The 144,179-nt window shown below is 38.2% G+C and overlaps 3 protein-coding genes and 1 long non-coding RNA gene across 4 annotated transcripts; 2 read left to right on the forward strand and 2 right to left on the reverse strand.

Annotated features, from left to right (window-relative positions):
* Nucleotides 1–11,163: 11,163 nt before the first annotated feature.
* LOC139741660 (four-jointed box protein 1-like) lies at nt 11,164–16,901 on the reverse strand. Its single transcript, XM_071652240.1, has 6 exons — nt 16,298–16,901; nt 14,974–15,150; nt 13,713–13,899; nt 13,358–13,510; nt 12,533–12,711; nt 11,164–11,420 (listed from the first exon to the last, which is right to left on the reverse strand). The coding sequence occupies exons 1-6, from the start codon at nt 16,899–16,901 to the stop codon at nt 11,164–11,166; spliced, it is 1,557 nt and encodes a 518-aa protein (XP_071508341.1).
* Nucleotides 16,902–40,894: 23,993 nt separating this feature from the next.
* On the forward strand, nt 40,895–100,549 carry LOC139741661 (serine/threonine-protein phosphatase 4 regulatory subunit 4-like). The gene is made up of 23 exons (XM_071652241.1): nt 40,895–41,019; nt 43,169–43,242; nt 54,913–55,015; nt 59,567–59,714; nt 60,544–60,617; nt 61,120–61,226; nt 66,373–66,480; nt 68,509–68,630; nt 69,337–69,354; nt 77,602–77,724; nt 78,825–78,922; nt 81,417–81,449; nt 84,356–84,433; nt 85,303–85,422; nt 86,087–86,164; nt 86,423–86,506; nt 90,660–90,842; nt 91,353–91,458; nt 91,879–92,026; nt 92,803–92,947; nt 93,945–93,986; nt 94,585–94,840; nt 100,401–100,549. The coding sequence occupies exons 1-23, from the start codon at nt 40,927–40,929 to the stop codon at nt 100,547–100,549; spliced, it is 2,490 nt and encodes an 829-aa protein (XP_071508342.1). The 5' UTR covers nt 40,895–40,926.
* Nucleotides 100,550–105,564: 5,015 nt separating this feature from the next.
* Nucleotides 105,565–108,037, forward strand: LOC139741655 (uncharacterized). The gene is made up of 3 exons (XR_011711633.1): nt 105,565–105,732; nt 106,691–106,778; nt 107,469–108,037. It is a non-coding gene; the product is annotated as an uncharacterized lncRNA (long non-coding RNA).
* A 9,983-nt stretch (nt 108,038–118,020) lies between these two features.
* LOC139741664 (uncharacterized) lies at nt 118,021–127,957 on the reverse strand. The gene is made up of 8 exons (XM_071652244.1): nt 127,856–127,957; nt 126,096–126,271; nt 125,328–125,687; nt 124,238–124,406; nt 123,363–123,422; nt 121,517–122,577; nt 120,240–120,369; nt 118,021–119,404 (listed from the first exon to the last, which is right to left on the reverse strand). The coding sequence occupies exons 1-8, from the start codon at nt 127,917–127,919 to the stop codon at nt 119,091–119,093; spliced, it is 2,334 nt and encodes a 777-aa protein (XP_071508345.1). The 5' UTR covers nt 127,920–127,957; the 3' UTR covers nt 118,021–119,090.
* Nucleotides 127,958–144,179: the final 16,222 nt, after the last annotated feature.

Genomic DNA, 144,179 nt, shown 5'->3' on the forward strand with positions numbered 1-144,179 from the left:
ATTTCAAAAAGATAAATCATCCTTTGGATTCAGTTCAGTTAGAAAGAGTGTTCATCAGTTAGAATCTACTATCATTACAGCAATCATCATCGCTTGCTTTGTAAGTTGCAAGAAACCAAAATGCATGGTACTGTATAAATCATGAAACCCAGTGGTGGATCCAGGGAGGACCGCACCGGGGGCACGCCCCCCCCCCCCCCTTACTTTTTTTTTTGTTGAAACAAAATAAATAAAAATAAAAAAATATGAAGGAGGGGTGAGTGCGCCCCCTTTAATTTTGTAAACGCACCCCCTCTTTACGGAATTCCTGGATCCATCTCTGAAATCTATGTGTACATTGTCACAACATTTCTTTAGTTTTGAAAAATCTTTAAAGCTAGTAAATTATTATCTATTTGATAACTAAATCTCCCTTATTTGGAGGACTACAATTCAGCATTTCACCAGATCATCAAACCATGACTTTGTGAATTGAACCGTGAACCTGAATTGTGCCACTACTTTAATTTTTCTGATATTCTGTGTCACCAATTTAATCTATGAGACACAGGTTTGTTATTTGCTTGTCATTAATATCATTACTATTAGCATTATGATTTTTATCTTTATCATTGCTATTATTTTCATCACAATTTTGAATATATTTGTCTTGTATTTTTGTCCAAAGTATCAACTAAGCCCTCATCAGTGCCTATTTAATAATGCCTAGATATGAATCTTTACATCTGGTTTGAATGTGACATCTCTATCAACCATCAGAAAATGTGTATAGGCCTACCTCACATTCTTCAAATTCTAAATCTCAAAGAGTCTGCTCATAATGGCTTTGTCTAGTGTGTTCTACCAGGGAGGTGGGAAGTCCCATCTCCCTGGTTCTACTCTACACATTGGTCGAGCACTCCCATTCTATTTCCTGAGCACTGTGAGTGTTGGACCCCACTCTTGGTGGATGGTGATATTGAGGGTTACCACGCACTTGATAAAAGGTCAAGTGTGAAATGACTGTGGAATGCCCTTTAATGAATTCTTGATAGTCTCAGTCTGTGAAGCAGGAATATTTGGGCATATGTCACTATTCAAAGCAGTTTGTCCTAAAAACAGTTTTAAAAGTAAAGTATAATTATAGCAACAAGAACAAAAATATCACCCAGGCCAAATATGTCATTTTCAATATCTTTTCAAGCAAATAAAGAACTTACACCTGAGAAGAGTGTTCAACATAATAAGAATAGATGATAACTGGCAGGGGAGAGATATCAATAATGTTTCATCTGGCAAAAGTTACATGTTCCCTAATACTAGCATTTCAATCCCTGTGGTTATAAATCATAGTAATTGTTGGCCTGTTGATAATACAGAAAACTAACTGTACAAGAAAATGTGGCATGTACATGACAAAGAGAAAACAAACTGTACAGGAAGGTTAGGACATTTTATATAATCCCAAACAAGGCATCAGATGGGTGAATCATGGTACTAGGAGAAAACATTTCTACATGTTGTCATGAAAATTCTGCTATGCTTGAAGTAGCGATTGTCTTAAAATGCATAGACTTGCAATCTTATCACAAGGTTTCTTTACTTGTGTCACTAATCATTATTCAACTAGCTCATTCTCTTGAATAGTTGATTGCAAGACAAATATCATTATTCCACCATTTGGCAGCATTTGTCACTGTTTACACAAGAATGTTTTGCCAATGGGTTAAACATACAAAATATTCCCCTCAGTCAGCATTTGTCCAACCCATATAACACATCATACTAAATTAGTTTTAGTTTCAGTTTGCTTTATACTCTTACTTGTACAAAAGAAAACAAAAATGTCATGGATCAAGCACATACCACTTGTATTCTCGTTTGCGACTACTTGGGGGAAAAAAGAATGAATGAAAGGTTTAAAACAATGTAAAGAGATGGATATAAGGTTCCTGCATGGAAAAAAAACTTAAACTTTTTTAATTTTAACTTAATGTAGGAATTTAGACTTGAAATACAGATACCTGCTCAAAACGCTTAATCATTAACATAATGCATATGCATTCACAATTAAACAATCACATATTCACATATTCTATTGTATCTGAAAATCACAATGATCACTGTGAAATGGACAGCTTGAGTATACCTTCATAATCATCTCATCTATATCTAAATCTCTGTTGATTGTAGTACAAATAGAATACTATCAAATGTTATGAAAGAGCTGATGATAATACCAGTGACAGAAAGAAATTATTTTCATTACTATTCTTATCATCAGTGTCTGTAGCAGTAATAATAGTAGTAGTAGCAGCAGCAGCAGCAGCATCACCAGCAGCAGCAGTATTAGTAGTACTAGTATTAGTATTAGTAGTAGTAGTATAGCAGTAGTATCAGCAGTAGTAACAGAAGCAAGTATTCAATACAGTGCCTTACTAAAATCTATCAAACACCAGTATGAACCACTCTGCATTAGAGTTTAGAATTTCTGCACACTTGGCAATTACCACATCAGGGACAAAGGGACACTGCTCTGCATGTGTATCTACCAAACTATGTCAAACATTATTAGTCCTAGCATAGTTAAATTAGTCTAAAGCATATATACCACTAAGACAATAAACCACAGCAGCTTGAGTTTTGAAGGAAGACTCCAGACTCACAAACATACTTCTAGAACAAGTACAAATATATTCAGATACACACAAACAGTACAAAGACTCAATACAGTATGTGAACTACAGTCTGGTACCATAGAAATTAGAACATTACTAAATTTTGCTTCTGAGATATGAAAATTGAGGCAAAAACTATCACGATTCTTACTTTTATATTTTGAATCATATTAACATATTATTATACACTAGAGTGCATTTAATGCCATAAATGAACTGAGACATTAAAACTCTGGTTGGGAGAGGGGGGATGGATGTCACATCAGTATGTATGTTCATCATAATATATGAATAATTTTGCAACAGATATTAATAGCTGAGAATATGTTCTCGTTTGATTGGTTCCATCCTATGAGAAGAGGGTTGGGGGAGGCAATGGGATACAGTGATGACAAGAGATGGGAGTAGAAGCCATCTGGAAAAGCCATCGGGAGAAGACAGCAGCTCAATAACAGTTGAGATGCTGCATGGTCATCAGCTCAGGATGACTGCTTTGCAATTAGGAAGATGATTCTTGCCAGATAGAAAATTGCTCTGAAGGGGAGCTACAGCGCCCATAAGAAAGGGGGGGGGGAGGGGGGAGGGGGCGACACATGCACACACAGAGACAAACAGAAGTACAGGGGATGAGTGTATGAGGGTAAGAGAGAAAGAATAAGAAACTGATATTGATATTGTAGTAACAGAGGACAAAAATGAGGTAATTGATCAGAGATAGGAACAGATAAAGAAAGGAATAAAAAAAAGGAAAGGGAGAAAGGACCGGTGAAGTTGGCATTGAACCCAGAGAGAAATCCAGGATAATGAAAGCAATCAAGACTGGCAAAGAGAACAAAAGAGAAGGAAAGTGAAAAAGGAGAGAGACAGAGCAACCATGCTGCTCACAATGCAATTCACTACACAACACTGTGTATAGAAGTGAACCATGAGGGCAGAACAGACCAGACCAGGGAGGTGGAAGAGAGACCTAATTCCACCTCCCTGGGCAGACTTAATACACATACAGACCTCCTAACCTTCCTGACTGAAAAATGAGGATGATTTGGCTCAAAAGTAGGAAAGAAAAAGCAGTTACCATAGGAGTATGCAGTAAAATTATCAAAAAACAGAAAACTGCTATTGGAATAAGAGTTGGAAGTGGTGAAAATTCAGATTCTCTCCTCCAAATTCAATATAGAGGTCTGCACATGCATAGTTCCTGTGGTGTAACCAATCACTAGACACCCAGACATGATTCCAGTTATTCATTCATAAATACATTTTTTGTTTTTATTTTTGTGGTGGCAGTCATCTTGTTGATTTGGAAACATCAATTCAGAAAGAACGTCATTGTCAGTTTAAGGATATGTAGTTGTAATGTCTCAATTATTTTTCCTAAAAAACCCAGTTGATTTACTTTTGAGTAAAATACAATGAAGACACCAAACTTTAATCTATTGGCTTGCTAAAGCAAGACTAGCCTAGGTCATAATCACATCATCATGCCATCATTTAAAAAGTCATTACAAAATACTCCAAGAACTTAGTGTTACACTCACCTTTATATCCCAAAGGCAGGCAGTCAGTGAACTGAACGCAGATAAACGCTGAGATAGGAGATCTACACATGGTGATGATGCAGGCATCAGGTTTCCACTCTTCTGGCAAACATGCTTCTTGTTTTGTTTTGTTTTCCCCACTTCAGAAGATAGGGACAGTGTTTGGTCTGGCCTGAAGAAATATTGCTTTGAGTGTCTATTTCACAGAACATAATATAATATACTGTCTGCACTTTCAACATATCATGAGTTTCTTGTTCTTTACGCACGCTTACCTGTAAGAACCTATTTTTCTACACACACTACGAAATTCATCATAATCTGTCTTTGAACAAGATGGATAAAGCTGCTTAGTTCAATGCGATAACATGAAGATTAGCATTTGACCTTTTTCTAACGGGCTGTGCACACTTTCAATAGAAGCTGGGTTGAAAATAAAGAAAAGATGTAACAGGTCGGTGAAAGGATTTCTTCCACTCTTATAAGGACACAGTATGGTAATGCAGGGGCTGATCCAGGAATTCTTGAAAGGGGTGCATGCATTCATTTCATTTGTTTTAATTTCTTTTATTTAAACAAAAAATAAAGGGGGCGTGCACCCATAGTGCCTGCCACTGTTGTTATGCCTAAAAAAGACCAGAAGTATCTACTTATTTTATGTGTAAAAGGCTTTTAGAAATTTGAGTTACTGGCAACTAGAATGTACAAATAGGTCAAACTAATATCAATTTGAAGACACAAGGACAGGACTTAAACCCTCCTCTCCCCCCCCCCCCCCCCCCCACCCATTTGGAATTAGATGCATGAAAATAACCAGATTGCACAATCCCATCAACATAGATTTCATAAAATTTGGTGGGTTGCCATGGTAGTAGGTCTCAAACATGGAAGTGTAATTGCCAGCATGCAGGAAAACTCCTTAGGTGAAGGGGCACAGTTATGGGATATACCTGTTAACATCTCTGGGCAATCTGCATCACAGGCAGCAATACTGGTGCTATGCCTAGGGGGATGTCTTCCTGTTTTGTCTGTGCTTGTTCTGCTCAGTCAAGGGAACTCACATGCAGTATGCAGTATCAAAGAGTTAATTTAGTACCAGTGCACAAGTATTCCACGATCAGCTCAGAAGACTTCTAATTCTAACATTTCATTGTAGCTAGGCAATCCTTATGTGCCATTTTGAAATCCATCGAATTTGCTGCTCCAGTCTTGGGATTAACTGACCAATCTTTTTGCCCGACATCATTACAATCTACAGCAATCACTTTATCACTGTAAATGGGTACAATGAGCTACAGGACCTTATACAATTTTCTACTATAAAAAATGTATACTGGCTGCAGACAGCTGCACACAAGCCAGAGAATATTCCAGCACGTTCGTAGGAAAGTCTCCATAAAACTTGCCTCATAATTCTGTGTGGTATAGTGTATGATACAAGGATGATAAATTGCTCTGCACTAATTTTTCAAACCTCTCTTTTGACTGACAATAGAGGTAGGCCCTACATGTTTTCACTACTTACACACAGCTCAGACATACCCCATGGAGCTATAGTGTGCTGTAGCTCTGTTTCTGTGAAATGTTAAACTCTTGGCATTATCACATTTAGTATACTTCTTAAAAGAGTCCATATTCATGTGCTCTGCAGGATCGAAAGTCAATATTTGCAATGAATGTGTACACTGAGATTTGATAGCTCAACATTGCCTTTTAATGGCTAGAATGACAATTATGGTGGGTACAGAGTTCAATTTATATTAGCCTTCACTTTCACAAACACTTATGAAAACACTTAGCAGATTGATTAAGAACACCACAAACAGCTATCACCTTGTTTCATATCACGGAGTTGACAGGAAGTTTCGTCACATGCCATGGAAGCCCATGTACTGTATATTCCACATTTTATCGCATCTCTGCTCACTCCTTTCTCACCACCACGACGGTTTGCTGTAGAACAACTTGACACACACATGCATACACACAATGTATAACACACAAAGGCGGCCGTCTCGCCGACATGCCCTCGCTCGCGACACCGGGAATCCAGGGAGGCGCGAACCGAGGAGAAAGAAGAGACTCGTTCATCGCGGGAGTCTACTCACTATTTCTCAAAGTACACATTTATTGCAGTCAGTTTATCTTTAATATCAAATCACGGCGATTACTCATTGCCGTGCCATATCATTATCTAGGTGTATTTTAGTTTATCATCAATAGATATACATCACCACGACAGATTGTTTACATGTACACTGTACTTACCTTCACTTTCACCCGTGCTCAGCAGATTTTCCGGGGCCTGAATATGCAACGGCGAAACGGAAATCGGAAGTGGAAAGTAGAACGAGAAACAGATTGAAGTGCACCGGTCGTCTGCCCGTGTCTGATTTTTATATTAAATAATACGCATCGATTCAGTCGAGTTGCGTGATTGCAGGTGGGGCGGAGTGGTACTGCGTGGTGGTATACTTTCCGCTTGTGCAGTGGATATTTTAGGCCTATATATTCCATAAAATACCTGAATTGTGCACTGTTTCAGATTTGTACTTGTATAACTCGTTATTATCCATTGCTACTCATTGTCATACATATTTCGCATATTGTTATCTATTTGTATTCTGTGATATCCAGCGTTTCCAATGTGTTTGTATGTTATCATGTGGGATCCATGCAATTATCACTATTGCTTGATGGGTTTCCTAAACGAACAACGTAATTTCTTTAGAACTCACACAAAACTGCCCCCCCCCCTGGAAAAAAAAAATACACACACACACACACACACACACACGCACACACAACGAAACCATAGACCAGAAATTCGGAAGAACTTTCTTAGTTTTCTTTTCATTTTTTTGGAAACTGACTTGAATTCAAGGTTTCAATATGTTGATTGCACCCTCAACCATGAAAACACAAATGAAAATTTGGTTGTTCAATATTTTAAGACATGCCATTTATTGACAATGAGAAAATGTTGCAAATTTTATTTATTTAACATCATAATTATTATGGTATAATATTTCTCAAATCAAAAGACGTGGTTTTTCTGAATTGCTAAATTCAGCGCTAAACTTTCCGGCCTTGTTATGCACCAAGCACTACGAGTATGTGTCTCCGAGTATGTGATGAGGGCTGAGGCAAATTTCTGTATTGCAATTGGCTGTCCAGAAATCAGACAAAACTACCGCGGCCTCCTTTATCACCTAAATATACCTTTGCAACGTCCTCGTTCCACCTTTTACAAGATCAAAGGCTTCTCAGCCTCTTCCTGTAACTTTTAAAAAAAGTAAAAACTACATGAACAATAAATCATAAACCAAAAGAAAACCCTGCGAAAGAAAAAAAAACAAAAGCAAAAACGTAGGCATACTTAGTGATGTCCATAATAGATAAGGACTAAAGAATGTACCGTTTTGGTTTCAATTTTTGTAGTTGCGTTGCTTTTTTAAACCGGTTGTTACGTTAGGATAGTAAAACCATTATACAGAGGCAGTCCATGCAATCAATCCCTGCAGGGTGGGGGCTCTCCTCCGCCCCGCCCCCTGCCCCTTTTCTGTTTGTGGTCAAATACATCAGCCGTCACAGTAATCCGACCCAGTGTGATACCATGCTTGTTAGTTTCCTAAAGTATTGTTTATCTAAAGTGTGTCTGTCGCCCTCTGTGGTTTTGATGACAAAAATGGAAAGAATGAAATATGACAAGACAAAGTAGAGTTGATGGCAGAAATGAAGTATAAATCCACACAGACATCTGTAATTCTCCCTATCTGCACTAACATATCGCACATACCTAAATACTAATAATGTTTCTTACATTCGACATAAATACACGTACACAATGGCGCAATTAGCGGCGACACTTTAAATTCAATGCGTCATATTTTATTTAGTGGGATGCATGTCGGCTTTCTTCTCATTTCCAGGTGAAAACAATTCGTTGCCAGATAACAATTCGTTGACAGAGTATATTTCTGTGAGTATAAAAAAGGCACACATTTCAATCAGTTGCATGGATCACGCATGACCAATCATTTAAACGTGAGAGCAGCGAGTGTAGTGCTTAAGACATGGTATTGCAAAAATACTATAGCCACGTCGTGACAACTCTGATAACTCGTTAAAAAATTAGCGCTGTCACAATCATGAGCAAGGGCGTGACTGGTGTATCTTCAAGTACTAGGTAGAAACATGCAGGAACAACTGGGGAAATCAAAAACTCTAAATTTCTGAGCTTCATGAACAAGCAAACCTTTCTTCTTATCTTTTTTTTTCCAGGGGCCCTCATACTGTCGGAGTCAGTCCGGAGTAGAGCACATTAAAAGCCTCTCGCTGATGGCTCACCGCAACAGGGCCTTTGATAATGGCATACTGGTAAAATGGGCTCGATTATAGACAATTTATCTTTACAGAAATTAAAGTAAAATACCAAATCTATGAGAATGTGGACTGCGACAGTGCTGATACAGAAGTAGTCTTTTTTAACACTTGTACCTTATCTTGTTTCAGGCGCAAATGGAGACTTTTCTTTAGGTGCGATGAGTTAAACAAGAACGCAATACAATATTATATCATTATAGGATATGTACCAGTATCATTCTTATCACTTGTATTCATTATACCAAATTCTTGAAATAAACATACCAGTTTACTCTCATCTAATTCCGTTGTAAATGAATTAAGTGACATTTTGATTGTTTATCATCGACTGGAACATGTCACAAAGCATGACAGAGTTTGGACAAGCCCTGCTGTACGCCAGGGCTGTATGACCTTCATTATGGTATGCGTCTTTGGTTGTTCTGAGTGTCAGATTATTTACAACGCAGTCACTATGGACTCTTAGTAATGCAGCCCATAGACTCAGTGATAAAATTCATTGTAGAACCAATGCAGAATAATGATAGACGACGGATTAAATTCACTATCACACATTATTAAACTTAAAAAGTTTCATCTGACAAGCTTCTATTGGCAGGACTCCCTATGATTGTCGTAATAGCAACGACAGCTTGAGCGATAACTTGCAGTTTACCTCGCTTGCACCAACGGGCATAAACCGGCGACAAAGCTTTCTCTAAAGAAGATGAACATTTGATCTGGCAGTACTGTACATGTATTACTGCCAATTTCATTATGATAAAGGTACAAATTACGAACAAACAGAAATTAATATACAAAAATACACATCTAAGTCTTGCATCAAGAGATATGTGTTTCACCTATCTAAACCCTATTGCTATAATCACAACTTTGCTGTCTGACAGTGACGACTTCAGACAAGTCACAGCTGTGGAACTAGTAGTATTATTATATCATACTAATTATTCCGTTTGAATCACCAACAATGATTGTAAAGTGGTCACAACACTAGCTGTGTCTCCGTCCGTCATAGAGGGAGTGCTTTCCATTCCCCCGTCTGGGCTCGGAGGAAGATGCTTGGTAAGTGCAAAGCAGATGACTGTCATGACTGTTGTAGATGTACTGTATTCGTGTTGTCCCAAGTTAGAAAACAACCTGCCTTAATAATGCGTGTTGGACAACCAAACATTCAAACAACAGACTACATGTTCTTTAGGCAGCCCAATAATGCAAGAAATGCACTTTTCAAATTCTCACGAAACAAAGGCAGATATGTGAATACTGATTTATGCTAGTGTATGAAAATGAAATACATGTAATGCAAATATTTGCCAAAATAGATATTGGCATGGACATACAAACTTTTGATATTCAAATCTAACTTAATCACCTCACCCCACCCTTCTCGCAGATAAGGGTACCGTTCGATAAGGTGTATACGGTTTTGCCGAATGATAAAAAAAAATGGTATGTATGAGTAATATTGTAATGACGAAATATTCACAAAATAAGGAAAACAGTTTGGAACTCAGAAGTTCCCAGGAATTCAAAATGTAGAAAGACAAAATGTAATATGTTTTCCAGACCCAAATAGTCTTTGAAAGTAGATTACCTCAATGTATCACTGTGCACATTGTATGACTGCTCATTACGTTTGTACCATGTTCTCGGCGGCAACGGTATAATCCCCTCTCAAGTCGCCATGGACAAATTGGGATGGACGCGAGACAACGCGGGGAACGCGATGAGCAAACGTGACAGGCCGTGATTGCCATGGATGCAGTGTCAGAGTTTTTAACTGTCAAAAAACTTACCACGGCAGTATATAACGATGGTGATATGAAATCTAGTAGGCCGTAATGAGTGAACTCGGGAAAACTTGACAGCTCGTGATAGGCCATAAGAAAACTTTGAGGCGGTCCGTAATTGGACGCGACGAGAAACATTTTGTAGTCTAGTCTGACCGGACGCCGTGAGATCGGTGTCTGATGGCTAAAAATATAGTTCACTAGAGCGAGGACTGGAACGAATAAGACTATAGATTACGGAGGGGGAGGGGGTAGAATGTCTCATCCACCCACAGTGCAATACGTTTCGGGCAAACGGGGCTGCCGTGGTCGTCGGAACATGGTGTAAACGTAGCATCAGTAACTTGGCGATCTCTTTTTTTTTTAAAGCAAATATTTCTCGTAACGTCAAAGAGGATTTTAAAGCAAGTGGCACCATAGGCACCATGATAGTTGAGATGTCTGTGAGAATTATCACAGTTTAGGGCAGACAAACCTGCATACGTTGTCCAAATTCTGTTCTATCAATTTATTAATTTGCTCATGTAATATCAAAAATGAAATCACCCAATACTTTCCGTTAGTCATACTCATTCTGTGATACTTTAAAGCTTGGATGAAGTCGTCCCTAAGCATTCGCTGCTAATTTAAAGAAAATAAGCATTATATCGTGAAAGATTGCATATCACAAACTCCGCAAAGCATTATAAAATGACTTTTTTTTTCAATTAGTGATAATGTCGACTGACTTATTGTAAAGATTCACGAGTATGATTTGTTCGTTATTCAACTGATTCCTATGATACTTCGTTCTCATTTCTCCGCACCTTTCACGTACGACTTGCAACTCTCTATCCAGAGCGCAGCGTCCGCTACGCGTTTCTTGAAAGTCTCGCTGATATGAAAGGGCTTCACCATGGATAGATTGAATCCGTTTGCATCCGACTCTTCTGCCACCACCGTCTGGTTGAGGAACAGGTATGGGTCATCCATCTTGGCCAGCTTGTTCACCATGGAGACCGTGGATCGCCGAAATATACACATGGAGTGCAGCACCTCCTCAATGTAACCTGCACGGATGGGATGAATTGGCATTAGAGTACATCTGATTTCCTAAGACCGTCTAAAGACATCCTGACGCCTTATATGGGATTGGAATGAGGAAAAGATGCTGTGTATCAGGTCTACTGAATACAGAAATTGCGAGTGCAGAGTCCGTACAGGTCATTCAGTTGAGGAAGATTTATCTCTCAGCGTCATGCCTTTATTCCTACATGTTTACTTTGTTTTTATATTTGGCAGTGGTTTCTGATACATGTAGGTTCACTTGCAGGTCTTACGTTGCCTGTTGGAGCAATCGTTGTCCTGAACAACGAGACGTTTTAAAGCTGCACTGTCGAGCTGTCATAACTCGCGAAGGATGATTGTGTTGATGTCCTGTCAATGCGAAAGATATATTTTGGATTAGGTTTCGTATTTGTACGCTTAAATAGTAACTTTCTTATTTGGCCTGTATACCGCAGGACTGTAGCTTAACTCGCATGTATTTTGCGCCAATATTTGCGTCAAGCCAAGGACATTCAACGGCCGAACCCTGGATGGCGGTTACAGGACAATCGGAATGTTTCTGCAGATTGATCCAAAAAGTATTTGCTCTTTGAGCAAATCTTGATACAGGGTTTGGGAATAACTAAACGGTATGTGACTTTAAAGGGATCGTATAGTTTTGGTTGAGACCTAATTTCAGGTTTTCAACATTTTTTGGTGAGATAATGAGAAAGCTCTTATGAAATATGAAAGAGCATGTAATCCTACGAGGAATTCAACGTTTATTTGATGAAAATTGGTTTTGAAATGGCCGAGATATCCAAAATAGAGCGATTCTAATAAAGTGTGGGACCCACACTTTATTACGATCGCTTTGTTTTACTTTGTTTTTGGATGTTTCAGTCATTCCAAACCAGATTTTCGTCAAATAAACTTTGAATTCCTCTTAAAATGGTATGCTCTGTACTGTATCATAAGTGTTTTCTTGGTATCTTGCAAAAAGGTAAAAGCCCAATTCTCATCTCTACCAATACTGTGCCATCCCTTTAAGCGTGAGTCTGTTAGCTAGCGTACACTCACACAGACACACATACAGACACACAAAGACATAATAATACACATGAAAAATACATGCCTTGCATCTGGTCTTTGTTTTTGTAGCCGTAGGCCACGGCATATGCGTTGAAGATGCCGTTTTCGTTGTCTATGAACCACAAACCTCCGTTCGATTCGTGCTTGGCCAAGTTGTGTACCTCTCCTTTGTATAGGGATTCCATGTTGTAGTAGTCCACTGCATTTTTTCGGATGGTCATTCTGGTGAAATGAAATTTGAATGATTGTGATCAAGTGCATAGTATGTAATCTTAAATGCTACAACCATACTTTAAACTAGGAATGTTTTATGAGCTAAATGTGATGCGTCGCCATCATGATACGCGATCCTCGTGTTACGCACAAAGTTTACTAATCTCACTCTCCTCGAAGATGAAGTTCAAAACGGCCATGTGAAGAAAATATTCGCCAACTATAATATTTGTACAATTTAAGATATGAATCATTCAGCTCACGAGTGGATATAACGAATGTTTTCTTAACCTTCTGAACTTTTTTTTTTTTTGGAAATAACACATTCGTAACAAAACAATTACAACTGCTACTAATTCAAAACGCTATTGCGTGGATGAAGATGGAAAAGGCAGAAAAGTACAGGGGCGATTCATCAATAATATGATTTTCAACAGTTAAGAAAACGGTAAAGGACACATTCGCGGTAAAGACGTGACTGATAATCAGTTACATGACGGTCGATGTAAAACGATCTATTCCGGGACTTGGCTCTTGTACACAAATGATAACAAAGCAATCAATTACCAATGAATTGTCGACTTTGGAATTTTAGCAGAGCTACGAACAATACAAATTTAAAGTATAAGTTAGTTGATTATCTAAATTGGCTAACCTATCGAGATGAGCCGTGATGTAGTCGAACACGATGAGATCGCTGAATTGGGCCAGTTCGGCCAGCTGGGTCAAATTCTGGTTGGCGAAACCGGGCGACGACGGAGTAAGGGTTTTGCGCTGGTTGACGAACAGAATCTCTGGTAAGTCGGAGCTGTATAGAGAAAAGAAATTTGATTGAGTCTCTGAATTTTTCTACGTGTCAATGTTCAACGTCGTGATCACTTTTAGCTGTTACGATGAGCATGTGTATTATAATTTTACTACTACTATATACTATCATTTTACAATCGTTAGCTTATGATCGTCAGTCACAGGCAAACTCCAACTACAAAATGGTTGACATCATGACATACCGGCCAAGTCCATCCACCCACTGGCTGAAGCTCGCCATCGTGTTGTCCGTCCAACCAGCATTCCGGACATCGTCGATCACCGATGCCCACTGGGAGGTACTGTCCGTGAAGGAGACCTTAGACAAAACCACTGTGGGCACATTCCTGAGTCCGAGAATCCTAGCCAGATGGTAGCAATACAGCTCCCCTGTATGTTACATGTGTACCAACAGTTGTGAGGGGGAAAACATGGAAGACTACAATTAGTTTGTTAGGTAGATCGATCTTATGTCGATCTTATGTCCTGTCGACTCTAGACTTCTTTCCGCTACGCCTGAAAGAAATAAGATAAGATAATCACAAGAAGTTTGCTATTCATTTGGTTCGTTCTCAAGATTCCGCTGCAAAGTGACATGAGCCATAACAAATCTTGTGCAGTAAAGTGTGACAGGACAGAAGTGATATTCAGATGCATTCTTGCGTACACAAGTAAGTGGTAACTATCAAAAAAAAAAAGAGAGAATGTGCAGATACGGGACATGCACATACACCCATACACACAAGCACACACCCACACACACCCACACACACCCACCCACACACACACACACACACATACACACACATACACACACATACATATACAGATGGTAACCGTTCAGCAGACATAAAATCCAAGCCATCAATCTATCGGTAAGCAAAATACCCAATAGTTTGCAGATTCTTTAACTAGCACAGTTTGCGGACAGAGGTAAAATTGTTCGAAACACTTCGATTTGGGGCGCATTTTTCTCTTCGCTATCGACAAAGGACACAAAATCCCTGTTCGTTTCTTCTGTTTGTTTCTAGTTACGATTTCTCGCATTGCAATGAGCGATGCTAGAGGGTTCTTTCGAGAAAGCAACACTGTGCTACTGTATCACATATAGATCGATGAGAGGGACTTTATAATGCGGTGGGTTTTAAAAAATCGTAAAACATGAGTACAATACACACGAACTTTTGTCAATGTCATGAAACAGTCACTTCTCGTCCACTGCAACCCAAGACTTGACATCGCGGATGTCTGGCACACAATCACTCCCTTTGATCGACTGTTTCAGAAAGAACATTGCAATAGCTAAACAAGACACACAGTGGGGAGAGTAAGATAGCACCTTACTAATATCACGTGCGTCTACATGAGGATCTAGCTTGACTGCTGCCTACAGGTCCGATAAAGTACAAGTGCTATCACGATCTATCCCTCCGAAACAGTAAAGTATGCTTCCCACCATCTTACCCAACACAAAGTGTGACATAGGATCGCGGTATCGGGCGCAAGACGTCGAGCCATCCTCAAACTCTACATGGCGGTTCTTGCCGCTTCCGCACTTTTCTCTGGAACCGCCCTCCACTTTCACCACCTTATGCTTCCGAATTTGTTGGATCCATCTTTCCGCTTCCTCCTCGCTCAGACCTGCTCAATTCAATCGTACAAGCGACAGCCACGGGTTTCACTTTGAACCCCCTCCCTTTCCAGAGACCTCGGTGATAGAACCTTTCGGGCTTTCGTACATACCCCTCTGATTGTCAGGTTGGGCATGCTACCACCACTACTACACATCAACTACTATAATAGTACCATTTACAAACTCGTCCCCTCCAAAGAGAGTCTGATTTGCTTTAGCCTTGTATGAAATTTCATGTACTATAATTCATGTGATGTTAATTGGGCTTGCCATGTGTTTCCTTATTATAGATTCAAATTCTAAGATGTTTACTTCTGACAATATAAACAAAGCTTGTTTAATTTTCCGCTATTCTATGCCAGTAAAACTGGTATGATGCCAAGTAGCCTTATGTACCTATACTGACCACAGTTACTGACAAGTCTGGCACAAGAAAGGTAATGGGAGGAATGAGAAGTTTACATCTTGAGGAAAGTCTTCAAAATGAACCATGTCCGTTAACTTTTGAAAATTCCGTCGAGCCGTAATCTGGTAGCACCGTCTGCTATCAGGGAGTACCAAGCATAATTTCCAAATAGGGCTTTCTGTCTGTACTAGACTCTGTCTGGAAAGGACGAGTTTGCAAACAAGAGTACATGGATGACTTATTTCACACAATTCCATGTTGACATTCAAAATACAAAATTAAATACACATTTGCCACTTGGTTTCAAATGAGTGTGTATATGCGACTATTTTTTTTTCTCGACTGTGAAATTTCCTTCGTATTGAATAACTGAATGTTTTGATATCTAGAATCTGCATAAAATCTTTTGACACAGATCTCAAACAAAGTGGCAATTGCAAAACTAAAAATATATGTACAATGTTTACAATGGTGTACAACAAACAAAAGAGGACAACTGGATAAGTGTAAGCATCAGCACACAATTCAGCTTCACTGCCCTGATAAGCTTAGAATAGATGTAATGATTATGAAATGTTAATACATTATCATAATGTAATAGACATGCCTTTCAAGTTATGGCTGTGCAACATAAAGTAAAAAAAATACACGAAAACATCTCTTCAAGTTCAACTTTTACGACAAAACATTACGCAACGTTACATGGAATCTCCTTGATATCTGTGCACAGCCACCGGAACTCAACTTACCTGGTGGTATTGCATCCTCCACCGTCGCTGACCAAAAGATGCCATCTTCAACAGCTTCAAAGGATGCAGATGGGTTGTCTTCTTCGACGACGGGGGATCCTAATCTATGGCGATGCGTCTGTGGTTGCTTCTGTTGCTCTTGTTGTTGTTGCTTCAGCCCTCGTTGATTGTCTCCGTGGCTTTCTTCCGGTTCCTGATGCAGGTAATCCTCCGAAGTCCTCTGACGCTGGTGACCGTGCTGACGCTGGATCCGACTTCCTTCCAACGCACTGGTTCCTACAACGGAACCCTTATCCATCCGTTGGAAAGTAGTTCCGCCAATTCCGCCATTTTCCTGTCGACTCCTTCGGGTCACAGGAGAGGCAGCTCCGTGTCCTCTATTGTCGCCTGTGTCGATATCGGCATGGATAGGGGCTGGTTTGGCCTCATCGAAATTGGCTGCATTATTCGAGTAGCGATACACCGGTGCATCTTCAACTTCGAGCAATTCCACTTCTTCGTTTGGACAATCTAGGGATGTGCACTTTTTAATCGGATTCAGAGGAGCTATCCCATGCGACAGTACAATGGCACTGAGGTAAAGACAAAGTCGAACGAGGGCCATATCGAAGATTCGCTTCCTGTGACCTTGGACAAGAAAAGAAAATTGTTCGATGATGTGGTGCTTAGTATTCCAGTTGTGATGCGGTCATCAGTAGTACTGGTAGAATTCTGTTGAAGAATCATGATAACGATAGAGATAAATGAACAAATAGGGAACAAAAAGTTCTAACATTAGATTGTCAGCCCACCCAACCCTGGCACCCGACGCATACACCCTTTCACTTAATGCAGTTTGATATGTACAACTGATCTCTATTTTGGTACATGTATTTTGTACAGACACGCATGCAAACATGTTATGTGATAGCTGCATCACGTCAAATTCAGAGATTTGTTTGCCTTCATTATCGTGTGTTTCCATCATGTCATTTTCATTCCTATTCTTCTCGAGGTAAAATAACTGCAAGACAGCCATGTATACACAGCTGAATGAAACTGAGGAATGCCGAGGAGGGGGTCCGCCGGATGAGTGTTGCTGCAGCCCCGTATGTCAGTCAGTGGATTAAGTCAAGCGAGTCAGTCAAATCATGATCCGCTCCATGCGGAACACCAAAGAAAAAGGAGGTACCGGATCCAAAGAAACCTTGCATTGAATAAAAAAGTAGAACTGAAGACGGAGGTACCAACCCCGAGATCGCCTCACATGAATAGTACTGGACAGGGTATAGTTGAGATCTCTTTCATCGCCTTACAAACACTGTTATTTTATCATTAAAAATATACCAAATGGTTGAAAGGAACCTCCATTTAACATGCGTTTTGTCCCATTAGACAAGAATTGGGTTAACCCTTGCTAAGTGATTATTGATTTCTCTTTACTTGGGCTCAATTCTCTATCTTTATATCTCATGACATAAACCCACAAAATGGCAAATGGCAGCCATGCCGAAAAGGTAGCCACCTCGTCTAGTGATACATACCTTTGTGAGAAATTACACAGAATTAAAAGAAGAAGATAATTGGCTTCGTTTCCTTCAAGAGTGCACGTCTGACCTCAACATGTTCCGCATAAACGAATATATCCTTGAGTTGTATGTACCTTTTCCTTCCATCTTACCCTCCGTTCTCCTATAGTCTCGTCAAATCGGGTAAAGTGAAAAGTACAGCTCGACTGTGCTGAATTGATTGTTTGCATGCACACAACACATTTTCTACTTCACCGAAACGTCAGTTTTTGGACAAAGACACCTTCACAAAGAAAAAGGAAATTCGACAGTGGAAGCAACCATATTATAACCGTCCTCTTCAGCCCATTGGACACTCCCAGAAAATTGCCTGCCTTTGATAAACCCAGTATCGTACAATAGGTTTCTTTTTTTCACAAATTTTCCTTCAAGTTGCCGACGAATGCCCGAAACACACACACACACCCCATCATGACTTCTAAGTGGAGTAGAATGATAAGTAACCCTGTTGCAGGGAGAAAATACAACTTCCCGAGCACTTACTTGATGTTTGAGATCGTTTGTTGTTGGCGCGGGGAATTGGTTATCCAAAAAAAGCACTCTTTACGGCTAAGTGAGGTTTTCTGACGTACATGTACGTATCACAACAAGAGTCCCTATTCATGGCACGAAAAACATTTTCTTAAAACTCATCATTCGCATTTATGATGTTCAAACCAAAGTTATATTCATGACGTGTTGATTTTTCACGATGTTCTTTTACTTCAACAGGCTCTTTACTCTTTCTGAACATAAAAACACAAATACTGAATGAAAAACACAGGTACTGAATGAAAAACAAAAGTTGAATAAAAAAACAACAGGTTTGTGGAAACGTTGTGCCATTTCATTCGATGGAAAGATAATTTCAAACGCTTAGAGCATCACAAATTGGTATGAATTCCATTTACCTGCCTGTCCTCAGGAGTAAAGGTGAGTATGTTTGATTTTGGTACTACCGCCTTGAAAATGGAGCTGATCGTCTGTCTCTGATAAACTTCTGCAGTGAACGTAATCTTTTACAAAGTCATTTATACTCCTGTAATCGATTGCAGCTGTTTGAATCCATCTCATCGTTGCACACGAGAAAAACATGCAAATTAACAAAAGAACGCTTTGATATCTCGTCGTTTTCAATCATTGGGTAGTCTGGAAAAGGTATTGCATTGGATGACTGCAGATATACACCGATTGAGTGAATAAAAAAAATCAGGAAAAGACAGAAGCATGAATTGGGTTCACGTTGGCATGCATGTACAATCATTTCAGATGGAATGCTAAATACAGAAGGTGAATTTATAGACTGGGACTAAATGATATTTCCAAAATGGTTCATGATAATGAGGATCATGCAAACGACAGCCTTACGGAATATGAAAATGCACGTTATTGAAAACGTTGCCGCGTGTCAAGTATTCGAAGCTTGCGGTCTTGATAAGATATGAACATCTACTATTCTGTGATTCGAAACTATACTGACCTTCGAAATATTGCAGGGGGGGGGGGGGGGGGGGGAAGGAATAAACCAAGACCGGTATCACTCGAAGGTAACATTTCAAGTACACAACGTGAATCGGACCATCCTGCTTTTGGTGATGCCAGATAAGGAAATTAAATCCAATTCATCTGCGCTGCGCGGTGTACCACTACGTGCTAAATCAGTTCTGCATTCCGAAGTGTCCGTAGGAAAGAAAAAGACAAGCAAAAAGGAACTTCCTGGTATTAATCGTCCAATCAACATAACGAAAACCTCTCACCACATCAAACAAAGCGATGTATTCATTGACTGATTACAATGTGGCTTCAATATAACCGTAGAGATGGTAACGAGATGTCACCCAAGAACGATATTGTATGCAATGCAAACGCCAAAGAACAAAGATGGATTTCGTGGTGCGTTTAAAGGGAGGGGTCGCGAAGGGGCAAATGACGACTTTTTGTGACTCATTCGCATTTTGCAGCTTCGTGTGATGAAATGGGATAAGGTTTACCAACATAGTTGGGGTGCATGTTGGAACTACGCAATCAAACTCTAGCGTGTCTGAAAACTTGGCTCTGACAATATTGTTTATGAGATTACACCTGTACCAGTAAAGACCCTCCGCAGTGTGGTTCTGAATAGATTGCTTTTGGCAGGTAAGTGAGGATATCACGTGACCTATAGTAATGTCTGTATTGAGGTGACTCGTTTTGTTGTGTTGGATATCCTCTGCCTTGGAAGTGGTCACACAACTTGATCTATATATGTAAACACTGTGCAATGAAAGTGCCGAACGTTGCCTCCTAGCTACAGATTGGATTGTTTACACCAAACACGTTTCCTGGGAGTGAACTGATTTTTTTTTAATAAGTACAAACTTGTCTCAGGTCGGCGTGATTACTCTCACTTGACATAGGAATCATATTCCATATCTCCAAAAATGAACCGAGAAATTTGGTTTGATTACCATTTCTCCAAGAAGAGAAATTCACGCATAGTCATGGTATTATCGATAAGCTATACTGGAAAGTAACGATCCGATATCCTATACATTCAAACATGTGTTATGCCAAGAAATAAACGAAATCCATTCTGAAAGTCAAAAGAAAAAGAAAAAAAAAGAATATGCGCACAGTTCAACCAAAAAGCATCAACTGACCCGTTCTGTGGCGCTATACTGATAGTAGTCTTTTCTTGACGAACGTTTAAGACCGTGCATGATATTCAACACTAAAGTATTCCCTGAAAGTACACCCATAATCCTTGCATCCCCCGGTCTAAATCCAAGAAAACCATTCACGAGTAAAATAGACTACATGAAAAGTAACATGAGAGTGGTAATAGGCTTCCCTTTCCCTCCTACTATATTCCTATGTGATTTGGTCAGTAAATTAGAATTAAGCATGAAGTGGTAGGCAAACAGAAAAGAAGAAATATGTATATATATATATATATATATATATATATATATACATATACAGTATATATATATATATATATATATATGATATTTTCTTCTTTTCTTTTTACTCCTTTTCTTCTTTAAGGAACAATGACCCAAGTTTCTCTAGGTTTTGGTGAACAGAAACTGATGATCAATCGAACTTGCCCCAATTTCTTTTTAAGTTTAGGACGCCTTATGGTAGTTTTGATTTAAACAAAAAAAAAAAGCAAAACAAAACAAAATCTCTTGATGTCACAATTCGTGATTTCGAAAAAAAACATTCTCACATCGGCATATAATAACAATTTCAGAAGTTTATGTTACCATCTGGAATTCACTTTATGATTTCTAGCAATGTATTGTTATGGTATCCAGGCCTGTGTATCATAAGAAATGACTGTTTGAAGAGGGTGAGTAGATTTTATTTCGCTCTCAAAATGTCCCTGAAAGACAAAGGAAAATGATATAATTATAAATAGAATGAAAACAAGCATGCTGGTCCAGCGAGTAACAGAAAAAAGAACAGTTGACAACAATTTTCGAAAATGAGACACATCCAAGGTCCGACAGTTCATCATCTACTTCTCAATAATGAGATTCTCGAGGCTTCCTGACCCCGGTAACAACAGACGCGATGTAAGACGCGGGTTTCACTATCGTCGATTGGTCGACATTTAATAGAAAAGATCTCTTCGTAGTCCTTCATGATGGACAATCTTCTGTGATGCGTGAAGCTACTAAAATGAGATGTCAATATGGAGATCCGTTGCCCTTCAAAACCAATACAAGGAAGTAGAAGCAGTTTAGGTAGGCGACACGTACAAATTGAAGCCCCTCCAATTTGCAGCTGAGTTTTCTCGTCATGGCAGTACAGCTATTTACGGAGCATCAGAAGTTTGTCAATGTACGTTAGCCAACCAAAAAAAAAAAGAAGTGATTCCAGGCCTGGAAACACGAATAAAAGGGGCGTGTTTATCTACATCTTTTCTTTTAATCTGCGTCTTCGGTATCGACGCTGTCTAATCACGGACAATGATAATCATTTAGAGTATGAAGTGAATACATTACAACCCAATCAGATTGGATGACATAACATATCCCTAACTGATAATAAACTACGACGTATACTTAAGATCCAGTTTGTATGTGAAAGTCGTTGCTATATAATACGCTGTATAAGCCTCAAGCAAGATGTATGCATGGTCATTAATAAAAATTTGTAAAACTGGATGCAAAGGTTTGGAATAGTTATGTCAGCGAAACTTTTTTTTTATCACGAGTCGTCGCCTGGAAATGAATTAATATCTACAGACGATACTACATAAGCTTCCTTGAGACGCCTTTGCAATTTTGGGGGAGACTGTGGCATTGCAAATTAGACGAATTAAAAAAACAAAAAACATTCATTCAGGCTATCCGTGACGAGTGCAAGTAATATTTCAGGACGTTAAGGTTCAGTTTTGGCAGACTCTCCTATACACAAATTATATATGCATCCAAAGTTTTATTTCCATTTACCTCGATATACACGTACCAGGAAACTATAGGCCTGCTGTTTTTTATGCTTTTTGGTCCTCCTTTCTCTTTTGACTTGGCACCTGCGTGATTTTTATAAGCTATTCCATGCTACTTACAGCACTACGTCAATTACACACAGATGGTTTCCCATATTCATATCTACTGTAAAAACGGAACTATAAGATGTACTTTTATACCCATTGAATAGATAAGAATTAACAGACTGGAAGCAAAGTAATTCGTGTCGTAAGTCCTTCATCGTATCAGAGAGATTAGTTTGGAGATTCATTGCAATTCCGGATTTGGCGGACCGGTCGCCTGAACCACCTCGTAGATGATTATGTGAGATCAACTTCTGAACTTTTGAGCGCTTATTAAGCTTCTAAGTTGCCATAAGGACTGATTGATAATAGCCGTGTAAACCTAATTTGCTCTCAGGCAACAAAAGAAAACTCAGTGCGCTTTGTTCGCATCTTTTTTATTACCATGCAGTCACAGGGGCGAATCCAGGAATTCCGTAAAGAGGGGGCTCCTTTACAAAAATTAAAGGGGGCGCAAGCACCCCCCATTTTTCGTTTAATTTCTTATGTTCTAACAAAAAATAAAAATAAAGGGGGCGCCCAGTGTGCTCCCCTGGATCCGCCACTAAGTCACACAGGTGGAGATTGAGCAAGCCTTGTAAGATCGCATATCTTAGTTTCTTCGTGCAATCGCCGCTCCTGCTGAACAGAAAAGACCTCGAAATGTCTGGGCAAAAATCGATAGGGCTAACATTCTACGCCCATCCGGGACAAGAACTGACTCATGTTTACCAGTGGATTTCGATCTTCTTGGACAAACAAGTCCACAACTTTTCCTTGAATGAATAGGACAAAGCCCTCTCTTTGTTCAGAAGTACCCACTAAGATTATCTTATCAAAAGGCGACTATTCAAACGAATCAGACCTCTAGCGGAAAGGTGTTCATTAAGAAGTGTAAAGCAATTTTAGCGAGCAAACGAGAGACTCTAGCTCTGGTCCACTGACGAGTTGTGTATACGCTTTGTCCATTTGTCCCAGTTTGCTGCTAGATGGTCAGTGGATTGCACAAGATTATAGTCTTCAATCACGTGTGATTTTGCTGGTTTTCTTTTGTTTTGTCTGTCTGGTCACAGAAAGAGCATATAAGTGGCGATGAATTGAGTATATACGATGTTGTCCAGATAAGATCACACCTGTGTCGTCTTCGTTATTGTCATTAATAAGTTATCTTGCTCCATCTTCTCTTCAAATGGCCATTTTCCCTCAAAGGCCATCCCAATACAAACACCCAGTACTGTCGACTTCTGAATTTTCACCAGAAACATTTAAGTAAACTTTAATTCTTGTTAAACCTCATGACTTTTCTGAGTATGGAAGAAAAAATCAGTTTAAAAGATATTAGAAGTGAATGGGAAATTGTTTCAAATTTGCTTTCCCGAATGGATATCACTTTTCCCAGTTCTGAGTCCACAGTATTTGTCTCAAGCAGAGAACATGAAATGTCCCATTATACTGTGCAATATAATAGATCAGCTTCCATGAACTAGGTCCTATGTAATACTATAATATCAGTGATACAGTTTACAAGCTGTCTTTGTAATACGCTGTAGGGGTCTCAATGATTATTTGGATACAATGCCGAAAGCAGTCAACATTAACTCTTGAAGGCAGAGTCATGACCTGAATAGACCTGTAGACTAACATACTCAAAATTCCATGTTTAATTCACTTGCATAGGTCGTTACTGGCAACCACAAAATTTGCCCTGGTCTTTCCCGACATAGCAACAATTAATTTATAAAACCTAGATCTAGACTTCAATCACTGAGTTGGGTGAATTACATGCAGGTGGTTGGAACAGCTTCTTCTGAAGTCTCTAAAGGCAAACTATCCATGAATATGACTTCATTGGTAAACCAGCCTATTTTCGATGGATTACTGAACATATGGCTCTACCGCATGCATTCTCTGCATACCACAACAAAAGTAACACACGTGACAGAGATCCATATGAAGACCATAATGATGATGTGGTTATCGTGAAAACTGATATTGTGTGCTGCAATACCGTTGCATAGAAATAAATCTGTGACAATATATAAGAAAAAAGAGTAAAATCAGCATGTCGGGATGTTCGATAAAATGTCGGCAAATGAGATTGCTACATAGAGGATAAACATAATTTGGCCATAATTTCAACCACAAAACAATAATCGCATGAAAAATTAGTGAAATCGACTAAACAGTCAGACTCATGGTAGTTTAGGGATTGATAAACCACAACATCACTCTTATTCTCACTAGTAGGCCCACTTATAATTACTTGTAGCTCAAGTCATAAGGGAACGTCTCGCAAGACAAAAGCAAATGGAATTGGTCCTTCACAAAATGACCTGCATTTTTTCCTCCATTTATTTCTCATGAATCCTGTATATTAATCACGGATCATGGTTGTGAATAAAAACTCCGCGAACCGGTCCTGTCTATATTCTACCTCCTTTCTGTATGCCACCAATGTAAGAATGAAATATGAACAAGATGTTCGAATCTACACTGGATCGATGTCACTTCAGAATAAGTTCAGATCATCATATAATTTCTATAATCATGTCATATAGCTACAACATTGTGGTAGCTCCATGATCTAAGTAAGTGATATTCTCAAGTGCACTTTGCTCAGTGGAATCATACTGGCCAAACAGGGCCGGGATGAATTCAATGCATATACATCGTACTTTACTCTCAGTATCAAGAGTGAACTTTTTACACATAAAGTAGATGCTGCAGAGAATAAAAACTCACCCTCTGGGACTGGAATGGTAAGTATTAGATTGGAAAGCAGCTCTGAAGAGTAATCCCGCTCCCGGGTCCTGCTTGGAGATGTTTGTGCTATGACAGGCGGGACCATGCCAATCGCAGCACTGCTCCTTGGCGCCGCTGACTTCTTCGTGTGGCGTCCAAAGCACCTCGCACGTTGAGCTGAGTGAATGAATGACTAAACAAGTCTGCCTCACTATGGATTTCACCTCCCGCTAGCTGCACATCTTTTGTCTGCCTCGACCCGGGAAAGTGATCCATGCGTTTATTGTGACGTGGACCAGTTTATTAATAGCACCTCACTTCCTAGTAAAATGTTCTGAGCGCCATGAATGAGAGCTTACGTAATCCTTAATAGTTAAGTAGGTTTCGCCCTGGCGGCAGAGTGTGATGAGAGCTGCTGGACGGAGACACTCCAGTGAGGGAAGCCAATGTGTGGGACTGGTCAAGAAAACGCCCTCACACAAACACACGCAGTGCACACCTTGCACACACAACGGGAAACTATATGATGCTTATGTTTGATTGTTTGATCATGTCTCAGAATGGTTGGGAACATTTTTTTTTTTTTACGGTCCTCCCACAGAATTATTTCAATATTGCAATATCCCTTACACCTTATTCATGTCATTAATTTTTCTCTTTCTCCATGAAAACAAGTAAAGACACGCACGAGTGATATAATCAGAAGCGGAAAGCAATAATAATTATTCGCAAATTATGTGCGTGGGACATGACATAATTATTGTGTGCACGTTTTTGTATAGGTCCTATAATGAACGGCGCTTCCTTTCTTGTTAATCAAAGACATCAAAATTCAAAGGCGCATTCACGGTACACGTTTAAAGTCGTCTTACCTTACTCACTGCAATAAGTTTCGCTTTCACAAAAACATTTTGTCCCCCTGCAGTATTTTAGTGTTTGTACTGAAATGATATGGTTATTTCCAGTCGTAAATCAGCCACATAGATGATAATGATGATGATGATGATAATAATAATAATAATAATAACAATCATGATAAAAAGATAATGATAATAAATAATTAATAATTAATACAGCATTTGTAATGTATGCGCTGTCGATCTAGTGGCCTGTTCTTAGGCGCAGAGGGACATAATAAAGAAAATAACATGCATTGTATAGTTGTACATAAACAAAAGTTGAAGAACAAAGATACTTGGTAAGCAAGTCAACAAACAATATTCAACCAAAAGAAGATGCGAACATGACTTCAAATGCGTTTTATTTAATGTTTCAATGGTTTTTGTTGATCGGATCCTCAGTGGAAGAGCATTCCAGAGAGATGGGGCTGCAGAAATAAAGAGCTTTTTCTCCGAGAGTCGAGATTGTTCTTTTAACTGTTAATTGTTTACTAGTACATGAGCGGAGATTTTTGCCAGGGACATACTCTGAAACGAGGTTTTGCAAATATTTTGGATCTGAAGAATATACTGCTTTCAATGTATGGAGCAGAATTTTATCTCCTAGACTTGGATACTGGTAGCCAGTGAAGATTCTTAAGAACTGGGGTAATGTTGGAGACGTTCGGAGCGGAGTTCGGTTCGGAGGCGGAGCGAGACGTTCCACAGAGGACCCGAGTTTTGAGCACGCTGTATAGATACCTGCAGTGGTCCAGGTTGATCCCCAACATTCTGCAATGGGAATAGAGTGTCTTGGTAATCCTTGTTTTAAGTAAATGTCTTTTGTCACTTCGTCAAAGTGTGCTTATACGTATAACGCTTTGATGTTTAATGTATACTGTTCCTATATTTCCCCTTTTTGGTAGTTCTATCAGACATTGAAATGAACTGAGATGGTGTGAAATTTACAAACATTTGAAGAGTATAATCTCTAAGACTTAAGTTAAGACTAGACTCTGCTCTTGATAAATGTTAATTATCCACATAGCTGTGTTTTCTTTGAGTTACAACGAATCGTAAAGATAGTGTCGTCATGATCGCTTGCGCTTTAAACGAGTTATACGTTACTTATAATGGGTCAGTTTTAGTATAACAAAGTTCTATAGTGTATTCATGATAGTTCTTGTTGCTTCCGAGATGCTTTAGTAGAAAATTATTTATTTTCATGAAAATAAGTAACATGATTTTGTTCAGTCAGCTTAGAATTATCCAGTTCAATAACAAACCGTCTAACCATGTTTAGCTGTGGGAGATATGATCTCCTGTCAGTTATATAATGCTCCTCTTATTATTTTTCTTCTACCATTTTTAGTTATCTGTAACTGAGATGTCTACAATAACATTTTATTCACACGTGTCATATTGAACAAGCATTTTGATGTCCAATATACTGTAGAATACACCTAAAGTCAGCAAGAAAGAATTTTGCATATTTCACTTTCTATTTCAAAGTCTGCGCAGTGTGTTAGATATTCTAATATACTATATGAGCCATAAGGTCAACGTATTCCAATGCATTTGTGATTTGACCTGTCAGACATAATCAGAAGGTTCAACAATTAGGATAATGCTGTGAACTATTTGGAAGATCAGTTCACTATGACAATTTCCTCCCCTTGAGAGCTATCTGCTTATATTCGCCAGCGCTTCTTCAACAGGATGCAGGTTGAAAGTGGTTAAACTCTCGGGACAATTTGTCTAACTCAGTCCCTCTGTCACTGTCTGTTGGAAAATCTGTTGGAAAATCTGTTGCTTTCGATTACGCAACATTCTATATTCTTTTATCATTAAATGGGTAAATCTACTGTATTCTGCTCGCGTGAAAACCCATGATCATGCCGATATTAATGTAATTTAACAAATGTATGTGGTATCAGTCAGATTGATGCCATTACTTTTTTATATACAAAGTCAACTTCAACTGGAAGAAAAAAGGATCATTGTCTTAGTAACTATGTAAATCTAAATTGGCTTTGTCTTTTGTCGATTTGCTGATCCTTTATTGTAGCCGTGAGCGAGGGCAATGGTATATAAGTAATACATTGAGATTCAAACAGACGTGACATTATCATCCAATTTCGGCCAGATGTCATAAATTTGTAGCTCCTGTAAAAATTATCCAGTATTCTCAAAATTTGAGGAAGCATCTCATGTACGTCTGCGAGATATGTTTCTGGAGTTTGCTCGCTCGTGAGGCTCGGCCAGCCCTTTCAGCTAACAGTAATTCAAGTTATGTGTATTATTTTCAAAGTTGGACTCAAAAAGCCATGGAACATACCCGACTCCGTTGGGAACTGGTGTGATTATCATTCTTATCATCTTGACCATTCTCTCTCAGCTATCTTCAGTCAACGAGTTAAAACAACATGTTTATTGTTTGTTTGTTTTTTCTCGTTTTTTAGTGTAACTGCTTCTTTTATCACACCATTGCATTTATTTCATGTACACCTGGTTTAGAATGGACTTTAAGAGTATTGTGTCTGTTTGTGTTTCAATAATAGCGAGCCTAGAGTGCTCCATTTTGTCTTTCTTATACAGGTGCATGCTTCTGATAGATTGAATCATGGCGTGAAATAGTGTAATTTGTGTTACGGTCATTTACGTTATGTTAGTATTCATATATCGATTAAGTAGCATTAGTGCTTAGTATATCATAAATGGATTTGAAAAATTCTTTAAAAAGAATGAAAAAAAGTCTCCATGTACCGAGTGCATTATGTCGTCGGCGTTTTCACGAACCGACGCTATTTCGATTTTGGTCAAAATTTTCAAAATCGAGATATTGGTACCAAATGAAAGTGCTTTCAAAACTCTACCAAATCCCAAAATTTTAGATCACAAAATTAATTATTCTTAATTTTATCAAAGAAAGAAAAAAACGACGGTACTCGAAATATCGAGAAATTGAGAAAAAGGGGTTTCACGAACCGACGCAGTAAAGATACGCCGGTTCGTGAAACCCGAATTGCTAGGGTGAAGAGCAATGCGGGTTTTACGAACCGTCGCAGTTGCATTATTTTGAGCTTTGTTCAACTTACTGGCCTAGAATTAGGTTTTGGCCCTAATCCAGATCTCAGAGTGAGAACCAAACCATCTGAAAGATGAATGACGACCTAAGCCAGCCCACTGTCCACGAGTGAAGTGAATGGTAAGCTATAATCCTATTAAAATCATGCTCAAAATAACAGTTTCAGTTGGACTACCATAACCATTAATTGCGGTAGAGTGTAGTCCCATGTATTCAATCGCGTGATGCTTATGAAGCCTAGTCTGTAAACGCCATCCAATTTCAAATTAGATCCCAAATCATATTATTTATAGTTTCTTTTCAACTTATGTCGTTACTTCTGAGACTACTGAGTACTGTAGACGTAGTCGTAACGTCTGCGTGCAAGACATGCAAGATGTCAAAGTCTCGAAGACACTCATGGCTATGCCTTGACTTGAGTTGAAAATGAAATCATGAGATTGACAAAGTAGGCCTACTAAACTAAAAAAACAAGTAAAAAGTCTAAAAGTAAAACTCAAAGGAAGAGTAAAGAATAAAGTTAGACATGTTAGACTTTAACTTTCAAGTTTAACTATTAAGTCTAAGTTAAGACTTTACTTGTAATGCCAGTTACTAAAACTAAGATCAGCTGAAGTCTAAGACCAAGTCAAATTAACACAGAGTCTATAGTCTAGCTCTAGATCTACATCTAGACTAGTGGTAATAGTAGGTAGAGTCCACTCATTTTTCCCCCAATTTCTACTGGTCCATTCCTGAAAAAGTTACTGGTCAGTGTCCAACAGTAATTTTTCCTGGTCAGGGACCGTCGGACCAGTGCCAGTGTGCAGCGTTGGTGTAGATGTCATCTATGACAGTATGTGGTCTAGTGATACTACATAAACACTACGAGTAGTACTCTACAGGTTAGGTGGCTTTCCTGTACAGTGCAGTGTTATAGTATACTTGTGAATTCAGCCCTAGTACCGTACTGTGTGTAGATATGTGACATTATGTCTAACGTTAGTTTGAGTGGAGTACCTTTGAAGCACAGCGGTGGGGCTTTTTTTCCCTAAAACTTGTGAATGCGGCCCAACCAAGTGGCGTTTACATATTCACGCGTGATTGATAGTGATACAGTAGCGCTGTCGATTTCCACAGCATCCATACATAATCTTTTGTCCTTTCTTCTTTCCTTTTTTCCCTTTGTTCTTTCACCCTTTTTATTCTTGGAATCGAAGGACTTCTAAGAAATGTCCCTCGACTGATTTAAGCAGGACTCTTGAGTCCTGGTAAACCTAACCTAACCGAGTAACCGTTAACATTTGTTAGGCCTAACATCAGTAACACTGACTTAGCCCTGTATTGACTTTGTCTTTGGCCGACTTACTGAGATGGCGAGTCTAACTCTTTAACGTTAGTCTAAACGTAGTCGTTAGATCTGTCAGTGTCAGTGTCACCGGTTATTGTATATGGTGCCATCTCTAACGTACGTTAACAAGTTGATGTTAGTTATCTATGTCAACTTACTGAGTCAGTAATAGTGGTACTGTCATCCTGTTGGATATCGCCGCAATATCATCCGTGACGTGTTAATTTCGTGTCACAAAGACAAAAGTTGCCAAGATCTAATAGTATTAGACAGGGCCGGCGCAGCCGTGGGGGCCGTGGGGGCTCGGGCCCCCACACTTTTTGTGCACCATACAAAGGAATACATAAGGTGTCATCACTTTGTTAGCTCATGAAACCCGGAAGTGGGCCCCCACACTTTTGAAAACACTGCGCCGTTCCTGTTAGATGTCTAGATCTAGATGTAGTCTAGATCTATAATATAAATTTTGTGAACCACTGGTAACTTAAAAGTGAAAGGTCTAGACTTCACTTAGTCTATAATTAGACCAGACATTCATGAGGCAAAGGCCTATTTAGTAGATCTATTCTTATTCTATTTTAACGTCAATTCCTACTAACTCGCCACGTGTTATTCCTAAGGCCAAGGACTTTCGGGTTAGTGATTTTTTTTTTTCATAAATACCAAACAGCAGATGTGTTTCATTTGCATTCTTGTGCAGACTTCATGAAAATATGTGCAGTACCAAGGTATCAAAGAAATATGCACATGACAATGCCAGTGTTTTGTAGGTGAATGGTTAATACCTTTAAAAGCTGAATGATAATGTAGAGTCTAGGTCTAATTAAGATGTTACAGTCTCTGATAAGAAACAGGTTTGATTGTCATAGACTGTTTCCCAAATGCAGGTACATGTAGTAATATTCAGCTATTTCAATGCAATGCCTTGTTTACAAATACATGTAGATTTATATTCATGTGAATGATAATTCAATTTCTACATGAGACATACCAAGTGCTAAACATAATATCTTGCATCAGTAAAATGTGTAAATGAAGAGACAATTTGAATATGCATCAAATACGAACAGCAGCATTTTTTGACATTCTTTGATCCTGCATAGGCCTACCATTTTGTTTTATGTTTAATATAAATAGAGCAAAATAATTTCAACTTCAGTTTTGTTGGCTGATTTTTTTTTTCTTCTCAAAATTAAAGTTGTATCTTGTGCCATGATGTTTGATTTTAATCAAAAGTTCTTAATTTCTTTCTTTTCTTTCAGATGACTGGTGCCATGTAGTAGCGAAGAACTGGACTGTCTCAGAAAAGAAAAGGAAAAGTACAGGGTCGTGTACATCACCAACGGATGTGAATACAATGGTAATGTAGAGTCTAGGTGTAATTAAGATGTTAAAGTCTCTGATAATAAACAAGTTTGATTGTCGTAGACTCTTTCCCAAATGCAATTAGTAATATTCAGCTTTTTCAAAGCAATGCCTTGTTTACAAGGACATGCAGATTTATTCATGTGAATAATAATTTAAATTCTACATGAGACTTACTAAGTGCTAGACATAAGATCTTGCATCATTAAAATATGTAAAAGGCGAGACAATTTGAATATGCATCAAAAACAGCAGTATTTTCTTGACATTCTTTGATCCTGTATACCGTTTTGTTTTATGTTTAATATAAATAGAGCAAAATAATTTCAACTACAGTTTAGTTGGCTGATTTCTTTTTCTCAAAATGAAAGTTGTATCTTGTATCATGATGTTTGATTTTAATCGAAAGTTCTTAATTTCTGTCTTTTCTTTCAGATGACTGATGCCATGCAGTAGCGAAGAGCTGGACTGTTTCAGAGAAGAAGAAAAAAGTACAGCATCGTGCTGATCATCAAGGAATGTGAATACAATGGCTTAGGAAAGAAGACAATCTACAGATAGGATAGAAGGGAGAAATTGGGATGAAGGGCGACAACATACGGACGGTATATCTACAGTGAAATGTGATTGTAAAGTGGAAACATGAAAGGAGATCCTAAGATTGAAGGTGAAAACAATGCATTCCATTCTGTGATGTCGTAATTACAATTTTGCTACACTTTAATAACACTACAGAGAGACATTTATATCAAGGAAAGCTTCATGTGGATATGGAATGTTAGATTTTTTTAAGTGTTCATTGGTATGTATTTCATGATAATAAATCTTGAAGGTTTTGTGTGGTAATCATAACCTTGTGATAAATCTTGATAGATTTCTAAGTGCACATTGGCAATATTTAGATGATGCTGTAATCAGATTAAGTTCTATTCTCCTTTATTCTTTTATTTATTATTTTGTTGTCTTCAACCCACTTTGAATGTGTCACGTATGATTCTTATAAACATGGGAACATGCACTCCATGTAAATGATAGGACTTATAACAAATTGACATAATTATTCAACCATCACTAGACAGTTCTGTTATAAGATGTTCTTTATCTAACTAAAATTGTAAATTATGATACGTGTATGTTCCCATGCAAACTCACAACAAAATACAGAAATTTGATTTCTTTTAATAATAATTCATTATGTCTCTAAATTTACAATTAAAGAAAGTGATTGCAATAAGGATGTCAAACATCGTATATTAAAATAATAGATTATTCATTTGTCTCCATCCGTAATAACGCACGCAACTGCAGTGTGCAGTTTGTAGGCTGCTGTGAAAAAAAAAAATCACAGGCAGCCCAAGCAGGATTCGAACCCACGACCTCTGGATTACTAGACCAGCGTCATAACCACTAGACCACCGGAGTGCCCTGGCGCTACCTTTACACATGAATAATTAAGTATAGAAGGGCTTGGGGGCGCTTCGAAGTTTACTGCTCTTATTAAACATGTACATGTCATTTGCAACTCAACTAAAGATGATTAAACACACTGAAATTCTTACTTTAAATGATATTCATCTGGTTTTTTTTTTTCTTTAATAGCTTGGGATGTACACTTTATACACTGTATCGGTCTACATTTCGCCTACAATATGGAGTTCTTTACTTCGAGACGTTTGTTTTTAACAAACAAAAAATTAAGAGTCCTTTAAAGGTACTGTAAAACAGTGGTGCTTGTTTGTTTGTTTGTTTTTTGGTGGGGGGGGGGAGGGGAGTCAAATTAGCCTTGGCCCCTCTCCGCCGTCTTTTTTTTTTCTTTTAGCTGCATTTTTTTTAGTCATCACATGAAAATTCGTCTGCATCCACCCCGTAGTTTTGCTGATGACCTTTCTTTTTAATTATTTTAGCCACACACAATTTTGGCTGAATTTTCCCACCCTTCTTGTGAATTTGCTAGTACATGTACTAAAACACATTCTCAGAATGTGTTTATAGTACTGGTGGATTAAGGATTCACAGGGAGGGGGGGGTCGGCCAAAATTTCTCTTTTCTCATATGTAACAAGCCTTCGGGGCGAAAGGCTGATATTATGGGCTTTCTACACACATTTTTAGATGCTAATTAAGGTTAACATGAGCATGATCATTTATGTTGTGATTAATTTATTTCCTTATATATGTATGACTTCTATTAGAGACTTAATTGGCTTGGCACTCCTTACATCGACCTATTTTAGACACCCATTTCCTTCTCTCTCTCTCGTGCTTTTTCTCTACTGTCCTGTGAATAGTGTAACTACATGTACATGTACATGTAGTACCTCTTCTCTTTTGTATGATACACATCAAGTTTTTATCTGAGCATATGGGTGTTGCAGCACTCTCAAGCTTCATGCAGATGCAGCAACATCTTTGTGTGGTCATATACATACATGTAGTTATGCTTGATATATTAATTTGAGAATGTTATTCTTTCTCTTGTATATGTTCCGTCCGCACTCTATAGATGTAAATGTACGATGTAAGATTTGGTGTGCATGTTCGAACTGTGTTCCTCTTTTTGTGAACACACAAGAACTGATATAATAATGAACTTGAATTACACATATTCTTGAATCTTGATTCCATCTCCATTTGCCATTGGATATGTATTGATTTATGGAGCTCTTCCACAATTGTTATCCTTCCCATTGTCATTACTCATCTCTGAATAATTCAAATTTGATATTTTATTGAGGACCTATGTTTTTTCGATTACATAATGTACCTCTTTAATATATTGCTGCAAAAGGTATAATAAAACATGACCATTATTATATATTTAAAATGAAGCTTGAAATTCTGATAGTGTTGATATTCATGTATTTTTAGGAGTTTATCAGTTTCGAAGAGTGCATGCAGGATGAGTTTATGTTTTTATATGATCAGGTGCAGCTATCATAGAATCTGTTGAGCAGGAAAGAGAAAGATGGAAAATGAGGAATTATGAGTGAATTCGCATGCGAGCCAAATGACAATAATGACACTGATAAAATTGTGACAAAGTAAATGTCACAAATATGTGGAATAATAAGAAATAAAGAAATTAATATATTATTTCAGAGAAAGAAATAACAGAGTGCATGCATGAGTATGAAAGATGAGTAAATACAAGTAATTATTACTGACTGGCACGTCTTTTTCCCAAGATTTAGCGGTGTCCTTCATCTTAGAACAAACATTCATAATTATTATGAAAGAAGTGAACTGAATTTGAATTAAAAATAATGTGAAAAAATGAAAAAGTAAGTTAATTAAGTATAAAAAAAAACAGTAAAAAGTAAAAAAATATGAAACACAGTATACCGAATACATGTATTACCAAATGATAGATGTCCAAATGCAAAAGTGTTAAATAATAATATATCCACCAAAAAAAAGGGGGGCAAAGAAATCTTTGGAACGATCAACCACAGCTATAATAACAATACATGCGTGTACTAAATGAAGATGAAAACAATGACAACAGGCTCTTTTTAGAACAATTAAGAGAAACTGGCTTGTATTATCATCTTAATTATCACTAAATGTATTGTAATCATCACAACAATCATTACATGACAATTAATTTCAATTAATAAGGTTATTGTTGATAAGCAGGTATAGCCCTAATAGTATTTGTATGTAAACACATACGAAAATGAAATAGCGACGGTTCGTAAATACACGCGTATTGCACGTTACCTATTGTACAGGCCCTACAGCGCGGGTCTCACGAACCGGCGTAATACAACTTACGTCGGTTCGTGAGACCCGCGCTTAAGTACATAACCTATGGTGCGCGCAAGAAACGATGGATTTACGAACCGACGCAGTGAGTTTGAAGACAGAAATATCGTAAATTTTTTGAATTCACACTAAAATTACACTATGGATAGGAAGAACAACTTCCACTCTCATCACCCTGTCAAAATTTTCACACACAAGACAGGAAAAGTCATTGAAAACGTTGTCTAAAACTTGTGAGATCTTTAAACGCGATTTTCTCAGAACTGCATTTTCGCTCAAAAACGAAATAGCGTCGGTTCGTGAAAACGCCGACGATGTATGTGACCTGAAGACCCAACAGATTTTATACCGCATTTCGAATCACAGTTCATGTCGCTCCTACCAACGAGTAAACAAATGAGGTCGGAAAGGATCAGCCAATAAGTCAATACGATTCACAGAAGTGAACCCCAACAGACGGACATGCACCACAAACATGCATGACAAGGATTACCTGATACTGACCGACAATGGAAGAGACGATATGATGGGGATGGGTCGGGGTACAATATGCCCATTTCACAAAGCTATAATGCCGGATGTATATAGTCTCCATATACGATATCATGACTTCCTGCAACCAAGAATATAAACTTGTATAGGTGTATGATGATGGTAGTGGTGGTGATGACGATGTTGATGGTAATGACGATGACGGTGATTCCTATATTATTATTATTATTATCATCATCATCATCATCATCATCATCATCATCATCATCCCCACCACCAGCACAACAACCACCACCACAATAATTATTATGTAACAGTGACAAGGACAACGTCGATGCCTATGTCGACGTTCATTGTGATGATGTATAGATAATGAAGACGAGTTCGGCGACTTCTTTCTAACATGGAATGATTGTTTTAGATCATTATTATAAAATTATGACGAGTAATGCACAATGTCGTGTCGAGACGTGGACTTTCTGACTGTTATACTGACAGAAGGCTGTGGAGCAGACTCGTGATAATATGTATATTGTAATTTTACCTTAATATACCCTTTGCAAAATACGAGCCATAACTTGCCTAATCATTAGTTGTGAGATGAAATCGTGCTGTCACGTTTCCAACACACGAATAATGATTATAACAGAAATGAAGAGGACACAAGTTATATTGAGGAGGAGGAGGAGGAAGAGGAAGACTCGAGATAAAGAAAAAGAAGAAGAAGAAGAAGAAGAAGAAGATCGTGATCAAAGGAGCAGCAACCTGAGGGCAGTATTTAGTTTTTAGCTCTCGTTATTGTTTAACTGAGGCCATGATTGTCAATATTGCAGACCTTCTTCTAGCTTCACTATGAACAAACAAAGAAAGCGGGAGAATAAGAAGCCACCTACTTCCTCTGCATTGGAATCTTTCAAGCTGCAAACCACATTTCTTCGAACAAGGATAATATGCCTTCTCCATTCCGACGTAAGTCTGCCCGCTGTGGTCCGCCCCGTCCCTTCATAGCACTGTTGCCGTAATAAAGCTACAATATGTGAAAATACTATGCTGTAAGGAAAAGACGTGCCGATTATTTCCTCGGGTGGGAGAAGTTAATGAATATTAAAGAAATACGATTGTACTGGGATATAGTGGTAGCGACAAAGAATGTGCATGCGTCTGTGTATGTGTGTGTGTGTGCGTTTGTGTTTTGTGTCTGTGATGTGTATAATGTAGAAGAATATAATGCAGTTTGTCTTTGTATGATGTTTTGTTTTTGTTTCTGTGAATGTTTCTGTTTCTGTGTTATGAAATTGAAGGAAATTCGAATAAAGAATTATCAAAAAAATGTATGAGATAGGTGAGGGAGGACAATAATTGGATAATAATTTATGTTTCTATAGAGATAGGGATTGTAACACAGACAGAACGAAGAGGAGATGAGACATTGAATTCATAGAGAGATGAGGGAGAGATAGGAAAAGGGAATCTTCAAACTTTTTTTTTTAATTTTTTCCGAAAAACGACCATATAAGAACACCACTTGGTAATGGATGTGGTTATTCTGATTATTGTGATTCTGAACGAGAAATTAGGTATACATGCAACAGTATATAAAGTATATAAGCATAATATTTATTTGTTTGTTGGAAATGAAATAAATCAACTTGAACTTGAATATAGTTATATTGGTTACCATGCAAATCAAACTGAGCCATAAGATTATTTGTTCCAAGTTCAAGTCAGTCTATTCAGGAGAATGGACCCAGATAACTCATGAATGATAAAGACTGGTTTTGTTGCCATTTTGTAGTAAGCAAGTAAAAAAAAAGTTTTGCCTTACCCACGAAATGTTCGAGATTTCTTCTTTAATCTGTAAATTGAAAGTACTGTATCACGACAAAGGACATACACGGTGCAGTGAACAATGTAGTCAAATTTGCCTGTCTGATGATTCGCCTCAAATCATCACACGAACATACATACATACATACACACACATACACCCATCCATACATACATACATACAGTTACTCACATAATACGTGCACACAGATATAATTATACAAACGTAGTGTGTTCATACACACATACACACACATACTAGCATACACACATGGTGATACATAATATTATACTTGTATACTACATGCATGCATGCTTGCTTATTTACTCTCTAAAAAAGATCGAGTGAAAATATTCACTCTTGAAGGAGTGAATACAAAAAAGAGTGAATTTAGAGTGAAATTGGAGTGAATTTTGAGTGAAAATGTTCATTTTCACTCTTTTGGGAGTGACGTCAGGGATCACTCCAAAATCTTCGAGTGATCTCTGAGGTCACTCCAAAACGAGTGAAAATGAACATTTTCACTCAAAATTCACTCCAATTTCACTCTAAATTCACTCTTTTTTGTATTCACTCCTTTAAGAGTGAATATTTTCACTCGATTTTTTTAGAGAGTACGCAATAAATGCATAATTATGTAAATGCACTGTATATTAATGTGTCATTCATTTTATATTTTCCTTACTATTTCCCTTCACATTACTTGGATAGAAACCTTCCAAACCAAGATTCTGCCGATGACATCGTCTGTCTGTCACTATATGATTAACAAAAGACATTGCACTGTATATTCCTTGCAAGTAATGTTGTATCGCATTTCAGGGCAATTACCAGTAACCCCCCCCCCCCCCCCCCCCCCCCCTCCCCCGGACATTACTAGTATTACCCCCGGCTTAATGCTGGTAAGTGAATAGGTTAGAGTAAAGATTAGGGTTAGTTTACGGTTAGAGTTTAGGTTTACGGTGAGGTTCAGGATTAAGATTAGGGTTAGGGTCAAGGGAAGGGCCAGGGGTAGAAGAACCGGTATAGTTGCGCCCACAAAACTCTGCACAGAGTTGTGTGTAGAGTTCTGTGGTTGCGCCACTAGTAGATCTCGTCCCCCAACAGATGGCGCTAATGATAACGCCACACAGAGTCCTAGTTCATGTTGTCATGAAGACTCTGACGTAGCACACTGGCGCCGCACCAAAAAGGGTCCAGTGAAATCGAAAACTCAGCCTGCGCACCACTGTTACAGTCGCAGTCATGTCCAATACAAACTGCAATCAGAACCATGGAACAAGATTCGCTTGCATATTCATTTCCCCTAGAAAAGGGCTTTATATAGTCTTTACATCTGATAGCAGAATGGTCATATCGAAATCATTTTGATAACATTGTTCTCTCCAATCAGTGAAGTGCTCTTCATGGAATGATGATGTGGTACGCATTGCTGTCCTCAAGTTAAGCTAATGTGACTCTGTAAAAGCTCACTGCTTGCATTTTGTTTAAATGATATAAATCTTAATCGGGTAGGTCACTTTCATTTGTGCTCATTGGACACAGTTCAAGCGAAACTATGCAACTAACATTCCATTGAAAGTAGAAAACAATATTATACAGAAAAAAAAAAAACAACAGAGGAAGACTAAAAATAAAAAAGCGTATTATAAGCGCCGATGTCAAAGTACCAAACCTCACTATGTTACTTTGTTTGTACAATTTTACTTAACTTATTAAAGTCAGCTTGATCATACGCCAATACTGCAATCATGTGAGGTTCCAATCTCTCATGTTTCTCGTGAATAATATCTCAGCATACTCTCAGAGCTATGTGACGGACTCAAAACAGAGATTTTAGTCCCAAGATATTGTTACACATGAACATGAACATGACCAAGAGTATAGCTCATCTTTTAGACGCCCGAGACGTTTCTGTCATCGAATTCTAAACTCTTTGTCTGTAATACCTCTCCCAAAGAGATTTTCCCCACTAACTGTACTCATAAAAAAAGAAGCTTTTTGACCGCTCGCTTGATTCTCGACATGCTCAAGCCGCGATCTTGTAACCTCGAAAGATGTATAGCGCCATCTCATAGTCACGCAATGCGTCTCGCTTTTCTGATTGCAATGTCTTTCCCTCTGTATCTCTCTTTTTGACTTTACACACAACCTACATTTTCCAGCAGTTTGAAAGTCTTTTAAAATAACTTGATATCTCTCGCATAATGTCTTCTAATAATGCGCATGTACAGTCGCGCTTAGGGGAATGAGAGGAGAGAAATAAAAACAACGTTGCCGGACACCGCACACTTTCACGATTTGCACTAATCTAGGTTATGTCCGTTTTGTGATTGGACGCGTACAGTAATTGAATACGACGAATTTGCACAACCGTAGTTGTTTGTGTGGTCGTTATGTCGTCGTACTCGGAGCAGTGAGAAAGCTGTGGATCTATGCTGAGGACCTCATCATTTCATCCCAAGAAATGCTGTTTCCCTGTATGTCATGGCATGAGAGTGGTTCCACGTGTGGATATAACCATCGATGTCGTGCGTATGAGGTTTAGGAATTCTTATGGATCGAAAATCACCTAGTGCGAGCTGTGTTAATTCCGTCAGGATTTCGAGGTCGGCCTGAGCTCTTCAGCTGACATTGGCCAACCAAGGGCATCGGAACGAGATAACGTACGCTCGCCTGCGCTTCGCGGCTGCTGTTCTCTGTACTGTAGCCTACCTAGCCCGAAGTGCAAGTGAAGCCTTCTTCGCTTGAGGCTTGCGATACCATACGACGTGATTCCGTATGGCGTAACGCTAGCGTATTGCCTCTCTGTCGTGGAATATGTTTTAATCAGTCTTGATGTATGTATTTTTTCTCCAGAGTATCGTATTTTAACTTCTGAACTTTATATACGGTACCATTGGGGATTTGTAGGGCTAGTTCCACATCCATCTATTTACTGCTCGCGTGCTGTGTGCACATCCAGAATAGACCAGAGCAGAGAGCTGAGAGTGGGAGACGTCAGAGAGCTGTCAAGTCAAGCCAGGAGACAGAAGAAGAGTCACCACTGTATTGACATTGGATTTTTTTCATCATGGATTGGGGCGAGAGTGCTGGCCAAATTGATGAACTAGAAAATAGTTTCAATGACCTTGGACTGGAGAAGTCTATAACAAGTGGCTTGAAGGTAAAATTTATAACACTTAACAATCAGTAAATTTATCTAACGTTAGACTAACAAATTGTTAGAAATACACCGGTAATTTTTGTGATAATGATATGCGTTTCATATTTTGTACACTTGATTATGCAAATATACATTTGTACACCCTGTTGCTGGGCTGGGCTAATGATCTATCTTGGCTTTAGAATAGTATCCTCCTCCATGAGCATGAGCGCCACTAAAATTTTGGGAGAAAAAAGAAATGTGGATTTGTAATGCTTTAAGTTGAATATATCCAACCAAAGTTAAGTGTTTGGGAGAGGGATTACAAGATTAAATGGCTAGGGTTGATATGTAATATTTTTATGATGTAAGTTGTTACACTCCAAACATTTTCTGAGCCCCATTTGAAATATAACTCAATGCTCAACAGAAAGACTGCACTCTTTTAAGAATGCTTGTATCCTTAAATTTCCATTGAGAGTTCATACAGCAGTAGGGAATTATCAGTATATCAATTTGCCAACCTGATTTTTAATTGTATATTTGACAATAAGAAGCCTAGAATACATATTGTGCAAAGTATTTTGGTAGAGCTGCACCTACACTGTAGATTAACTTGTGTGTTGTTATAGTATGTATGATTCTGTGAATACATATCAAAGAATAGGATTGAATATGTTTGGCAAAGATTCACCAAATTATATGTAAAAGAGAAGATCAAATTCAGTATACCAGCAGAAGAAGATAATGTTAACAAAAACAAATTTGTAATCAAAGTTTGTGTGACAATCCTTCGAATTTCTACCAAGTATTTACATGACAGCATATCCATTAAACCTTTAGTTTGAGTAACAAAGTATAAATTCCTGTGGCAAATAATCTTAAATCTAAATTGTACAGGAGTTCTATTCAGTCTTGTAGGAAAGAATTTACAAGCAGTAGGTTGAGATAAGACTTTCTGGATCAACTGCTATTAATACAATCATTTGATACGGTTCATCCTGACTTATGGATCCTGCTGAGTATCTTCGTAGAAGTACAGTGTATAGTGTTTGTCAGAAAGTGCTCATAATTGAAACATACATCATTACATGTACCTCTTTGAAACTACACATACTGTATGATATACAGTTGAACCTCTCGTATCCGGACAAGTCGGGACCGGGGCTCATCCGGATAAGGGATTTGGCCGGATACGGGAGACTCAATGCTCTATACATCACGTACATACATGTACATACACATGTACTGATGTAGCCCATTGTAGTACCACATGTTGTAATGTGTATACTGCAACCTTTTCATTGTTACACTCAGTAACAGACCCCAAAATAGAGGTTCGTGTTTGCAAGAATGAAATCATTTTCTTTTATAAATTCTTGGGATGATTTACCTAAATAATGATTAAGAACTGTGTCAAGTATATGTACATATGTAATTCATGTGTGTTTGTGTAGGAGTTCTCAAGGAGTGGGGAATCCCCCTTTCCTCCCGTAATTACATTGTATAAAAAAAAATGAAATTGCGTCCGTATAATAGAGAGATCCGGATAAAGGGAGGCCGGATAAGAGAGGTTCAACTGTACATGTACATTTAGTAAAGGCTGTACAAAGAGCAGGTCTAATACGTACATTTTATGTGCATGTATGACAATTTCAGATTATTAATTAGTATTGAATCATCAACTGTATCAATAAATAGAATGATTCATTACCGGTATGCAAGAATAAACAGTATAAAGAAGCTTTAGAATGATTAGTCTAAAGACTTCAATGTTTTATAAATGTCATGTGCATACAGTACTTGGCATGTTTACAGTAAGAGTATACAATATCAAAGACCCAATCTTTGCTGTGAACTAAAACATGCTAGTTATTTACATCATGTACTCATTCAGGGTCATGCCCACTGACAATGATACATTTACCACCACTATTATAGCTGCTGGTGTTTTAAGATTTTGTCATACATTGTATTTATCATACTGCCACTGCAGTGCTAGTAGCTGCTGAAGTTGTAGATGAAGCTGTGCACAGCTCTGTGTGCACTGAACTTCAGAAGTTTGAGTGAATTTATCATAGTGGACTCTGGAGGCCTGCCTGATGTACCACTTGTATGGCTGGTATTTTGTTCGTAGATAAACTTTATCCTTATTTCTTCTCTTTTTCAGACTGCTGAAGAAATAGAAAGCTTGACAGTCGATGAACAACTCGGAGATATTGATAGAGCGGTATTTCTGCTCAGGTGAGATTACATTTTGATACAGCATCATCTTCATAGACATGTGGGTTGAGTGAATGAAGCAATATTAGTAGAACACATCAGTGAGAGTTTGAGCAAAATCGGACAATCTGTTAAAAAGTTATGAATTTTTGAAGTTTCTGCTCCTTCACGGCTGGATGAAAAGACTATAGCTTGTGATGTCACATGAGTACAATGATATAAAGAAAGAATAAAGAAAATTCAACATATTTCCATTTTTCTCTTTCAGAAGGCAGGGGGAATAATATTACCCTTAACATACAGTACGTCAGTAGCAAGTCGAAGAAATGTGCACTTTATTCAAAAAGTAAAGTTTTGTGAAATTCTCTTTTTATTTTCCTTATATAGTGTGTACGCATGTGACATCATACACTTTAGTAGTCTTCTCTTCCAGCAGTGACTGCACAGATACTTAAGATATTCATAACTTTTGAACGGATTGTCCAATTTTCCTCAAACTTTCACTGACAATGTGTTCTACTAATATTGCTGCATTCTCTCATATTATGAAGGTGGACTTGTCCTTTAAAGATTTGCAAATCAACGGATCAATAGGGTTTCTTTGTAAGTCAATCAAATGATTGATATTTGTACCTCATTTCAAAGTCGAGCAAGTGTTTGGAGCAATGAGAAAAAATGCTTGCACAAATTGGGCAAACAAAAAGGTATGAAACCACCTTTTTTTCACTCCCCCCCCCCCCCCCCCCACAAACATACAAAGTCAACCAAACAGAAACCCAAAGATAATGACTGTTTAGTGATGCAATACACTTTTATTTCATTTCTGCATTTTCCCAATACTTAGTGAAGAAGCCCCATTGCAATGCAAGACAAACACTTGACCAATTTAAGTTTGTTGCTCCAATGTGTTTGAGCATGCAAAATCAATGTGTAGTGTTCATTCAAATGATTGTGTTCCCAATAAGCTCTTGACTTTGTGATTTTCTTGAACAATTTGTTATTTTTGGTCTTTTAGTAGGGCAGATATGTAACAAAATTTGGTCGAGATGCTCACATCCAGCGGAAAGTATGAAATTTTGCATATTGGGGTATTTTGGGGCGCTGATTTCAAATATTGCCGGATCCAAGAGATCTTACCACGGGGTCGGCCGCCATTTTGAATTCCAATATGGCCGCCATCACAAACAAATTTAAAGATCCCTATCTTCACTTCTGAATGACCTGTGGCACCAAAATTTGGTACACATGAGCATTTTGACATAATGTATTGAATCTAATGACAGATTGATTTGAAGTGTCTGACAAACATCGAATGGCCACCATTTTGAATTCCAATATGGCCGCCTCGACGAAATATTCAAAATCCCTATCTCGATTTCTAAGTGGTGAGTGATGCTGAAATTAGGTGCAAACAAGTATTTTAACATACTGGGTTAAAATATTAACTTATGTGATGTGTCTGGCAAACGCAATGCCTGCTATTTTAAATTCCAATGTGGCTACGAAGACAAACACCACGACTAACATTCACGGGCATGTCAAAAAGTGCAGCAAAAAGGAAGCATAATGCACCTTTCGCTGACGTCACAATGTAAATACATCAGCGCGCACTCAATCAGTTACAAATGCGCGCTCAATCAGGTAGCCTAATATACAAACCCAAGATAGAGATTTTCAACACTCCAACATGGTAACTATGTATAAAATTCAAATTGGCTGCCGTGCAGCTTGTCAGACATATTAAATAAGACTGTTATTGAAGTCATCATATCACAATGCTTTTATGTATCAAATTCCAATGGCTTATGTCATTCAGAACTGAAGATAGGGATCATTGACGGTGGCCATATTGGAATTCAAAATGGCGGCCGACCCCGTGGCCAGATCTCTTGGATCCGGCAATATTTGAAATCAGCGCTCCAAAATACCCCTATATGCAAAATTTCATACTTTCCGCTGGATGTGAGCATCTTTTTCACATATCTGCCCTACTATTTCTTCTTTTGGGCAAGTAATGTTCGAGCAAGTGTTCTGCAGCAATTTGAAAATCTGCTTTCATAGGCCTGTGCATATGAAGAACATTGTAGTTTTAGAATTAAGCAAGTTGAGGAAGAGAGCATCAATTACATTTGGGTCCCTAAAATCGTTAACTCTGAAATTTTGAAAGATATAAGTGGCCCAAAATAAAAACAAAAGTTACAATCCATTTTGAATCGTAGTTGCCCGATTTGCCACCAAAAATAAATTTGGTGACCCAACACCAAGTCTTAGTGGCCCCAGGCCACCACTAAGGTTGAGCCCTAATTATGTTCCTGGATAACTCATCCTTATATATTTCTGTAGGAGCATGGTGAAAGCTTGACCTCACTGTTAAATGTCACTACTTTAATGAGACTCTTGTGTCCCCAGGTTGTTATCAACCAAAATTCCCAAGCTGCTCATCAAAACTTTTCATGAGTTTAAAAAATCGCTTGCCACCAAAGCTGTGGCCGAGATATTTGATTTTTTTTTCTTCTATTTATTGAGGAAAAGTGGATTGAATTGATGTGAGATAGTTACTACATGTATATGACGTATCCTGTTGAGATGAGTCTGTAGGTATTACGGTACGGGCCTATGATGTAATACCTAATAACTCACCGAACGGCGAACAGGACGACAGGGCTGAAGGCACCACCAGCAGGAATGGTAGCCGACCGTATGACAGTAGTGTAGAAAGCACCAGGGCACCAGTAGAGGTGAACAGTGTCCTTGTAATGGGTATTGCACTTCCCGAACTAATATGAAACAAGGAAAAGTAGAAATTACGCGGTGCGTAATATATGTCCCTGCCGGAAGTAGCATTTTGTAACAAAATGTGCAATATAGGTAAAAAATCAAGGTCAAAGGTCAAAGAAGTCAAAGGTCAAAATTCTGTGTAGAAGTTTTGAAGCCCTCAACTAGTGCCATCATATAAAGCAAACGGAATCGAAATCGGGTTAGAAATGGCGAAGGAGTAGCATTTTGTAGCAAAATGTACAATATAGGTCAAAAATCAAGGTCAAAGGTCAAAGAAGTCAAAGGTCAAAATTCTGTGTAGAAGTTTTGAAGCCCTCACCTAGTGCCATCACATAAAGCAAACGGAATCGAAATCGGGTTAGAAATGGCGAAGGAGTAGCATTTTGTAGCAAAATGTACAATATAGGTCAAAGGTCAAGGTCAAAGGTCACAACTGAAATTCTGTGTACAAGTTTTAAAGCTCCCATGTAGTGCTATCATATAAAGCAAACAGAATCAAAATTGGCTCATAAATGACAGAGAAGTAGCAAATTGAACATTTTGATCACACACGGACGCACACACGGACGCACGGACGGACGCACGGACGGACGGATGCACGGACGGACGGACGCACGGACACACACACGTACGGAGCCCGTTTCATAGTCCCCTGCTCGAACTCGTTCGGCGAGGACAATAATATGGACTAACTCCGAAGGCACTTTGGGTGTCCGAAGACGACAGTGTCCCATAAAATATGTACAAAATATCCAGCGGCAGCGTGGAGTATCCTCCGAGTGCCGCGGCTAGCACAAGCGAGGGTAGAGTCGATCCACCGCTGGAGCGCTGGATAGAAGAACTGCGCGGTCCCTGGTTGTGGCAGAGTCTGCACACCACGGACAGCTCGCTAGCAGGACCGAAGCAGCGATGTGATGGGACGCAGATCGCATTGAATGCAGCGATGTTAACGAGGCGCCGATAGCGTTGAATGTAGCGATGTAAAGATCGCCAGGTTGGAGTGCAGCCTGAAGAAAGGGCGAGCCGCGATGTAAAAGGCAGCGAATGTCGCGAAGTGTAAAATCCGAGGAAGTGTGATATTCCGTATGGAGTATGATCCGTATGAAACAACCGTCCACGGTGCGAGGTATCGCAGACGTGGGAAGTAATGTACGGACGTGATATGCGGACGTGAGTGACTCCAACGATTAGTACGTGCTCTCAGGATGAAAGCTAATCGTGAAGTGAGGAAGCGTGGAAAATGAAACAGCGTGGTCGGAGAAAAGATGTCACGGACGGGAGCTTTGAGAGTGGTAATTGGCTGATGAAGATGCGCAGCTCGCCACTAATTGGTAGCTTGTTTCCGTGACAGCAAAACAAGGGGTGTGTTTATGAGAATCCGACTACTGTTGGAATGTGAAATACGCGTACCTCGGCACGATGACAAAGGCGGAGAATGTAGTGCGCACCTGTCTCGTGACGGCGCACAAAGAAAGTTTGCGTGGATGTTGACAGAATGCTGGGTTGTCAGACAGCATAATTGACGGCAGCCAGACAGTAAAAATACAGAGATATTGGACACGTGAAAATCTCAGATGCGCAGCTCGCCATTAATTGGTAGCTTGCTTCTGTGACAGCAAAACAAGGGGTGTGTTTATGAGAATCCGACTACTGTTGGAATGTGAAATACGCGTACCTTGGCACGATGACAAAGGCGGAGAATGTAGTGCGCACCTGTCTCGTGCTGGCGCACAAAGAAAGTTCGCGTGGATGTTGACAGAATGCTGGGTTGTCAGACAGCATAATTAACGGCAGCCAGACAGTAAAAATACAGAGATATTGGAAACCGCTACAAGTCCTACATTGTACATGTATTCTACTCTGCATTGCATTAAAGTTAGCTTTAATAAATGGAGTAGATCTACACAAACAGAACGGTCGAATTTAGTACTAAACTACTATGATATACTGATAGCATAATTTAGCTCTGAGGTGTTTATCAAGAACCTCGGTTTTCACAAATGTATATTAAACAGTCACTCATATTGCAAAAAATTACCCAGGGTAGATAGGTCATGAGAAAATTTTCCATTTTACCCTACACTCTAATAATATCTAAAATTAGTAAATGATGCTCTTTGTAATGAAATAAAACACAAACATTTCATCTTCAAATTGAATTGTATTTGTTAATTATGATTTCAATTGGTGAAAATACTTGTGATTATTACTAAGTTATATATGATTTCGTAAAATCCATACCAAATTGGAAAAGTTGTAAGGGGATGACATCAGCTTCTCTTCTACTTTGCATGTTAGGTGCTACCATTATGATTATTTGGCGGAATATGAAACGTTTTAATTCTGTGTCTGATTACTGTCACTGGCATTTTGTTTGCTTGATTTTACTCATTGATAACAAAATTTATCAGAGTCAGCCTAGATTTGGGATGCTATTGCTCTTTAAGTTTAAGGCAGGAACAAAAAGGTCATGAATGTAAGATTTCTTGGAAGGCTGAGGGGTACTAGACTTCCTCTCAACATCACAAATAATACTCTGGATGTAACTGGATTGAATCCCCACCCAGTGACACACCATTCTGAGAACCTCGACTAGTAGTAACTGTTCACTTTTTGGATTAAAGAATTTGATATTTCTTTGAGTTCCATGATCCCCTCAGTCACCTCACCTCAGCATACATGTAGGCCCTACATTTGAACTTTCATGATTGGAAATATGAACATTATTTGGTCGTGGAGTGAGAACAGTATGCATGGCAGGTCTGTGGAGTGGATGTTATTTAACCTGCATAGTTAATTCTAGTCATCCATGAAATGCCATTGTAAATAAGGGCTGTTAAAGACATAATTTACCATTTGCAGAAGAAACAAAAACCCAACATTAGTGCTTTAAAGTAGTTCTAAAATGTTAGTTTTAATAGGGATAGAAACAACCACTGTAAAAATTTGAATCCGTATTTATAATCGATGCTAAGTATTGTTAAAAACACACAATGTGAACAATAGCCATGATAAAAATGCTTCCAGACTAAACCGTCTACTGTAGCATTACGGTTTAATGAGAAAAATACTGATATCTCCTTATATCATAGGCTTTATTGCAAAAAATTTATATGTTATGTTTTGTGATACAACAGACCTACACATATGCATCAAATGTGATATCTTTAACATTTTTAAAATCACTGCTCCCAAAGATACGTAAACAGGACCTTTAAACTCTTTAATTGGACATGTAGATTCGTTGTCATTTCTTCTATTTGATTTAATGTGTGCTACCCTACAAGATTATGATGAACATTAGATTGAAGACCAGCCACTTTCATTTCGGCATGATATGCCTTTTTGGGGGGGTCATGAGCATTGCACCTTTTTGTATGAATCATGAGTGAGGTCCTTTGCATTGATACATACCTTTAAGTAACGAGTAAGTGCTAACGCCAACCCAAACAGAACCATGTTTGCACAAGCTCCCTGGCACATAGAGGAGGGATTATAGGTTCATAAAATGGATGTTGTGTTGCACCATGCTAAAATCAGGGGAAATTATGCCATACCTAATGCATCTTACAAAAAGACCTTAGCAATGCTTGGTACACAGTGATCTATGCCAAAATATACACTAGTAGCAGAAACTTAATTCTGTGTGTAGTGTGGTCAGAATGTGCTAGGGCTTACATTTAAACAAAGGTTTACTGCCAGAATGAATGTTTGAAAGGAGTTCATGTACTATGGAAAGAAGATTGTGGCCTGTGGAATCTTCCCCCCTCTTTGCTCAGATATGGTTTACATTCATGAGTAGAGCCATAAAACCATAAACTACCTTTTGATAAACATCAAGTGCAATAGTCAAGTATTGAACAAATGTTGTCCTGCTGGACTGTTCAGATGTGATTAAGTGGCATATATTTTACAACCAGGACTGATTCTATTTGCAATGGAAACTGTTTTTTTTTTTTGCTTTAAGTTTGTTTTACTTCATGTTTTATTTGGGGTTGGTGAGACTCCCTCAAAGACACAAACTTATAGCACCCATGGGTTGTATGCACTATGTTGTATTGGACTGTTGTATTTGTGCGTGAGTAGGAGAGCATGTTTAGTATGCATGTTGCATTGTTCTAGCGGGAAAAGGTTGTTATTCCCTTCAAAGCCAACATGGGTCTCGAACAATATGCGGATGACTCAAATCGAGATATATTGATTTGTTTCAGTACCTCATCCAAGGACACAAGGCACTCTACTGAAAAGCGTAGATCTTATTTTCAAAACCTTATGGTGAGATTAGGGTAGTAGCAAAGGACTTTACTTTGGATATTGACTGTCAATAAGTTAATGTGTTTGGCTTACATGTGTATTTGGCTTTTTGACAATGATGCGTTTGGTCTTTGTATGTTATTGTGGTTTTCATAGAACTTTAATACCTAGTGAAGTCAGTCTGTGTGACATACATGTAGGCCTGTGTGTAGGGCATCAGAGAGTACTGTATGTGGTTGGTTCAGTTTTTAATCACTGTTCATGTTTCATGTTTCCCAAAACATTTTCAAAATTATTCCAGTCTGTTTTATCCTTACTTCGGGAAATGATGGTTGTGTGAAGTGACATTTTCTAATCAATGTGGTTATGTAAATCAATGAATTACCTCAAGTGATCACATGTATTTATCACTTGTGTACAGACTCCAGAGGATTGCATGGAAGTGTACATGTATTCTGCTGTCAGTTGAGTGATACAAATTTTGTGATCAGACATAATCTTGGAAGTGGTTTCACTTTATTTTCAGTGACCAGTTCTGGGTAAGAGAGAGAGACGAGACTTTGTGCTATTCACTATTAGTACTTAGAGTTTGATCTCTTCATAATTGATATTTGATGCATTGAAAAATTTGTGTCAGATTTCAAGATTAGCACTGTATCGCTTGAAACTTTTGTGGAGAAATTGCAACGCACAGCTTTCTTCATAATGTACAGCATGTAAAATGTGAAGGAAGATGCGTTTGAGTGATATTCTGCTCTGAGAAAATGTTGTGTTTCAAATTTTCATCATTGGTGGATAGGGCCCAGGTTTAGTGTCCTCATACCATTGAGGCTGGAATGTAGGCTTAAGGTTGGACATTCAGCGTGGCGCGAGGCAGCACTATTACTGGGGAGCATTCTTTGGCATCAGCAGAGCGTCAAAATTTGTTTAGAAAGGGAGCGTCATTGAGTGGAGAGCAATCTTATTGTTCGCGCCCTGGCTTCAATAATCAATACGCAGCCTCTACCTGTGGGCATAATGGCGATGCAACAATGGCACTTGACTGGAACGGAGGTTCGGTCTGCAGCCAGTCGAAGTGTGTTACCCCAATGCCTGGTAGCCCCATTGTCGTGGCTATGTACACAGAAACATTCATGTTGGGTCCTGGGAAGGGCCACTTTGATACTGGCATGCTATGTTCTATTAATGGGAATTTCTCACTATACAGTGCATAACGTACACATACATCGCCGCTCATTCAATTTTCGTCACTCTTAGTCAAAGAGAATGGGCCTGTATCTCCCATAGGTACACTGTAATAGCGATTGTTTTGAGATACAGGTCTTCACAATTTGAATGAAAGTTTGTAAGAAAGACATTTGTTGGTAGACATCAGAAGATCTTTTACTCAATAACATTTCTTGAACTATAGCACCTTACATACAGTATCATCTTGAGACGTTTCATGTTCGCGAACCCCTCTTTTTTGTTAAAATCCTGTGATTTTTCCCCTTCATGATGGCAATCCAGCCACATGACTTTATCAGTGGTGTTTTGATATGCACGATGCATGGTGCAGTCATTCTAGTTCTGAACAATAATCTTTATCAATGACCACTGCATGGTTACTTGAATGAGTATGTTTGAACACAGTCAGCTTTTCAAAAGGCAAATGCTGAAATATGAGAACTGGAAGTTTTACCCAGTCAATGATGACCCATACAAAATGCTTGTGCTTTCTATGGAAGAGTAGTTCTGAAATGTTGCACAATGATTTTTAGCAAGAATTGTTTGGTAAGTGAATGTACCAGTAACCAGTACTCTGTCTGATACAAAATTTCACTACACCGTTGGCCTACATATTATTATGTAACAAGTGTATTCAACATTGGCTACAAATTTAAATTAAGTGAAGACAGTAGCTTCAATATTCACAGCTTTACATTCACTTTGAACCATGATATTGGAGTTCATGTTAACCAGACTCTGAAAGTGTACATCCGTATGTGACAATTTAACCAGAGAACGAAGGGAAACAGTTTTGCTTCAATACAGTTCTTAATTCAATGTTTTTAGTCATCATAAAGGAGGTTAAGGTAATATTTATGCCCCATTACACACTATTGAAAAACAATTTTTCCTTTTTTGTCGGAAGTTGCGAAGCAACAACCATTTTGTGAGCAAAGATTAAAAAATAGAATAAAAAAACACTCATCAGAAGTAGTTACATTCCACAGTTTGATTCCGGATTTTGGTCATGTGACATCTGCCTTTGGTGCTTGAAATCTTCTGCCTACTTATCTACACTCACAGGCAGCTCAGCAAGGTGACACATGCGCCCTACTCACCAAAAAACATGAATAATCTGTTCTTGTCATACATGTACAGATGACTGTACATGTTCATTTCCTGCCAAAACACATGAGCGTTTCGTTTTTCTTTTTTTTTCCACTGTAACTGGTACAGTGTTCTTTGAAAAACTCTTGCTTTTCCAGTTCAGATTTTTTTGCAATGTAAATACACCTATACTTGTATTACTTGCATGGGAGTGGGAAAGCTGTGTTTGTCAAGCATATTAGGTACCAAAAATTAACAAATTTAACTTTGTCGCAATGATATCCCAATTCCAATCTGGAAATTATCATTAGCAGCTCTGTTGATATCCTTTTTGAGAGTGATGTCATATACAGGATTTACCAATTCTAAAAGTTGTAGTCCTAAGTACAAAATGCCTACTACAGTACAACTTTGTGTGTAAAGGCATTGATTTGTGTCAATGACAGAAATTATGTATAATGAAGTCAAGCGTGTCAGGACTAGGTTTATTTCAAGACTTGCTTGCCAACCTGTGCTTTTACACTGTCATTACAGTTGTCATTTCTGTGCTTGTGACACGTTCAAACAGCAAACCCCTCTCGTATTTGGTGCCTGGAAATCCATGATTGATGCATCATGTATTCTATCAGGATCTACATTTCACTGGCTTCGGGTCGTGTTGGAAGCCCTGTATTGAACTCTACAGACTTACATATGTGTGTACAAACATGTACACAGTAATTTGGTTGAGTAATCACAGTTGACAGAGGTGGAGATACGTGGAAGAACTAGACTTCTCATTTCTTTGTTTGTTTGTGTTGTTTTGTTGAATTTTTTTCTAGGTAGAACTACAAAACATGTGTGTAGCTTGCTAATCTGGAATGCAATGAAAACACTAAGTTAACTGTAGGACATCGCAGTAATTTAGGCAGTCTATAGGGCTTTTTACACTTGTAAATTTTTGCTTAGCCCCGGACTATCGGTGGGGCTAAGGGGGGGCCTTAGCCCCACCGTTGGTACGGGACTATCCTTAGCCCACTTTCTGTTTACACTCGTTTTTGCCAAAGTGGGCTAGCCCCACCGATAGTACGGTACTATCTGGCCCTGCAAAATAGCAGGGGTTAGCACCGCAATTGCGGTGCTAGCACCGCAATTGCGGTGCCAAGCAAGTGAGTGTAAACAGAACGAAAAAATAATCCTGGGCTAAGCGACGGAGACGAAGTCCGACCCTCACTGACCAATCAGAAACGAGGCAATCAAGTGCTGCCGGTGCGTGCGTGTACGTGTACAGTACACAGCGTAATTATGAATATTCATGTGGTTTGGAAAGTCCGGGGCTAAGAAATACGAGTGTAAAAAGGTCAGTTTTCTCCTTAGCCCCGGACAAGAGATAGTACGGGACTAATTGGCCAGTGTAAAAAGCTGAAAAAATTGGTACGGGACTAATGATAGTCCTGGGTCAGAGAAAGTCCGGGGTTAAGAAACACAAGTGTAAAAAGCCCTTATTTCTACAGTGCATTCATCTCTTCTCTTTCTCTGTTTACTACTGAAGACTGTTGATTTCCATGGTCTCTAGCTGCTAGCTGGTTCTACTTTGCCTTCAATAGCATTGTGATTATGCCATGTGTATATAATTATGGTATTCTTTCATTATATATGATTGTAGACCTCGCTGTTCTGCAGCTCATCTTGTTTCTGACATGTTTGTTTGTGTGTGTGTGTGTGTGTGTGTGTGTGTGTGTGTTTGTGTTTTTTTTGTGTGTGGAAGGGGGGTTAGTTCATGATCTAAAGATGGTTAAAGAGCTATCACATAGTGTACAAATATGGGTCTGAACAGATTGCAAATGACAGGTTATGAGAGATGAATTTTCATCTATGAGTTTGTTTAGTTCAATTTCCTCAGCTCTACTTCTATTCAAAATTTAATGTTTGGCATCTGATCAGAATGATATATATTTTTTTCCCTCTCTCTCTCTCGTTTTTTTTTTTTTGAGGGGGTGGGGGGGGGGGGAGGGGGGAAGGAGGGGTAGAAAAACATTGTTGAATACCTGACCTGCACACATGGATAACACTGAAGTATTGATCACATGATTGAGTGCTGACACAACCATTTTACTGCCTGTACTTTTCATGTTCACAGAGTTGTTCAGCTGCAGAACAAGCCCAAGAACTGACCACAGATGTGTATCGGTCAATATCATTATCGATTGTCAAATTTAAGACGTACCCTTTATCATTATGAAAATCTGAAGAACTTATCAAATATTTTTTCTATATTTTTGTTAATTGTGCATTCCAAGCAGCTGTCCACATATTGGTTTTTTGTTGATTATTGTTCCTGTTTAAAATCTCGTCCCCCCATAGCTCTGGACAAGAAGTACAGAGGATCAGTGTCATCCAGAACCTACCCAACCTCCTACGTGACAACAATGTGGATGCCATGCGCAGGGTGGTGCCAAAAGTCAGGGTAGGTCATACTCATCGCTCAAGAGGACGGTGTCATCTATCGCTTCATGGAAGCTTATGTGATATCTCATGACATTTTCTCCAGAAATTTACTTCCATGCTATGTATGACCTCTCACCCTTCAACTTAGGACACACACAGAAAAAAACAACAATAGAAAAACAAAATATTAGCCAATCAATGCAAGCATTGCATATAAAAAAGCATGAAGATTATGTTTGCTCTAATGGAGAACTTTTTATTGCTTACATGTATTTACCTTTTGCTGCAAGAGGACACAAACAACAAAAACATAGGTCTGGGCCCCGTTTTTAAATCAAAAGATTAAATCAATTTTAAATTTCCTTGCCACACAGGCTGCCATCGACTTACAGTTGAAATCAACTATATAATCAATTTTAACTCCTCATAAAACAGGGCCCTGGAATTAGGCTTTGATCATATCTTGTGTACAAATGAATTTACATGAAGACCAATATGCTCATAAGTCCTATTGATGGAGTTGTAAATGCAGGTATTAGTGATGTTTGAGTTGATGTCCAAATCATATTTTATCAAGCATGGACCTGGCTCATTTTGCAAGCATGTGAATGATTGCTGGTATGTTTTGAATAGTTGGGGTTTTTTTTGTGTGTGTGTGTATTTATTAAAGGTGAGAGGTTGAAACTACAAATCTAGTGTGGAGTTGCTCCCTGAAAAGATTGGTGCAAAAGAATTTTGCATTCACATGACTGCGTAGCACACTGTATGTGGGCGCACAGCATGTTCACCACATGAAAAGATTAGGATTTAGCAGATCCAATAATACACTCTTATGTGTTGCTTGCACATGATATTTTATGTCATCATGGGGTTTAGCCAGCCCATCAGGGTTGGCTAATTCCGCTGGGAATGTGAAGAATGTTTGACGGCTGGGGTGAGGTTGTCCTTAGCAGGAAGTAATAAGTAACATGCTCTCCAACCCTGTCCTTCTTCCATTGGTGTTAACCCTCAATTCCTGGGTATAGCCAGCCCGTTTCAGTAGAAACAAATGAGTACCACAGGTAATATGCATAACAACAAATACCAAAAGTCTCATACTCAAAGCAAGTTTAAGATGGCCATAGATAACCATTTGTATACTCCAGGGTGTGTACATACACATATCTCAAAAACAGCTTATAAATGTTGTGTCTGACATTGTGAACATATGATTGGCACAGGATAGTAGTGATGATGCTTCACACATACATGAATGGACCTATTGCCATTCAATAGGTATTGGCTGTCAACATAGACTATTTGCATGCATTTGAATTTTGCGAGAGCCAAGATTCACAAAATTCAAATGCATTGAAAAGTTCTTGTCTGCACTATGCATTGAATGCCTTTGGCTATTCGTGAAAATTCCATGTGCGAAAGAGGCCGATGGCTCCAATTCATTCCTGAAAATTTCATGCCGCGAATATATCTTGCTGTACAGTATAGAGTAGTTAATAACTTGTGAAGAACCATGCTTCTTTTCAGATGGTAAGTTGCAAATTGATTTGTCGTGTAAGCGTAGTAAGAGGGTTGCCTTACATATCGTTGAGAGGAGAGTGGCTGGGATATACACAGAGAAGAATGATAGAATATATTATATTCTACATACTAAGAATCTTGCTATAGGATTGGTCGAGCTGATCATGTGATAAAGCATAGTTTTGCCCATCACATCACCTGAGAGGAAAAGTTTGTTACACTTTTTTACAAAGTTGATAGTCCCTTTTGTTTCACTGGTCTCTTCAGTCCACATAGTCCTAACGCGAGATGAGTATGCGCGAAATAAAAGTGCGTTGCACTGTGGACTATCATTTAACTAGGTCACTTTATAGTCCACATTGCAACGCACTTTTATTTCGGTGCCGCGTGGTGTGCGGAGCAAATTAATTGTTTTGTCATCTACGCGCATACGTCTAAAGTAAACTACGTAGCCTAAGCCTTAAGGATACGTAAAGACAGCTTAAACGGTTTGAGATGTGGAATAAAATGGGAATATCTAGGACCCTAGATGTGGAATATAAAGCAAATAATCAACTTTTAGTTTCAGGCAATGAGACAAACTATCACTTCCTCGGCGATCTGAATGTGTACGCTACATGTATCTTTCCTCAGCTGGGCTTCGGAAAGATAGCTACATCCAGATCGCCTCGGAAGCGATAGTTTGTCCCATCATTTTCACCAACGTTGATTATTTGCTTACCATAGTACAGATCATGATCTACTTTGTCATAGTGAACAGTTAATTATGTAATATATATATTTGCACAGGTGCTCCATAGAATTGAGGATTGTTTAATTTTTCATTTTATTCAAATACTGTAAAACGAATGTTTGCTTGCATTTTAATTTGGCGAGCAGCAACATTCACAAAATTGAAATGCATGCAAAAGGTCTTGCCTACACAATATGCATTTGATGCCAGTGGCAAATTGTGAAAATTTCATGCTGCGAGAAAGACCGTCAGCTCCAATTCGCGAAATTTTCATCCGCAAATATGTTGTGTTTTACAGTATGGTAGTGAAAAAAAAAATACAGTAATTGAAACATTATGTAAACGGGCAGTTGATTTAAAAGAAATCATTATTCAGTTAAATAGGCCTACATGTACTTTCATTAGTGTACCGTAACTGCATAATGCTAAGATACTTTTACTCCTGATTGCTTTAGTAGGTCATGACAATTCTTATTGACACAGTCATTGCATTTTCTGTTTGTTTCTCACTCACATAAAGTATGGCCTTTGAACCATCTGTCATACCCACTATTAACCAAACATGCCGATTCAAGTGATTCCACACCCCGTCTAAAGAGTTCATGCCGGCCTGAAGCTTTCATCGATGTGCATTTCGTTGATCTCTTATTGTTTGATTTAATTGCTTCACCTCCCTTCACCACATGATTGTTATGAGATTTATGAGCACATTGGGCTGCTAAGGAGATTATCTCACATAATGGTCAAACAATACACTCCCGACCTTTCTCGCTATCTGGTTTATGACACAAGATCTTAGAACAGAAGATAAAACTATGCAGAGATGTATCCATGCAGGCAGCTACTGTAAAAGTGGAGATTTTCGCGTGATTAATTGTGTGTGTGTGTGTGTTTGCTCAGCCGGGTAGGATGAGTTTTGCTTGTTTTTAATTCCATAGAAACATATGGCATGCAAAAATATTTTCGTGCTTTTATTTTTGCACTAGTTTCTTGTTGCTCGAAATGCAGGACAATTTCAATATCGTGAAAATTATCACTTATACAATATTGTTATTGACCACAGACTTGAAACTACAGCAAATAATTTCGTACTGTAAAAGCAGAAATATTCATGCAGGTTTTTTTCTTTTTTTCATACTCGGCAGGGTAAGATAAATTTTTAATATCTTTAATTTCACGGACATGACAATAGAGCACGCATTTAAAGCAGCTCACCTCTGCCATAGCACTTATTAGCAGTGAAGAGGCTTTGGCGGCACATACTACGGTAAAAGGTAGCAAATTCAGGCTAGATGCAGCCTTAGTCAATGTGAAGAAAACTGCATACAGCTGTATAGTGTATCAGTTTATATCCCTTCAATGAACCTACCTTAAAATCAAAGTTATCAGATAATATAACATATTACAAGCAGATAAATTGTGTGCTTTTGTTTTTTTGCAGTGGTTTCATCTTTGAAATGTGCAAAAATTTACTCTTTTACAGTAATCCACCACCAAAGGTTTGCAGGTGCTTATAAGGACACAGTGTATCAGTGTGATATAGGATTCATATCAGACATTTTTGGTTTCTAACTCTGACCTTTGTGATTATGTTCTCAAATTTCCCACGATAAACGCTTTAGCGTACCAAAGTTTTGACCATTACGCTGCCGCTATCAGGTGATCTATTCGAAACAAATATCACATGCTGATCAGGTGCTTATTATGGATTCCATCACTGCTGTACATGGGCAATATTGAGATCTCTGCAATCCGCTGATGTTAACTCTATTTTCTTTTTAAAGACCGAACAGCATAGGGAAACATAGGTGGTTTGATTGAATTGATCTCTATTCGCTGCCCACTGGGATACATGAGAAAGTCAAGAATAGCACCCGTCAGCTATATGTCAGCAAATATGTGCATTGAGGCACACGCTCATTGGTAACGGTCGACTCCAGTCGATTCTTCGGCTGTGTGTGTACTTTGGTACTTGCATAGAGATCAGTGATAAAGATGTGTACAATTTGTTATGGGTTTTCTTGCATATCTGAGCAGGGCCAGCCTTCCAGCTCCATGATATTCCCACGCATGGGTCTAAAAGCAGTTTGACCATTTTTTTTTTTTTTTTAAAAACCTAGCTTGTTCATACCTTCATAGTTACACAACATCAGAGCTCTGGTAACAAGTAGGACCATGCGGTACAGATTTGTCAAATTAGACATGCCTTTATTAAGACTTCATACATTCATACCTGCTGTACATCTTGTCAAAGAAGCAATGCATGATGATCTTCAATGTTTGATTTTTGTTTGTTTGTTTGTTTGTTTGCTATGCCAGGATGTCCTGCACTTGGGCAATCAAGACTTACAGGACGCAGCCACCGCGTCGTTTATCAAGATTGCAGAGGAGCAGTCAGTGCCGCACCTCACCTATGCCCAGACTTTTCTGCAGACCATCCTACAGAATGCAGATAACAGAGACCCAGGTGAGCCCAGATAAAAATTGCTGCTACTGCATACATAAGTAGCCTTGACTTTGCAGACCCTGTTTTTATGATGACTACCAGTCATGTTTTTCCTAAGTTGAAACATACAAAGTAGAAGTTACAGAGGGAGGATATAAAAAACAAACATAGGAGAATTCAAAGTATAGTTCAACATGTATCAATTATATGGTAATGTCTGCTGAAATATCATATATAAAAAAAAGAAGCATGCTACCTTCGAAATTTGCAGGAATATGAGATGCTGATCACTCTAATGTTGAGACTACATGGTGAAGAGTGGGGGGGGGGGGGAGAGGGAGGGGAGATGAAACATTCCGTAAATAGCTCTGATTTGTGTCGATTTATCATCTTTATCAGTTATGATTTATGGGAGCTTCAGCTTGTGAATGTGGGTATTGTACGTGGTTATTACACCTGAATATTTTATGCAGTGATGATCAGGATTCCACCTTTTGTGTGGAAATAATAGTGCTAACACTCTGTAATGGAGAAAGCTTACACTACTCAACTGTAGAGTTTCTCAGAGGTCTTCAACTGCAATGCAAAAAGAATTTTTATATTTGATAAGATGAGTGATAAATTACCAATCTGAATAAGTACATGCACTGCAGAGGAACAGTGCAGACTGTATTGAGTTGCATCATTGTACTAACAAGTATAAAGTGTTTTTGAAATAGACACGGATAACCACTTTGTTTCAAAGAAATTGAGGGATTAGATTGTTGTAAACATTCATCATGCCAAACTTTTAATGTTGTTGGTATTGCTATCATGATCATGATTTTTCTTTTCCTTCTACATTTCATAGACATCTCAGAATCCTGGCTAGATGTTCTTCTCCAAGTCATTGTTCATCTCCCCAAAGAAGTCCTCAAGAAAGATGTAAGTGACACAGTGCCTTTCTCTTTAGTTTGTATTATGAGCCTCTTGTTGACTTGATATTTGCATTCTGTAACAGTGCATATGATTCAAACATGAAAATATACCTATGGTTTATTGAATAGAGAGAAGACTTTATATAGTTGACATGAGCTTCCATGATTTTGACTAAAATGACACACTGTCAGTGATTACAAGTGACAAATTTGTGTGTGGGTGAACAAACAAGAAAGAGAACTGTCTTCAGAGCAGCTGCTAGTTTCCATACAGGTGACAAAGCCGATTCATCCATGTTGAATATTTTTCTACCTTAATTGGAGTCATTTTGTTGTGGAATAGGATGTTTGCTTGTTTTAATGCAAAGTCATTCCAAGACATGCAGTCGCTACTGTACGCACACATGTTGCCCGTAGCGTTTACCATGACAGTCATGGTGTGACTTCATATCACCCCATCCCTTACTCACTCCGACGCCCTTTCTCTCATCTCTCCTCTCTACCATCAGATCTTGCCTGTCGCACTGTCAAAGGGTCAGCTGGCGCAGTCTGTCCAATCACGGCTTGCGAGCTGTCGGCTGCTGGGCAGGATTGCCACCCGCTTTGACACCTTCATGTAAGTTCCTGCCTTAAAAAAAAAGGAAAGAAAACAATGAGATGAGTAAAAGCAAGTACATGTATGAGAAGGGCAAGGATGTATCTCTTGAATCAAAATGGGTAGAGTATTCTGTGTGTGTGGTGTGTATGTATGTATTTCTGTCTGTGTAAAAAACACAACAACTACAGTAAGTTATCTGTCTTACTTGAATTCATACAGATGCAACAGCATCCTTCACAGAAACCCTGAGTTTTGTATGTGTGCATCCATGTGATTTGTGTGAAAAGTGTACCTACACATATATGAAGAAACTGAAGTCCTTCATTGAAGCTCCCCGCATTTTAAAGACATGTATGCAGGCTTTCTTATAGGAGTTTGATGAGGTTTAGGTGCAGCATTACAAATGGAGCACTTGTGATAATGTATGGGGATGTGATATGGATTGTTTACACCTGCAATACAAGAAGAAAGATTGACCATTTCTGTAATTTATTACTATACATGTATGGATTGTTCTTTTCTTGCAGCTTGATATTCAAAGCATTTCATTCACCTGCTCCCTCCCATTAAGTTCCATGGGCAGGAATTCACTTAGTTGTTGCTAGCTGGGGCAAGCCTCTGGCAAGCTTTGTAAGGTTGTTAAGGGTGACTTTTGTGAATATAGCATGAATTAATCTGAATGTACATTAAAGAACCGCTGTAAAATTGTGTATTGAAAGGTAACAGAGTTTGTGGGCTGAAATCATATTACCTACTCGCATCTGGTATTCATATTATGAGTGATATTGGGTGAGTATGCATAAATGCTACAGCCAGTAGATAGTTGTCGATGATGTTTAAGATTACATATTTCTGGTGCGAAGTGTAAAGGTCAATGTATCAGAAGTGATAACAGTTCTTTGACTCATACCACACATAGTTTTCTTCCATCACAGAGAGAGCTCACTGTTTGCCCAAGCTGAACTTATCACCCAAACACATAGTTTGTGGTATTTGGGACAAGTGTCCGTGTTGTTGTTGTTGTTGTTTTTCTTCTTCATCTTTTTTGTTTTTTTTTTTGGGGGGGGGGGGAGATTGTGAGTGTAGAGGGAGATGTGTTGCAGTGGCATGTCATTTTCAGCTGACAAGAGCTCTCCCAGAGAAGTTTAGATATCTTCTTCTCACATGCATGTTACAGTGTGCAATTTTGTTGCTGATAAGGCTGCTCCCAGATCATATCAGTGTCATCTTAGGAGCATCATGTGAGGTTGTGTTTCAATAGGTTATCACTTGTGAGAGAGAGAGAGAGTGAGATATAGGATGGGAATGTGTTTGCCATTTCCCGGTCATTGCCTCTCATTGAGTTGTGTGTGTAGAAACACCAGTGGTGTAAGAGCATCCCTTCCGTTGGAGAGTGAGATAGATGAAGAATGTCTGTACTTTAATTCAAATATCTATGGCATCCTTCTTTTTTTTTTTATATCCAAGTAACACTAACATGGTTAGATACATGTAGGTACAGACAGCCTCACACCCGATTGATGCGAAACATTTTTTTTTTTCTGCTACAGCCCTACACAAATAAACGTATTGAGAGGAAGGTGGTGCTTGAGCCAAAACTTTTGTGTCAGAGTTCAGGCAGAAACATAAATCAAGTTCTACAATGATGCAAATACTAGTATGAGATGTCCTACATTTTCAGCAGCCCACATTTCCAGTGTGAATATGAGTTTTGTGGGGTAAATGTAAGGAATCTGCATTATCCTTTTCAAGATGTGAAGGAATTCATTACGTCAGTCTACGTGGAATGCCTATAATACAACACACGAGTTGACTAGCTGGAATTATTTTGCAGGGAATTAAAACTGTCTGTCAGCCTGTGATTTTAGGTTTATTTATAGAGTCTTCATCCTGCTGTCTATATGTTACAAACATCAAAATTTAAAGGGACTCTGTTCACATTCAATATAGGCCCTGCAGCAAAATCCCTTGTCGATCAGCTCTCTAGCAACAGTTTGTGAATGGTTGTTACCTTCAGTGACCTCATTGAAGATGTGAAGAAAATGTGTCTTTATTATAGCTGTTCGTGACAATTAGGAAATATCAGTTTCATCCTACAATTTGCTGTACGTAAACATTAACTTCTCACATTTCGTGTGCTTATAGTAGATAGCAACTAAAGGTGTGCCGGTGAGCTTTGATGCTGCATATGAGTGTGTGTGTGTGTATGTGTGTGTTTGCATGTAGTTGTACTTTTGCCACCCATTAAAGCCTCACCACCTCGCAGAAAGATGGATCTCTTACGCACCTAACCCATCAATTTATCGTTTGTCACGTTCTGTATTACCTCATTAGGGCGCTGCTGTCAATAGCCTTGTTTACAGTCTCTCCCTCTGTCACAATATTAGAGATAAGGACGGCTGGGAGGACGTGTAGAAATGAGATAGATTTATTTCCTTGCCCGGTCATTCCCATGCGAAATTCTATCCCCATGAGAGAGCTGTCCGCCGTTTGAAACCTCTGCCAGATAAAGATGAGCCAAACTGGGTTGAAAAATAACATCTATATCTCTTTTCTCCCCTTCTGTTTCCCCCCCCCCCCCAAAAAAAAAAGGCTTATTCAGCATTCAAATGCAGTAATGTATTGTAATGTAAAACTCTGAGTACACAATGATTCTGGTGTACCTCCACAAAGTGTTAAAATCACACACTTTCTCAATACATGGTCCCCAAATTTTGTTTGTGGAAGAGTATGAGATTCAGAAGAGTTTGTAGAAACAGAGTTTTTTAGATTTAGAGACATGTTCAAAGGTGGAGAACTAAACTTCCCAAAGATAATTGATTAGCATGCTGCGATTTTGCTGCCATTTTATCATTGTATCATTGTGTAAGATGAGAGTGTGTTGTTGTTGTAAGGGGAAAGGGAAAACAAGAAATTAATAAACTGATGTTCAGACTCAAATGAAAGGCATGCATCTTAAAATATTTACGCATCTTCAATGGATATGGAAGGCAAAGATCCAGAGAGCCAATCAAAAGACTCCAAGCCCAATATCTACCCAATGTCTCACACTTAGGGGAACAGGTTTGAATAACTCTGACTGTGTTCCATGTCCCAGATACAGCAGACCTTTCATCCCCGGCTGGCCGGGTAGAGGGACATGGCCTTTTACGTCCAGACAAATCGTCTTGCCTCCCCGATTGATTCATGTGTCAAGTATGGTGATGGTAGTAATCACTGCTCAGCGGGGTCTCTTTCAGTCCAGCTGGGGTCATGCAGTACTTTCAGATTGATAACCCTTATGCCAAGATGTGACAGTAAAACTCAAAGTGGTACAGGATGTACAAATGATGGGGCTTTACAAAGTCAGTGTACCTTGGCTCATTTCAAATGCAAATTATCTACATGCCTTTTAAAACAAAATTTGTTTGTGGCAACCAAGTATCTTGCCAAAGGCTTGCCTGTCATATGATAATTATGTACTCTTTAAAAGAGTGAATGGTAAAAAAAAGAAAAAAAAGTGTGGTAATATGACTGATTACTTGCTCATATTATATCCAATAGACCACTTTACTTGTGATGGTAATTCATACCTCCATAGCAAGACCAGCTTAACGTAGCTGAATATGGACTATCCAGCCATCCTCTCAGATGGAAAATGAACAAACAAGCAAAGGTTGCTCCCTGCAACTGGAGCACTTGCTTGAGGCTTGCCTTACATATCATACAACTGACACATCATAGACCAACTTGTTTTCAAGTATTGAAATATATTCTATTTTGATAGATGCAAAGAGAAGCTGGTTGCTATGTGTTCGGATTAAGTGGAAGAGAATCTACAAAGTTGAATATATGTTTGTGAACTGGTTTACGGAGTGGAATCGTGATGCGTACAATGTATAAATCTGAGTTTTGTTTCAACTCAATAATCAACTATTGACAACTATTTCCTTTCGTGGTAGAGAAATAAGAGTGTATGCCAGACATTCCTTCACTTACCTTGTTCCAGTTCATTACCTCTGCCAAGGAGGTTATATTTTTGCCGGCATTGGTTTGTTTGTTTCTCTGTGTGTTTGTTTATCAGTCTGTCTGTTTGTTTACAAAATAACTCAGAAAGTTTCAAACTGATTTGCATGAAATTTACATGAAAAGTTGGTAGTGACGCAAGGAACAGATGATTAAATTCTGTTAGTGATCTGGATGACTGTCTGGGTCCAGGAATTTGTTTGAATTTTTCAAGGATTTTGTGACTAGCTATTAAACTGGCAATGATATAAATGTACCAAATGTCCTTACATTTTGAAGGTCAAGAAATCTAATGATACAGAGATGATATGAATAGGACTATGATATAGGGCACAAAAGAGCTGAGCTAAGAAGGTCTTTGCTCTGTACGTTTTACTTTTTTATGTTGGCTATTCAATAACGATGTATCCTATAACTATGTCACTGACCTGAAGGTCTTGCCCCCTTTCTGGTATCAACAGTGAAATCCTGCTTCATTAGGGGTAACTAAAGGGCAGCCATCTTGCCAACCATGTTTCATCCCAGCTCATTGTAAAATACACCAATATTTCATATCTGTGCTTTGTCACAAAAAGCACAGAAAAAGGGATCCCACCTCATAAAGAAATTTTCCATAAGGCACATCTCTCCCGAACCCTGTTTCATTCCAACCAAATATATGCATTAACCAATTATGTGATATGCCTTGACAGTGTCATTGACCTCAAGGTCTCCTCCTGTTTCCATTATAAAAAAAAAAGATCCTCCCTCATTAACAAATTACTGCAACACGCACCACCCACTAAACCTTATTCCATTCCAACCAGATGTGTTTATAAACCAATGAGGTGATGTGCCAGGGTCTTGACTCCTTTCCAGGATTAAAAAAACAGAGATATATCTCATTATGAAATGACCGTAGGACTCACCCCTCACCAACCCTGATCCATTCCAACCAAATGTATTCATAAACCATTAACATGATATTTGCCATTACTGTGTCACTGACCTCAGGGTTTCTTCCCCTTTCTAAGATAAAAAAGGAGATCCTTCTGTGTTAAGAAATTACCATAAGACTCATACAACTGTGTTCTATTCCATCAAAATAAATATTCATAAACCAATGATGTGATATGCCCTGGATGATGTTGCTGACCTCAAGGTTTCCTCCCCTTTCCAGGATCAAAAAGGAGATCCTGCCCCTGGTCACCTCTCTCTGTCAAGACGTGGACTACGAGGTCAGGGCTAGTATGTGTAAACAACTGGATAATGTCGCCAGAGGCTTGGGGTAAGTTGATTGCCTTTTGGTAGGGCCAAGTTGATTACCTTATGGTAGGGCCAAGTTGATTGCCTTATGGTAGGATCTTGTTGCATTCAAGACATACATGCCCTTATAGATTCCAAAGTTCAAGGTCAAACATTTTTCATGGTGTTCAATTCTGAATTTGACAGGTCAACTGTCAAGGTAGCAGGACCTTAAATGTTTCACTTCAAACCATATTTTCTTGTACAGTAGGACTCACACATTCAGGAATGCAACTGCTTTGCGAAGCCAGGGTTTGTGAGATAATGTCACCACGCGTGAATGGTATTGAGGTGCCATCATGTATAGTTTCAGGAATGTAGGTGACATGCAGTAGTGATAAACCATTATGTGTCTGATCTGGCCGTCCATCCTCCATTTCTCGATCTGTCCTATGCTCTGTGTGTAATAAGTACTAGCATTAGCAGTATTTTGAGAGTAACTTGTATATTAACTCAGTGAAATTACCTACAGGTATACCTCTAAATGGCCATGCAAAGATGTCTTTGATCAAATTTTGAAGTCAAAATATTGAGGTCAAAGGTTACAGATCCAAGGTTAAAGACTGAATCAATACATGTCCAGATTGAACAAATTGCATCGATGTGTGATTCAAACATTTCGTGAAGGTCAAAGATCGTGCTTAACTTTTAAATCCTATAGTTGCTAAATGCTCTGATGGAATTGTAAGGACATGAACTTTAACAGAGCAATTCATTAACTTTATTGTGCATTTTTCTTTGCATGACATCAGGTCAAAAGCAGGGGCCAATTAGAACATTTCCATAGGAGTATGATAATTCTGCCATCACTGGAAGACACTGAGCAGATAAATTCCAGGATATAAAGTAGCAGGTGAAATCTGCCGGATTTATGATTGACATGTGCAATCAACCTAGCAAGTACTTGTGGTCAAATTGCTGTGTAAGTCAGATGTTGGAAACTAAAATTGTGTCATATGAGTGCTGAGGATAAAACTTCTACTAGGTTGAGGGAAGTTTGGGCATCTTGCATCATAGATAACAATACTTGATGTTTCATGTTTTGATAGTGATTCAAATTTATCTGGATGACTGAAATCAAAATGGCTGGTTGGAAAAACTCACAAGTTGTTGCAGTCTATTACTGTATACACCAAATATTTCATGAGGTTTTTATTTGTTCAAATTTTGTGAGTCAAGCGCTATTCTCGAATTTAAGACCCCGTTTAGAGTGCGGGGCTGGGCCGAGCCGCGGCCAAGCACAGCCTCAATTGCGTGGCCCGCAGTTTTGTCCATTTACACTGCCAGGCTCGGTCCGGGCTTTTAATTCAAACCTTTCAATATTTTGTCGTAGTGGCACTCTGCTTGTAAACAAACGCAATATGGTATAGTCTGGTTTCCAGACCCTTTGCCAACTGGGCTCCGCGGCAGCGACGAAGTCGCCGCCTTTGCCGAAGGAAAAATCCTTTGCAGGACAAAACCACCTTACACTGTACTAGTTTTCGATGTTGAGGGCGTTCATATCCTGAATAGCGAATAGTACGGACAGAGGGTCTGGAAGCCAGCCTAAATTTGGTACCGCATTTGGCCCAGTTTGCGTTTACACTGAGAAAAGGCCGACTCGGCCACGGCCGAGACCACCTCCAGAGCGTGGCCAAATGCGTGGCCAATTTTGGCCCCGCATTTGGCCTTTTGCACGTTTACACTGAAATGAAGGCCGGGCTAGGCCGTGCTTTTCGCTCACTGTATACGGGGTCCAAGACACACATAAATATTGACTCTAATCCCGATGTGAATATGACATGCACTCGTACATTTCTCTGTTCAGTATTGTACTCCAAAATTGGGAATTTTCCCACTTGCAAAATTGTCGGGAAGTCCCGACTCGCGATAGATTAGACTCGCTAAATATATGGTGTATACAGTAGTTGAAAAAAAGATGTCTTTCTAGTTTCTGCTTCATATAATAAAAACCAGTGATATGAATACAACGTGATGAGTGTTTATCCTTGTCTCCTTGTTTTCCATTAAGGCTGGAGCCAACGAGAAGTGCAATACTACCTGAACTGGTGGAGCTTGGGAAGGATGAGGAAAGTTGTGTCAGACTGGCTGCACTCGAAACAATAGTCAGCCTACTCAGTTTGCTGGACGATGGTAAGTCACTAATTCTCATGAGAAACATGTTCCCTTTCTTCTTTGAGGAAGGAAAAAAAAAGCCTCTTCTTGCCATGAGTTCAAGGTTCCATCCAGCTTGAACAAACACTGACAATTGTCACCTTTGTCTGCGTGTGCTGTCTACATTGGTGATTTCCCCTCACAATCTTCCCTGTGAGCTAACATGGCAGCGTATAAGGAGATCGATACACTGTTCAGGGTAGTGTGTGCACAGGCATTTCCCACGATAGTACAAACTTTTGTGTAAAGTTCATAGCTGACTGTGCTTTCTTAACATATTTCTCAATCACAGAAAAATGTGATGTTTGATTAATGAGAGTATGTCTGTGGTTTTGAGTTGCAGAGAAACTACTTGGATCATATCAGAAATGGTCACATATCAAAAAGGTCAAAGGGACCAAAAAAAAAAAAAGATAAATGAATGCAGTAGTGTGCATTATATACAAATTATGAAATACATAAATGTCCTGTCCACTCATTTTGTACTGCTGAATCAGATTCTTTATCTTTCATTTGAAACACATGATTGTCTATGAATGTTGACCGAAATGATTTGCTGTTTGACTTTTGGACAACTAATTATGCCAACTTCTAGCCTGATACCAACTGATGTGTTTTGCTCTAATTCGTTGATTATTATTATTTTTTTCTTGTACACGTCCTTTCCCATTCGCATGGCCGACAGTGAATTACATTCCTCCAGGTATAGCAAGATCCACTCTTTTTTTTATTTTAAAAAGAATCAAACGTTGCTGTTTGCGTGAGAAAGACAGTACGTAGGTTACATATATCTAAACACATCAGCTTGTAACAAAAAATGTATGCTTCCTCATATGCACAGATATCTCCATTTGATAACATAGTCAGTTCAGGATATAGTCACAAAAATATCATTTTGTATTCTTCATCACATCATTGCAAGAGTTGACAATGTATATTTTGAAGAAGCCATGTGATATTCTGGTTTGCTTTAATTCACTCTTCGATGTGAGTCATTTTCCAGTGTGTGCTTGTGTATATGTGTTTCTACCCCCTGAGACTACTAGAAACAATTCACAGTCCTGATGTATACCTACATTGTAGGTGACATTTATCTTGAAACCCTCTAAGGCTTTCTTTGCAGTGCATGAAAATCCATTAATCTAAACATTTCATCATACTACATTTGTATCTTTAATATACAATTCACAGCACATCTATGAATTACAGGTATCATCATATAACTTTATCAAATGCACATTTCCTGCCTCATCTATACAAGGACTACATCAAACATATAAAGAGGTTAAAGATCTCAGTCACTGATTTTAATATGGAGTGCTTGTCAGCCTACTGCCCTGTGTTTCTTTGTGATGTTCAATGTACATTGGAGTGTTACTGGTTCTATTCTTGTTGAAAGGTGACAGTCTATATGCATGTTTTAAATGATTGTGCATTCTATCTCTGTGATGAGATACTTATCATGTGATAGATTTTCCCTCAGTTTGAGAGTTTTTCTTTCAAGTCTTATCTTTTTTATTTTATTATTTTTTTTTTGTATGTGGAGAAGATCATATGTGTAGCGTGTGTCCCCAAAAGCAAGACCAAGTACTGACAGTCCATTTAAAAAAAAACATCTCACATACATTGAGTGATATCCTTGTTGGAACTCTTATGTGAACCTTGTGAAAAAGTTGATAAAGTTGACCTATCAACCATTCTGAATTAATTCAGTCACTTTCTTAAGAAATATATTTGTAGATGTATATTTATTTTCATTTTTTTTAATACGATATTTCACTAAATTCATACTGCAACTTCAAACTTTGGAAAATGGCTAATGAGTTATCACTCCCAACTCTGCAAAGCATATCATTGTAATATATCGTTATCAGTGCCTCTCAATATTCTCTGCCACGTGCAACAGATACTTAAATCCCCCCATGGAGTTGTATCACTGTGAAAATGTTGTGTGGGATTTTTTAGTCTGTCGTCTAAATCCTGTAGTCTACCTACATCATGTGGGCTTGGGGATGTATGAGCATTTGAACAGATGGGCATGGATCAACTTGAATAGGATTGTGATGCACATCTAATGAGAAACGATCAATCAGAGGGTAACATGGGAGGTCAAATGTCAAAGACGGAACGTTCATAAGCCCTGGGCTGAGACTTTGAGTGCAAATATTTGTTGTAGGAAATGCCCCAGTTTTAACTCTCTAGATATGTATTTTACTTGGGTAACCTTAGGACATGGGTAGGAATGGAACAGTGAATAAAAAGCAGCAGAAATGAAGGTGTAGACAAAGTTAGGCAAATTGAATTAAGTTATGACCACTGGAATGTTAATGCTAAATAACTTCACACAGTATCTTTTAAATGGTCAACTTCAAATTGCCCTCTTACTAATATGACTGTATGATACTTCAGTAGTCCAGGTATTTGTTTCTCCCATACGCTTGTTTTGAATGGCTAGAAAGAAAACTATGCATCAGAAACTTTATGGAGAATTAACAAAAATTACAAAATCATGTTTAGTAGACACACTCTGTAAGGCAGGAAAAAGTAATTCCTAGGAGTCCTATGTACAAAGACGTATAGAATAATATTGATCTTATTTTGTACAAAGATATGTGGAAGCAGGTAAGGTTGGGTGAAATATTCACCCAGCTGTTGCTTTCAAATTGATCGTTTCTCATTTAATCACTTTTCCCTTTATCGATACAATTCTTCTCTCTCTAGAGGGCAATATCTCTTTTTGATGAATGGATTCCAGTTTCTAGACTTTTGTTTTACACTGTAGCTTGATTGCCTCTTGCCATTGTGTTCGCTGCTGAGAGAGAAAGAGCATGAATGTTGGCTCCAAGACATGTTGTCTTCACCCTTGTATCACCCATAGCTAGGAGTTAGGTCATGCCCTGGGTCAGTTACATCTAGCCTCAAGTTCCCAGTCCTGCCCTGGGAATGTACCACACTAGGTTTTTTCCTCCAAAACGTGAATTGACTGCATTGCAAAAAAAAAAAGTGAAAGGTACATTTCTTCCAGTCAAATCAACCAAGTCTGAGGAAAGCCTTTTAATAGTGTTGTCTATTGTTAATCATGTCTGGCATTTTAGAAAATACAATGTAAACTCGAATATAGCACACACTGTATCGTAAATCATTCTGTGCGAACAATATATGTTAACTCTTGAGGTTAGGTGTTTTCAATATATCTCAATTTCAGTTTTCGATAAGGCCTACTAACTTGATGTCACACTGATGTGCTGTGCTTCTATAGATGGCCTCGTTATCAAGCATTCGTTTGAATGGGAAAGATTAATTGCAATTGTGTTTTTGTGGCTGACAATGAAAAATTTTATGCTGCGCTTTTTGCAAACCTGGTTCCATTTGATCAGATGTGGCATGTTGTGAGCATTGTGTGTGTGTTTGTTGGTTTATTTCTCTGTTTCCCCTCCCACAGTTGCTATGTATCTTGTCATACATGCATGCCCACACTGTGAGTGAATGTGATTGCTGTCTGTGCACTCTTCTTCGATACTGCATACAATACTGTCATACATGGAATTACACATTCCATCTGTCAATTATTCACTCTGTGCTTTCCTTTTTGTATTGGTATACTCTCGTTTTATGCAGTCAAGTACTGCAAGGACACTTGTTACTCTGCGAGGGTGTGAGTCTGTGTACCCATGGGATGTAGAGTCCCGTAATAAGTTTTGTGCAGCCCTGGATATACTACGTACAGTGTAGGTTTAAATTGATCTTGGCAACATTCTTGTCTGTGTGGAGAGCACACATGTTCTGTGTTATCAGGGAGGTGAGACAAAAAGGAGTGGGCACTCTGCCCTGAGGGTTTTCCCTATCACTCAACACAGGATTACAAGGGATCAGTGCCCCAAAGAACAAGTAAACGACCTCTTACGTAACGAGGTCAGTCTGATCGTTATCACTGCTGTTTGATGTTCGATCCTCGGGGCCGCGGTGATTTGGCCCTCTATCGTTAGGAGTATGGACAGGCCAGTTGACTTGTGTGTGTTCACAAGGACGTGTATGAGGGTTTTACATTCTTTATGCAGGCTCACACGGCATATACTCTTGGGACCTGCTAGTCTAAGAATTCAGCTCTCGATAGATACAAAAATTTTGAAAATCGGCCAAGAAGAAGTCGAGTTTTGACAATGCAACTGTTTAACAATAGCCATCGTTTTGTTCTTGTCTTAATCAAATTACGACGCAATGTCAAGTGTAAATCCTGACTAGTGCTGACGAAATTCACCTGTAGATCAGCAGATGTTGGGGCTTTTCTTTAGTCTGATGTATCACTTCATTGTTCGCTCGTGTTGGTTCTCTTGTCATATTTTTTGGGAAACTTGCATACATCCGCCAAGACATGTTTTTTCTGGTCCCACTAACATATTTTTGAGAGCAATTTTAGTTCTCCAGGGGATGAAAACACTATTTGAATGTTTTTTCGTTGTATGCTGGGGATAGGCCTATATTGAGGCAGGAGGGCTCGAATCTACAACAGAGTGGTCATGATGGAGACTACTATAGGACCTTATCTTGGTGAAATAACTTGCCTCCTTGCCTGGTGTATGGTGAAAACATGTGAGAGTTCAGTGAGAGCTGAACTGTCTCACATGTCCTGTATCACTGTATGCCTGATAAGATATTCACCATGGCGCTTTTTTTTTGTCTGCCTCTCTGTTTTTGTTTTATTCTTATTTGAAATCTGAATGGGTATTTGTATGATGGTTGTTGCTGTTGTGGTTGGTATTTTCTGTGCTAGCTTGGTATTAAAATTATTATTATCATCATACATTATTAGGGCCTGTGTTCCACTACTCAGCTGTTCATGTTTCCTTCATATTCTTACAATCAGTATATTATTATTGGTGCTGCTAATCATTATTATTAAATGTTTTTGAGTCTGTGTTAATTTGTTTCCATTTCATGTAAAAGTTATTTCACCATAGGCCTAATAGCATGCAAAGTACATTTGTTCCCAAGAAATCTTATAGTACATGGACATGTAAATGCACATAAATTATAATACCTTGAATACTAGCTGCAAAATTCAAAATGTGACCATGCAACCAGTTCACTGGACATCACAATGCACCAGTGTTGTTTGCAGGCACAGCAATGGGTAATGCACCAGTAATGCACCAGTATACATCACCCACCAGTACCACGTGGAGTAATCCAGGTTCTGGCCAGGGAGGGGTGAGACCCACCAGCCTGTCGACAAGGATTGCGCATGTGCACTGTGCGGCCAAGCGGCAGTAATCTAGTTAGTGGAGTGGTCTCTTGGGGAGTGCGGCTCCGAGGATGGTTCAAAAGACACTAATCCAGTGCCCACTCCTTTTCCTCTCACCTCCCTGGTGTTATTTAGTCTCCTCCTCTGCACTACACTCCATGCTGAGCTAGAATTGGCTCCATGTATGGATTATGGCTATATCATTTTATATGTAACTCCAGCATGATGTTAATTGTTTGCATCACATGCAATTTTCCAATGTATAGGGCCCTTCTGATTAGACCTGTGATATTTTGATAAAGTATGCATTTGCACTAGTTAGCAATGAACCTTGGTATCTTGTATGTAAAAAAACAACAACTCACAAAAACACATGCAAAATTGTCAGAAAAGAATAAAAATAGATAAGTCAGTGTGATAGAAAAGAAGTTTGGACATTATCCTTACTTTATTGCAGTCATTGTGAAAAGATCTGGTTTGGCCCATCCAAGACATTTGTGTTGAAAGAGTATTTTATATCGAACACTTTCTTGTGAGTTTGGGTCAGAGAGTCCTGAATGATTCTGCTTTGAACAAAAATATATGTAAATACAAACAACTTTGACAGATTTTAGCAGACTTGTAGTGAGTGAGCAAACTTATATTATTCATCTGTTCCATTCTTGCAAAGAATAGAGATGTATAATGATCCCAAAGTTTCATTGTTTCGTAGGATAATCTATTGCAATTTTTTTTTTTTTGGTTACATTATATTCCTTCTGTCTATGTTCATTAATCTGTAGTTATATCTACACGTGTAGTTCCTCTTAGTATCAGTGAACCGATTTGATTGGCCCTGCCTTGGAAATTCATGACCCAATTTGGATATGGTTTATAATTGCTAATTTTTACCACCCCACCCCCGCTCTTCCTCGAAACTTTGACATGCACGGACAGCAAGTCTTATTTTGTCTGTTTTGAATCAAGATCATACATGTACCACTTTTGTCTTGGATATTTCTTTTATGGCATGGAGGATCCCTTTAATGATGAGGCTCACATTGGGGCAGCATCACCCAGGAGTTTATTGTTCGTTTTCATTTAAAGTGACTTTTTTCATTCTGTGTGATGGATCTATGTATGCGACTGAATGTTGTTAGAATCTTTGAGATGATTTGGCTTCAATGAGTCTGCATTTATAAGAGATGAAGGAAGAAATATGTTGGATTTCCCTTTTGATAGCTCAGCGACTCACATTCAGATGTAATATGTGTGCAGATAGTATATACAGTTGAACCTCTCTTATCCGGCCTCCCTTTATCCGGATCTCTCTATTATACGGACGCAATCTCGCCGTGATTTTTTTTTTATAATTACGTGAGGAAAGGGGGATTCCCAACTCCTTGAGAACTCCTACACAAACACACATGAATTACATATTACTTCCAACATGATTAACATACATACATGTACATTACATCAAATTTCCTTCCAAATTGCTTACCTTCAGACATTTTTAACATCCCCAAACATCCCCAAATGTAACAATGAATAGGTTGCAGTATACACATTACTGGTAGTACTACAATGGGCTACATCAGTACATGTGTATGTATATGTACATGTATAAAGCATTGAGTCTCCCGTATCCGGCCAAATCCCTTATCCGGAGGAGCCCCGGTCCCGACTTGTCCGGATACGAGAGGTTCAACTGTATATAGTGATGGGCAGTTAATTTCATTTTTTTATGTGTGTGTGTGTTTGATATTTATATTAGGAGAAAATTTTCCTTCAACATTCCATTGGGGAGGGAGAGTAGTTGGTATGGATGATATGCAACATGTAATGGCAATATGTATCAAAAAAACAAAAACAAAAATATCCATTGGTCAACAAGCCCATTAGATAGAGCAGCATTCTGTCATACAACGTGTATGAAAGAGATCTTTCTTAATTTACTCTGGCATCATACCAGACATAGATAGAGTCAAGATATCTCAGCTTGCTGGTGCAGTGAACAGAGAGGTCATACGGATGAATTGACAGAGACCAGAGGTGTGGCTGTGGAATTTCTCTGGCAGGGATATGTCCTTGTAGCCATTCCGCTTTCAAAAGACTTTCTGACCCTTTGATTGTTCGGTGAGCGCTTGGCTCTTACATACATGTACATCAGCAATGCTTGTTTCGGTAGCATTTGTCATTCACTATCATACTGAATTTCCATTGGATTTTGTTGAGAAGCTGGTTGTGGGTATGAGAACAGTATATTCAGCCCAAGTTCCAGGACGAAAAGACAAACAAAATACAAATATGAGAATATCAGTATACTTTCTTAGAGAAAGTAAGAGCAGCATATTGTAAGAGTGAAAAATGGAAGTATTTTTTGAATTTTATCTTGATATTATTTCCTGAAAATCCCAGAGGGCATCTCTGCAGTGCATTCCAAATTAAGGGCATATTTCATCTGGGAGATGGTACTGTGGCATTATGAGTAAAATGTCCACCATGCATGCTGTCATTTTCACTCGCACATAATACATCTGGGCTTTAGACCACTGATGCTGGCATTGTTGAACCAATACAGTCTATTTCTGTGAAGAGGGATGTGGTCATTGTAATGCTAGTGTGTGAACACATGTCATGTCATTATTTCCACATGTATCTCTTTGTCAAATTGTGGTGACTGGGAATAAGATTGGCAGGCCTTTGAAAGAAGGATAATTCTTTTGAAGAGTTTACCTGTTATAATGTCTAAATGCCAAACATTTCAAGAGAGTAATATTTCCCAAATTGGGACTTGTAAAACTAAGTTTTCATGGATGGTTGAGTTTGTGATTGAGATACGCAGTGATGAGTTGTAAAATGAACAATATCCGTTTTCGAGAGAAGAGCTAGTGATTTTCGCCTTGGAGATGAAATACATTGCATTTGTGTTACAAGAGGGAATATTTGTGTAAGTAGCTATTTAAATTTTGTGACTATTCAATAGGTAACTCATTAAATTCGCGAAAATAAAATGTCACAGAATATACCAGAGTCATCAATGCATTTGTCATGTAACATGAACTGGGGAAACACAGAAAAAAAAAATGCATGATTGAATGAATATTCTTACAATCTGCTTTTTACAGCTAATTCTGATTACATACCTATGCAGAGATGCTTGCCAGAAACACTCATTGCTTATTGTAATCTGTGTGTGTGCTTGTCCCATTTGTATACCGTTATATACACAGATACCAGTCTTTACTTTATATTTGTACTTGTACACTGTATGTTGTTGTTGTGATTTGTGTTGTTGTTTTTTAGGGTGTCCTTGTGTCCTTATAAATGTATGTATTTAATTTTTACAAAGTTTGAAGGAGTAAAATGCAGCTGGAATATCTTCACATTTGCAGCTACAAGTAGGGTTTGTCACACTGCAATATTGTGATATATTTTTTAACATCTGACACATCTACATATATTCTTTGATTGTGGATTACAATGCACTGTGAAATTTGTAGTGTGTTGGCTTTCTGCTTGCTGTGACTTCTTTTGATGGCATATCAGGGGTGCATTTCATGTACTAAAACTTGTCATACTTTGTTATTGACTTATATGCTTTAGAAGCAGAATGGTATTAAGTCAGGTGTGTGAGAATGGTTACTAGAGCCCTTCTGGTTCTGACTGTACAGGTGTTGCAGACTATACAAATACTTACAATGCTAACTCTGCATTTCCACCTAGATACTTGTACTCACACCATCATTCCCCTGGTGAAGAAGTTCTGCGAGAATGCCATGAACAATGAAGACTCCACTTTACCGGCTGTAGCCAAACAGTTTGGGAGACTATGCCATGGTTTGTCAGGTAAGGTCATATGTCATTTTGACTGGTCCTATTCTTGAGAGAAGACAGAATGCAAAATGAGGCCTGGTTGGCAGTTCAGTTTAAGGATATTTCACATTAATTTTGATCAATAGTGAGATGTGTGGTCGTGTATTGGATTTTTATATAAAAACCTTGGTTTTCCATGGTCCTACAAAAACCTAAGACTTTTATTTTAAAATCTTTGTTTTTCCTGGTCCTACTTGAAAGCTGTGTAAATTGTCCTTTGAAATATAAGAGGCAGAAATTAGTTATCTTTCACTAAGTATGCACGGAGAGACTTCTGCAGTCACTACAGTAAGGGAGACAGAGGCATTACATTAAAAAACATCTCTTTTATGCGACATTCAAAGAGCTAAATTGTCAAAATAACAAAGTGGTTTCAGTAATAGATAAAGCTTTTTGACACACACAGAGTTCTGCTTGCAGTTTGACATACTTTCATAAAAATAGATTTGTTATTTCTTCATACTATTGATACAATTGAAGTGGTAGGAGAGTGATTGAACTCGTGGAAAAAAAAAAATCTAGAATCAGGTTTGGATTTATGTTTCAAAGGCCGACCATTCACCTGCTCTTTGGAATCAACCATTTTGTGGTCAATTGCTGTCTGAAAGAACAATGGGTCCGCTCAATCAAAATGTGCAAAATATGCCTGCAGGTATCATGCTGTCTGCTGGCTGTGTGCATGTGCCAAGTTTGGCGGTAAATCGTAGCCGTCAGCGAGATATCACGAACGTGACCCCATGGTGTAATGGAGAAATCTTGTTCGGTGTAACATTTCAGGAAACGCTTGTGGGCACGGAGTGGGCATTAGACTAAGTCATATTGTAACGATAGATGGCTAGATCCGTCACTTTTATTGGTATGAATGAATGGCATTCCAAGTGTATCACATTTTGTTCTTTCTTTCTGTATGGCTATGATATTGCACTAGTTTGCAGTTTTTAGGTGCAGAAAAACAAGCATGTTAGCATCTGAGATTGATTTTGCATGAATGTGTTAGTGAAGTGTAGAGGCAGGGTGAATTAAATTGTGAGGTTTCTTTTTCTTCCCCCTTTGCAACCTTGCATCTCCTTCAGTGAATTTGACGGAGGAGTTGAAACTGTGGTTCCTCAAGTTTTACTACCAGCTCTGCTCTGTGGGACTCAATGAAAGAAGTATCAGCAATGACAGACTGGTGAGTACAGGAATGTTTGACCTTTGACCCATCAAGTAATGGGGCATGTTTGCTGCGGAAGCTATTATCTTTTGGTCATCAAATTGGCAACTCTGAATTTCACTGCGTCTCTTCTGAAGATGACGTGTATCTATTGGAATTCATTAAACCTGCATGATATTAGACTGCACTTGACAAAATTTATCAATTTGAGAAACAGACTCCCAAAATGTGTTGCCGATTTGAAAAGCAGTTCGAATTTAAGCATTCTGTAGGCTTTCGTAAGTTCCGCAAATGAAAGAAAGAATTGTACATAAGCGACAGATCAAATGAAAGAGAATTTTACTCTACTGTATGTATCACAAACAATGAATGATGAAAGCATTGATAAGGTAATATTTATTTTCTGGGACTTAAAGAGTTAAAGTGAAAAAAAAAGGCAGTGATGTAAGTAGAAAAAACCCAGACTGTAGTACTCAAAGCTGTTATTTTGTATTGAGGTTCTTTTATGAAAGCCTGTAGTTTATGTGTTTTCTCACCATTTCTGTAAATGCTTGTGAGACATGAAGTAAGCAAGAGTAACCTAAGGTGTATGAAAAAACAGTCAATATGACAGTGGATTTTTTTTGTCATCAGTAATGTGTATCAAGCTTGAATTTCTTCCATACTACTAGAGAAAAGCAGGAAGAATACACCTTGGTATACTCCTCAGCACTGGATTGAGGTGTCTGGGTGCAACAGATCCTTTTTTATATTACCTTGTTGTGACCCAATAATATTGTATGCTCATTGTATCCCCCAAACAGAGTTTGGAGGATACTATGATTTTTTTTTTCTTGTGTTTCTAGACTTGATTCTAACGTGAACCCTACAGAAGTTTGCAATGGAAATCAGTCATGTGTTTCTGTGTAGTTTTCTTGTAGAACATGCAGATGTAATTGTATTTTGGGGACAAATGAATTTTCACAGAATATATTCTAACACATGTTTTGTATGACCTATAAATCTAATGCGTGTTTAACCAGTAAGAGTACATATTTGAGAATGCATTTTGAAGTATTTTATCTGCAGAGCAGGAAGTATTGAAATATGTGTTAGGAGTCATCTTTAAAAAGAGAGAAATATGGAAGAAAACCTTGCATTAAAAACACTATATTATCATTCTGTCATCACAAGGACATAGGCAGTGGCAAGCAACAATGGGAAATTGAATATGACTTGCCACAGGGATCAAATGTTGGAAGAAAAAAATGAAATCAAGCAGAACTGATAGAAAGAGGAGTCAGTGGTCATAACTATATAAAAAGCATCTTTCATACACCAGGATAATTCATGCACAGATTTTAGTGACTCTAGAAGGATGATACCATAACTGTGGGCTGTCCATTAAGTAGGTTGCCAGGTTTCCCTTTATGAGACTGGGATTTTGTTGCCTTTTAATTGACCCATTAGCTTAAAGCACTGGTATATTCCAGTGCTTGTCTTTTCTCCCTGGTTGCTATGGGAGACTAATGGTGGAGGAAGTGAGATGGTTGTATAGCAGCTACACTGTATTTTGCATAACCCCCATACCCCCCCCCCCCCCCCCTTTTAAGATACAATCTCCTTTTTTTGCCCTTTGGAGAGATTTGATACATAATCGGTGAGAGATGAATTATGTGTATACCTTTAAGGGGAAGTCCAGATGATTTTCATAATTTCACATCATGCCATACATAGATCGACATTACAGCTCCAGGTATAGATGTGTGGAATTTATTGTGGTCCTTGAGCAGAAAAACTAACACCCTGGAAAAACCCTATACAAATTACACTGAACAATGATGATGACAACAGGAGGCCTGGATATTTCAGAAATTTAGCAGTGCAATTCCATTATACTGCCGCTTGCTTAACAAGTTCACCTGCGTAGCATCTATGCATCATGCCTTCTTACTTTGTTCTGGTTCCTTGAGCCCCAACTCATGCATTTTCATGGTGAGGCTGCCATGTCATCATCCTTGTTCATAACTGCGATTTTGTTATAAATTGTGAAAACATTCTTATTCCTCATCCCAATCACTATAAAGTCTGAAACTCTGTACCCAGTTTGACCAATTTATAGTTGTTAAAATATAAAAGTCTGAAGATCATCCAGAGGTCTCCTTTAACTGCTTGTTGCAGTGATGGACTCTTAGGTGTATACTTTTCCATTTCCTCACCCATATCCAAAAAACTTTGTTTTTCCATAATAAAAAGAAGAAGGAATATATATCTGTATTTTACATCTGTAAGCAATTGTCCTCAATGTTCTTGACTCTTCTTTTTGGTGGTATTGAATGGGGTTGGTTTGAATGTCATGTACAAAGTGTGGAAGTGTGTAGTACAACTCCAGTGTACTTACACCCCAGCACAACAATAGCCCGAGTCAATAGGAGCGGCTGTGAAGTCACAATAAAGCCCTTCACACATCTGACACACGGTCAGTGAGTAGAAGTGTTGACATAACGTGTGTGTGCATTGTATTCTCAATCAGGAACACTCCAGTGCAGCCGCCAATGCCTCCCAGGTATGGTTTATGGTCCCAGCAGAGTCTTCTCCTCCCCCTTCTCTCTTTTTTTTTTCTTTTCAAAAAAACAAAATAAAAAGAGAGAGAAGAAATAATGATATAACAACAGCAACTACAGCAGTGGCTGTTGTTGCTGTGTTGTTTGTAGTGTGTTTCTTGATGTAGAGAGAGGTTTTTGACATTTTCTCTCCCTTGCAGTTTGCTCTCAGAATGCTGTTTAGTTTCCCTTCTCATCCAAACCGAGTGCTAGAGATGAGTACTGTTCAGCCTTGTTGGATCAGAATCATGAACAAGTCATGAAAACAACAACAACAAAAAAGAAAGACTTGTACAAGTCATGTCTTGAGAATTATATATATTTTGGGAATTCTGTATGCTGTTTTAAGTCCTGAAAATCTCACTCGGTGATTATGAATGTTGATGTTCCAAGTTTTCCCATTGATGTTTTCAAAGCATTGACAAATACAATTGCATTGGCATTGGGCTGCCACCTTGTGCCAGGCCATGAAATAACAGCATTTAATTAATCTTATCAGAAAGACATACAATGTCTTTCATAAAAATCGGCTTGCATCGTGGTTATGAGAAGGCTGAGCAGTGCCATACCTAACCTTCAATCTCTACTTTCGTTTAACCTTTCAGTTAGAAACCACATGTAAAGCAAAGTTTCATTCCAAGGAAGAGAAAGCAGGTGTACATAACCAACACTCTCTAAAATTCTTCAGCCAGATTCCTGCTCAGAATGCTCTGTTGTGTGTTAATGTCTCTCTGTGTGTGCTATTCTTGATTCTGACATGTCTGCATATTATTATCTTTAATTGTTATTATGCAGTGTATTTTAATGAAGTTCTGTGTATATTTAGAATGCTTTCTTAACATATTTTGAAAGTATTCCAGAATCAGCTATCTTCTCCCCCTTATCCCTCCTATTTGGCCATGATTTCATAATTGTTCCAGTAGGACAATTTCGACGACTGCATTGTATTTATTGCAGTCAGTCTTTATGAATGTCAGCTAATACCCTATCATATCAATCATGGCAGTCAGTCATATTCATTCTGTTTTTGTCATAACCATGGTTGATGATCTGTAAACATGATTGACAAGTAAATATAAATGATAAGTACGGTCTGTTAATTCTCCCAGCATTTTCATTTAAAACTCATCTAGATTATTTCAGTCTTTTATTTGAACCAGAAGACAGTTCAGCATTTACAGTATGTGAATGACTAAATACCCAATGAATTGTGCATTGTCAAATGTACAGCATGTCTTCCATAAAATAATGGGCTGGTTTTGATGTAACATATGACATAACATTATCACATATGTCAACAATTCCTGAATGTGTCTTGTAAAACTTTTGCACAGCCTTGAAATGAACCTTGTCTTGATTTTCTCTCTTTCCGTTTAATAGGAAGATTTACATTTATATTAATAATCAAGTTCTCATTGTAGAAATTCTGCAGTTTGGTAGTGTAGTGTTCCTTATCTGATAGTAGCTGTGTTTGCATGCATGTGTGTGTGTTCATGTTGTCATATTTCCATTTATTTTGTTTATGTAGTGTTTGTAATGATGAAGTGTAACAGCAAATGCAAATACATACAAGATGTATTGAGGTCATAACTTCTGCTGAATGTTCCACCAGAGTTGCATTGAATATTGCAGACCCTCTTTGCTGATATGCTGAGTTAATATATTGACACTTGTGATGCGTGGCTATTTCCAGGTTAATTTGCTTTATTGCTTTTGAGAATTTACAGCGTCTTTGGAGTGTGTGTTTCATAGGTCAGACATCAAAGTAATCTGGACTGATGGTAGGATGGTGGAAAATTAACTCTTGAGATCGGTTTGGATATTATTGTTTTCCGTACCCAAACTCTTCATTTTATATTTTGTATGTGTTTACTTTTTTCTTTTTTCTTTTTTTGCTGTGAAAGAACGAGTGTTAATCAGTTCTCAAAAAAAAAGTAACTTCAACATGATGAAATTATGTCTGTGGATGTAACTGTAGTAATGCAGTGAGGTTGTAGTTTGTGATACAACAGAAACTACACTTTCTTCAGTACCCGTGTAAGTTGAGCTGTGTGAATGTATGGGATTTTTTTTTCTTTCTTCTAAAGCTCACCGTTGTCAAACAGGTGAATTATGACCCCCTCGTTGATCTGTCATCCTGTAGTATCACTAACATTAGATGAAGAAAACATTGTGACCACTTGCTCTCAGGAATATGGTGGTAATACAATTCCTTTGCAGAAAATAGTCACTTTCATCTGTAGTTTGCATTCATATTCAGCAGAAATAGTACCATGTAAAAGAGAAAGTTGTCAGGAATTCAAAAGTACATTAGGAGCTTGCATATTATGTACAATAGCAGAATTAGTATAATTTCTCAAGTTAGAAATTTGATGCTGTTGCTATGAATCTTTCTGTTCTACTTTTTATAACCTGAAAAGAATATTCTAGATACTAGTAATTTAATAGCTCTGGAAGATAGATACATTGTATTCTATAAATCTCTTACTCTTCCAAACCTCATGTTTCTTTTTATGGAAAATGTTCCACTGTCTACATATTGTGCTATTGCCTCTGCAAAACATGTTTGAAAAAACCAGACATCCCAGCATAAAAATTTTTTCATTCTGCATGTGTTTTTTTCCCCCAAACCTAGCCAAAAATTAAAGGTTCACTGGATTGTGAAAACCATGGCAGATCTATTGTAATATTGATATAAATGGATGTGTGGTGTCTGTTTGAAATCACAAGCACTGAGCATAAAGTGTCACTAAGGACCTCAGAGGACTTTGAATGGGGTGTGAAGTTAGTGGCGTGAAAACTAGTCCACTTCTCTGCTGAGAATGACTAACATGAATCTTGTCCCAACTCCTCTCTTACATTGCATCAGAATTCGCCAGTGCTGACGATGTATCGAGAGGAACACAGACTGACGGAATGCAGACAGCACTCTGCCTTCAACTTTCCTGTAAGTGGACAAGGCTGCAACCTTGTTTTGTTGTGTTCCTGTCTTTAAATGCTTTAAACTCATTACATTAATGATTGATGTACTCAAAGGTAGTTTGCATTCTGTGAGGACATGGTCACATGGGAGACACTGATGCTAGGCAACCTTGCAGGTGAAATGGCTACTCATTTCTCTGTAATCAAGAGATATGAGCACCATTGCCACCTATTGTGAGGAGTAAGGGTGAAATGCTATTAATATTGAAGACCTTGTTAATGAAAGGTAATCATACTGATTGAGTCCAGTGTAAAGTATAATGGAACAGAATTGGTGTGTAACCTTATATTGCATAGTATCCTTGATCTGCTAAATAAAAGGGAGATGAGGCTGCTTAAAGGCTCATGACAAAACTTGCATTGAACAAACCTGTATGCTGAGGGAATCATGAGGTCATTTTCTGAATGCAAGCTTCCTGTTGTTTTAGCTTGTTCATATCGAAAGTAAAGAAGGGTGATATACCAAGAATGTGTACAAGACCGCATAAGGGTGGAATGGTATCATAATCCTCATGAATGAGTATGGAGTGTGGATGTGTGATTTTTTGTTATGTTACATAATGCCAGAAATCAAATACAATACTGAAAAGCAAGATATTTTTGTGACATGAAATTTTCGCGAATAGGAGCCGATGGTCTTTGTTTGTGGCATGAAATTTTTGTGAATTGCAATTGGCAGTCAGTGCATATAATGTAGACAAGAACTTTTGTAAGCATTTTGATTTTGTGAATCTTGGTTCACAAAATTAACGTCTACTGGAGGATGGGTGGGTTACATTATGTTATTTTTCTTTGCCATCCCGTCTTTTTCTTTGCCATCCCGTCTTTTCCCAGTGTATGGTGCTTTTTGCCGGTCCCCGCAACTTCAAGGCAGAGCTCCACGGGACCTTTGCCAGTCTATGCGACGACCCTCAGCCCCAAGTCAGAGCGACACTGGCCTGTGGGTTCCATGAGGTAGGATAGAGGGCTCTATTGAGCTTGGATTTGTTAGCCTAGGCACTTCAAACAAATTATTCATTACATGGTTGATACAGTAGCTACCATTGAAATGACTGGTGATGGCAGTGACTCTGAAGTCTGCATCATGTGAAATTTTGATGGATCATTCCTATAATCTGTAATCTTCATAATCCATAAGGTGCAGTTCAGCCATTGGCTGCTCTTTTATCTTTACTATTACTGCTGATGCTGCTACTACTACTACCAATACTACTGTTACTACCACTACTACTACTACTAATTCTACTACTACTACTACTACTACTACTACTACTACTACTACTACTACTACTACTACTACTACTACTACTACTACGTGTACTACTACTACTACTACTACTACTACTACTACTACTACTACTACTACTACTAATGAAACTAGACCTCCCAACCATTCTGAATTTGTAGGAACGAATCTGGATGTTGTACCATTCACAGCTCTTGTTTCAATAGGAGTTTCCTATTTTTCGTGATAATTTTACTAAACACTCCTATGAGAACTGCTATTTCTTTCCTACTTTGTAGCCAAATCATCCCTATATTTCAGTCAGAATGGTTGGGAGGTCTGTGAAACATCCTTTTAGCATCCCATCTCTTTCATTTTGTCTATGATCTACAGGTTGCTCATCTCCTAGGAAACACAGTGTCCTGCATCCATGGTGAGCTGGTTAGCTTGCTGAAGGATGACAGCTTACAGGTATGGATCTCTCAATATTTTCATCTCATCTTACAAGAAACCTGATATAACATGACTACGAAATCGGCATTACCGGATTTGATTTAAAAATGACTTTGCTCTCAAGTAGACTCATGCAGGTCTGTCCACCCATGTTTTGCTTCTTGCTTTATTCCAAACTGGTGTATACATCATTAAAATAGAAATCAAATCTGATTGACATCACATGTGTGGCAGCTGTGATTTACTCCGTTTTTCTCCATACCAACTTCATACCAGGTTGTACAGGGTGTTGTGTCACACCTCCCCGAGACCTTGACTGCCTTCTCCAAAGCCAGCGCAAGCCATCACAATGACAACAAGGTATGAACAATTTGCCGCCCCTCACCACCCCCTACTTCTCAGATTATGAGATTTCTATCCTCATGTGTACCTTGGGCACTTGCTCCTTCCCCTGAAAGTTTTGTTTTCAACCCCATTTACACTTCTGAAATATGATCTTGCTTTCTGTCTTAAGACTAGCTCCTAAACACCTGTGTTTTCTTTATGCTAAACCTATGGACAGTCTATGAACAATCACAACACTATGCTACCACACCTACAGTGTATTTCTTCAGATAGACAGTAGAAAGCTTCTCTTGCATGTGTGTGTCTTCACAGTCCTGTAAGAGCATTCCTAATAGTCTACTCATGGCATGCACAAATGTCATTCTGGTTCTAGTGGTTTATAATGATAGATACTGTAGATACAGATCAAGCAAACATTGTTCCAATATGCTGAAATTTGGCTATGAGGGTTTTACTGCCTTAAGATCCTGAATGGCAATCTGGAATGGTCAGTCACTGTTGTAATGTTGGACTCAGATCCTCCTTCGCCCACCTTAATCATCGGATCGTCCTGTGTGGTCACCAATTTCCACTGACTGTATGAGTGTCACACCAAATGTACACCCCCATAAAAAATCAAGAATCCTGTGTTTCTTCCCACTTCCTGTCAGATGTATCTCTTTACTCGATATTTATCCCATCTATTCTTAGGATGTGATGGCTGTAAATCTTCCTGTAGCCTGTCTTTCTCTTTCCTTGGTCTGCAGTAAGATTGCAATTTGACCTATTATCTCCCAGATGCCGTGATTTCCCGTAAGGTTAGCTCCGAGTTCCCAGAAACAATGACTCAGTTTTTGATGAAACAAAGGAATTTATTCTAAAAAGTGCCCCAGGCAGTTATTTACAACTTGCTGCAGCTTCTGATAACAAGTCACACAGAAAGAAAATTTCTCACGAATGGAAAAATAATGCATTTAGTTCTTTGGACACAAGCCTTTGTAAGGGACAGAATACTATCTTTATAGTTTTGCTTCTACAACAGCTTGATATCAGAAATAGTGCAGAGATTTTGCACTAAGCTGATAGTAGCTGACTTGGGGGAAAGACTCATCACCAATGTCACTAGCTTGATAGGTGGTCTGACCTATGCCTTGCCCTGACAACAAGTAAAGTTGGATAATGTGACCTTTATGCAAAAGCTGAATCGAAATATCTGAGCAAAATGACACCCTCTCACATTTTCATTGTCAGATCTACAAAACATGGCCATGAATTCATGGTCATGTCCTCAACAATATCTTGAAATCCTTCTTCCGTGTCCTTTCAACACTGATAGGCCCTACCGTGCAGAGAAAGTAATCACTATCTTGTTTTCCTTTCAAACTCTTGATAATTTTAAAGCTGTAGTTAATGATTTGCATCCTTTCTTCATGCTGAAAAGTAATTGATGTTTTTTTTTACATGTGGAGAGGTATTTTCATATGCCCTTTGCATCCTCTATGATTTTATTTGCCTGTGAGTTTTTGTTGTATGATCTGTCATATCTTCCTCAATCTCCTCAGATGATAAACATTGCCATTTTTCCCTATCGGAGGGTAAGAGAATTTCATCTGTCCCGTATTTCATAGCATGCACAGCGATATGGCATTTACTTTAGCAGTAGACCCGTTTTGCGTCTTTCATTCATCTGGCATTAGTTTGCTGTCTATTTTTCCTGACATGCCTTTTTGTTTTGTTATGCATTTATTTTCTTGGTGTGTGTGTGTGTGTGTGTGTGTGTGTGTGTGTTTATGTGTGTGTTTGTTTGTGGGTGTTTGTGAGTGAGTGTGTTTGTGCGTGGTCATTTAGCTGCTACAGTGACACTTGAGATATTGCTTCATATGGCAAAGTTTTCTTTGTAATCAAGCCTGGGTTGCATAGAGGTGTGGTGCTCCCTTTTAGATATGGTTTTGTTTATGATAGATTTGTTTTGTGTGTGTGTGTTTCTTTTTTTTTGTGGGACTGATACTTGCTTTGATTTCCATATACATTTAGCCTGCTGATACAGAAATCCTTGTGTGCAAGAGAGATACTGTATACGCCATATATTTTGCGAGTCTAAATTTTTACGAATCGGGACTTCCCTACAATTTCACGAGTGGTCAAATTGGTGATCGTGGAGTCCTGTACTGAACGTAGAAATGTATACACGTACATCACATTCATATCGGCACTAGAGTCAATATTTTCGCATGTTTTTAATTTCGCGAATAGCAGCTGACTCGCGAAATTCGCGAAAATAAAAACCTCGCGAAATATTCAGCGTATACAGTATTCTGAGAGGAGATGGCTGTATTTATAGTGAAACGCCATTTCATGTTCATCTGCAAAAAGAATAGAGCTAAATGAATGACAAAATGATTGAGAAGTGAAAGGTTTAACATGTAATTTGTTCGTCGGACTAAGCTCTTTCTTATGGTTTCAGTGTAAACATAGAGTGGAGTTTCCCTTTAATAACAATATTCATGAACATTTGGATATTCATAGAGACTGACACGGCCTCATAGTTTATTGGCTGTAGCATAACAACATGGCAGTGCTCACAGGTTTTAGCCCATATTTGCTATTCCATGAAATCACCAGAAGATGCTGGTAAAACAGTGACATACATGTGCAGCAGGGGTATATATTATAGACACTTCATGTCTTCATTTGAAACTGGAAGTATGTATATATTCATGTATTTTCAAATCTTTAGCGCACACTGCATCTAGTGCAGTCTGTGCAGAGGAAAAACGATCACATTTCTATATACATTGCAAATGGCAGATGACAGCCATAACTTAACAGTGAGGTACGAGCTATCATTGCGCAAGAGCACATCAGAATCATCGGAACCCATTTTTGCTCCATCAAAGTGCTCATTAACAAGAGTTGCTTGCAGCCTCATACCTTCATTCATCTATTTCTGAATTAGTTTGGCAGAGTATCCAACATCTGTAGAGATCACAACTCAATGATTTCAGACAAGTTTACCAAGAAGTAGGTCATAATTCATTGTTCAAGATCGTATGGCATTTTCTTTTTGTTATGCCAATAGAAGTTGTCAAATTCATTTTATTTTTTGCTTGCAGGTCATTCTTGATAAAAAAAAAATAACAGAATTTTGTAAGATATTTGTGTTGATAAAGCATCAAACTAGGTGATCCACATGATCAAGAAATATGTGCGCTTGTAAAGTAAAACGTCATTTCGTTAAAAGTTTGAGTTTGCTCAGCATTGAATGCCATTCCTTATGAATGTTTAGAATGTTCTTGCAGTTTCTTCTATGTGTGTGTGTGTGCAGAATCACATGTTTTTATAGATAAAGTGAAGTCGTTATGACCACTTTTGGAACAAAAATTATTCTTATTCATGACACATGATATGCGATGCCAAATATTTGAAGCTGGGTTGGAAAATATTAATTCCACATTGTTTATCGCATGAAAGCAAAGGTATTTGACTGTTGTTTTTTGTATTCTTGGGCTTTTTTTATTGTGATTTATTACAATTGTCACTTAAAGTTTCATTTTTCATATAGGAGTATGTCTTCAGTGCAGTATTTTTTAGGAGGATGCTAATAAAATAATCATGGTGCAAATGGCTTACGATGTGGCTAATGAATATCAACTCATCAAACAGTGCTTTGTCAAGCTTCCTATGAAATCAAGATTAGATGTGCACTTTAGTAAGCTAGTGAAAAAAAAAAAATCCATCACAAAATGATTGCCCGGGATCAACAAAAAATACAGAGGGCATTAAATCTGCAGGTGGTTGTGTATTTACTATATGCTCCATTACTGTTCATTGTATGACATTGGGCATTTATTGTGTATCAAGCAAAAAGCACAGCAGAGTACTGCTGTATGTAAACTGATATAGTTGCTGTGCCATAAACTGTTGTAGCATCAAACAGGACATCTAGCTCCATCTGATCTTGATCGAACAAAAATAAGCCTCCCATGGTATTATATAACATGAGTCAATATTGATCTCTCCCTTTTAAATTTGTCTGTTGCTCTTCCCTAATGCTACCAATGCCTCCATCCATTCATCCATCCATTCATCCATCCATCCATCCATCCATCCATCCATCCATCCATCTATCCATCCATCCATCCATCCATCCATCCATCCATCCATCCATCCATCCACCCACCCCACACAGGTTACCGGTCTGTCTGACCTCATTCCGGCCATCTTGGCTGCCGAGAGCCGCGCGGCATCCTCCAGGAATTGGAGGCTCCACGTCGCTGTACTAGAGAAGTTTGCCTGCCTTCCAAAGTGCCTCACCAGCGAGCAGATCCATTCCAAGTTTGTGCCACTAGTCTTCAAGTACGTCACCTCCCATGTGAGTACCTGCTTAGCGTTGATTTTCGTCATCTATGATGTTGAATGATACATGTAAAATATGAAGCGGTGTGTGCCGGGGCTCTGCATCAGATACTGAGCAGTCCATTTCAATCAGACAAGGGCCCTGTTTCATAAAGCTGTTCGTAAAGTTACAAACAACTTACGAGCGACTGGTGATCAGTTCTTATGTGCTGTACTTATCAGAATTTCCATAATTCAGCACAAGAACTGATCACCAGTCGCTTGTAAGTCACTCGTAACTTTACGAGCAGCTTTATGAAACACCCCCAAGGTAGTCATTTATGTTTAATAGTGTTTCAAGAAGTGTTATTGTGTTTCAAGCAGGGTTATTATTTGTAATGTACACAGGTGAATTTACATGAGGATAATCTATAAATCTCATTTTCTCCTCTTCCCCTATTCCTGCATTGTTATTGAATGCCTTCCTTATTAAAATTTTTCTGATGGCATTGATTAATTTTCATATATGAAATGTGCAAACTTGCAGTGGGCCTTGCCAATTCAGCACGCTGCAGCCAGGACATTATGCGTTTTCATGAGAAACTGCCGAAAACTGGATCACAGGCAGGACATGTGCAACAGGCTGATACAAGGTAAGTTCCATCTGAATGAATATAGACTTGTGCCATTGAGCACAGGAAAACTGATGGTGGCAGTGGCCATTTGCAATAAAACATTGACGAAATTTGCTCGTGTGTATGTGGAATTGAAGCCAATCATTGTTTACCTCTTTTAGTGAAGTATTGCACCTCAGTTCAATGCAGAAAATCATGAATCATTGTGACAGACAGGTAAAGAAGGAGTATGAAGACAACTTAACTTGAGGAATATGTGTATCAGTATGATAACTACCCGTGATTGATATGACTCAGTTCAAGGTGCTCAGAATTTCCAATTTGGGGTTTTTGTATGTTTGTCATTTCACTGTCAGTGTTGTAGCCGAGTCTCATCTGACATGATTATGTCAACTAGTCATTGCTAAGCTTGCCACTTGTCTTCTTGCACCTTTGCAGAGTGCTGTAGGAGTAAGAGCAGTCGCTACCGCAAGTTATTCATCGACGTCTGCGTCATTGTCATGGAGATGTTCTCCAAGGCGTTCTTCAAGGAGTTCTTCATGGAACCTCTCATGGACCTTGCCTCAGACCCTGTCCCCAACATCAGGTGAGTCAAAGTGATGAGGATTCCTAATGTCACTAGGCGTGGTCAGAGGAAGGACATGATACCCTCTATGAAACTTGTTACACCCCATGTAAAGCTTTTGTCTAGATTCTCCAAGACTAGACTCCATGGACAGAAGAAAGTTCTGTGATTGAGATTAATATACTGGGTGCCTCATCTCAGGATTGACATATGACTGGTTAGCAATGCGATCTTGTATTTTTACTGATATCACCCTTCAAGAAAGAACATAATTCTGTAGCAGCAGAAAAATTGACAAAACAAATTGAAATGACTACATGCTGCCCAAGGTAGACTTCCTCTATATGTATGTGTAGCAGACACCATAATAGTGTTTGCACGCGAAATTATGTTATTACAGGCTGTGTATAACAGACATTATGTTGTGTGTGCTGCTGAAATTGTGTTCCACATTTGTGCTTGTGCTGCACAAAAACACACCCACAAACATTTATGGTAAATTGTAAACTTGCTGTTGCAAATCAGCCTATCTAAATGTGACTTCTAGTAATACACAAGGATGATGCACAATAGCTCAATTCCTATACATTTCTTTCTATGACTCAATATTCTGTGCCTGGCTTTTCCCCTTCTCCTCAAAGAAAAAAAAAAGGCAGAGATGGCCACCATCCAAATACTTCTGAAAAGACTCCTTCACAACAACCCATTTGCTGTTTTTTAGGAGCACTCACGATCTGTTCTCATTTTTTGCCCACTCCCCCCTCCCCCCCCCCCCCCATCCTCCTTTGGTTGCCTAGGTTACGGATGTGCACCATCCTGCCGTTGATCAAGCATCAGATGAAGCTCCCCGGAGACCGGGAGAACTTGCAGGCCCTGGAGATGGTGGTCAGGAAGCTGCTGTCATCTGAGAAGGACAAGGATGTTGATGCTGCCATCAGACAGGTGGAGGAAGCCAGCTCACCTTCTTACCCAGCAGCCAAATTTGACTCCTTTTTCTTTCCCCTAGTACTATCTCCTTCAATCTCTTTCGTCTCCTCTCCCCACTTGCTCCTAGTGCCGTTCCTCTCCTGGAGAAAAAAAAAAAGAGGAGAAAAAAAGAAGAAATATGTATGGTGCATAACAAACTGCTCCTACTCGTAGTGCCTTGCTTGTACATACTGTAGATACACTTTCGGATACAAGTGTTGCTGCCCTCAACTTGTGCCCCACAAATATATGAACAAACAAGCGAACAGGCAGACAAACAAACAAACTAGACATCTAAGCCATGGGGGAAAGGCAATTTTTTATACAAGAGCGCAATCAATCATTCTTTAAACCTGTGCCACAAAGTTTGCAAGGCAAAGGAGTAGTATTTTAGGGTTGCAATTTGTGTCATGCGTGTGATATGTGACAGATGTTGAAATTTTAGAAGTGCAATAATGAATAGTGCAATAAACTCTTTCACTGGTATTATATTTGTAATAACTTAGTATATCACATTGTGATTTAAAGTAAATGTTTGCAAAGATGAAATTACTCACATTGTCAAAGATTCTCTCTCCATTATTTTTCTACTGCCACTCTCCCAAAGGTTCTTAAGGCATTAATTTTGTTCAACTTATGTGTTTTTTTAGGTTTTATTTCCCTGTTTATGTCTACAAATCCTCTTTACATGTGCCCATGCGGATATGAATAGGGGGGAACTTTTGATTACTGGTACAGGCCACTCCTGTTATAACAAAGTCCTCAGAACCAGCAATTTTCTTTCATTACATGTAAATTTTGTTATAGCCAACTTATAAAGTGTATAAAGGATATAAACATGATAATTTTGGAACCTGAATTTTTACTTTGTAATGAAATTTTGTTATAACTGTGCTCATTATAACGGGAGTACACTGTATCTGCAATGCAACGGTGTTAATTGAAAGTCTGTCTTTGCCTATTCTCTTTACAGGCTGTCTTTGAATTGGACAGGATACAGGTCCAAGTTGAATCAGTAAGTTGTTAAATTCCTGCATCAATAAGTTTGTTGTTGAGATTGCAGGGCGATGTGTGGTGAGATGCTTTGATGTGTAGTCTCTTAATAGTCTCTGTCAAACAGTCCTGATATATATTCCTGTATGAGTTTGTAGTTGGGTGGTGGTAGTAATAGTAAATTAAAAAGTGTTTAGTCCCATCACTCTAAATTCAAAAAGGTAATATTCTAACTAAAGCATGACAAAAAGAATATGCCAAATGAAATTGGCGAAAAGTAGTTGAGTGGCTCAGTTTTTATTAGTGTTGACTTATTCTCATAAGTCAGTAGTGGAAAGTGGTGAATATATGACAAACATTAGTCTCACCTCTGTTTTCAACAGCTATATGTTATCTAAATTCGGTTGAGATTGAAATGATGTTGTATCATGTTATAGAGATTGTAATATTTGTTGGTGAATGTGGCAGTCTGCATGTTTGTATATATCATAGATATATACCCATACCTGTCCGTAAGAGTGTCATGTCGAGTGACCTTTATTGAGAGGTGGTCTTTGTGTTCAATTGGTGTTCTTAAGGGTTGCACGCTGTATTCAAATCCAACCACGATTCATTTTCAGCTAAGCAGCATGTCTCAGTACTACGACGACGACCTGCAAGACCGGAAGAAGGAGGCAGAGGAGCGGTCCATGATCGAGGCGGAGAAAAGGAACGCCGACGACGGGATGGAGAAAGGATCGAAGGAGAAGGGCTCCACCCGACACTCGGAGAAGAAGAAGCTGGAGAAGGAGACAAAAGTGGACAGGGGCTCACCGAGCCTGGCAAACTCCTCCTCAGCATCCACCTCCTCCCCATCAACCAACTCATCTAGGAAAGGTGAGTCTTGGGTTGCAGTGGTACAAGGTTGCTTTGTTAATGGATCATACCTTTTCAATAATCCTTTTTTAACTCTTCTCCTTTGCTGTGATACATTTGAAAGCAAGTGTTGACCTGTACAATCTAGAGTATTGTTTTCTACATACAGTGTATTTTGCTTGTTATCAGTTGAAAAGCTGAAAGACAACAATGTTGAATAGCTTCACGACCTTCTGGCTCTCAACGATGACATGGTGAAATTGTGTACTTTCTCTCAAGGAACTTGTAGAAAATGACAGCTAGACCAGAGCTTGTTGAATGAAACTTCAGCCACTACTTTAGGAAAAGCGCAGTCAGTTAATTAGCAATGACTGATTACTAAAATTGATCCAATAGTTATGTAGTGCAGACTCCAGAAATGAAGTCTGTGATTTGATAGCAGTTCACAATATAGTCTGCTCTTCTCACGAGTTGTCATGTACTTCAAGGAGGCTAGAATACTGCCTCTTTTGATGAGGTATGGCAAGTGCCACAAAGCTTGATAGATTTAGAAATAATCTGTAATGAAAAGGTCCTTTATTTTCTTCAATGCTACAGAACATATCTGATAGGTTAACCTTTGTTTTCTATACCTGTTTGATCTCAAGTACAACTCTTTGTGTAATCATAAATAATATGGTGACCATAACAAGGTTGATTTAATGAAGTCTTTTGAATCTTGCATGTTGCATGAATTTTTATGATATGCTTACACTGATTATACTTATCTGACTATACTTATCTGACTTTTGATTCTGTATTGTCTTTATTTTCTCTTAAGATAAGATAAGACTTATTTTGTTTTCACAAGTTGGAAGAAACTTATTCATCGTTCCTTTAGGGCAGATTTTATCATATAGACTGAATATCTCCAGCCATATAACTCAACTTTAGAGATGATGTTCATATTTCTAGAGAGGTGAATTAGCCTGCGAAGATGGCTGATTGAAACTTAAAGCTTTTTCTCGACAAAAATTGACCCGCAGAATTATGCAAATCTGAAATGGAAATATATGTGGGGTTGTATTTGTGAGTTTGCAAGATTCTCATTTGTTGATGACAGTGCAGAAAGCCACCAAAATGTTCATAAAACACAGATTTTAGAATAATTTTTAGTTTCCATGGCTCCCATACCTCGGGTTGGAATACAATTAGTTTTACTGCTTTCAGCAAAGGCAAGTACTCATAGTAAAGCCAGAAAAATCTTGTATTCTATTAGTAGTTCCCTTCTGAGAAGTCAGTTACTCTAGTGACATGCTTCCTGTTTATTGGGTCAGTTTGTAGTGAAACAGTTAGACTGGAAATGAAAGTGCTTCTCCTTCCATGGTTGCTGCAGTGTTGTGAGGCTCTGCAGGCCATTGGACCTTTCTGTGCATGTGACCCTCATAAAGTTAGTGGTTAGAGCTGTGACATGAATGATACAATACCATACAATCCCATTTGGTAGACTCATAGCAATTTTCCCTTTATAGTATTTTGGTGACGGAGGGATGAAATTGAGAATATGTTTGTATTCTCACGTCTTGTTTGTCCAAAATGTATGATGATTCTTGTGGCTCTCTTGACTTTGGGTGAACTATGCACAGATTGGTCCCGGAAGCTGATGGTTTCTAATCATACTATGTAGTAACAATGCATGGGGTGTGCTGTGAGTGTGTATCTCTCTCCTCTTCCCCCCCCCCCCCCCCTTCTTCATCCTCCTCCTCCTCCTCCTGTTTGCAGTGGCTAAAAGCAGCAGTGGTAGACAAGCTAGCCTGTCCTCCCGTACCCGTGGCTCATCCTCACCCAATGGGCCCCCTATGCACACTGCCATGAGAGGTAGGGGTCTCCTCATTCTAGTGCCTTTTACTATCAATGGCCTACAGAGGGGGCTTTCTGAATCTTGTACATAGACAAAAAAAAATTATATGCCAGTGCCAGTGGGTAGGAAATGTCTAATAGCCTTTCCTGTGAGTAAGCCCATAGGAACAGCATTAAGTGCAAATCTTGTCTATGAATGCATACATGTATAAGGAATAAAACCATTCATTGCTTGTGCTGTTATGTTTTTTTTGTAATAACTATGTTTTTTCACACTGCAAATATGATGTAAGGGAGGTAAGGTTTGAGATCTCAATACAGTGTAAAGGGGAAGTTTTTTGTGTTTTTGTTTTTGTTTTCTGTTTTAAACCAACGAGAGCTGAAGCAAGGTAATTTTTGAAATAGAGTAATTCAAGTAAAGTAAAGTAACTGAAGTAATTTAGCTTGTTATTCAATAATTCATGTGAAAAAGGAATCTGAAAGTTTATGTTGTTTAAATCTGATCTGTAGTGTGTAAAAGGTTATCAGTAAACATCAATGGGGAGCTTTAGATTTGCGACGCGGACGTTTAGACGACAATTGCATTGGCCGTTCTCCTTTCTCTCTGCGTCGTGTTGCAAAATAGCGTAAGATTACATGAAGACGCACCCTCTACAAAGTAAAATGGCGCCCCCATATGGTCATTGCATCAAGCACCTCTCTGCGTCGTGAATTTGAGCGGATGCTAAGATGGCCCAGAACCGACCGTGAAAAAGATCGATTTTGATAAGCAAGTTTGCGCTTGTGCGGAACAGGTTTTCATCCTCTGAACATCCGCGTCGTGAAAATCTAAACCTCTCTTACAATTCTTGGTACAACATTACACAGATGGTGCTGCAGTCATGCGTTGAGGTGACTATAGAATTGATTTCATGTGGGCAAAATACGTTAGTAATAGATTTTTATCTTCAAAAGTCTACTATCAGTTATCAGCATGCACTTGAAAAAATCTGAGGTGGTTTGTTGACCTTTGTATGTATTAATACCTGACTTTGTCTCTTTCCCACTTGGTTGGTTGGTTTAAAGCAGGAAAAAGTAAGTTACTTCCCCCTTTAATCTTCTCACGTGTCCTCCTCTTACTTGTTCATTTCTTCACCTTGAGAAATATTTCATTTGTATTGATGTTTGATATTAACTTCATTCAGAACCTTGTCACATTTCAGATATTTGTCACATCTAATGTATTACCTGTAGTGCAGTCTATTTTTGTGTGTGTTACCAAAGAATGTTTCTATAGTTTTGTGATATTCTTGAAAGTTTCATATACCTTTACCTTGTTTATTTCTGTGAGAAGCAAAGGCAATGACAGAACAATGTGTATCGCACAAGAAATTCAATCAAAGTTAAGAATTCAAAGGTTAGCATTTTGCTATGTCGGAGAAACAAGTCTCAAGAGTTTTTAAAGATTATGCGGGCAGACCTAGCTCTCTTTGTGGTCAAAAGCTTGCTGCCCGGAATGATAACAATATGACCAAAGCGTGTCTACCTAGCCAATGTGTTATAGCTGACATTGGACATTTCACAAATATTCTCATGAAAATGAATGATAATATAGAGTAATTTACATCACGCGAGGGAAAAATAAAAAGGAAATTAGGCATTTTCATTTTCTCTCTTTTTTTTTTTTGGTTTTATTTTGTTTTTGTAGACTCACCCTTCATATTATTTATCAAAGGCGCTTCCATACTTGCACAACCTGCACACTCTCTATCTTTCTCTCACACACACACACACATACACAGATGCACAGTCCTACAGATGAGTTCTAGTGTTTGCATGTGCATGCTTTGCGATTTGTATTGGATTCTTTTCGTTTATTGTTGTAATTGTGCAAATATCTCTATCATATAGCTATCAGATGCACCCTGTGAATCACAGTTCATAAAATATCCACATAATGATCATAATTCAGTCTAAGATTCATTGATTTATAGCATCTAATGATCGTGACTCAGTGTAAGAGTCAAATAATCCTAGCGTGTACTTCTACATGAAGTATCTTGTGATATTATGTAGAGGGAAATAAAATTTAATTGTCCTCCTTATCAAACTGTGATGCCGAGTGAGTTCAGATTTACACCTCAGTTTCTGCACACATAAAATTTCATAGAAATATAAAGGACAGGCAAAGGAGCATTTTTACATTTCATTGTGTCTGTTGATTGAAACCTATATGTAGACAGTTGTGTCAATATTTTGTGTACAAAAAAGAGAGAAAGGGAAAAACAAACTGGAACGTTTTATCCCAATTTTCAATATTTTGTTAGGCACATTCTACTGTCATGATGTTTATTATGAGGACATTGCTTTTGTAATTTCAATATTTTCATTAACACTAGAATCGATTATTAGAATGTATATTGTCATGTGCATCACATATTCCATGGATATTTTCCAAGATGTTCCTAGTAGTTTCCTTAATGTATTCTCACATAGTTGTTTCAGTTCATTATGTGTATGAATGAAAATGTACAAGTATATTTCATGACATCATTTGTCAGATATTGATCATTCCTCATGATTCCATTTAATTTAATTGCCCTCATATTTTTCTTATATGTTCGTTGTTTGTCTACAAGTTCTAAAACAGAAGAAGAAAAAAAAAACCCCAATCATCTAACATCATCCACAGAGCTTCTAAGCCTCCTCTAATCTACAGGAGGCTCCTGAAAACTTTGTCTTTGATATTTCATCATTTTATTAACAAGAGAAAGCTAAAGTCTCCCTCAATTTGAGAGATATTTTTAGCCTATTGAGATGCATGCCATACACAAGCATCTCCCTAATCAGTCTCTAGAACCTCCCCAGCTTTGATATGGGAATGTTGGCAGCCATGCATGTACATAATGAATATAAAAATGACAAGTACGGAAGAAGGAAGATACGGGCCATGATAACATTTAACATCAACCAGTCTATCGGATGTAAACTACAGCATTGTACAAGCAACTAGAATGGGATTGTCAGTGCAGCAACAATTTCATTTCTGGACATTGCATCACTGACTTCCAAGATTCTGTTATAATATGTTGAAATTCATTTCAATTTGGCAAATGAATCATAAACCTTTCATTTCTTGATGTATTTAGGTGACCAAAATATTAAAAAAAGAGATAATTGTGTCATGGATGTAGTCAAAGCCTTAATAAGGAGGAAGGGTAGTAGACACACTAGGGAGCATAATTCCCAAAAATAGTAGAGTAATATTTATGCTTTCCATTTTTACCTCATTTTTTAAGTTACATTCTGTTATTTTTTTGAAATTGTAGATTGAGGAATTATGCTGTTGATGACTTCTGAAGGTATATATGAGATAGCTGTACTGGGCCCTGTTTCATAAAGCTGTTCGTAAAGTTACGAACAGCTTACGAGCGACTGGTGATCAGTTCTTGTGCTGAATTATTGAAAGTCTGGTAAGTATAGCACATCACAACTGATCACCAGTCGCTCATAAGTTGTTTGTAACTTTACGAACAGCTTTATGAACCCCCCCCCCCCCCCCCATGGAAAGATGTACACAGTAATTTTGTATACCTCCTGTCTTACCACTCCCCTTTTTGTAGTTTGCTACTGACCATTTGCACACTTACAATGAATCCATTCTGAAGTGCTAGTTAGTGCCATCACACCATGCTACATGAGATAATCTTTTTCTAATGCCCCCATTTCTGTTCCCCCATCTATTCTGCTGTGTCCCATTCAGCTGCATCTCACAAGGCCCAGAAGGCCCAGAAGAGCACTGCGGCGGCGGAGCAGGCCTCCTCTGTGCCCCCATCAAGGAGCAGCCGGGCGGGGAAGACGTCGCCCCTGCAGCGGGAGGCCAACAACAATGTCAAAACCAATATCAGGTGAGGAAAGGTCAACTATGGTGATGATGATGATGATGATGATGACGATGATGACGATGATGATGATGATGATGATGATGATGATGATGATGATGATGATGATGATGATGATGATGATGATGCCATTACAGGGGATTAGAGCATGGCAAGCAGATTTGGCTCCAGATAGTAGACTAGAATAAAAAAAATTGAACGATGATGGCTGTAATTGATGATTCATTGGTATCACAATACCTCCAGCATGACTTGTCTACTGTATAAGCCGTTATTTTTGTGAGGGTTTAATTTTCACAAATTTCCTGAATCACTGTTGGACCGTGAATTTAACAATGCGTGAAAATGTTGCCAATGTCACCATGCACTAGGCTACTAGTGCCCTTAATAGCCTCGGTGTCGATTCGCAAAAACAGTACCGGTATCTCACAAAAATGTCTGTGACCTGCTCATTTGTAAAAATATCTGTATGTGAAAATAACAGCTTATACAGTATTGAAGAATGGATATACACACTAACAGAAGAGGCAAATAATTGGGTATGCTGACATGCTGAAATGTTTGAAAATTCATGGAAAGTTCAAGAATATGTATAAAGCAAGAGCATCATGTTCCCTTCTGGTTGCCAAACTGGAAATATGTGCAATTTTGTGCAAGCTGTATCAAAGCTTATGGCCATTGACACAAGAAAAGTAACAAGGTATTCTAAGCAACAATATGATTTTGCCTTTGTGTGTGTGTTAACTGTGTGGAGGACTTGGATTATGTAGTGACTTTATATAGAAAAAAAGATTGAGATGAGATTTCTGGCGATGGCTTGAGGAAAGCCAACATGATTAATGTGACATGTAAAATTTATGAACCCTTTCTACTTCATAGTGCACACAGTGTAATATTCATCAATGCAAGACAATGCTTACTGTGGTACCACCAAGTCTTGAATGAAACTGAACTGCATGCTTGGTGATTACTTTGTTTTTCATTCTGTGGTACTATCTGTTCAGTCTTAAAGGGACTGTCCCACAGTACTGGTTGAGGTGGGGATTCATGTCTTGAACATTCCTAAGTGAGATAATGAGAAACCTCTTATGAAATATAAAAGAGCATGTAATTTTGAGAAGGAGTCAACGTTTATTTGATGAAAATTGGTTTTCAAATGGCTGACCTGAGATATCCAAAAAGTGATGATAATAAAGGGCGACAGCCCACGCCTTTTATTAGGATCTCTTTGTTTCACCTTGTTTTTGGATATCTCAGCCATTTCAAAACCGATTTTCATCACATAAACTTTTGATACCCCTTAGAATTGCATGCTCTTTGACATCTCATAGAGTGGTTTCTGAATATCTCGCTAAACGTTAAAAGCTAAACCCTCACCTCGACCAGAACTGTACACACCCTTTAAATTTTTTAGCAAGAAGAATAATAGTTTTGGCCCAAGTTTCAGCTGTACTGGCATGAAAAGGTGACTGACTACAATAGCATGGTTACACTATGTTGCTCATGTCTTGCTGACCAATTGTCATGATGGTAGTTAGCAGAAATGAATTGGAATTTGGATGCTTTTTAAGATGTCATGAATAGACATACAAGTTGTTTTGCATGAGATTTATTGAAAGAGAAATTCTGGCTTTCGGGCAACATGATTGGCTTAGCTTTGAAGAATAGTGAAGAGAATGAGGGGAAAAAATTGTAAGATTCACATTGATTTTGGGGATCATGACTGTGGGTGTATGAAAGTGTGAAGGTTCGCATTGTGTATAGGGTAAAATTAAATCATGGACTCTGACCTTTTTGTTTAGCTATAGATTTCTGTCTGGTATTTCTTAACTTTGGAGAAAAACAGAAGTCATGAGATTTCTTGATATCCACTTTAAAATGCCTGCCTTCTGACTTGAAAGTTTGTGTATGTCAAATGTTATTCAAACCTCTGTAATAGTGCTTGAGTGAACTTCACAATGTTTGTTTGTGTTCTCTTTGTTTTCTCCACCCTCTCCCCCTCCACCCTCTCCCCCTCCTCCTCTTCTCATCCCCTCCCACATCCCACATCAATCTTCCGTCGTGTGCGGTGTTGATTTGACAACGGCCACATTTGAATCGCTCACTTCCTTGTTTGCTTGCTTGCTTGTGCTGGCCTATCTGTTTGTCCACTCCAGTCGGTCTAGGTCTGGTTCTGATGGGTTGCTTGCCACTACGATGATGAGGAACGCCTCCTCAAGGTTTCCACATTTTCACCCCTCCCCCCCCCCTTCATTCTTTTCCCCTGCATTTGCCACTTCACAGCTTTGTTGTTGCCTTGCTGTGTTATTGTCTTCAAACAGGTTTTGTGTTTTGCCTATGAAGAGGCCCTTCACCATCAAGCATACTCACTGCCTTTTTGATTGCACCTGCACTGGCATACTATGCTACCAATTTGATTATCCATTCCCTTTTTGCTTCTACTCGTATAGTTTTGTTTTGAAATTTGCTTTTGCCAGTTACCTGTAACACAGGAACTAGTGTTTGTTGTTCTTTAACCTGGAATTACCATTATTTAACCTAGTAATCAACAGTTTATAGTTTTCAGAATATAGAGCATTTTTATGTAGTGAACGGAGTAAATTAGATATTATGATTCAAATGTTACAATATGAAAGGAAAATGGAGCTCCATGATTCTGTCAGTAAAAGTTAGATGGATTTTTGTTTTTATTGTAGTTAAAAAGATTTAATGAAGAGGTGTAGATCTGTATCAAAGATGAAATCTTTATTGCAACATAATTTTGAAAGTTCTCTTTCAGCACTTAAGACTAGTTTTAGTAGTAACATTTCCATCAAATCTTTCTGAACTGTGAGCATAGCAAAATTGTGTCTCCCTATGAGATAATGGCTACTGTGTCAACATTTCTGATGTGCTAGTAACATTCCTTTCACTAAGGTTCACGGATTTTACCCCCCCCCCCCCCCCCCCCCCCCCCCCGCACTGAGTTTGAGAGTGATCTGTACTATCAATATGAACTCAGAATGTTAACATGCAGTCACAACTTGGCTTACTTGTGACAAATTAGGTGTGATTCTATATCACTGCACAGTGATCATGTAATTTTTGTCTGTGAGTGTGTGAAGCATACGTGAACATAATTTTATTTTAAGCAGTGATATGAAGGCAAATTCAACTGTCAGCATTCAACTGCTGGTTGTCAGAAAGCCTGCTACTACTTCTAACTCAGAGTGCACTCATTCACATGTACACTGTACTCTTGTACATTGAGTTGTGATACATGGCGTGTTTCAGATTTAGATGCAACATTTCCTTTGATTTCTCATGGAATAGTCAACAAAGACCAAACCCACTGAAAAAAGACAAACAAACAAACAAGCAAACTTCCCACTTGGAATAAAGAGAGCTGCAAGTATCTAGATTAACTCTTGAGTACATTAAGGACATATCCCATGAGATTCAGTGATCCTTTGCTTTTGCCATTGTTTATCTCCTTCGCACAATTTGGAAACCCTTCCTGACCTTATCTGGGCAAATTTGATAATGATCCTTTTTGTTTTCCACCATTTTAAATACTACTAATATTTTTTTTTTATTCAATAATTTTGTGAAGAAATGTAAGTACATTCTTGAATTGAAATGCTCAACTAATTTTGTTATTTCTTGACCAAGTATGATTACAGTGGTTATGCAGACATCCCAACCATTCTGAATTTAGAGGAAAGAATCTGAATTTTGGCCATTCCCAGCTCTTCTTACAAAAGGAGTTTCCTACTTTTTTTTTTCTTGATAATTTTACTACACACTCCTATGGGAACTGCACTTTCATACTTTTGAGCCAAATCTTCACTGTTTTTCAGTCAGAAAGATTGGAAGGTCTGGTTATGGGTTATCTATGAGATCATAATGGGATCAAAGCATTTTCACAACAATCTGCTAATGTGTAGCATGTGTACACACACTTACACCTACATAAAGGAAATATTACAACTGCTTGTCACAAGTTTGATGTGATTGAACTTTGCTGTGTTTGTTGACAAGATTTTATCATGCATCAGAGTTATTTAGCTGTGAAAAAAGTTTTTACGGCATTGGTATCTTTGAAATCCAGAGCCATTTTGTTTGCTTGATTTTTTGTATTTAACAGCATGACATTGTTAGCTTGAAATTCCGGTGTTTTAGCTTTGCCCATTGGTCATGTACGTACAAATACATAATTATACTAAACATTGTTTTCTTTTTCTTTAACAAGTCCTGAATGAATTTCACATACTATAAAAGTGGAAATTTTCGCGGTGTGGAAATTTTTGCGCATTTCGCGCAATCGCGCAACCAGAAACTAGCAGGAAAATAAAAGCACGCAAATATTTTTGCTTGCCATATGTTCCTGTTCTTACTGTCTTGATTCCGCAAAATTATAAACATGCGAAACTCTTCTTACCTGGTCAAGCGCGAAAAATTAGTCGCACGAAAATATCCACTTTTACAGTATATGCTATTCCTTGAAGGTACATCACATTAGTAGTATGTTACACAAAGAGTTATGACTGACTCCAGTAATATGAGAATTTTTTGTTGTTTTTTAGTTGTTTCTTCTTTGATGGTTGTAATCACATGATTATGGTAATTCTCTGAAATGGACATAGCAAATTTGCAGCAGTAATGCAGTGTTGTGTTACTTTCACAGAATTCCAAATTGAGTGGATGTTTTGTTTGATTCATGAAATTTAGCAGTCAACATTAGAATGATGCCTGCACTTCCATTGTAAGCTATGGAATTTAGTGTAAGGTAAATACTGATATTCAATAACTATGTGCCTGTAGAATCTGCAGGGCAAAACATGTCTGTATCACTTGACTTTGCTTTTGATTATTTTCTTTCCTTTTTTCTTTTTTTTTTTTTTTTTTGGGGGGGGGGGTAATTTGTTTGACACTTTGTTTCCTCATGTTGTTCTCTCTTGTATTGCCTACTGTTCATTACATTTCTTATAAAACCTGCAAACTCATTTATGTAAATGAGCATGTACACTGTGTATTGATTTATACATATTCATATACATTGTATTCGTTGTTCAATTTGTCAATGTGTTTTGTTTTTTCATTTTGTTGCTAGGACTAATAAAGTAGTGGAATACAGTAGCTCGGTGGTGTCCCATACAGCCAGCAGTGCTGCCAAGCGGGCTAGCAGTGGAGGGCATGTCTCGACGAGGTCAGGTACGATCAACAACCTAGGAAGATGTTCTTACATTGCACTGAGAAAGAGAAACAACAGCTCACAGTGAACTGAATGAATAGTTGTATTAAACAAGGCAGTTTTTTTTTCTTTAGGTGAATGTGTCATGTATTTCGTAAGCATAAAATTTGCAAATGGGGACTTGAGAGAGACTATCACATCTGGTTAACTTCATTATAGAGAATAGCATTGGCAGAACAAGACTTATTAGCATTATCTCATTTCAAGAAACAAACTTTGTGATTCCCTTCCTTAGAGACGATGGTGCTTTGCGTTTCCGTAAACGGGGGGCCGAGGAAGCAGTGTTTCAGTGTTTGGTTTATTTGCAGATGTCAGTGAACTTAAGAAATTTTTGAGAATAGAACCAAAGTGGAGTATTTAATATATTCATTAACACATATTCAATATTCATATTTAATGTAGATTTTGTTTGTCCATTGCCCCCCCCCCCCCCACCAAAAAAAAAAAAGAAAAAAAAAAAAGAAAAAGAAAAAGAGACGTGTTGCATTACAGGAGGATTCCAGGAACTGGCTCATCTATATCAGGGAAGGTGTTGTAATTACTTTCAGCACATGATCAGTTTACCTGCTTGTCTTTAGTAGTGGTCAAATCGTAATATATATTTCCTCTTTCCAGTGAGAAAGGAAAATAAACAGTGAGTGAAAATGTAGATGATGAATCAATAAGGTTCCACACGTGCAATTATTGCCCCAGGTTCTTGCGGCATTGATATCTTCTGAAAACAGTATTTACTGAAATTTATGGATGGCTGTGTAATAATGGAATGATTGATAAGGTCCAAGCACAGTTTCCATGTGTTGAGAACTGTTCCAATTTGTTATAAAATGCTAATTACAGAGTCTGCTATTACTTGTTTAGTATGAGGTCACAAATTGTGGTTGATCCCCAAAGTGCTGCCGTTGTGTTCTGTTTGCTCAGAATCTCGCAAGGGCTCGGCGTCATCCACGAGTTCGACCAGTTCCCGTTCCAGCTCATCGTCTGTGACATCGTCCTCCACTTCGAGAACGTAAGTACTGCGTCTCATCAAGAGTCCCATGCATGTGTGAGCTTCTTTGAAAGTCAGTATTAGTGCAGAGTGGCCCAATTGCAAACTACCCAATACTGCAGTAGAGATTTTTGCAGTGTGGAAATTTTCACACATTTCGCCGGACATGAAACAAGTGCAAAAATAAAAGGGCATGTATGTTTTGCTTGTAATACATAATAATATTTCATCTCTTTGAATCCATGGAATTAAGAACATGCAAAATTCATTTCAACCAACTGCACAGGAAAAATTACTCGTGCAAAATTTCCTCTTGTGCAGTATATCAATGTTTGCCTATGTGAAATCTGTTAGACATTTCTGTCAGTGTCATATTTTGAGTTTGCTATTTGTTTTTATATTTGGGCATTCATGTGGTTCTTCATGTGTGTGATATTCTTGATGTGGAATACGTAGTCCAGAAAGCTGTTGAGTTTTGTATGGGAATGGGACACTGAGGAAGATGGAATGTCCCCTGTGTTGAATCAAACTACAATATGATGCCATGTAATATGACAAGCTAAAGTATATATTACTAAAAACACAAAGAAACTATTTATCCAATAAGTATTCTTGTTTTTTCCCCCCATTTAAAAGTCGTTCATAATTTGAAAACTTTATGCAATATATACAATACTCTGTAAGTGTTCATGTGCTTTCCTTTTCATTCAGGAGAAAGACGTCAACACATAAAACCTGATGTCGAAGCAAAAAGAGAAACATCGTAGGAGCTAGAAACATTCTGACATGATTGTGGAAGGAGCAGATTCTGGCACAAAGGGAAGAAAGCCAAAGCTCTGTGTGCCATGTGACGGGAGGAAACGACCGACATGAATCAGCTGGTGTACATGCCTTATCCTGGATGATGGGGAAATCCCCCATTCTGGATGATGGGAAATCCCCCAAAGACATGTGTAAACAATAGATGATGTAATGCAGGCAAAATGGAAACAGATGAAAGATTCCAAAAGGCGAGGCACCGGTGAAGCTGAAAAGTAGCTTGTCCCAGTAGAGAGGAATTATTTATGATTTTTTGTTTCATTCTATTATTACAACAATTATTTTTCATTTGTTTGATAGGGGTAGTTGTGCATGTATTGAACTCCAAAGAAGCATGCTCTGTCACCTGAACAGAAATGGTATGGTTTTGCCAAGAATGGATGGAAAAGTGGTGATCAAAAGTGGACACGATGATGTTTTACTGAATTGTGATGTCAGTGTTGTTCTCTCTGTGATTCATATTATACTGCCAAAGTTTAGAAAATGGTATTCAGTCTCTTGATAGTTGCAAACAGAAGTGTGATCTTCCCATCCATTTCTCTTTGGTGAGATTGTGTGGCCTTTCTAGAAAGAGCGCATATATTTTGATACATGAACAAGTGAACTGTGGAAATCCTTACACATCAAAATTATACTTTTCTGCTGTATTGAAACAGAGTGTGTACCAGAGTCTCTGGTGCTCAGTGATGACACCAATTTGCTGACTATTGCTAGTACTGGCAGTGTATGGATTGAGACCAATGAAATCTCAGCCCTTCCATTGGCCTAGTTACTGTGTTTGTCTGTTCTTTATGGCTGCTTTGCCAGGTGATACAATGAGTAAAGCAGAATCGTATAGCTGCATAACAATATGGGTCGATACCCTCTCACATATTCTGGAGTGGTGTTCCATTTCATTTATATTTTTCCTGTCCAAAGATTTACTTTAATAGGTATTCTAGATGATATTAGTATTTCATTCAAAGTTGATATCCAAGTAGTTTGGTTCCCCCATCTCAAGATCTATTCATTTAGTGACATTATGTGCTGATATTCTTTGAATGCTGTTGGCACTGAAGATGAAGATCAACTCTGTGATCATTCTTACACTGTATTATTATGTCATACACTCTTTTCTCTCATGATTATATTGCTTTCTTTTTTCATTTTTAATCAGCAGTTAATGAGCAATTGTATTCAGTGAATAGAATCAATGTTGTGACCATTTTTTTTTTTTTATATTTAGTACATTTTGAAGTTTTGACTAAACCTGGATAGTGTGTTGTAGCCTGCAGCATACACATGAAATACCAGATATGTGCAAGTTTACGCTAACCCTGTTCTCTGTTTGCACATTGGATAGAAATTTTGAAACTCTTATTTTGCACATATCATTGGTTTCATGACAGTTTATGGGTGAAATAAGCACATTTCATAGGAGAAAAATTATGCACTCTGGCAAAGTTAGTTTAGATGGATAGGTTATGGCAAAAGTAGTCATGGGTCAAACCAAAAGAAAGGAAAAATTACAGAATACCACTGTTGGACAAGAAAAAAAGACCCTCTGAACAGTAATTTTAGCAATGATAAACATCAATATTCAACTTTTGACTATAAATCTCCTTTTAAGATTTCCGTGTTGATTAGCTCAATTGGACAATATCTTCCAGGTTTCTTGTACTTGATAGCTATCCTCATTTTGTGTGTTTGTGTAGACAGTGGCGTATAGGGGCGACAGTCCAGGGCCCCATTTCATAAAGAGTTGATTTGATGACAACTCTTTGCTGGAATGACAATTGTCATGGTAATGACAAGAATCCAGCTTCCTGATTGGCTGTTTGCTGTGGGAAGTTGTCATTCCAGCAAGAGTTGACATCCTAACATCTTTTATGAAACGGGACCCAGATGTGCAACAGCAAACATTGCCCAGATTAAATCTAGAAGGGATGGATGTCAAAGTGCACCATTCTAGAGAGGAGGAGCCATGTTTCTCAGAGCACATGAAATAGCTTACACCCGAGTGACTGAACTGAAGATTTAAAAGCAAGAGTATCAGTTCCGTAAGTTCTGTTGGAGGTGACTCTCAAAAATTTGTCATATTAGGATATTGATGTGGCATCCCATTTGGGTAGAATTAGTCCTGGCTGATACTTTTTCACAGGATTAATCCTATTGTCTGTGAACCTGAGACAAATTTTAATGGCAAAGTACTTTAACATTTCACCAGAAAGCAGAAATATTTTTAGTATCAAAGATGAACTTGCGATTTGGTAAATATGACATGATATCAGATATTTCAATCAATGGCCCCCCCCCCCCAAAAAAAAAAAAAAAATCAAAAAAAAAATCAAACAGGTAGGACTCTATGACTCTTCATTCTATTCAAACAAAAGTTTGGTGACAGTGTTGCCATGCATAGGATCAGAAGAAGTGGTACGGGTACTGTAGATAGCCTAGAGATAGTATTTGAGCTGTCACCATGAAATTCTGATGAAGTTGCTGAATATCAAATTTCTGGTTTGGGTATTCTGAAATATTATGGAAATTAAAGCTAAGCAAGACTTTGTAGACTTTGAAATGTGGACGAAAGGTGGTTTATCGAGTTTTGGTGGAATCACTTTACTTTAAATTTCAATCAGCTTTAATGACTATCAGCAAGATTTGTCTTAACATTGTTTAGACCTCGTATTCAACTGGTTTAGAGACGGTGTATTCATCTTGTCGTTTGCAACAAAATGTAGTATGAAATGTAGGGGAAATGAAGATGTCTTTCTTCCTGAAATGTATTCACGGTTCACTCTGGATGTATGAAGTGCCTTGCACGTCCGTCTACACTGCATTTTGCAATGTTCCAAATGTTTGCCTTGAATTTCTAGCAAATAATGGTCACTAGTGAATGAGCAGAGAGAAAGGCTCAGTGATATGGTGATACAGAGAAGAAATTGAGTCTGTATGTTTGTGTGTGTGTGTCTGTCTGTCTGTCTGTTTATGTCTGTGTGTGAAAGAGAAAGAAATGTTAGGTAAGGGCACAGATCTCTGTATTAGTGAAGGCAATATTTTTCATGTGCAGTTTTCTTGTACTGAATTTGTACATTACCTTTTAGGAATTCAGTAATCATAAACTGGAGAGAGAATTTCTATAGGCCTTTAAGGTGCTGAGTGATAGATGTGCCTTGCAAAAAGGTAATAAAAAATTTTCTACAACTGTGTGCTCTTAAAAAACCTGGAGTTAGTCTTTCAGGGTATGCAACAGACTTTTCCCAAAGCGTAATAGCGCATCGCAACTTGGCACTAACACCAGTTATTAACTTGAAATTTTTTTTCTTACTTTTTGCTCTTCCCAGGGTAGACATGAGCCTCGAGCACTGTGCACAATACGTCTGCAGAGGCATTTCATATTTACTGTTTCCATAGATTTATTTTGATCCCCCCTTTTTTTTTTTGTGCAAGAAAGACAGAGTAGACAGTAGGAGCTTGTTAATGCCCTTGTCTAGAGGCAATTTACTGGTTTTCTTGGAGAGGGACCTGGTGAGGAGGGAGTAAAGTGTACAAAGTCAGTTGAAAGGCCCCTAACATAACCCTCTTGTTAGTGGCTTTTACAAGGCATAAATTAATTGGTTTGTAGATTCCCTGAACTTTGCCCCACCCCCTCCTTACCAGAAGAATGGAGGGGGAGGAGAGGGGAGGGGTAGGAGAGGAGAGGGGGAGGAGAGGGGATGGAGCGGGGCTCATGCAGAGAGTAGATTCTGAGTTTGCATAGTCTTCACATCAGCATTTTCTTGGGAGCCAACTGATTTCACTTTGCATCCGCTGTGTTCCTTTCAGTGCTACATCATTCCTCGTTGCTTAACAGACTCATTCCTTTCAGTAATATATACTCTATATATTTCTTCTTTAAACAAGGGCATTGCACTTTCCTTTATATATTTAATTGGTTTCATTTTGCATATTGATTAGGCTGAATATAGGTATCAACCCATTCTGTAGTTAATATTTCATTATATGTATATTCAGTATGATTATATATAGCTACTTGTATTAACTTTGTTTTGTTATAGTCTACATGTATGTGAACATGTACTTCGAAAAAAGTGCAATATTCTGTTTTACACAAAAATTTGTGTGGATGTTGCAGACATAGTTGTCTTTTTGTTGCTCTTTAATGCACGCTCCTAATTAGTACATTGTAATACAGTTAGTGAAAAGGTTCCATGTGTCTTTGGTGTTGATATCATTGTACACCAATGTTTTGATAACTAGAAAACACAAACACAGTGAGTAAAAGCTGATTGACTTTAATCTGTCGCTCCTGTATTATTGATGGTATTGTTACTGTGTGTCAAGAGTGCCAAGTGCTGTTTCATGTTTTTGAGACTCCAAATGTGATTTATACAGTTATATTGAGGTGTGATTATGACAATTTACATACACATACAGGATGAAGTGTTATTTTCATTTTTTTTTCTTAGTTAAATATTATGGAAAATATTCATGACATGATTATATTATACTCACAACTTCTTTTGTATGTGTAAATATTCTCTTCATAAATGCAACTCTTCTTGCGCACATTTTCTACGCGTTTACTATTCTGACATCACATAGTGTGATATTGCAGGCAGGATTTGTAAATATTGTTCTGAATGAGAATAAAAGTTTTCTTTTTTCAGACCGACATTGATATACTCTCATTCGTATTTATTTTTGTTTTGAAAGCTCTTCTTGCTATTACAATGCTCTCCTGTTATAACAAACACGGTTACAACAAAATAACATTAAAACGAAGTAAAGATTCAGGTCCCAAAATCTTTGTATCTTCATATGCTGTAATGTTCAATTATAGCGAAATTTTGATATAACAAAAGAAACCGCTGGTCCCAAGGACTTCGTTATAACAGGAGTGCACTGTACAGACATCTACCTATGTCTTCCACCTATCTACATCTACAAATGTACCTATCCATCTATCTATTCATGTATCTATTGATTTATCCATCTGTCTATTCATCTGTTTGTCCATCTAAATGTATCTATTTCTAGAGATATGTTCTGTATATCACCATGACAGAGGATCTGTCCAACTAAAGTTTGTCAGCACTGGGAAACCTGCCATTGATTGGATGTGTCAAAGTATCTTCTATGTCATGTTTGAACAAGCGTGATTGTCGTGTTACAGCATTTTGTAAGTAGTGATAGAAAAATGCTTTACAAATGCTAGTATGTGTGTACGTAGGTACTGTATGCCGTATGTTTATTTGTTTGTTTCTTTTAAAGCACAATTGGTGAATTGGGACTTGTAAAACAATTTCAAGACGGGTTACATTGGGCTATTGGGAATCGCAGCAACAGAATCAGATTATCCCTTGCTGAGAAGCAAACTTGGATATTTTTCACCATGCAGACAATATACAATGCCTCTGTGTTCATTTTCTAACAACTTAGTTTTCAGAACGAGTCATCAGTACTTCAGAAACAAAAACTTTTGGTAGCATACTTACAAGAGGGCACACCAAACAGAAGAAGCTGTTGCTTTCTTACATCAGATTCATGTAACACCCAATGGTATGACTTATATCAGTTCATATCAAATATTTTATTTTGCACCCAACATTGTTGATACATTAGACCTCATACATCTTAATGCGATCATTTGGATCCACTTCAGTTTGGTCCATTGCCTAACACACCAGAGCCTATAAAACAGGGTAAGTTCAGTAGCATTCTTGAAGAAAGTAATAGAAGTGAACTATGATATGCAATTTGAATCAAACAGACATGCAAGAATACATCCAGAGAAAGAGTGGAGAAATCTAGCGTTTTGTAAAGAAGCTTTATACTTGAAATAGTGTCATTTTAGGTTAGGTTCCAGAAACTCCACACTACTAAAGATTAACTATATCAATGTGTCAATCCTCTGTTGGAACATACTGACAGTTTTACCATTCATCTAGTACAAACAGCACAAGATGAACACCCCCCCCCCCAGGATTTCAGAGCTAAATTTTGTGACTCCATTGGATTAATAATGTGCTTTTAGACCAGCCGAGACTTTCACAAACTTGCAAACTGTGCTCAAATGTCAGCAGTTATGAATTACCGATATACGGAGTTGTGGTCTATGCCACTTCCAAGTAAGAGCTTGGTGTAATTCCACATGGTCATACTGACTTTGTCTTGGGTGCTAGGAATATGTTTTATATTGGCCAGGGAACATTATGGACATTTCTCTTTAAATTCTGGCCATCTGTTGCAGTTCACAGTAACACCGACTTGATTGTGTGAATGAAGAACACTAGCGTTCTTGGATTTGACCATCTAACCGAAAATTGAATCTTTACTCTCCTGGACTCGGCAGCCACTATCAGGATTAACTCAAAGGAACAAAAGTACTTGAAAGATGAAATAGAAATCAAATATGTCCTCAATGTAGTCTGCAATTACTGTATAAGCTGTTATTTTCCACGAGGATTTAATTTTCGTGAATTTCATGAATCAAGGTTTGATCGCGAATTTAGCAACACATGAAAATGCCTTGCGCTAGATTAATAATGCATTAATGATAGCGTCGGTGTCAACGCGCAAAAACAACATCTCGCGAAAATGGCTGTGACTTCCGCATTCGCGAAAATATCTGTACGGGAAAATAACAGCTGATACAGTACACCACATGCATATCCACAATCACCTCCATATGATGAAATGCACTAAACACATTCGATTCCTTACAATAGGAGAAAGAATACCAGGTATGAGGGCTCCTTCGTAATAGGCTATAGACTCCAGCTAACTGGATCATGATTTTGAAAAAAGGCTTTCTAGATGATGGATTTGAACCTTTTCAGGTTCTCACAACTGACAATGCACAGAGATCAAACAAAATCTGTATGATAGATGATAAATTTGTTTAATAATACATCAAATAATATGACTGTCTTATACCAAGACCAAGTCAACTTATTCAAATCAATACTTACATACACATCAAAATCAATTCATTTTTCGAGAAAGCATTTACTTCAGACAAGGTCCTCAAACCAAGATACTGATTTTACAAAGGACTTTTTTTTTTTTTTTTTTTGGAGAGGTGGAATGCTGTAATACTACACATGGTTACCAGACAAAATCCTCTTCCACAGAGAGAAATACAAAAAGAGTGCGAGAGAGAGGGATTTATAAAGTACCTTCCAGAACATGACAGTGTGAATTTCAGTCCTCACAGCAGTCCTGATACTGCAATGTGCATTTTCAGTTTCCTCTACATTAAACCTGGATTAGATTCTCTGCCATGTGTGTTACTTCAGGTGAAGTGAAAGAAAAAAAAAGGAAACTCTGAATATTCAGGCCTTGAATTATTGAATTAAATCCCAATATTTTGCTGCTGTTCTTTTTTTCTGTTAAAAAGATAATGACAGGGGAGTGAAAATGTTATTTGTTATCAAAACTGATCACATCCAATCATCCAGCCTGTTAGTATACAAACTACACAAAAATCATTTCAATGAAGTCCAAATGGGGCCAGAACAGCATGTGTTACATGGCATGTGACAAAATGAAATTAGTTGTGGTAACATTTCACGAGCTCTGAACTGACAATATTTATACTCAAAGTAATGGAAAAGACAAGGAAAAGAATGAAAGATAAAAGACATATATGAAGAGATAATACAGTCAATCTACCAGTCATACCTTGAAAAGATCATGAGCCACAATATATCCTCTAATGACTTGTGCTTGAAAAATTGGTCTTTACTTTACATATATATAATAATGTATATATAAGAAAAAAATGTTACAAACTTCTTGTTGTAATGGAGTAGAATTTGTTACGTCCATTGCTCATCTTATCTGCAGGCAATGCTGTACATACTGTCCTCGCCACAAATACATGTACACATGGGCTGCAAATATTGTGACCAACATCTTCTTACACTGTGTGGTATTATTGCTTTGTGACATCATAACCCCAAAAGGCAATGCACTTTACGGTTTTGAGGGTGTGTGCACATATATACACTGTGAGCAAGATAAAAAAAAAACAAACATGCAGCAAAGCTCAAAACACATAATAGACATATAAGCTCTTGTGTGCATCAAGCCTGATGCTCTGCATGGCTGGCTCGGAAAGTGGTCAGCAGTCACATCCACACAGCTACAGTGTTCAGTAATCGATAGTATATTACTGGATGTGAAGTTTGCATTATCATCATCAAAAGCGAGTTTGGAGCCAGACGAGTGGATGACAGACATATAAACTCCTGCTGCACAATGATACAGTGTGAAATGAAACCAGTTTAAGTGTAGCCATCACCCCATAACTGTGATGTCACACAAAATACAAGACTAACAATTTCTTCATACGCTACCATGTAAAGACTGTGAGTAAGAAAAAATAGGGCAGTCCAATACCAATTGAAAGAAAGACTAGAGAATAAAATAACACAAAATACAACAACAAAACATGCTGACCTATCTGTCAATTTGGATTTATGAAAAATTACATGAGTAAATGTCTTAATAAGTCCAAGAAGAGTTGGATGCATGGTAGGTTAACTGCATAATGAGAAAAGAAAATCAAGACTGGAAGACCCACTAAAAACCAAACAGAATCAGCATGAAAGCAATAAAACACTTATAATGAAGAGCATACCTCTCCCTTGGAGTCTTGTACACACTAAGCTGAAGCGTTGTCCATTATACACAAGTATGATTTTGAAGAATATATCACACACATGCAGACAATATCTGCAATATTCTACTGTCTATACTTTACTTTAATTCCTCTTTGCCTTTTCCCTCTCAATAGCTTGAACAAGCTTATAATTTATAGTAATTTCATGTTCCCATGCCACAACAGCTTTCATAGGCTCTCCTTGTTTGCACGTATTCTTTTTTTCACCACCTTCCAAAAAGAAGATGGACTTTTAGAGATATTTAGAAAAGAAATGTACAAAAATATCATCTATTTAAGTCAATGCATCACAACATATCACACCAATTTTTCTTTGATCATGACATCACATAAATGGTGACATCCTAGATGCTATGTATAGCTACATTTTCATTCAATATCTACAACCAACTTTGAGAAAACTACGAAAATATCTTGTTACGGTAACCGTGTATAAATCTGTGAATTGATTCTAAATTCTGGTGAATCAACTTGAGAAAGTATTCCATTCTGTGCGATCAAAGACTTACAAGCATTATTGCTTCAAAGTACACCATATATTTCCTCGTCCCTGAAACTAATTTTCATTTGAAGCATGACACAAATTTTGACACTGTTCATATTTTTGTCTAAAAGAAACCCAAGCTATGTCCTTGACAAGAAAGCACTAAGATTCCTCGGCACAAGGAAACCTCTCTGCTGCCAGTCATACACTCTTCTAAGATTTCCCCTTCAAGAAACATAGATTCTGACCTCCTAGATGTTCTCTCAAATCTACATGCAAGAAAGGGGGGGGGGGGGGGGGTGGGGAGAGAATTACATCAGTCACCTGAATGATATAGCCAATGTGATGTACACACAGGTACACCTTGAAAAGTAATTTACTCACACTTACAATGGGTCACTACTCTATTAACGCATGTTACCACTCCCAGTCTTGTTACGCTGAAATGTCCAATATCTTATTTTGTATATCTTTCTGCGTTTATTCACAATGGCTGGTTAGCTCTTAATGAAACTCCCTCCCCACCCCACCCATTTAGGGATATAGGTGTTCACTACAACATTTTCCCTTTGCTTCTATGGGCTCATTATGTCTTGATATACATCACTACAATGGGATCAAGTCAGCTATTAACAAAAGATAATACACAAAACAGAAATGAAAGAAACATTAATTTTCTATCTATCATACAGTGGCCCTGTAGTATAGTGGTACAACAGTGTCAAAACACAATGTTTATGACAGAATATACATTGTAACCAAAACAGAAATCACAGCGAGAATGTCTCCTAAATTTGTACCAGTAACTGAAACCCATCCTTAGCAAATGTGCATACCATAAGAAATCAATGCTTCGAGTAAGACATCATATCAAAAGATGTGAAAATCCTCTGGTATAAATCCTCAAAAAGGATTGATCAATGTTATATCTATATTCCTTTTTTCAGACAATTCAACGATGCACAAATACTTCCAACTGTCCATTGCAACAGGTATCATTTGAGAAATACTTCTATGTGTGTCTAAATGCTATGCACCTTGGAAGGTGCAATTGCTGAGTACTTTCTTTCAACACTATTAACATTTGATCACTTTGGAAAGATACTATCTGAATGATATTACCAGTCTGTAGCTCAAGGACAGATAAGCATACTGCTGAGTACTAGTGTTGACAGAATAACTCTCAGGATATTACATGTATACCAGAGTACAACCATCTTGTTTTATCTGTGTAAAGTGTGGATACCAAACAAGGATTGTCCTGTGTTGCATGTATGATGTCATATATCGATACAAGTAAATCGTAACCCCTTCAACCACAAACACACAGGACAGCTACAACCATGGTTACTCCAGGAGAAAAACTGAGATGATCATGATGCTGATTAACCTGTTAAGTGCCCTGACACTTGGATTAACCCGCTCCATACTTAATTCTGAAATGCCCATAGACTTAACACGCAAGCCACCAGGTTCCCGTACGGAACGGGTTAACTGACCAAGTTTTATAATTAGCATTCAGTAATCATCTGGACTTCACCTAGTTGTAAGTTAGCAAGGCCTACTCATGTGTAGCAATGTACTTCAGTCCAACAGGAAGGCCATGGTGACACAGTGCTATTAGGGGATTAGGTAACTCTGTTCACTGAAAATTAGTTTCCAGACATCTGTGCTAATCGGCGATGAGAGCACACCAGTGTGCTTGCCAATCAGTGAACAAAGCACACTAAAGTTAAACAAAGATATAGCACTGACTTTAGGAGGGATGTGATTACTGATGATGTGATATATCTTTAATATTTTGCTACCCTGACAGGATGTATATACACCTCATCCAGGAGCAATGGCGTACCCACACAGTTGTGTCTTGTCAACAAGACATGGTGCAGGAAAACAGGTTCACAGACTAAATACTATTCTGAGACATACAGATTCTTCCAGATAAAAGTAGAAACATTCTTTGCCATTTAAAGCATTGTCTGAATGAGCAGCATTTTACACATGGATTAGGCTGTCTTTTCCAATAATTTGATATATTGAATAAATTTGTCATTATCTATCATACATACCACAGTCCTTCTCAGCTTGTCAACTCTTACAACTTGATAAAAATGTAACTGCATCTAGAAATATTGAATATAGTAACGCAAGACCAATAAGTTCAATATCATGTATCTTACATCCAAATTACTTTCTGCTTCACTGAGTGTAAGTTATGCCTAATATGAAGTGGACAGAAAAATCTACATACAACAAATAATCACAGCAATTAATACAACCAAAAAACAAACAAACAAACAAAGAGAGAAGAAAAGAAATGCCAAAATAATGGTTTCTTCTGATGCAAAACACCCCTTTAGGCTCAAGTGGTGAAGAGGGAGTTGGGCGCCAGGTTGATCTTCCCGTCTTCTGACACCACCTTGCCGTGCTTGCCCCGCAGGTGGCGCTTGTACGTGTTGCGGGTCTTGAAGCGGGCGGGGCAGTCGCTGCAGCCGAAGGGCTCCTCGCCCGTGTGCCGGCGCAGGTGCTCGCGGTAGTGGCTGCTGTGGCGGAACTGGCGGTGGCAGTAGCTGCAGCGGAAGCGTGCTTCCTTGTTGTGGATCATGGTGTGATACTTGAGACTGTGCAGTCGGGTGAAGGTAGCCTTGCAGAGATCACACTGATATGGCTTGATACCTGGCAGGAAGATAGCAAACAAGATTTGTTCAGGTCTTATTGAAATGATTAAAATCCAAGTTTAAAATTGGAAACACTGAACATCTTACTCACACCACAGCTTTTTCTCTAACTGGGGGTAAATGTCATTGTATCTGGGACATCATTACTTCTATCACTACCGTTAGTAGCAGCAATAGTGACACACCAACTTGGTAAATTCTGCAACTTGCTGATGCTGTGAGCTAGTCCGACTAAACATGTCCACCCCACACAATACAATGCAATTCTGTACACTCTCTATTTAATTACAAGTCTTGAGGGTTTTTGTTTTTTACATTAACTAATTTATTCTAAAATATACAATGACCAAGAAGCTTTAGGAAACAAAAAAAAAATGGGATTTGAATGAAAACTTTCATTACTTCAATGACTGAAGGAAAATCCTGGGTGAACTTACAATTCCTATAAAGAGTTCACATTATATGCAAAGGCCTGTATAAGCTAAGCTTCTTGTTGAACTTGGGTGATTTTATCTTGCACCAATGGCCAACTCATGAGCAAAATACAAATTTGGCTTCAAGACATTACAGTGATTTACTGATTAATTTTTTTTCTTCAAACTTTCAGTTTGAAATTTTTCAACCAATAGAAAATTACAAACCATTCCTAACCAGTTCATCTCTGTACATGATGCTCTGTAAATGAGCTTAGCTGATCCATTTTCAACAGTACAGGTAGTTCTTCAAGGACTTCCCAGACAAAAACTTGTTCACAAAGTTGCATTACCAATACCTTTGTACAGTCAGATAATAATGCTCTTATCACAGAGTTTGTCTTTCAGTAAAATACTAACCAGCATGGCTCCGGTAGTGGGCTCTCAGAGTACTGGCTGCAGTCAACTCCTTGTGGCATATCTGGCACTCGAAAGGGCCTTTACGCTTCCTGCTCCTGGCTAGGGTTGTGAGGTGTTGGATGGCCGTTTGCTGTGGTAGTCAAGGGCGAAAAAGGGGAGGAGCTCTACAAGTCATTTAGCTAGAACAAAAGGGAAGCACTGGACCTTTAATATGGGATATGATATGTGTGTGAGCACAGCATGCAATTTATCTGCAGTTATCAGAATGAATACAGGGCTAACACAAAATGTGAATTGGTCTGCCCATAATCACACAGCTCATCTCATTTTCATGTTCCTGTTTCTATCGATAGTCCTATCCCTCAAACTGAAATATATTTATTTGAGTACAGTCAACCTTGCCTAAGTCAAATCTGTTTGGACTGAAGAAATAGCTTCAAATTAAAGAAAACTAGAAAAGCACTCTGAGAGCGCAGACCTCCGCCAAGCAGCTACTTTCCACCTATGATCTTACTCTTCCCAAAGAGATTTTTCTCCTCTCCACCACTGGGGAAATACTCTTTGGGCTCTTCCATAGTGATCAGTGATTTCCACCATACATGCTGAAAAATCACCCGATTTCCCAATACATAAGCCTTTGTTACGTCATAAACCCTCAGCTGAGCGGTGCGCCTCGCCCTAGTAGAAACTAGATCATGCACTTTAGTGCGCGTTTGAAAACCTCAAAAATGCGCAGCTTGAACTCCCAAGTTCATTGACCCTACCTGTCAAAATATAAAAAATCCTTCATAAATTCCAAACATTTCTCGGATCACTACTAAAATTTAATCATTTGTTACTTGTATCATTCTCAAACTTTACTGTAAGTTTCATCCAATTCCGTTGACCACTTTTTGAGTTATTTTGCACACGGACAAACAGACCAACAAACCAAGAGTAATGAAAACATAACCTCCTCCCTTGGTAGAGGTAATTATACTGATGAGGGATTACAATCAATACAATATAAACAGAAGAGGACATGAAAAGACCTTAAACTTAGGCAATTGTTTGACTTATGCGAGGTTGACTTATGCGAGGTTGACTTATGTGAGGTTGACTGTATTTCTCTGATTACCTTCCTTCTTATTTGGTGTAAACGATGTTGTGTCTATAGCCAGACTGTATCTCAAACATACATAAGCATGCTTGCACAAGCCTTTTCAAAGGTAAATCAAATTCAAAATCAATACTGCAGGACACTTTATACATATAAAGTACAGTTGAGGCCAGTTTACCTTGACTTCTTCCGTCTGGTAAGAACCCTTTGAGATTATCTTTGGTTTGCTTTTGCGAGGCTTGGAAGCAGCCTCATCTTCCATCTCCACGGTAACATTTGCCCCCTCTCCGACAACAGGCTCCTCGTTCTCATTGGACACCCTACCAGAGGGCTGGGGGGCATCAATATCTGCTATCAGCTTGTTTAGTTGGTCGTTCATTGAGTTCAATAGAGGGTCAACGTCAAAGCCATCGGGCTCCGACTCCTCAATGTTCGGGGGCGTGTCTGTTGGTCTGCCTTCAGAATCAAGATGTACCGGGCCATTATTACTGTTGCTTGTTAGTGCATAGTTGTGGTCGCTGTGGGGAGGCTCAACAGCATTTGGAATAACAGAGGACAGGTGGTCGGATTTCTTTTTTGCTTTGGCCGATTTCTTGGACTTTTTCTCCTTCTGCTTCACCAGCTTGCTGGATGATGCAGATAGCGAGGATCCTGGTGATATTGTTGGGGATACAATCTGTGCTATACCATTTCCTGCCTGTGACAGATGGCTTGAGGTTGACGCGTTGTTTTCGACCTTGATGCCAACGTCCTCACCCTTTCCCAACATGGCTTTTGCGAGCGCCTCGGCTGCCTGTATGTTCAGTCCCTGGCTCTCTTTGTCCACCATGGCTTCCACTGCCTCAGCCAGAGACTCTATACTCAAGCCTGTCATACCACTGTCAAAGCTTGATGCCACTTCCATGTCCGTACCGTTGCCAGAGGCACCTCCATGTAGGCTCACCTGGTCCTCGTCAACCTTATCATATTCTGGTGCATTGCTGGTCCCTGCATTGACTTGACTTTCCTCCGCCCCATCCCCACGTTTTTTCTTGGAAGGATTGGACACACCTATCAACCTTCCCTTTGGAAGTAAGACCACCTCGTTGATGCCGCTGTCCCCCTCGGCCGACCGGATGACGGTGTAGCTTGATCGCTTCATTCGAGAGCTGACATTTTTCGGCAAAGTGACCCTCATGGGGCGTGGGGCACTCGGTAAAATGTACATTGTAGAGTCTGATGGGCAGTTGTCATTCTTAGCTGTGAGATAATCAGAAGGCAGAATGTTGAATAGATTATAAGATGTCCCAGCAATTGACTTTTACATGCAACACTTGCCACTAGGAAATAATGATAGATATGCATCCATGTTTACTACCTGGACAGCAGGGCAAACCCTGGCTGGACTTCACATTCTGGCTTGCTTTCATGATGAGATTATTAACTTGTCTGTGAATTAATCTTTACTTTGTTGCAGCATCTGATGTATTATACATGACATAACAAAATGTGCAGTGGTTGACAAACAACTCTCAACACAAGAAATGTAGATTGCACTTATTTGCTGGCACAGTGCACTGATTAAACAATAACCCCTGCCCCATCAGAGACTACAGGGTTGGTACAGATTTGGTTGAGATGGGGTTGCAGGTTTCCAACATTTTTTGATGATGATTTTTTTCTTCAGATATTGAGAAACTTCTTATGAAATATGGAAGAGCATATAAGTCTAAGAGGAAATCAAAGTTACTTTGATGAAAATTGGTTTTGAAATGGCTGAGATATCCAAAACAAAGCGATCTTCATAAAAGGTGGGACCCATCTTTTCTAAGGATCACTTTTCTTTACTATGTTTTTGGATATCTCGGTCATTTCAAAACCAATTTTCATCAACTAAACTTTAAATTCCTCTTAGAATTGTATGCCCTTTAACATTTCACAAAGTGGTTTCTAAGTATCTTGCAAAAAGTTTAAAGCAGAATCCTCACCTCAACCAATACTATACTATCCCTTTAACCTCAATGAACACATTTTCTTTCACATACCTGTATGCTTTGTCTTTTCTGGTTTGGGCTTCTTGGTAGATGTAGTCATCATGTGTATCCCTGAAGGAAATTAGAATGCACGCACAAAGTTTTCAATCACTTTGCTGTAGAACTTCCTTCACTTTGCGCCTGCGTGCGCACGCACACATACACACACACACACACATACGCGTCTATGGAGGAAATCGAGGACATGTTTCACCCACAAGAATCTTACCACATAACCAAGGACCTGTGTGTAAGTAGAAATCTGGTCAATCGAGGACTCATTCATATATTACCATACAACCGAGGACTTATTACAGTAATGTTAATCGAGGACCTACAAACATGTACCCCTAAATGCAAAAGCAGACCGTCTGGAATGGTCTGCGAAGCGAGGGTGTCCTCGGTTTAAATGTAAAATTTGTGTGTATGTCCTCGTTTTCCACCATGGATAAGTGCATCCACACACAGTAATGATGTAATTCCAAAACTCCTTACCCCAGCTGTTTACATCAAAGCATGAATGTCCTGATCGGTTTATAAGATGAAAGAGTGAGTAAGTATTGACATCCTATTCAGCTCAAAGAAATTACATCATGCTTGCCATTGTTTTAAAATTTTAAATTTCTCCATGTTTGAAAGCCAAAACTTACTTTTAAAAAAAAGTAAAACTCAGTTTGAACTCTCCTTCAGCTTTCCGGCAAAATAACTTTTTGTATAAGCCAAAGCCTCCTACATGCTCACTGACCATTATGTTAAATGTTACACTGTAATCATTCATCAAGAATTCATTTCTGTGTAATTTGAAATACGAGTTGGTGTAAGGAAAAGACAAAAAAAAAAGTGCCTAACGTTGCTTGTGCTGCTTACTGCAATGGTGAAATACGTACCTCTATTTGTGACAGTCAGCAGTTCTCCAACGTGTCTGAGTAAGTGCTTAGTCGCTTGTCTCTTAGTATCTTCATCATTGCCATAGAATTTCTCCGTACAGTAGTGGGGCAGCATTCTACACGTATACACATGCTGCTTCAGTGTGGTTCTTGAGTCTTCCGTAGGCACCTGCAAGAGATAACAGATTGATTACTCACAGTGAGACACTGATATGGTTATGATGTACCACCCTACTCCTTGCAGAGTTTAAAAAAAAAAAAAAAAAAAAAAAACATAAGAAAGAAAATATAATCAGTTATGCAGTTTGATACCAAAAGCTGCATTCAAGCCCATAGCAAACTGTAAAAAGAAAACAAAGATTGAGAGACAAAATCACTACACGCTCACAAATGCACATTTGCCACACTGCTAAATCAGTCTTTTTTTTTTTTTTGGCATTACAAACAAATGAAATTGTGACGCGTGGCTATCATCAGCTTCCAACTGTAAATGACATACAACTTTAAATTCTTGAGGCCAGATTGGGATTCTTGTTATCATCTTTCTCTCCTCTTGGTAGATGATCTGCTGCAGATCTAAGCCTTTCAAACTGAAGTCAAACCTCCAACCTCTTTTTGTTTATTGCACTGGGAGAGAGAGATCTTCAAACAGTTGTCTATGTCAATGAATTAACTGTATTTTTTTATTATATTATTATCGTTATCATTATCATTATCATTATCATTACCATTACCATTATCATAATTATTATCATTATCATAATTATAATTATTATTATTATCATTATTATCATTATTATTATTCTTATTCTTATTATCATTATTATTATTATTATCATTATTATCATTATTATTCTTATTCTCATTATCATTAATATCATTATTATCATTATTATTATTATCATTATTATTATTATCATTATTATTATTATCATTATTATTATCATCATTATCATTATTATTATAATTATTATTATTATTATTATTATTATCATTTTTTTTTTTTTTTAATCATCATACTTCATGTATACTGTATATGAAGTGAGAAAATTTCAGTTTTGCATGTAGAATGAAAGCCATGATTAAGCACCTTGAAGCTTGTGTGTTTGGCAAATTTCTTCACCAGATCGGCAGCTGGCAGCATCCTGAGCAGGTCTACATCAAGGACGTTCCGGTAGACTGGTCTGGCTCTCTTCTTGCTGGAAGAAGAGGTCGCAGACTTGGAGGTAACCTGTGCTCCCTGGGAGACACTGCTGCCAAGGGAAGGTCCAGGGTCAAGGGGTCGAGGCACTCGGTCTGCAGCAAGGATGGGGAACACAAAAGTCTTTCTCTTCCGCTTTTTCTTCTTCTTCAGCGATGCTTTGTGGTGCTTCTTTAACTTCATCGGTTTGAGTTCCTCGGGGGGAATATGGACTTGCAGAGGTGGAGCTGGTGGGCTGGCTTTCACAGGCTGTGCAAAGAATGTGAACAGTGAAAGAAATGACACAAAACATTCTCCTATTATTGGTTTGGTTCATATCAAAATGTTGAATAATATTCAAACCAACCCTAGCAACTGTGTACCCCTAGCAACCACTTACATATTCACCACACAGAAATCATGTAGTAAAGAATCCAATCATAAGGGCCGTCTGCCTATTGAAGGCAAACAGCCATGAACCTCTCTGTAAAGACCACCTGCCTTCATAAATTGCATTTTGTGTTTCCCCTTAATATGCAGTCTCCGAAGACAGGGAGGGAAAGGAGAATCTGAATAAACACAAGTATTATCTACCTTAGCCAGCTGAGCTGAGGCATTGTAATAAAATCTGTTGCATGTGGGTGATGATACAGACTCCTGATATCAAGTAGGTAGTACCTTTGGTTTTACAGGGGGTGGCTTCTTCTTTCTGCGTTTTTTCCGCCTGCTTGAGAGTTCCACATCAGGTGAAAGGGGTCTCTTCGGGATGATCTTTCGCTGTGGTCTGGACCTAGCTAGTGAGGGTTCATCTGGATCTGGCTTAGATGCACTCCTGGTTGGTCTTGTGCTCTTTTCTGAAAGGTGCATTTGACATGAAGAAATGTTACCCAACAATTATATGCTTTATTTGTGCTTACTCGCTCACATGCACACACAAAATCTCATGCAAATTAGCAAGAATAGGTTTGCATGTTTGCAAATCATAAACTGTTTACAGCTCTCAATGAGTCATACCAGCAAGAAGCAAAATTCTTGTAAAGAATGCAACTATGGCAGTGTCGTAGAATGATAGTGATAATAATAATAATTACTATCTTTTTAAACTAAAATAAGCTTTCAGATTTTGGAGTTTTACCTAATTCTGGTGATTATTCTTAGGATAACTTTGAATGTGACAAGAGATGCAAATTCCTACTAACCTGATTTTAATAGTCTAATCTAGCCTGACTGTGGGTAACTCAGGATAGAATAATATGCCCTATTCAAATTACATTCAACAAATTGCCCAGCACTGCTATTGAATGCCTATGCCCTTAAATAATATAACTCACTTGTTAATGTTATGCTATTCTTAAGTACTCTTTTCCAAACAAAAATGGTACAAATGTGTAAAAGTACAGAACTGACGACAGTCTGTCCTTTCAGGTAGGGAGGGTATTTTTTGTTTTTGTTCTATGGTAGCTACATGTAAGTCTGTGTATATATGTAAGCTGTATAGTGTATGTATTTTGGGTCATGCACTGATTGATTTTTTGTTTTTTGATTTACTTTTTCAGTTGATCAAAAATAGCTAATTGTATATTGTGTTTATTCAAGATGAATGTTTTTGTCATGTGAAATTACAGAAATCAAACAAAGATTATTGATAAACAAAGTGCCCACATGAACACAGACACGCACACACACACAAATAAAATCACACAGTTGTCGACACTTCTTCTCCTGGAATACTGTCCAACAAATCCAGCAGGGCAGCACAAAACCAATCGGGTAGGCCTAGGTGTGATATCACTATCACTCAGTACACACACAACTTGATGAACAAACCCTAAACTGGTGAGTGATACCAAGTCATAGCTAGAGTGCAGTGATAAAGAAAAAACATAAATAATTAGACATTACAATTTTATTTAACAGACATGCATGTAGCCTGTATTTAGTGGACTACACACCAACAAAGAAACTGAGTAGAATTTAGCATGTATGGACCTCACAGCACAAGTCATTTTCATTAGGGTCTAACACTCACAGGTTAATTCTACATCGTCATCAAATGTAGAAATGATGAAATATATGTCACCCCATCACTGGTTAAGTTATAAGAATGTAGTGTGATATCATCTGGAACGTTAAATCTTAGTTTGTTGCGTTGTTTCGCGAGAATGTCGTCTCAAGTAACTCGCTGGAATCTGCAATCTGCCTCACCGCCATCGCGCCATGCATGCTTCAACTTCCAAGTTCAAGCCACCCGAGAAAGCACGCTCTCTCTGCACTGACGCTGACTGCGTTTATATGCATTGCTAACATAATGGATAATGCCATGTCAACCCGACATGCAAAAGATCGAACGAATACGAAAAACAAACTACAAATTACGCAACAAAAAATAAATCCACTCTCTCATATCATAAAGAAACATAACACGACACTAAACGAACCTTTCTTCCTGATGTCAGAGGCAGATTTTGTTGGGTTATTTTGCTTCCTTCTAGTAGAAGACATTTTCGAAGCTTATTTCGCAGTCGTCTGCTGTGCAAAAGAATAGCAGAAGCATCATGGCTGGAGCAAATACCTGAATTATTCTTGTCTGCTTTATTACCCAGAGTGCCTCACCCATGCATCATTTCTGCTCAATAAATTACAATTAAATTGCAAAAATTGGTTATTTCTAGGCGAAAAAATTAACCATCAAAATAACTAGAAGTAAATTAGCCATAAAAACTAGATACAAATAAAAGGAAATGTATTTTCTTTTTAATACTAATTACTAAGGCATCATGGGTAAAATAGTAAGAGAGCTCGAAATACCGATCAGGGTACCCACGAGATTTAGAGCAGTAATTATAACGAGATTTTGCGAGATTTTGCTCATTCGGTCACAGCTACTACATGCACAATATGAATGCACACACTGCTGGCTAGTTCCTCGCTCGCTAGCACTATATACGTATACAATACATACACAGTACGATCGAGCAGCACAGTGGGAGCTTACGGAGGAGTGAGACACTACTCAGGTAAGGATACGGAACTCCACGCAAGATATCGGGAAAACTATTTCCTTTTCCATATAAATATGATGCCGGAGCTCCTTGTTCACATTATTTAGCAATGAATGACTTTGGAATTGACCTAAATTTCCTAATTCATGATAGGTGTTACCCGAGATGAGCGAGCCGTCAACAAGAGTTGAGCTGATCGTTGGCCGTAAGCGCAATAATAATAACGTTATATTGATATACGGAGGTGTATTAACGTTTGTCTGTAGCTCTGAGTGCTGTGAGTGTGTGAGAGCTGAGCCTGCCTGAGAGCAAATTGTCTCAAGTATTTTTACTTTGTTGGGTTGTTCGTTCGGTGATAAGTATCTAGCCTACATGCGTTTGTATTCGAAATGAGTGATGATGATGATGAGGATGAAATGGTGATCAAATGAAATGGTGTGGCGGCAGCAGAGAAATGCACACACTGCACACCCAAGTTTTCCCAAGCTTAGTCATTGACTGAAAAGTAGGGTAAAATTTATGTCTATGATGGGTGCTTCGATCTACTTTCACCCTGGTAGAACCATATGGGTTGCCGGAAAGTTGACAGAAAGCGTCAATATCAACATTGAGTTTTTAAGTCATCGCTCATAAGTCATAGCAAACTCACCTTGCGCTAGAGATCACGCCGTACGCTGCTGGCACAATCTAGAACTGAAACAATTACAATGAAGTTAACCATCTAATATGCGAATCGACCTTAACACTGGGAGCTAAGAATCAATGTGCAATGATTGTAGCAAGTTGAAAGTAGATCTATGAAATTTTTAGTGGGTTATTATCGTGAAATGCATGTGTGTGTGTCTGTTTGTGATCTTTTGCGATCTTGGAGCTGCATTTCTCATCCGACTTCATTCAACCAGGGACGTCGCCTCCCTGATTCAACTTGCCATAAATCATTTATACATTGATTTATTTGCTCCCTTATTACTTGAAAGATTTCTGACATAATATTAGACGGCTAATTTCAGTTTCAGATTGTGCAGGCACTGTACCACACCGTGATCGAAGAAGGCGTTGTTTTGAGCAAATTGAAGCTCCTTGTTTTGAGCTACGACTTAGAATTTGACATTGATGTTGACATTTCCCAATGACTGATTTGGTTCAGATTTATTTGAGTGAGGGAAATTAAGGTATGTCGTTTATCTTGTGATTTTAGTGCAATTCGGATTTCTGGAATTCAAGATTTCTATCATGTATCATGGATACGAAAGTACATTAGCACTTTGTGCCGATCCACCTTACTATGATTTAGTGTATAAATGTGTGTATGAGTTGCAACCGTAAATCAAAGGACAGAAACCCACTAGGCACTAATAGTCTAGATAGTCTAGAAACACTATGGGTTATGCAATTCTTGTCCAGTCTTTCTTTTTTTTTTCTTTTTGTCCCGATGACACACCCCAGGGCTCAGACATTAGTGGCGCAGGGCAGTGAAAAAAATCCTCCAGATATGTATTTGATTTATTGAGACATTCTAGTTGAACTGAACTTGTAGTAGTACCTGGTAGCTGCTCTCTGGCATAGTATCAGTGCAGTAGAGTGTAGTTGGAGCTTTTTAACAAAGCCATTTCAGAGGGGGTATTAAAAGTTAAATTAAACCCCATTAGGCTATAATTTCAGTTGCAGTATGCATTGTTTTCAATGCCATGCTGGTCATCTGTCTCAAAAATTAAAATATGTAGAGCATAGTTAAAATGTTTCCATTGAGAGTCACACTGCAGGTGGGGTGGGGGGGGGGGGGACTAGCAATTACAAAACCCTGATATCATTTGTGTTAATTTATAAGTTATACATGTCTGGAAATACATCTTAGTTTGAGGCCCCTGTATCATGGTCCCATGTTTACATTATAAATACAGGAGACTTTGAAATTGAAATGAAACTCTCATCGCTAAAAAAGTTCAAATGCAGTATATTATTGCAACTGATTGACAAATTGCCCTACATCGACGTAAATAAGCACTGAATTGATCAGTGTTTTAGTAGTAGCCATGATAAAAAATCATGGGCGTACATACTCGAGCAGGATTCGAACCTACGACCTCCTGATCACCGGACAGGCGTCATCTCCACTAGACCACCGAGCTTTCGCCCGAAAGCAAGTGTTGGTTCTAATCCTTATAGCATGCAGCGGGTACTGCTTTGTTATTCAAATTCATGATTATCAGTATATTATTGTTGATTACACTCATTATGAAACACCCTTAATGTTTAAGTAAATCAAGTGCAATTTTGATAACATACGTTATGTAACTTAAGAGAAGGTGAAATAAGCAATATGAATCAGTTGTGTACTATTGAAGAGTCCTTGAGTAATTTTTCTCATTATGAGCCTTGCACGGTTCAAGGTTACAATATATGTAGATGTGAGACAGGTAAAACAGTCTTTTTCAAAATCACATAGCTTACATGCACATAAACCAAAGGTTGAATTGCACATGAGTTACATAAGTCATTACATAGCATTGAAACTATAATTAGTATATAAAATGTGGATTACACTAAACATATTAAAAGATTAAAGTTTACTGGCCATCCCACTGATGGGGTTTATACAATCATATCAGGTACTGTTGTAAGTGTTTTTTTTTTCCTTTAGTATGGCTGACTTTAAAACTGTACAATGATATGATAAGAAAATTTGCTGAAAAATATCACAAATATTTACAAAGTAAATTGCTTGGCCATACATTTACATGTCTGAAATGATGTGGTGACTGGGTGCTGTAGATCCATGATCTCAATGTTTACTGTATCTGAATGTTAATATTAATCGTACTTTCAATTAAATATGCTTTCTGCATGTCACCTTGATATTTCATTGTCAATTGTCCCAAGGTGTGGTACATTTTCATGAGCTGAGTTGTGTCCTATTGGAGCAACATAGCAGCCAACAAAACCCACCCTTGGAATTAAAAGGTAGCATTTAACATTGTCTAAAGTTTGAAATATTAGAACTGCATTGTCTTAGATATCAATTACTCTTTTGTTATATTTGATTAAAAATATGAACAAATGAATTTGCATAATGATGTGAAATAGCCTTCAAGCAAATGAACATCTGTGAATGACTGGATGTACCATTCATCCTTTCCAGTCATGTTATAGAATATCATTTTAGAAATGGTTTACTTGCATTGTGTTATTTGTTAAACATGACTGTTATTTCAAAAACTTATGTCTTAATTAAAAGTATTTTTCATGTACTACATTGTATTTAGATATCATTAGCATCACAGAAAATAGAAAATTCTTTGTTACATAGATAAATTTAGCTACCACAGTGTCTTTAACTCTAACAGTATGCGATATGCCAGCAGATTATGGGAAATGTATTTATGCATTGAACAGAGAGATTTTTTTGTGTGTGCAAAACTTTAGAAATTACTGTTTAGAGTGTATGCTAGAATTAAGCCTGTGGACATGAACACGTTGTTACTGATTTTACTGTACCTCTGCTAGGGAAGGAGTTTACAGTCTTGTGTGCCGATATGTTTTTATCGGCATTGGTTTGATTGTTTGTCTGTGTGCAAAATAACTCAAAAAGCTGTGAACTCCCCATTTGAATGCAACTTGCAGGAACAGGTGATAATGACACAAGGAACAGATACACTGACTAAATTTTGGTAGTGATCTGGGAATTTTATGGCTTTTTGAAGGATTCGTTATCTTTTCACATATAATAGGGTGACTTAACTTGGGAGTTCAAGCTGCGCGTACGTGAGGTTTAAATGCGCAGACTAAAACGCATGCTCTGCTTGGGAGAGGTGCCACACAGCTGAAAGCTGATGTCATACAAATATACAAGGTTTCTATATTGGGAAATTGGGTGATTTTCAGCATGCATACGTATAGGTGGAAATGAGCGGCTGGCTTGATGGAGGTCTGCACTCTGAGTGCTTTTCTAGTTATCATTTATTCTTTTTTTCTTTTCTTTTTTAAGGGAGGACAGTATTTTGAATTGAGAATAAATTAATAGGAATATGTTTGATGATTCAGGGTACATTGTGCCATCATCACCAACATGTATACCATGACTTTATATACAAATAGAAAATCACTTCTGTGCAGTTGAAAAGAAAGAGAAAGAAATCTAATTTAGCAGACTAGTATAATGATTCACAAATTATCATAGTCCCATACAGTGTATTATACTATAGACTACAATGTATGTCAGTACTTACATTATATGGCACCTCCCCTGTATTCCTAAAATGGTAGTGTTTATCCTGAAATAATATTCCAGATGTATGTGTACAATGATAGCAAGGGTGTTTGGCTGCGTGTTATAGTGTGACTTAGTGTTGGAAGCTTCCTGGAAACGTATTTCTTCATCCAATGTAGACTTATCTGTCAAAGCAGGTGGCATGCAGTGAGAAAAGTAAAAGAGCAGGAGAGTGTTGGGGGGGGGGGGGGGGGGGGGGGGGGGGGACACAAAAAAACTCATTGACTTCAGTGGATGAGGGAGCCCTGAATAATGCATTGTAGTATCAATTCACAGTCCATTAGTAGAGCATCCACATTCTTTTGCAACTGTCTTGTGATAGCAAGGCATTGTATTGTATGTCAGAAAACTATATTCTGATCAGAAGCTGGGAGACTTGGAGAACGATGTCAGGTTAACCCATCAAATCCTGGAGTAATTGTGCTTTAGAATTATTCTGTCCTCGTCAGATTTGCAATTCTCTAGACTTTACTGTACTGTATATCCTCTATTGGAAAAAGGACTAGATGGAACTGGTTAGAATCATTAAATCTGCATGAAAGTAGAAGAAGAATGTAAAAAAAAAATGCCAATTTGAGAGATGAATATTTTCTTTGAAAGGCAACAAAAGAATTTAAGAAAAAAGGAAAACAAATGATGATATAATATGAACTATAATAGTAGTTAGAAGGACCACACTATTGTATTGTGCATGTGACACATAATCATGGAAAAATGACAAACCACAACTGGAGGTACATGTATCCAAAGTTGGAAAAGTTTGAATAGTTCAAGGATATTTGCATAGAGATGTGTATGATGATAAAGGAAAAGATTCTTTCCTTTCAAACATCATAAAGTCAAGAAGTGAATAGCTGTGAATCAATGACTTGTTAACCTTTGCACATTTAAACTTATGATAATTGTGTCAACAATACTTAAGATGATTGAACTATGTGTGAAAGATGATATGTTTTGATAGATATATATTAATGACATTCCTCACAAAAAGAGAACTTTGTCTTTGAAATCAGTGCCATGTATCTAGGGTCCTTAAGGAGTGGTCATTGAATGCCATATTAGGTGACTTTCAATTTATTTTAGTGCTCATAACTTGTATATTGTAATGGTATCTGGTATTGCTTTAATTTTGTTTCTCTGTTGCCTACTATTGATTGTAATCATGGTCTAAATTTGTTCCTAGTATTTCTCCAGAAAGTTCTTGACCTAGAAGTTTTGAGTTCTTGTCTTTGGCAGTTAATACTGATTAAGATGACTATGACATATTTGGATAAGTGGAGGAAATAAAGGCTGACATTTACTTAAATTGTGAAAGAGGAAATCCACCCCTAAAATGAATAAACTTCAAAAGAAAGAGGGAAAAATTCCCTTCAGAATGATACAAAAATGACAAAAATCAGATAAGAAATCACATTTTTTTAGAAAACATTTCTTGACCAGTCCATATGAGTATTCAGATTCATGTGAGCAAGTTGACTGTGTCATGCTCTCACAGTTTCTAATTCATTTCAAGACTCAAGCTAAATTAACTGGTACATCTTTTAGGTGTAATCTAAAATCCTATTGGTTTGACAGTGCATTTTGAAGACAGACTTTCATGTCTTCTTTTTCATCTTCTTCTTTTATGTTATATTATGTATTTGTAGTCTTTTTGCCTGTGTGTAAAGTGCCTTGAGCATTTAATCAGAATTGAAAATGGCACTACAGAAATTGTATGTATCATTTCATATACAGAAATATAAAAAATCTCTTCAGCTATATAAATATAAAGCTTCCTTTAAAACCACTCAAAATAAAAAACAAACAAACATTAACTCTGATATATCATGGCATGAGAACATGCTTTTATTTGTATTATTAGCTAAAATGACATTTTTCCAAATTTTATATATAGCATTCATGAAATTTTGTGAGAGTGTGATATCATCAACTTACTCATTTGAATATTCACATGGACTGGTCAAGAAATGTTTTTTTTTTAATGTGAAATTTCAAAATGTCATATCTTCCTTATTTCTTATCTGATTTTTGTCATGCTTGTATCATTCTGTTAGGATTATTTTTCTCCTTTTTTAACTTTATTTATTTTTAAGGTGGATTTCCTCTTTAAAGGAGATACATCGCAAAGCATCCATTTTCTGTGTGTGTTGTCAACTTTGACAGCCTATAATTGACATAGTAATTGACGAACCAAACATAGGCAGCTGTTCAAGAAGTCATATATTTGTAGATCAATAAACTGAATCTGAAATATATCATGATTACCATCATGTTACAGTTCATAATGCTTGCCCTTTTTTTTATGCACAATTATAATCTTCAAAATACTGATCATGGTAACTACCCCATCTAGCATCCTTTATCACATTATGTGTACATCTGCACATTGATACGATAGAGAATATTTAAAAGATCAACTTTCTATTTTTTGTTCTCAGCCTGCATCTGTTTTAATAGTGCAAAATGCATTGTGTAATAATGAGTGTGTGCAGCAGTATGCAGCGATAAAGCAGGCCTGTGTACACAATTCAGTTTAGCAATGAATTCTATGAGATACAGTGTAGTCATGACTCTGCAGTTAAGTGTGATATATAAATATTTAAAAAAAATGATAATGCTCTCAAAGCCGGGATCAGAGTTTTTCTCTTTCTCATTCGTTTTCCGTCTATCTGTTTGTCTATATCTGTCTGTCTCTCCCCTCTCTCTCCTTTCTCTCTCAAACTCACACACACACACACACACACACACACATATACACACATATACACAATCACTTTCCAGCTGTCTCCATATGTATCTTTCTAGCTCTCTGTCTGTCTGTCCTTCTGTCTGTCTCTGCTTCTATATCTATCTGACTTTCTCTTTCATTTTTGCTGATTGCTTTCACAGTCATGTGAACCCATTACAATCAATTGTAGACACTCTCCCTGTAGGGATATCTTCCTGAAAACACTCCCTCAGCAGGTTGTGTCTTGGGGCGGTAGGCTTGTTTCTGCCTCTGCACTCCCATGAAGATGGAAGTCCAGATGCATGATTTGATATCCAAACATTCCCCTTGTTGACAGATATCCCCGCGATGAATAAGGAAAATTACTTGTGGCTGAACAGCATCAATGGGATGAGGCGCATTAATTCCCATTGCCGTTCATGGAACGTGAAGGCTTCAGGTGTTCTGTTGAATTTTGAAAGCGTATTTGCATAGCTTGGGTCTGCTTAGCTGCAAGCTACTGGAGGCGTAGATGATGTGCCTTTTTTCCCCCACTTTTGCTGGCTTTGGATCTTATCAAGATATCTCTCTCTCAGTCTTTAGTGTTTGTCTATTTTTAAGGTTTTCCAATGAATCAAAACAAAGTGTGTTCATGTATTAGTCATTCAATCTTGCGATGTTATGATCATTTAAGTTTGCTTTTATCTCGTTAGTCCCAATAATATGAATGTGAATAGTAGGCCCCATTTTATCAACAGATAGAATCGATTATAAATTTCCTTACCACACAGGCTGCCATAGACTTACAGTTGAAATTAACTATATAATCGATTTTAACTCTTCATAAAACAGGGCCCAGAATAGTAAAATCCAAATGGATGGAAGATTGTGTATAGAAGGCTTCTACTTCAACTGATGATTGAATTTCTTTTTTCTTTACTACTTGAATACGTTGATAACATATCACTGGTAGCAATGATGAGGAAGAATGATAATGATGTACAGTAATTATTTGAGGTCATGTGATATCCTGTGCAAGCACATTGATTTATTTTAATGTGCTTGATGTTTGCAAATTATGGAACAGATATTTGAAAATAAGTGTCTAATGCTGCACTACACAACTTGAAGTCTCAAAGGTTTTGACTGTGTCAACTTAAAAACACTTTAATGATATTCATAAATTATGATGTATACTGATACATCAGAAAGTTAATACAAGCAAGAACTGGGCATATCGAAGCTATTTTATAAGCATTTGTGTTAGAAGGCGACACTTGTCATTGAAAAGGTTAACAAATTGAAAGATGTAGAGGGCATGTAAATACTGTAAAGCTGAAGCACCGTAAAACTAGAGAACCTTGTCTTTCCATCATTTGACAGGTTGTGATGACATGGAGATGAGTGGTGACAAATTATAAGCTGACAATTACAAGCCTATCATGCTGTGGAACACAAGACGACCAATCACATCTGTGTCATGCATTTGCTTTTTTTCTTCCACGCTAAGGTGCTTGTTCTTTTATGCATGATTAACAATATCGTAGAAAGGAATATCTGTCTAAGGTTTGTTGAAGTGCAGTGCTCCTTCACAGTGACGTTCGATAATGAATTTTGTACAGAGATGGTAAATTATGTTGCAATGTGTTATTCAGTGACCTGAGTCAGGTTTTTGGGGTAGGGTGCTGCATGTGGCAAGTTATATCCTGTTTTTTTCCCTCATCTGGCCAGTCATCACACTCTGGGCCATCTGAGATATTGTTGAATGTCTGCCATCTCTCAAATGTTTGTCTTCTTCCCTTACATTCTCCCTTTGTCTTGCTGTTCTCTTTTTATATTTGTATCTCTCTCTCACTTTCCACTGTTTCCAGGCTTCTGTCTCTGATCCAGATTTGATAGGTGCGATCACGTGGTCTGACCGTCTCCGCAGAGGAAGGGGAAATTTTCACTCTGCCATCACACTTGTGCCAGAGCGGCAGCTTGCCGTGCAGGTTGCCCGTACTGCGCTACTTTGGCTTGGCGTTTCGAGTGAAACTTGCTACTGCCTGACATTCAAGGACCTGTGAAGTACGAGGATATATATACACTCTGAGGCAAACTGACTGTGGTTTCTGAGAGAGAGCCCCTGTGGATCATGGGGAGCTGAAAAGATAAAGGTAAGTTTGAAGGAAAAACAAAATTAATTCTGAAGAGTAAACTGTTTCAAATATGGATACAGTTTAAACTAACAGGTTGTTGCTCAGTTGATTTGAATACTTACTGTAGATGGATAGCCGACAGCTGACCGTTAAAGAAAGTTTCATCATTGCCCCTGTTGTAAGAAGTTTTCCCCCTTCTGTTTTCACCTAGGTTTTGCATCTTGATTGAGTTGAAATGTCTATAGTAAACTATACAACTCCTTCAGTTGCTGCCCAAGTTGCTGCAGGGTCACAGCTCTGGATAGTAGCTACAACAGATTCTCTTGCAGTTTTTAGTGTTCAAATACAGAGGCTTGAAGGAGAAATGTTTCTGATGCATATCGTCGCTGGGGCGACAAGACCTCGTATCTACAAAATGTCAATGTTCAGGAGAGCCAAAAAACATGGCGGCCAAAGTACTGTATCCAACAGGATAGACATGCCTTTGACATGCCGCGATGGCTTCATTTTGGGGGTAAGACGTCTAGGATTTGGACAGGACATCACTTAACTGATTATCTGACCATTAACCCAAAAAAGTCATTTTCATGAAAATTGCAGATACAAGGTCTTGTCACCCCAGCAACGATATAGTGATTTTAAGCATATACAAGTTACTGTTACTTATTGAGATTATATGAATGGCTGGTAATGTGTGAATGCTATTTATTAGTGTCATGAAGTATTCAAAACAAATTATTTTTTCTAAAGTTTCTTATTTTAACCTACATGCTTAATGGCTGAATACTTTTGGAAACTCAAATTCTGTTGGTGTACATATTGTAGATCATGCATGATTCACGTGCATCTATATAGTTACACTTGTTATTATTTATAGTCATGCCATGTAACCATATCGGTTTCTGTAATCGCCACTCTCCTCAGAATAGATGTGGTGTTTTGTATAAAGTAGTCTCCCTACCCTCTTGTCAATGTTTCAGTTCTTATCAAAGTGGACAGGCACTTGAGCTTTATGAATGTTGCAAGGAGTTATCCCGTTGCCAGGCCCCTCAGTAATATCAGCGAGTCTTCCAATGTTGAGATGCCTTCCCTTGACTATGGCCCACTCATGTACAGAGTAGACCCCAGAAGGATAATTACTTTCTCTGCACTGTGGCAACTGTGTGAATTCTCCGAAAGTGTGCGAAGTATGAATTGTAGCCCAATTTCACTCAACTGATTGAAGTAATTCAGTGTACTGAAATGCAGGTAAGAATCATGCCAGTTTTTAACTTTAGTATGGGTATACATTTTACTGTAGAGCTATCCATTTTTCTCATACTTTTCTTTTCAGTGATGTGTGTGTGTTTTGTTGTTGTTGTTGGTTTTTTTTACAGTTTCTTTTTGTGTTTGGATGTGATTTAATGTATTACTCAAATGTACAATGTGCGTGAGCCTTTTAAACTGGTTTATGTAGTGATCCCCCACCTCAAACAATGCAATATACGTATACAGTATTTGTACATGTAACCATGCATCATCTCTTGTAGCTTGTCAAGGATGACTTTGAGGTACGAAGTTATTTTCCTCTTTTTGAAACTTTTGAACTCTTTGACCATTGTACAGTCAATTTTTTTATTCCTATAATTGTCAATTTAATTTTTTTCTTTTGTCATTGTCATTATCCCCCCCCCAAAAAAAAAAAGAAGAAAAGAAAATGAAATATGCTGCAGCTTTATGTTCATAAATAAATGCTATTTCTTGAAAGCAAGATATCCCGAACACCCATGTATCTATATTATCACATTTCAAGGAATGTTCTTTTAATCCCCAAGTTTAAAGACCAAGTAGGGTGTGAATTCATGGGTGGCCCAATTCATTCGCTGCCCACCAGGATACATTCGAAAACCATGAATAGCACCCGTCAGCAAGTACATACAACTGTATGTGCATCAAAGGATACGCTCATTGGCAAGGGTCCATTCCAGTTGAGATTCTGTAGTATTTGTTCTTACACAGAGATCAGTGATGAGGCTGTACACAATTTTTTTACGGGGATTATTTAATATATTTGAACTGGGCCAGCCTTCTGAATCCACAGGCTACCGGGTCTTCCTAGCACATTAGTTATTATTGTATTCAAAATCATCTTTTAATGATCTAATGAAATTGGTCCACATCGACATCTGCAAGATTCTGTCAATGAATTACAGAATAAACTCCACAACCACACCAGTCAAAGGGTTTTAGATTTTACTGCCTTCTGAAGAAGAAATTGTTTCTTCAAATTCTCCTTGCTAGATTGCAGTTCTTAGAATGTGTGTGTGAAACATATTGCACTTGGCCAGTTTAGTAATGTAATCAAAGTTTATGCTCACTGGTGAGTAGTTCACAGGGTTCATTCCAAGTGCACACAGGGCTACTTGACCTTGGAAAAAGGAGAGTCCAAGTTAGTCTAGCCATACAATATGAATAAAAGAAATATCTGTAGTGTGCAACCAATAGCTCATCTCTGAGCTTTAGGGTGGGAGGTACATGTGTATGTGATAATATATCCCAATCAAAGATTGTGATGAATGTGTCTCGCAGAGATGCCATATTTGTCTTCAGCAAGCAGATATTTCATCTTAAGGGTGTCCCAAAGATTCACAAGGCTCATGCTCATAGAAGGTAAGCAGGGAGCTGCATCCTGGTACATGTACATTGTACCAGCCGTGCGTTGAAGTGTTATGACGTACACATGAGATAGTGACAGGGTAATCCAGACCCTCTCTTGTTCCTACAGACAAGGCATAAGTGAGCGGGTACGATCATCGTCATTCCACTATCGGTCATATTCGGCGAGTGAGTCACCCTGACAAATATAGTAAGACAAACGAAGGTAGAGGCAGGCAGAGTGTATGGAAGAGGAGTTTGGAGGAAAGGGGCTCGGCAAAAAAAGGATTGTTATTTTCTTAAAGGGTCAGTGTCATACAGGTAATACTGTATACGTCATATATTTCGCGAGTCTAAATTTTCGTGAATCGGGAATTCTGACGATTTCGCTAGTGGTTAAATTCGCGATCGTGGAGTCCTGTACTGAACTGAGAAATGTACACGCGTACGTCACATCCACATCAGGATCAGAGTCAATAGTTTTGCATGTCTTTAATTTCGCGAATAGCACCTGACTCGTGAAATATGCAAAAATAAAAACCTCACAAAATATTTGGCGTATTCAGTATATGTCAGCAAATATTTGTGATGAAAACAGGAAGATTTCAATAGTTTATCAGCAAAAAGTTCATCATCAGGTGACTGCTTTGACGGATCATTGTCAGTTCTCATCACCTGACTGACCCCTGGCAGAGAAAGTTTTGAAACCTGGATTGGTTTACGCAGTCATCGTATTTCAGTCTCGTTATTCTCAAAACAAATGTTCCCATCCGTGCCAGATTTTTCTAACCATTGTTGATGTCAAAATGATGACAACATGATACGCCATACATGGAGACAGCTCGTTGCAACTTGAATTCCAGAAATAAACCTCTCAGAATATATTTCACTACTCAAGCTCATGCCAAAGCCATAAAACTGTATCTTGAGGTAGTTTTTATATTTGTTTTTGTGGTTGTAAATCATTAAATTTGTGGTATCCTTGAGGAACCTTGATATGATGACTCTGACATTTGACCACCATCTCAACGAAAGATGACAAGCTTCTAATAATTTGTACCAGTAGTTGGCATCTTAGACTTTGGCTGTGTTAGCGGAAAACTGCAATACACCCCTATTGTATTACTTTAGCTTTCTTGAAAACATTTCTTTTTTCTTCTCGACCAAAGGCTAAATGTTTGAGATCAGTGCTGTATGAAAATCAACTACATTTGTCTACAAAGAAGAAAAATAGAGAAAAGATACTACCAGATTAAAGAGCTATGGGAAGGGGGAGCAATGAATTCTGGTGTAGCCAATTACTACCATTGCTGAGAGATTTGAGAAAATGAAATGAATTAGATTAAAGAGATATTGATACATTCAATAGATGATTCTTGGCAGAAGCTCTGAAACAAGCTTGTGCGATTCTTGTTGTCGCTGAAACAATCCTTTGTGTTTGCCTTTTCGTTCAAGATTATTTGAGTGAAAATGGTAAAATGATGGTTTATTGTAGCATGTGTTGTGTGTGAGAGCATTTATGATAAGAGACAGATTCTCTGCCTCATAAAAGGAGATGCCAACTGCCACTTTTTTTGCAGTATTTTTCTGTTTGTGCAAAAAATACTGCAGGTTTCATGGAAAATATTGTTTTCTCATTATTGTGCTACTGCACATGTCTATCGCAGGAAGGGTAAGAACACTGTTTTTCCACACAAAAAAAAGAAAGAAAAGCCTTTGAGCCCTCAGAATACTGCAATGTTATTTAGAATATTGACATCCCTGCACATTCGTAGACAAGGAAAGACTACCAGTACATTTCATTTCTCTGGTGTGTATGGGCAGTTCACTTTGTAGAACTCAAAGTGTCTGTCACCAAAGTCTGCTGTAGGACCTCTCCAAACATGGCTCTGAGCCAATACCTTTTCCACAGCCTCACTTAATAGTAGGCTTCCCTGTAGAAAGTGTTACAGAGGACAGGGAGATGAACTTCCACCAGATCAGCAAATGAGTGTTCCTCTGCCGCATTTTGATTTGACCCGCGAGTGACCCGAGGGCTGATGAAACTCTGGGAAGGGGGGGGGGGGGGTTCTGTGATTCATCTTGTCGAATCAATAATGTGCAGTTCAATTGAAGCCAATTTCAATTTGCTGTCCCATCATCCTTCAGACAGACCTCAGTAGAATATGGTACAACTGCGTATTATGAGAGTGTGCACTGGCCTTTATTCCCTGCTTGATTGTTTTTCATGCTTGTGTTGATGGATGGTGCTACACAGTCTACTTTTAAATGGATATGATACAGAGAGGTACTTGCAAATGCTGTAATTTCTAAATAATGTGCTTTAATGTTCAACTTCATGGAATTGTTTATTATTATCTGGGAGATACTGTCTACTCATTGAATGCTATACTGTGTTTGAGTGCTATATTTTGAAAGTATGGATGAAAGCTGGAGTCTTGTCAGCATAGTTTGTGTACATACATGTATATGCAGAATTTTGTCCAGAAATTATTCAACATGAAATCTCATTGATAAGATTCTGACTTTTAAGGGCTTTTTACACTTGTAAATTTTTGCTTAGCCCCGGACCAACGGTGGGGCTAAGGGGGGGCCTTAGCCCCACCGTTGGTACGGGACAATCCTTAGCCCACTTTCTGTTTACACTCATTTTTGCCAAAGTGGGCTAGCCCCACCGATAGTACGGTACTATCTGGCCCTGCAAAATAGCAGGGGTTAGCAGTATGGGACTAATTGGCGAGTGTAAAAAGCTGAAAAAATTGGTACGGGACTAACGATAGTCCTGGGTCAGAGAAAGTCCGGGGTTAAGAAACACAAGTGTAAAAAGCCCTTGAGTCTTTAGAAAGGTTAGTCTTTAAAAAGGTGATGTGTGTTGTACTGTTATTTCCCAAATCCATGTGTTTGATATACTTAGTCTTTATAGTACTTTTGCCATCCAGCAACCGTATCTTGTTAAGAGTTCAACAGTCAAGGCCTTTACATTTGCTGTTGTGTGAAAAAGATTAACCCCTGAACGTGGATACAACATCGTGATTTCTGAACACCCAGTCAAGCAGTTAATGGCAACTTTCTATGGCCTCCCTCCTTGCAGAATGATATGATAAAACGAGGGGACAAAAGAGGGGTGTGTTGAGTAACATTCCCCTTAATTGAGTGTGGTGTGAGTAATATTTCTAAGAGCAAAAGAATATGTACATACAGTACGTGTGTACATATCAGCCATTTTCTCAATCTGAATGTTAAGTCCATTTTCAAGGTTTGGAAACCACCAATCAACAAAAGTTGACTTTCATTTCCTATAATCAGCTATGGAAGATGGGGTATGTGGGATGCTTGCAGTTTCAACGGTTTAGACAAAGAAATCACCCTGTGAGCATATGGGATAGTGTCATCATGAAATCCATATACCTCTATGGGGAAATACATGTTTGTTTTTTGACAGATATGAATTTTTCATATGCTAAGCTTTAAATCGATTAATAATTTGTCCTACTACAACAAAAGAAAAATATTTTAAAAAGGTAACCAAAAGTTAGTAAACTATAAAGGTTATATTGCCGAAAGCACACTTTACCAGCATTTTTCTTCCTTCTGTGATCTCTGAATTTATATGAGTAACGTGACGAAGCACCACATTCATAGGCACATTGCATGGTATCTGTAGGCAAAGAAGCATGTCACTGCCATGTCCAGCATACTTCTGTACGAATTAATGAAAAGCTTTTATCTCATCGCTTACTTCGCTTTCAATGAGTAGTTTCTACTAATAGCATGCTCTGTCTTCAGCAGAATTTAAGGGGTTTTTATTGCCTTTGGTCTGTGAAGTCTACTTTGAAGACATTCATTCAAGATTGAAAATGCAGAAATTTGCAATATATCTAGAGAATATTTGATATGCATATTTTTGAGTAGTTGAATGATGATAATAGTAATAGTAATAGTAGTAGTAATAATAATAATAATAATGACAATAATAATAATAATAATGATAATAGTAATAATGATAATTGTCAT

The sequence above is a fragment of the Diadema antillarum genome, unplaced genomic scaffold, assembly GCF_040938485.1.
Source record: "Diadema antillarum isolate AM-2024a unplaced genomic scaffold, OU_Dant_1.0 seq00000944_RagTag, whole genome shotgun sequence".
Taxonomy (NCBI): Eukaryota; Metazoa; Echinodermata; class Echinoidea; order Diadematoida; family Diadematidae; genus Diadema; species Diadema antillarum.

Coding starts and splice junctions, on each gene's coding strand:
- LOC139741660 (XM_071652240.1), bottom strand. CDS start 16,901: ATGGCCCTCGTTCGACTTTGTCTTTACCTCAGTGCCATTGTACTGTCG. Junction 12,712..13,357: donor ATCACGGCTCATCTCGATAG/GTTAGCCAATTT, acceptor TCATTTCACCAG/AATGACCATCCGAAAAAATG. Junction 11,421..12,532: donor AAACAAAGACCAGATGCAAG/GCATGTATTTTT, acceptor CCATCCGTGCAG/GTTACATTGAGGAGGTGCTG.
- LOC139741661 (XM_071652241.1), top strand. CDS start 40,927: ATGGATTGGGGCGAGAGTGCTGGCCAAATTGATGAACTAGAAAATAGT. Junction 86,165..86,422: donor TGAAGGATGACAGCTTACAG/GTATGGATCTCT, acceptor ACTTCATACCAG/GTTGTACAGGGTGTTGTGTC. Junction 92,948..93,944: donor TTGATGCTGCCATCAGACAG/GTGGAGGAAGCC, acceptor TTCTCTTTACAG/GCTGTCTTTGAATTGGACAG.
- LOC139741664 (XM_071652244.1), bottom strand. CDS start 127,919: ATGTCTTCTACTAGAAGGAAGCAAAATAACCCAACAAAATCTGCCTCT. Junction 120,370..121,516: donor ACCAGACGGAAGAAGTCAAG/GTAAACTGGCCT, acceptor TGACTACCACAG/CAAACGGCCATCCAACACCT. Junction 119,405..120,239: donor CCACTACCGGAGCCATGCTG/GTTAGTATTTTA, acceptor TCTTCCTGCCAG/GTATCAAGCCATATCAGTGT.